This window comes from Phodopus roborovskii, unplaced genomic scaffold, assembly GCF_943737965.1.
Source record: "Phodopus roborovskii unplaced genomic scaffold, PHOROB, whole genome shotgun sequence".
Classification (NCBI taxonomy): Eukaryota; Metazoa; Chordata; class Mammalia; order Rodentia; family Cricetidae; genus Phodopus; species Phodopus roborovskii.
Genome location: NW_026126607.1, coordinates 1,727,316 through 1,871,494, shown reverse-complemented (window position 1 = coordinate 1,871,494; position 144,179 = coordinate 1,727,316). Strand labels below are relative to the sequence as shown.

Here is a 144,179-nt window from a genome sequence, read left to right as displayed (position 1 = left end):
CAGTTGGAAAGATAGAGCCAGGCAGATCCCTGGAGCTCCCTGGTTAGCCTGTCTCATCTTAGAGAGGTTCAGGCCAGAGAGAGATAAGATGGAAAGTGCCTGCAGAATAACACCTTAGTTTGACATCTAGGTTCTACACGTACTAGTGTGTGTACTTGTGTACACACACACACACACACACACACACACATGCACTATGAGAACTGAAGGAAAGAGACACACTCTTACTTATGCTTACTTACAGTCAACTAAAGGAAAGAGGCTTCAGCTGGGTCACCAGGGAAGGCTCCCTGCAGAAGTGACAAAGAACCCACAATCAGAACAGACAGTAAGCCTGAGGTGGAGTGCAGGATCCTGGGACCATGAACCTAGTTGTATGATTGAAGGCCAGTGAGTGGGAGGCATTCTGAAGGGGAAATCAGGGGCAAAAGCTGGCCTGTTGAGGGGTTCAGCCCTGCAGGAGTTCCGCTCTTGATCCCAAAGGAAAGGAGAGGTCACTGAAAGCTTTAAACCGGAGGTTGACATAATTGGATTTGAACTTGAAAGGATCAATTCAGCATCCACTTTCCCAGATAAAACTAACCAGAAACAGTTTTTGGATCAATTGCAAGTTACACACCTAGAACAGGCCACTTCCAGCCATCTCTCTGCACTTTTGCAGGTCAACATTGGGACCATTTTCTGCACAGTAACCTTAGAGATAGAGGGGCAATGGCCAGTTGGTCTCTCTCTCACATTCTATAGCAAGGGATCTCTTTGGTCTTTCTGAAGACTGGAGTCTACCCAGGGAAGGCCAGAAGCAGCAACAGTCAGGGCTTGTTTGAAGAAGTCTAATTAACTAATGTGATGAGAATATTGATTGCAGAGATTTATCAGCCCAAGATGAGGGGAGGAATTGTCAGATAAAATAGCAGAAGTCAGATGTGTACCCCAGAATGAGCCATGTTGAAAGCCTAATTTACATTTGTTCCCCTCTCTCACTGTTTGCATGTGTGGGCATGTGTATTCCTCTATGTGTGTGTGTTCAGGTAGAGTCCAGAGGTCAACCTTGAACATCATTCCTCAGAAACTTTCTACCTCATCATTTGAGACAGGGTCTCTTGTGAGACTGGGGGTCACTGTTTTTGAAGCTAGGCTAGCTGGCCAAGGAGACTCTCCGCTCTCCCAGCACTGAGATTGGAACACAAGTTACCAATGCCCAGCTCTTTACATGCTTGCTGGGGACTCAGGTCCTCCTGTTTGTAAGGTAAGCACTTTTTCAAGTCACCTTGCCAGTCCCCTCCCCTGTCCTGCTTTTGAACAATGCCCGTTCTGTGCTGACCTCTGGAGATCTGTTAATACAAAATAAGTGGTGTAGGTTGGCCTTCAAGACAGTTTCACCATTCCTGGAAAAACGGGAAGCCATCTTTATGGTATACTGGCTGCTTTAAACAAGGTCCTGGGATTTTCATGGGTGTGTGCACCACTATTTAACCCTGAAAAAATTGCTGCTGCTACACACAAGGAAGAAAAGCCACTGATGAGGTTGGACTGACAGGTTACAGAGTATGTTCACATATAGGTTCCTGGAGTCTAAGGGTTGTGCTCTGTCCCCTGCTACATGCTTCGAGCATCAGAGAGTCAAGAGACAAGTGTTCAAGAGGAGGTAGGCCCACAGAAGGCCAGAAATGGTGTGTGTGTTGGGGGGGGGGTAATAATAGCTTGCTTAGGCTTCCTAGGGCTGTCTGGAGGATCACATGTGTTCACAGACCAGAAAGTGTTCTGGGTAAATAGAAAGGATTGCTCTCACACCCACATCATCCAGGGTATGCTGAGAGTAGCAGTGAGAGGAACACAGACTTGGACTGTGGCTTTTATTCCATCCATCTTCAGGCTTTCTTGGCATCTCCTGAACCAGAAGGCAGCGTCGGGCAGCCAGAAACCCCACCCATTCTAAATTAAAGGCAGACCCATCTGTCAGCTGTGTGGGGACATTCCTGCTGTGTGCTCTGAGGGAACCCAAGGATTTGTTTCTAAGTTAAAAGGTAAATGACCACTGCAGCCACAAACTCTCTGGTGCCACTGGTGCTCCCCCAAGCCCCTCTGCCTGAATCTCCACATGACTCTGGGCCATTTCCATTTCCTGGTGGGATGACAGCAAGATAAGCTTCAGCCAGGCCAAACCCAGCTAGAGCCTTTGCCTTGCAGTGGTGGGGTCAGGGAGAGCATGGTCAGGGGGAGAGATCTGTTTAAAATTACAGGGATTTTCCAGGCTGCCTGCAGCAAGCAGGACTGGCTGGATTATAAGCAGCTGTGTCTGGTAGGCAGGGAGTGACAAAAGGGCTGTGTGACCCAAGTCTGAGTCTTCTAGCAGAAATGTGTGACCTAGCTGAGGGCAGAGATGCGGCCCCAGCTGCTTCTGTGGTCAACATGGACACCCCCGGTGTAAGGGTCTGTTTGAGTGAAGCATCACCACTGTTCTCTGCATTAAGTCCCGCCATCTATAAGATTTAGGCTTAAGGAAGCTTTAATTTATTGCCACTCATGAACATTTGCTCAGAGGGCACACAGCTCCTCCTGGCCTCTCTTTTTGTCTCTTGATATATAGAATTATGCCACTCACATGATGGCCTGAGGATCAAGTCCACACATCGGGCTTCCTTCCCTCCTGAGGCCACATTCTTCCAAGGTCAGGCATAGACTGACCCACTGAGCAGAAATGGAGGCTCCCTCCCCCTTGCCATCTGCTACTTCTGGTCAGACACACCCTTCCTCACTTGCCCGGCCTGCCCCTTGCCCTCAGACAAAAGTGGCTGTCCAGCATTCTCTTGGCCCAGAGCATCTATTCCCCTTCTTTCACATCAAGGGGGTCTCTGTTGAGTGCAGGGAAGGCATCCAAGCCCAGCAAGGACCAATCTGAGGTCTCTCCCCACTATTCACTTCACTTAGCAGAACATGTAGGCCGGTCTGGAAATTGGAAAGGCAAGAGTAATATGAATCAGATGAGAGTGTTCCCCAACACTTCAAGGAAAGGGGAGATCCAAAAATATGATTGACACAGAACCTTCTGATAAGCCTCACAAAGACATGGTCCACATACCAAGGAAGACTCTGGGATGCTGAGAATGAAGCAGATACTCCTGTCTGCGATAGTAGCCACTTTCCTAAAGACCTCTCTATCAAGGGTGGTAAAATAACCAACAGGGCCGGGATTCTGCAGCCCTGACTTTTACTGTTTTTATTCTCTCTAACCTTTTAATCTAAACTGAACCTCAAAGTCACCTCACAATTTCATTTATTTTAAAAAAAAAAAAAAAAACATTCATTAAGCTAAGAGTAAATGCAAATTGATTCAAACTTTTTTTTCCACTAAATTATTAATTTCTTTGTGGGCAGATGTGTATGTGTGTGTGTGCTTCCACACATGCCACGATATAAACATGTGGCTGCCAGGGCACAATTTGCATGACTTAGTTCTTTCTTTTTGCCTTGTGGGTTCCAGGGATCAGCACAGGTTGCTACAGTTGACAGCATTTCTGATCTCTCAGCATTTCCTTCTATGTCTGACTCGACCTGGGCTGGGCTCTTCCGTCCTTAACTTGAGGTTGTGTAGTTTCCTCTTGGCTGCACTTCTCTTTCTTGCTGCTCTGATCCCTTTCTGTACCTGATAAACTGGCTAGCTCTGCTCTCCTCTGATTCTTCCTGAAACTCTTCTGTGGTGTAGTCAAGGGTCTGATTGTAGGTAACTAGAAGTTGCCAAAGAAGGAACCCCTCTACCCAAGACTGTGCTGGTCTGTGCCTCTCCAGTTTCTCCACTGTCGTCAACACCTTTGGTAGCAAGAGTGACAAGCTGCACCTGTTGAGGTCAGCTTTATGGAAGGGGTTCTGCTAGTGACTGTTTCTCTGGGCTCTGTTTCATCATCTACTCATGAGCCAGGGAGATGGGAAGGTAGCTAAGTATATGAGTCTTGAGAATGCTTAACACCCAAGAGATGGCTGCATTGAGTAGGATAGAAATGACTGGTTCAAGATAATAGCTCAAAAACACATTGATTATCTTAGGGTCTCTAAAGAAAAGCTTACAGAGAGGCTTCTAATTTCCTTTCATTCCAATTTTGTACCTTGATATAAATTTAAACAAAAACAGTAACAGATTGCCCTAAGTATTTTGAGTGCACTCCAATGTAACATAGTTGTATTCTCTCTTTTTTTTTTTGCTTGTTTGTTTCTTGTTAGTATGTATTCATGATGATTGCTGATTTTTAAAAATTTATTTTATGCATGTGTACCAAATACATGCAGTACCCACAGAGGCCAGAAGAGTTCACTGGGTCCCCTAAAACTGGAGCTTCACACAATTGTTAGCCACCATGTGATGCTAGGAGCCAAACATGGGTCTTCTGCTAGAGAAGCTGATGGCCTGTCCCATCAAGCCACCTATCCAGCCCAATAACTGTCAATTTTACTTCATCACTTATGTGTCTTTTTATCTGTCTGTCTGGTTGTTAATCTGTTTTTATAATGTGCCATTTTTGTTTTGTAGATGTATATGCATGAGAATCTACAATTTGGAGGCTTTGATCTCTTAGTTTAAGTATCTGAGTTTTTTCTTGTCTATACTGTGTGAAAATTGGTTATTCAAGACTGCTTGCTCTAATCATTCAGTCCTAGCAAAAGTGCAGACACACAAAGGTAAATTATCATATTGGCATTAGATTAAGGAAAAAAACAGAGAAAGAGACATTTTAAGATACATTTTACCCACAGAGCCCTCTTCTCAACCTTTCAACATTGTAATCCCTTTTAAACTGGTGTGTGTATGTGTGTGTGTGTTTCTCTATAACTTTTTCTTGTGACTAAGGATTAAACCTAATGTTATATCATCTTGGCTTATAGACATGTGTACATTGCTGCATAATGCTTTAGGATATAAGATATATGATAAAGACTAGCAGCTCTAGAAAAATGCACTTATATATAAACAGTCAACATAAAGTTTGACATAAAATTTGTTCAGATTCTTTACTTCATAGGACTTAACCAGAATCTCATGAGAATGGCTTTTGTTAATCCCTGCTTACAACAATGTTGGAGTTCTGTATCCCAGAATTCTCAACACTGCCTCATTCTACCTGAGAAGCAGCTTCAAAGCCTACAATACACACACTCATGTTAATTATAGCAACAACCCCACTCCTGATACAAAATTTCAAAATTAGTTCTCTTCTCTGCTGTAAAAGAACAAAAAACAACTCAGGGAATGTTGATTTTATGTTTACTCATGATTTTGAGATACAATTTATCAGCATGGGAGAGGCATGGTGGCAGGCATGTGAAGTCATTGATCTTATATTGTCCTCATTCAAGAAACACAGACAGGTAAATTCTGGTGATCAACTTGGTTTCTCCTATGTTTCAAAGGAGATCAACCATCATAGTCAGTATTTCCTGGAAACTGAAGTTTGAATGTTTATGATTACCTGAAAAGTATTTAGGAAAATGACTGGATTTGCTAAAAAAAAAAAAAAAAAAAAAAAAAAAGTAGTGAGCTTCGGAGGTGTTAACTCTTCCCAATCTTTGTTACTAGCTCTGAATTACCACTAAGAGAAACAAGCCTGGCATTTAATTGATTGTCCCACCATGATGAGAAAGCACAGGTCTGTGAAAGTTAAATGAGCCAGAAGTTTCCAAATACCCCTCTCCAGAAGAGAATAACTACTTGGCCTCCTTGGGGACACCTGAAGAGGCACTTGTGAAGAGTTGGACTTGAGTTGACTTTATTCACAAATGCCTTTAGTTAACAGTTCCATCCCAAGGTGTTGTCTGGAAACCTATTTGTAAGTGTCTGCTGGTTGAGACTCTACCTGTTGAGACTAATAAGAATACAACCTCAAACAAATTAAAAGAAGAAATGGAAAAGAACATGAAGGATGTGCAAAATTCTTATTTTCATGGGGAATAAGCCCATATGAACTGGGATATACAAATTCTAGTCAGGTGATGAACACTCTCACATCTGATTGGCTAAGGAGGCAGGAAGTGAAGGCTAAGACCCTTCAGCATCACTGCCATCTGCTGTTTTACTAACCTGGTTGTGCTTGGGGACTTCTGCTTTCAAAAGCTGAGGACTTCATGCAGCTGGGGCTTTTGTTTTCCCTGGAGTTTTCTTGCCCTGTACTCTTTATTGCTCCACATCAGAGTTGGAAGCTCTGCACAGGGAAGGAAGTTCTTGGAAGTAGTGGCCCCTTCCATCTTTGTCATAATGGTTGTATATAACTATATTAAATATAGTACAGCAAAATAGTTCAATCAAAAGGCACTTGTTGGAAGAAAAGATCTTAAAATAGTGTCAGTTTAAGATGTCTATGAAAGTCACAATTTATGTCAAAAGACAGAAATGACCCATAAGTAAAAGAATGAGAGAAGACAGACAAGAGCAAAAGGTGAAAGATGACTGAGTGACCATCTTGGGTTTTTGACATAGATCAAGACCATTTTGTGATGTCAAGTGGGTCAACTAGAAAGACTTTGTGAGCTGGAGAAATGGCTCAGAGGTTAAGTAGCACTGGCTGGCTGCTCTCCTAGAGGATCCAGGTTCAATTCCCAGACCCCAAATGGCAACTCACAACTGTCTGTAACTCCAGTTCCAGAAGATTTGACACCTTCACACCAATGCACATGTAACAATTTTTTTTTAATTAAAAATCTTTAAAAGAGAAGCAAGACTTTGCAATAATCAACATAGCATCTAAATGCTGAGCATAAAACTGTGAGGGACACCTGCCTGAACTGAATGGGAAACAGACAGTTTAGCTTCTGAGTTAAGCTTGATGCCCAACTGACAACAATAAACAGAGCACTGAGATTATAAACAGAGAAAGACAAGACTTGAACGACACTACACACCAGTTATAGAACCCAAAAGGCTATGAAGATCATTGAAGGGACATCTGCAGAACATGTGGACCTCTGACATGCAGGAGACATCCCCAGGTAGATCCAGTTATAACATGAAAGAGTCAATTAAAAGAACTTAAATCTAAATTCTGGGGATAAGATTTAAAAAAAAAAAAAAAAAGCAGTAACAGAAAGAAACTAGGCAATTCTCTGTTATGTAAAAATCAAATGCACTTCTAGGGTTAGGGGAAGAAATGAAAGGAAGTCCTTAGTCCAGACATTAGTCTGGACAAATGAAACAAAAATACAACATACCAAAATTTAATGGTGCACAGATAGACTTAAACTCAGACGATCACAGCTGTTAGTGACATGCAGTTCTTGGCTAAGAAAGATCTCAAACACTGAAAACAAACTTCCACGTGTGAAAGTACAGAGAAGAGAATAAACACAGAGGAAAGATGGAGTGAACATGTATACAAGGGGAAGAGAGGAAAACAGAGACCAAGGTCTGGAAAGAACCAAAACATCTATGAGCAGGCTTTCATAAGGCAAATAAATATCCAAAACTACAAAAACAGTAAACTCAAAACTGAAATTTGAATAAACTTTTAACTAGTTAATAGACTAACACGGTGCTGCGGATATGTTCATGATGCAGTTGGCAAATGCTTGTCCAGCAAGTGCACAAACCCTGCTTCAAGGTCACCTGGACCTGGATGAAACTGTGCCTCAAAGAAAAAGTACCAAACACACACATACACACACACACACACACACACACACACACACACACACACACACACACACACACGTCTCCTACTAAATCCAACTAAACATTTAAGGAGAAATTCATGCCAAATCTTTTTACATTCATCCAAAGACAAAAGAGTTAAAACATGGAAAAGGAAGTGGTATTTTCCAGCTCAATCTGCTCAATCTAAAGATTCAATATTACTCTGATACCAAAACCAGACAATAACATCATAAGAAAAGAAAACTACAAGCCAACTTCCTATTTAAATTTGTGTGGCCCTCTTTGGTGCCACCCACACCCTCTACCACCCATGAATCCATATGTCTGCTATTCTCTTTCCTAAGTTTCTTTGAGTTCATTCAGTGAGCAGCCTCTGTCCAGGCCACCACAGCTGCAACTGCCTCCTGTCCCACTTTCCCTATGATTCCAACTTATTACAACTTTTCTTCTCTCTTTACCAGTGAGAAGCATCTCCCTGCCCATTCTTGTCACATACATCCTTCCCTTTCCCCCAGGACTTTTTTATTTGTTTGTTTATTTATTTATTTACTTTTTGAGTGTTCGTGTCAAAGATTGGGAATAGAAAAACAAGGAAAGAAAACTCAGAGCCTGGAATCAAGAAGACCTATATGCTGGAGCATGAGTGAGACAGGGAAGGAGGGAGGAGGAGAGGGTGATGTTGTCTCTTCAGAAGGGAAGCTTCCCAGGTGTAGGCCATGTGTGAGGAGTAGCTCTCAAGCAGGCATTAGCAGGACTCCATGGTTTAAATAAACATAGATGTGAGGGGATGAGGAGGGGTGGAGGGGGGGGGGAAGCTATCCCTGGGGGAGGGGGTGTACTGTATAAGACACCCAAGTGTTCTTTTTTGATGTACAGAGGCTTGCTCTGGGTCCAACCTTCATTCAACTTCATTAAGAGGCCTTCCTTGTGTTAGCAAAATGTGTCTTAAAAAAATCAAATCATATACCCAAATCATCCTATTGCACATCAATGCACATTTTGGCTTTGTTGGGGGAATCCATCTTCCCTACCAGGCAAACCCACTAAAATAATTTATGGAAATGTAGCAAGATGGATTTTTCTAGAAAGGAGCTACATGAACTTCATTGTAGACTAAGAGGTATGCACACACATGGTGCCCACAGAAGCATCAGTCATGTGCAGAGCTAGTAAAATCTCTCAGACATCTTTCATCTATGGTTTTGCAAGGACCATGGGTTTGTAGACAAAGAGTTATTTTCATGTCTGTCTTCATCATTATTATTGTAAGAAATTAATATCACCCGCCTTATCTAGGAATGCTTCGAGGGTCTTGACCTGACCCGAACCATGAACCCAAACTCAACTGAACCACATTGATTTGCAAAACTGCCTGTTGAAATTGAACCCACCTAGTAACTGGAGCTGAGGCACACACTGAGATGTGTCTTCGAAAACTGGACTTGGCCTGCTGTTATTTTGAAAGGTAATTAAGGTTTGTAAGAATGCCTCTGACCGGTTGGTCATCAGAGGTCTGTGTGTAACATGAGTAGAAGCACATGCAGTGTGACCAAAATAATTAAAGAAGAGAAAAACCACCCTAGACCCTAACATGACTGAGCTATCAGCTTTCAAACTGCTGCCTGCAAGACAAGCAAGCAGAGCCCAGTGCAGCCCAGACTATCTGCATTTGATCTCTGGGACAGGAGAGGGATACTGCTTGGAGGCAGCTCTTAGAGAGGCAGACTAGAGCTTGGGAGGGCCATGGGATCACATTGAGCAGAGACTTAGGCTTGGTGACAACTCCTGTGGACAGGAGGATGGCAGAAGAAACAATCCAGAGGGTGCTGGTTCAAGCCCCAGATGCTGCAGGATTTCACACTCACCCTGCTGGGTTTTGGTTTCATTTTGGTCTTATCTTCCATGTCCCTGTTCCTCTCAATGGAAATGCAATGTCTAATCTGTGCCATTATATATGACAAGTTTGTAACTTGACCATTATTAATTTTCTAACCTTTATTTTACAAGAGCTCACAGAGAAGAGACAAAGTTTTGGTGGAAACTGCACTTTTGAACAATGTTGGAACTGTAAAGGCTTGGGGGCTTTCAGAGATGGATGGTCTTCACATTGCATTGTGAAGTTAACCTGGTCTAAAGTGATGTGTTTAGGTTGCAAGCTTAACAAAGGATGGACTATTCTTCATTGTCAACTGGCTGCATTTAGAATCACCTAGGAGGCATACCTTGGACAAGCCTGTGAGGTTTTTTCCAGAGAGGTTTAATAGAGAGGGAAGACTCACCTGAATGTGGGTGCCACCATCCCAGGGGTTGGGATCCTCACTTAAATAAAAAAAGAAATGAGTGGAGCACCAGTATTCACTGCTCTCTGCTTCCTGACTGAAGATGCAATGCGACCGTGGCTTCTGTTGCAAAGGCTGAGAGAGTCTCCACTGCCACACATTCTCCACCATGACAGACTGTGAACCCTCCAACCCTAAAACACAACAGACCTTGGCTTCCTTGGTCTTCTTCACAGGGATGGAAGAGCCATTTTGAGGGGTAGTTCTTAAAACTACAAAGGATAGCAAGTGAATTAGGACACATGATATAACACACACCCCAAAGCCATACAGGTTATTTTGAAGATTTATTTTTAATTATGCATCTGTGTGGAGGTTTACCCTTCTGTGTACAGTTGTTGTTTTAGACTAGAACCTGGAGTTACAGAAGGTTGTGAGCCAACCAATGTGGGTCCTAAGAATCAAACTCAGGTCCTCTTCGAGAACAGCAGATACTCTTAATTGCTGAGCCTTCTCCTCAGATACTATCCAGGTCATTTTGATGTTGGTTTATACAATCAAAAAATAAAAATAAAAATTGAAGGCACATAGTACAATAGCAAAGCCTCCATAGTTTTCTTCTATTTCTATTCATTTCTAATTCAGAACAGGAAATGAGAAAGCACATTAGGTCAATAATGATGATCTAATTAAGAGTTAAGCTAGAAGGAAATTCACTTAAAAGTAGGTTACACAAAGAATATGGAATGCCTAAGCTGTCTGTCAACCTATGCATTTATTTAGGGTCTCAGACAGATGGCTGGAGCGTCTGTACTAGTCCTCAAACATATCCATGTGACATGGGCTTTTTACTCAGAACCTTTGACTCTTTGTTACATTTTGCTGTTCTGCATCACACACACAGCAAATATTTCCCTGGCTCTTGTGACATGTTAGAGTAGCCAGCCCATTAGATGCCCGGTTCTGCACATTTGGTCTATGTCCAGTGTTTTGTTTTGTCTTTAAATCTATATCTGACCAGATTCTAAGTGGCCAGAAAAGAAAAAAGCTCACCCAGGAAGGGGCTGGGAGTTTTCCCCCATATTCTAAGAAGTCTTTGCTTTGCCACATTAATTTCTCCATGAAATACTCATAGGCTTGCTCATCTCTAATGCAGCTGCCTGGGAACCCTGGAGGAAAAAGCATTCCCTGTGCTCCATAAAAGGCCACCCTGAACTAACAGATACATGTGTGTTCATGTAGTACAAGCAATTGAAGAGGTCCTGATGGCTGGATGGGGAGTGAAAGCTCTGGGGGGGAGGGGGGGAGCAGGTGATGTCAAGGGTGGACCTCAGCTTCTGAGGCTGAACTCCATAGGGATAGGATTCCATGAGAGTGACCCTGGAAGACATCATTCTAAGAAAGAAAACAGAGAAAGTCAAGCACAAAAGGCAACAAAGCACATGCCTTTATTTCAAAGCACTGCCCAGCGTAAGTCTGGAGAGGTGGAAAAATGAATTATTGGCTACTGTGATGGGAAGTGATGACTGAGTGAGTACAAGCCTTTTGGGGGGGATGCTGACCATGCATTGGAGCTAGCCAGCGTTGGCAGCACCAGAGCACCATGAGTGTGTGTGAGCTGCTTCTGAGTTACACACCTCACATCTTGTGCACTTTCACCCCTGTCCTGGGTGTGCTGGACAGAGGGATGTGCTCATACTTCATAGAACTGGCAGACAGTTGCTAGCTTCACTGCTGTGAACTCCTGCATCCCCTCCCCCACCCTACACCCTTACCCCCACCTCTTGCTTGGCTAATACTACTTGACAAGTGAGGCTCTTTCTGCTTTCCCGTCTATGTAATATTCCTCAGCTCAGACAGTTAATGACACAAAAGACAAGGATGTCGAGTTAAGCTTTCTACACTTCAAGTTGTAATGACCTCTGGCCAGATCCAAAATCTAGGTAAAGTTAGATGGCTTTTGTGTGCTGGAGCTGTCTTGTAAAATTGAGTGTATTTTAAATGCCTATTAAAAGAAAAAAAATCACTTTACACATTCCCTGAGCACACCAATGATGGTGCTGGGTGTACAGTAAGTCCTCAGTAACTGCCCTTGGTATTTTGATTGATAAGGCTCTATTGGTTTGTTCTAGCTTTGTTTCTATTGCTGTGATAAAATGCTTGATGAAAGACAATTAGGAAACAACTACAGCATGACTGGAGAAGCTACAGTGGCAGGAGCTTCAGAAGTGGTCACCTCACCTCCCAGAAAGAATCCAGAGCAGAGAATGAACTCATGCATGCTCAGCTGGATTTTTCCACTTTTACATCATCTAGGGTCAAGTCCATGAAATGGTACTGCATGCATTCATAATGGGTCTTCCCAACTCTAGTAACCAGATAAGAAAGATCCCTCATAGACACCTCACTATAAACATCCACTGTAGACACCCCACAATAGATACTCTACTGTAGACACCCACTGTAGACACACCATGGTAGACACCCACTGTAGACACACTATGGTAGACACCTACTGTAGACACACCATAGTAGACACCCACTGTAGATACCCACTGTAGACACACCATGGTAGACACCCACTGTAGACACCCACTGTAGACACCCACTGTAGACTCCCACTGTAGACACACCATGGTAGATACCCACTGTAGACACCCACTGTAGACACACCATGGTAGACACCCACTGTAGACATCCACTGTAGATACCCACTGTAGACACACCATGGTAGACATCCACTGTAGACACCCACTGTAGACACCATGGTAGACACCCACTGTAGACACCCACTGTAGACACCCACTATAGACATCCACTGTAGACACCCTACTGTAGACTAGTCAACCAGTCCTTCAGTGAGACTTTCCTCGCAACCATCATGACTGGATAGATGAGGGCTGTGATCTCAAGAGCCTCAGCAGAATCTGACTTCTTTCAGACTGTGACATTTACATAAAGAGATGACTGTCAACACCAACAGGAGACAGAATCCTGGCTAAACAGAACCACAGATCAAGTCCCCTAGATAGGATGGGTAGCTATGTCACTATTGCCTAGGGAATCTTGAGAAGACCTGTCCATGTCAACACCAGTGTAGTTATTTTTCTGAGTACTTTCTCCACCTCCACCCCCCCCAATGCTGAGTACCAAGCTGGAGGCCTTACAAAGGCAAGCTCTTTGTGCCAGTGAAATGCCATAGCCCTGAGTATTTGAAAACCACAGTTGGTTAAACTCATGGGTACATAGACCATTGATATAGAGGGCTGACTGTAGCCAGATACTGCCAGACCCAGCACCCATAAGACAGTGAATGGGATAGATAGTTATGGTAGAATCATAACTACTGACTACTGAAGTAACAGCATTCATTAATCACATAGTGGGCAAAGCATTGTTTCTGGGTGATTTTCCAGTATTATCCAGTATTAACCCATTTATTCCTCACAGAGACTGCATCAGCCCACACTAAGCCCTGTCCTCCTGTCTCAGCAAGGGGGACACTGAGGTCATTGCTCTTGAAATAAGGTAAGAGTTGTAGGGGTAAGTGAAAGGGTAAGATTCTAAAGCCCAAGAGACTTGAGGGATTCTTGCCTTTGCAAGTTGTGGGTAGACATGTTTGGTTATAAGAATACCAAATGCAGGAATGATGATGCTCTGACAGTGGTACCAGCTAACCAAAACATCTGTTAGCTGGGAGCTCCCGATGACCAGGAACCAAATAACCCTGACATCTATGCAATAACATCACTGCTATACCAGGGAGTCAGATCTCTGGAGCTTTACCTCTGTTCTTCTCACACATCCCTTTCCCCTCCAACCACACATCCCTATTCTGGTGTGTATTATTAACCTCTGAAGTGGCTACAGAGTTTAAATAGCCGTGTCTCCTCCAGCAACCATATCCTTTCCACAAGGAGTCTTAAACAGATAAGTTAAATCAGAACAATATGGCATACCAGAGTAAGGGGAGGGTTATAGAACTGTTTTCGGAGGGAGGGGGATGTCTTCATGTGGGGAGGTGGCTTCAGTGGGTAGGTATTTATGGAAGAACACTACAATAAATACAAATATCTTCACACTTAAGATGCATTGTGATCTACTTAACTTGGGAGGGGGTGGGAATAAAGAGCCTTCAACTCAGACTCACTCTGCGAAGAGTGGTGGCTTCCTTCTAGCTGGCACACTTTGCAGGGGCTGGTTGTGCTCAGCTTGGGGCATTGAGCATCATGCCATCGTAGGATGTTGTCTCAGTCTGTGACTTGAAGGTTATGAGCTCGGGGAAGAGACAGTTAAAGCTTCCTTACGCCAGCGAGATGAGTTGTACCACACACCGCCCATGCCAGGTCAGCAGTCTGGATGGAGCTGAGTCACTTACGAGCCATGCCAAGCAGTGCCAGGCACCTCTGGAAGCCCTTGCCTAGGACCCCAAATTTAGATTCATGTTGCAGTCTGGGGAGTGTTTTGACGTCTGCCAGGCTACAAGGAAAACACGCTGCACACCGCCTCCCAGACAGACAGAGCTCTCAATCAAGGCTGGGAGTCTGAGGAAACCGGACCTGGGCAGGGCTGCTCAGGTGAGTCGTGGGGGATGGGGGACTCAGATGCTGGCTATCTGGCCCATGTTTCTGCCATGTTTATGGCAACAGTCCTTTTGCTGGGGCTGGCTGCTGCGATACGGCAGATTGAATCCTGGAATATTTCTTGTGATTCCCACATTCATTTTTAAAAAAGCAAGAACGGGGCTGAGCTTGCAGTTGGGTCATAAAGTCCCCTCTAAAATCAGGAGGATTATCTCAGAGGGGACCTAGCCAAGGAGGAATTATAGTCCAGACTCTCTGCTGAGTCCCAGCAGCCCAGAATCTTATTAACATGTCCCCGGGGGATTTCTTGGGAGGCTTCTAAAGGGACTCAGATAGTGGCCATGGAATAAGCAGGGGTGGGGGTGGGGTGGCCCCTTCTTAACTCGGAACCCATCTAGACTTACCAGGAAGCTGGTTGGTATTGGGGGGGGGGGTGGAATATCTGGTAACCTGGGAGTGTCTGAATTCTTCACAGGGAAAGATGCTCCCTGCTGCAGTAAGACTGAGCTCCTGGCGGGATAGAATCATGGACTGGTTTGTATTTGTATTTGCATCCCTGGCTAAGGGTCTGACATTTGACACACGTGAAAATTGTTCATGTCCTGAAACAGTGTTGGCCCCAGCATATTGGCGAGGCAGCTCTAGGCACCGCAGGAGACATGGAACAGTGTTCCTGCGGCAAGGACCACATTAGTTCAGGTTGGAGCAGCTTCAGGCTTAGGCAGGTCCATCCACAACACAGATGCTATTGCCCTGGTAGCCTCAGCTCCAGGTGAGATGAGACTCTAGGGTTGGGTCTGAGGAACGGAAAGGGGACAGGATAAGCTCTAAGTTTTGTAAAGTCCTATCATGTGCTCAAATGGGTAAAATAAATGCAATCCTAATCAGGGGTCAGTCCACCAGGGTTCTGCCCATGGCAAGGGTCTGGAAAGATATTGCTGGTTCATAAGCAAATAGTCTTGTTTTAGTGTCCAGCATGAGTGTCTCATGAGAATTTCCTATTTAATCAGCCACTGAATCTTGGTCTACCTTGAGGACCAGGTGCAAGAACCCTACTGTGTTCATGGAGGTGGGGAAGAGCTCCTGACCTCCCCTTCGGTCTTGTGCCAGAGGTGAAGACATGTCTGCTCCACTCATTAACAATGTGCATGGTTTCCCTTTTCCTGCTCTCATCCTCATTGTTCATTCATGAAGGCCAAACACCCATATCATCCACTTTCATTGTTCAAGTTCAGCCACAATATCCAAAAAGCCCCTCCGTCTCTGCTTTCCTGGAAGCACCCAGTGTCATCAGCTACACATGACATATGTTGGCTTGATGTCCCTTCTCAGGTGCTGGGGACTAGGGACTGTGACACTGCATGGACTACCGGTGTATGCAGGAGAAGGACGAGTACAGCAGGTGGAGGCTGTACATCTTACCTTGTTATTTATTAAATGCAGTGGGCCATAAAATAAAGCAAAGTCAAGAATGTGGGAAAGGGACTTGAGGGGAGAAGGGTGTGGCAGAGGTGGGTGAGGAGCAATTCCAATGTACTCTATACATGCTTGAAAATGTTCAGAAATACGTTTAATTCACTTAAAAAAATTAAACGAAGTAAACAAGTACCCATTGTCACCTGCTTTATGTAAGGTTCTTTCAGTGTAGTATGGAATGAAAATGTTGGGGGGGGGGGGCTCATTTCCAAACAGGTGAAAGAAAATGGCACAGAGAAACGGAGGAACATGCAAAGTATGGCAGGGCTTATGTTTCTGGAAGGCTGCTTAGATCACAAGGGAAAGGCTGTGCTTTAAGCCATAGGAGTGAAGAGAGTATAGAACCCTGGGGGCGGATCTCTCAGAGCACATTGGAGGAGCAGGAGGAAAGTCAGGGGAAAGGCCAATGGGACAGGGTAATGTCCAGGCACAGGCCAGGGAGAAGCTTGCACTACAAAGCACATGGGGTGTACTGTAGGTATGTGTGTGTGCATGGAGGTGTATGTGTCTGTGTGTGTGGATGGTGTGTTACAGTCAGAGAGTGATACCTTGTAACACTCCAAGATCTCAGTTTTAGAAGACTGGATGTAAGGGGACTGACATGGCTACAGGGAATCTGGCAAGGATGCTGGCAGAGATCTCACAAGCCAGTTGAGTATGCCTGGCCCTCTGTGAGGAAGGAGCTAGGGTAGAGTGTCCTCTACTGAGGAGTCCACAGATCTGTGTGTGCACTGGAAGGATTTGGCTGAAGCAAAACATGGTGAGTGTTTGCACAGTGTTCTAGAATGCAGTAAATTACCAAGAAGCCACATGATCTTCACACACGTGACATCACAGCGGCTGCTTGCCCCCATGCTCATGCCCTTCAGAAAGCAAAGTGGATGCTGCCAGGTTCCAAGATCCAGCCTGTGTAAGAATCATCCTGTTTGGTATGGCATAAATACTTCATAAACTACTGAGTTGTCATATACATGTGAGGCCTGGGCATCTATCTCTTGGGGTGGATCTGAGAGGACCAGGCTCCTATCTCCTGATTCCATGTGGTACTACTGACTGATGTGGTAGGCCTGAGAAGAGCTTATACAGCCTGCTTGTTGGTGGCTAGGAATCTATTTCTGCAGCTGCTGAGCTGTTCTCCAGGCTAGCCTGGGAGCTTCCTAGCAACTCTCCATCTCCCATCTCTCCAGAGCAGTGCTGGGATTACAGATGTCTGTTACCACATCAGGCTTTTTGTGCAGGTTCTGTGTTCTGAATAGTGGCCCACCAGCTTTCTGGGCTACTGAACTTTTGCCCAGTCAACTGTCTATCCCACCCCTCTGCCTCCTCCACCTCCTATCTACTTGTTCTCGCTAGAACTGCAGACCTATTCCTTAGAGCCTCCTCCCATCCCCACTGTGGGTTAATGACCTGAAAACAAGCCACTAACTGCCCCAGGGGAGGAGATGAGGCAAAGATGTGGTATATAAATAACACTCCACCTATGTTAATGAGTCAGTGAAATTCATTTTAAATTTCAAGGCCTGAAGAAGACCTCTTCTCAGGGAAGGCTCCAGGAGAGGCGTTTGAAGAGGCTGGCCTAGAGAGGGCAGTAGCTAGGGGGAAGCTCTTTGCTAAGGTCTGAAGCTACTTGGCTCCCTGGGTTGGAGGAGTGAGATGCTGAACCTCTGATCTCCAAAGTTCCCACCACTAGACTAATCTGCAGGTGGGGTCCTCAAACATTCCTAGCACCTCTTCCATGCTTCTCTGCATCCTGCCTGGTTTTCTGCATGCCCCAGGAAGGTGCTGTGTTCCTCTCCAGGCTGTGAGCACACATCATAACTAACAGAGGCATGCAGTCTATACACAGAGGACACCACCTCCCTCCAGCTGGTTTGAGATGACTGTTCCTCCTCATCATCCCTAACAGCTAGGTGCACACTCTGCTCTCTCTCACTAGAGAACTGACCTCACACTTGGGCACTGGGCTTGTGGATGGGGCCAGTTATGCAATGTGATCTATATTCATTCACCTCTCTCTGGAATTCCTCCCTTCTCTCCTCCACCCCTCACTCAATACCAGAGACCTGAAGAAGGTGGCTAATGAAAGAAGTAACAAAAGGCACGTGTGCCCAGGGAGTAGACAAGAAGTGAACGAGCCTGGGGTTGCGCCCGTGGGCTAGGATTTTCAATAAAAATGGCCTGCAGCTGCACCCATGGGACTCCCCAGCTGCTAGTGAGGCCTCTGCCTGGAGATTAGCATCAGACATTTCATCCTCTCACAATGGATGCCAGAATTGAAGTTCCCAAATCACTAGATTTGTGTATTTACTGCCTGTTTGTTTCTGTGGTGCTGTGAATGGAGCCCAGGGCAAGTGCTCTACCACTGAGATGCAGCCAGAGCTCACTTTTAGAAGCATCTAAACTTTGTCATGCCTCCACTGTGTGCATATGGATCCTTTAAAATGTATTACCTCCTTTTCTTTATTTGTAACATTTCTCCCTTACACTTTAATGAGATCTTTCCCAATCACAAATTTTTCAACTTGCATTTGTTGTCAGCTCTTCTTTATTCTGAGACAAGTACATTCCCCCAGGATAACTGCTATTCTCTGAAGGAACCACCATCTCCTTACCTGGTGTGAACCAGAGCTATTACTGAGAAAGCTAGCAGGAAGTGTGTGTGCAGAGAGGGGACTTTGCGTTGGAGCCCCACATGGCTTCCTGGGCTTCTACTTTAACTGACAGAAGACCTGTTTCTTTTTATTGTAAATCTGTTATCATTTCTTTATTTCTCAGCTGTGGGCTATTTTACTAACAGTTGTGAGATTCAGTTCTCAATTTTGAGTGTACACTATGAGCATGACACCTGATAAAATAGTTAAAATGATGGATTTAATTTAGATATTCAAGTAAAAGATTATTTCACCAACATACATTAAGCCCATTTGAATTCATTTCATCATTCTGTCTTCTGAAGGGGCTGTGAGAAGGGTCTCCTTGGCACAGATGCAGCATATCCAGGAAGTCACCCGGGCTAATTCTCACTAAGGAGGTGGACCAGGTGTAGTGACTAGGTAGAGCCTCCTCACCAGCTGCTAGTCCCAACTTTGGAGAAATCTATCTAATTGCTCAGGCAGGAAGTAGAGCTGTTGTCTCAGAGAAGGAAAAAAAAAATCAAGGAGTGATATAGCATAACCCCTACAAAAGTGAGTCTCTGAGAGACTGGGCATGGCTGATTTTCCTCAGGCCTCATCAAGCCCATTGCCTGATATCAGGTACAGCTTTCTCCACCCCCACACCCACTAGCCAAGGCTCCAACACCACAGGTATCTGAGTCTTACACTGTATACATCTCCTGTAGTCTCTTTTCTGTTTGAGAATGGGGACTTCCTAACTGTAGAGCTAAAATGCTGGAACCCTGAATCCCAGAGTTTTCAAGAGAGGTGTAGCATCTGCAGTGAGCCAAGCTGATGGCAACTGCTGTCTTCAGCACTGAAAACAACGGATTCAGTGGGGCACTAGAAAGCAACACACACAGCGTGGAGGGCAGCTTCTGATGCCTGACAGAAACTCTGTAGAAAACGCATTCTTGTGCTTCTAATTTTATGAAATTCTTTCTCTCGGTATGACTTACATCTGACAGCTAAGGAGGCTTGGGACTCTGCTTGCAGAAGGGCTTATAGACAAACCTGCAGACTTCCTCAGCTGGTATTCCATGTATACAAATACAATAGTGGTGAGATTCTAAAGCCCAATTAAGTGGAAAAGGTCCCTCTGGAGGTAACAATGGCCCAGAACCCTGCAGCAACAACAACAAAAAAAAGCTACTTAGTTGGCCTCCTTTGTTAAAAAGAATCCTTAAAGAAAGCCCCCCTCTGAATCCTCTGAATGGGAACCAAACCAATCTCCCATCCTAGGCGTCACACACAGGGTTAATTGAATACTCGGGGTGGGGGTGGATCCTTCTTTTGTGGCAGTAGCTGGTCACAAAACAAAACCCAGTCACTGGGTCTTGAAGGGGTCTCTAACTCACACCCCTTTTGGAAATTAAGCCTTACAGTTCCACCTTCCAGGCCGCCCGAGAGCCCTGCAGAGAGACCTTAATCTTTCCAACACAGAGAATTTACTGGAAAAGGGGAATGTTGCATTTCAAGTTGCCAGTTGAATGCAGACGTCCCTGCAGTCAGCTTTGCCCCTCTTTGTCCCTGGTACACTGGGTGTACAGCTGTCTCCTGTGGCCGAGTGGGTGGAGGATGGGGGCCCTGTCAGTTCTGCAGCCTCAGTCCCCCTATCCCCATCCCCCACAGTAAGCTGCTCGGGGGTAATTAAACCTCTGTGGCCTGGAAAGTTAGAGGATAGCAAATGCTTGCTGCTTCCTCAGCTTCCTCCCCAGGTTGGGAAACTGTCTTTAGTTACATTGTGTCTCTTCAGGTAAACAGCGTGGGAAAAGTCACAGGTGGGAATTGAATGAGCACCTTGCTTGTGTGAATGGTTTGCTTAATTAAATAATCACAAAAGTAACTAATTGCAGCAAAAAACTTGAGAGTTAAAGTAATTAATTAATAGTAACCAAAAAAGGGGGGTTTAGATTTGTTTACACTTGCCAGTGTTCAGGCTATCTTATTAAACAGGCTATTTTCTTGAGATACTAAATGTGGGGGGGGGGAGGTAAATGTTTATACTATTTGCTTATTTATTTTTGCAACCCATAAGCAAAGATTATGAAAAGCAGGGGATCTTGCAACAGCCATGATAATGGATGCCATGTTTTCTTAGGCAAAGTGTCCCATTATTTTGGACTTGTGCCTTTTTTCTTTCTTTCTTTTTTTAATTAAAAATATTTTTTTACAGTTCCATACAAATATACAATGTGTTGTGATTATATTTACCTTCCATTACCCTTAGCAACCCATTTTCTTTTCCCTCTGGACCCCTTCTCAACTTGTCTCCCAGTGGCAACATGTTTGAAGAAATGGTACCCTCTCCTCCTGATCAGCCATTAACCAGCTCCTTGGGAAGAAATGAGGTCTGGGGCAGTGGTTCTGTCCATGATGGAGTGTGGAGGGGTTCCATCTTGTGCTCCTATCCATAGCTACAGTGTATCATAACCCCCATCCTAGTTTTCTTCCCTGTTGCTGTGATAAAGACCATGACCAAAAACAACTTGGGGAGGAAACTGTGGAGTCTCCCCTAGGCAGATGGTCCTGGGTGCTATAACAAGGTAGGATGAGCAAGCCAGTAAGCAGTGCTTGTTATGATAAAGCCTATGGAGGCCTTTGGTGGATTCCCTGACAATGGTGGCAGGTGAGGGTGACCGAGGCTGGGGACAAATATGCCAGGCAGACAGAGCTTAGCAAGAAATATTATTAGAAAGGGAAGAGGGGGAGAGGTAAAGAAACAGAAGACACAGAAACAGAGAGGGCAGAAGAGGGAAACAGCAGGAAGAGAGAGCAGGAAGAGAGCTGGAAAAGAGAGTGGGGGTGGGCCAGGTCTGTCTTTTGAAGGGGTCCTTTGCACATGCAAACAGACTAGTAGTCATAGAACCCTGGGCTGACCAGGGTACTGCCTGAGTGCATTCAGCCAGGTGACAGGGGCAGGCCAGCATAATGCCCGAATCCTTACAGTCTTCCCCCTACCTCCAAGTTCCTGCCCTGTTTGAGTTCCTGCCCTAACTTGACTCTGTAAGTGACCATGCTGAAATAAGCCATTTCTTTCCCAAGATGCTTTTGCTCATGGTGTTATATCATAACAATAGAAACCCTAACCAAGAGAGTGTGGGCTCCAGATCATATAATACTGTCACCTACAATAAGGGTGGGTCTTCTCACCTCAACTGAGCTAATATAGAAACTCTCAAATATGTTCAAAAGCTTGTCTTTTAGGTGGTTATAGAGCCTGTCAGGTTGATAGTCACTGCACATGGCTTCCGTCCTAACCACCACAAAATCCACAGGGGGCACCATGGAGCAGGGAGATCTGGTTCTAGAACAGTTGCACTGGGAAGCACAGCTCAAGTACCCACAGTTCCAAGCACCTGGGTTTCTGTGATAACTGTGTGGCATATTCCCATGAACCCTCACCCCTACCATAGCATCTGTGCTTGCCCTGTGCTCATCACTCCCTGTGAGGGAGACAGATGGACAAGGAGAAGGATGCTGCTGATCTTGGTGGTACATGTGGCACATTCAGCAGATGGTATAGATTGGTTTGTAGGTAGTTAGAACCATTTGGGTGTTTGTGGGCACACGGTAAGAGTAGTGTCTACAGATGGTATACTGTGAATGGAGCCAAGTTGTCAAATCCTTCCTCCTCTTCCTCATCTCCCTCCTCCTCCTCTCACTTCATCATCCTCCTCCTCCTTCCTTTTAAGGAACATGGGTAATGAGGTGTAAGTATGAAGAAAACCCTTTCTCAGGTGTTAGGCTGCAGGGTCCCGCAGGAGGATGGGCCACCTGTTTTTAAAAGTTGGGCAAGCCCTACCAGGTGGCTGCTACACATTCTGCCTTCCATTTGATAGCTCCTGTTTCACTATTCAGTGGTGTCTATTTTTGTAGCATTCTCTCCCGTTGACCACCAAGAGTAACACATTTTCAATGGACTCTTGCTTTTGCCTCTGCATTTTGTCCTTTCCTTTTTGGCTCCCTAAATGGTTTTATTTGCAGTGGTGGCTACTGCACTGGGAACAACGGGCTCGTACCAGGATCCCTGGAAAGAATCCTGTGTGGAATGTGATGCAGGGGCTTCAAATCTGTCCCTGCCAAGTGCCTTTGATGTTAAGGGGACCCAGTTGTGTTTTGTGGTATCAATAGACACCCAGATTTGAAAAGACACTAGAATCCACACTGCTGACTTAGAAAATGACTGTGTTTCTTTGGCATGTGAGAAAAACTAATTCTGCTGCCATCACTGTCTCTTCATCCTCAACTGTCAGGATGGGACACCATGGTCTATAATGACACCTTTTATCAACATGGTGTTTCTAGAAGTAATACCTCTTGGAGGTTGTAGGTGACTGTGTGTCAAGGCATGAGAGCTAAGCAGCCAGGAACTCGGATGGGGCAGGATAAAAGTCTTACTAGGTATAATATTCCATCTCAAAGCAGATAGCAATGAAGCACATACAGGCGCTGGCCCAAGGTTGGGATGATAGTTGTAAGGAAGAAGTCACATGCCTGCTATGGAGGTCTCAATAAACAGCAACCGGTGTTGTCTACAAAATCCCAGGAAGGGGTGGAGTTACTGTTAAAAAGTAATCAGAACTCAAGATGCACTGACCCTGGGCTTGAGGGTGACCATTATCCCAATGAGATGCCTGTATTGTGGGAGGCTTTTCCCTGGCTCCAGGGAGGTAACACATCAGAGAGATGATCCTGGACCACCTGTGGTGACTACCACCATGACATAAATGTACCCAACGTGACTGACCTCATATCAGACCTTTGATCATCCCAGATGTGTTTTAAAGGAGAAGAGTAAGTACTGCGACCCAAATTACACATTGTGACCAGACAAAAGGTGTGGCAACATAAAAATAGTTAGGGAAGTACAGTTCGGTGGGCTCACTTGGGGATTCCCTTCCATGTCTATTGTCTGCTGAAACATCTTGGAGGGCCATGGTCCCAGATGACCTTGGATCTCAGTGGCCAGCACAGCAGCATTGGGCAGGGGCAGAGACATACATCTCTTCTTGTTAATGCTTTACCATTGAGAGTGTCCTGAGGAGGTGCTGCACCCAGAATCCTCAAAAGTGGATACTGCCAAGCCCCACTACCCCACTGGATAATGTGGACAACTGCTAAACATGCCCTGGGAAATAGCAGGTGTGAGCAGGCATCTGGTTTATCTTGCTTGATGTGCCACCATAGAAAAGCCTGGTGTGTGCTGTGTGTCATATTACAATGCCAGTAGAGACAGGTCCCCTCTGAGTGCCCGCTCACTGTTACCAGCCCCCTCTCTATAGCGTCTCTCTAGACATTTCCTGTCATGTCCTTTTTTTGTGTGTGTTCCCTAGTCCTGTGCTAACGAGGATCTTTGAAAAATGACTGGTATGGTAATGATCTACGGAACTTACCGGAGATAGCAATTAAACATGGTTAATGGCTGGGGTACACTGACACATTAAAAGGCCTGCAGACGGCGATTTATGAAGACAGCTCTGCTGCCTACTTGGTATCCGATGCATTTTTCTAGTTTCCGCTTAGGCTGGTCTCAGTTTGGAGTCATTTCCAGGCCTCTTTTAGTATCTCTAGTTGCCAGGCCACCAAAAAAAGCACATTGACAAGCTTTGCTGTTTCTGTTTTCCCCTCTAGTCAGTGTTTCATGGTCCTGAGGTAGGCTTTGCCCAAATGCAGCCCACATTCACAGTTCAATTTTCAGAAAAGAGGGGGCAATATCAAAAGGGAAGTTGTTAAGGGCTGGGCAGATAGGTGGTTCAGTGGAGGATGTTCTTGTCACCTGAGCATGGAGATTTGGAGATTTGTGTTTTCATGTTGAGCCCCACATTAAATCCCAAGCTTGGTGGCTACTTTAGTGAGGTTTTCTATGGCTAACCAAAAGCAACTAGGGAAGAAAAGGGTTTTTTTTTTTTGTTTGTTTGTTTTTTTGTTTTTTTCCATCTCACTGGTTACAGTCCATCATGAATGGACTTCAAGGCCAAAGCAGGGGCTCAAAGAAGGGAACTGGAGGCAGGAACTCAAGCAGAGGCCATGGGGAAATGCCATATACTAGCTTGCTCTTGATGGCTTGCTCAGACTGCTTTCTTGTACAACCCAGGGTAATTAGCCCAAGGGTGGTACCACCACAGTGGTACCACCACAATGGGTTGAGCCCTCCCACATCAATCAATAGCCAAGAAAATGCCCAACAGACATGTCCATGGGCCAATCAGAAGGAGACAGTTCTTCAACTGTGATTCCCTCTTCCCAGGGAACTCTAGTTTGTGTCAAGTTGACAGAAACTAACCAGCACTGTGGCATGAATTTATAATCCTGGAGAGGCAGAGGCAGGAAGTCCCTGGGGCTTAATAGCCAGTTAGTCTAGCTGTAGGGGTGCACTAGCTCTCCTCTCACTGAGAGATTTTGTTTCAACAATAAGTTGGAGAGGTTGAAGACACAGGACATGGATCTCTGCCCTCCACATGCACAGACATACATGTGCCTGTTCACACTCACACAAAAGCACACACACACACACACACACACAAATTTGTACCCCCTATATACACACACCAAGAGAAATTTTAGATTTAACATTAGAGGTGAGTTTTCAAAGTGATATAAGATGATTTGATGGCAATGACGGAAAGGAGTCGCTGGATTTCGCTATCCTAAACTTCGCTGATTTCTCACAATAACAGATACTCAGCTTCCTGCAGTGAATGGTGCTGCCCAGCTCACCAGCAGCTAGCAATCTCTAGGATTATCATCTCCAACATCTAGCATCCTCCGTCTGTGAAGAAACCAACCCAGTTCCCAGTGACACAACAGAGCTCAACAGATGCCACATTCTTCAATGTCTGCACTTGGCTTAACAGTTGGATCTGTTTTCATTTATGGTTCTGGGCATGTATCAAGACTCTGATGACTAAATCTGGAAACAGTATTGATAATGCAGTTCACAAATAAGCTTTCTGAGCTATCATTCTGATGTCATTTCCTCTTCTTGTGGCCAAGAATGTGTTCGCCCTTGCCTTTACATCATGAGAACCAAGGCAGAAGTGTCCTGACAAGACAACTAGGAGATGCTGCATTTGAAAGGTGGGACTTGACTGAGGGGAAGCAGTAGAGGTGAAGAGTCTTCCACGGTAAAGTATGAGTGTGTTTGGACCATGTCTTTGGGCAAGGCACTGGATGGTTCTTGTTGATGCCACCTGGTTGCTGTTGGGTAAAATCTATAAAATCAGCACTTTGCTCACACACAGGGTCATGGATCTTGAGTGCATCAGTACTAAGAACATCAGTAAGCTGATACAATGTACTGAGGGGACCCTCTGCTTCTACTGGAACTGTCATCCAATGCATGGAAAGATTTCTGTGTTGGATTTGGCTCATATGCATCAGGGATGCAGAGATTAGTGTATTCCTGGAGGGACACTGAAGCCAATGCAGAAAGCAGGTCTCTTCCTTAGAGTCTGGATCATTCCAAACTACATGGAATTTTGTTCAAGTCCAGGAGGAGTGGTTCAAAGCCTGGCTGTGATTGAGTGGGCTGAAGACAAATTAGGATCATATTTTATTCAACCAGGAGAAATGGCAGCACAGTGGGTTTCATGTTCTTTGGAAATATGTCTAGCCAATGCTGGTATTGAAAGGAAGGACAGAGAAGATACTTATGGACAAGCAAAAACAGATATGGACTTGGCATTGTGAGCCATAGCCAGGAGGGACCCAGCATGGTAATGATGGTCTCTGAAAACTTGCAGACAACAAATGTGGATGTCCTTTGTCATATCCCTAAGAGTGGGTACTGTGGAAGTCTTCTGGTGTTTTCCATGGATAAATAATTACACAAAACTGTTTATTACTATAATACAACCATGCTATGACATGCTTTATAACTTCTGTTTGTTTTAGCAGTTGCATTAGTAACTTTGCTCTTTTCTGAATCCTAAGAGGTGTTTTGTTGTTGCTGTTATTGCTTGTTTTTATTTTCTTTCTCAAATAGATCTGAACAGGGGACAGAGGGAAGAGTGTAGCCATTGCCTGGTTCTCCGGTGCACTTGAAAGAGGTGGTAAATGGTCTCTAAAGGTTGAAGGGGTTATATGAGTGATCACTCACAACACAGAAGCTTCAGAGCCCATCAGGGAGTTGAAGTTGCTCCCCCACCCCCAACAGTCTCACTCTGCTTCCATTCACTGGGGATGGCTAGGGCTTTCCTCCACCCATTCTCAGCAGTCAGTTATTAAGTGGGGAATGGTAACAAAACACATCCCAGCCGCCAGGCATTCTGCATTTGTGGGCGTGGATGTAGGAAACCTCAGCATAGCCATTGTTAAGAAGCCTAGCAGCTGGCAGCTCAGGCCAGCTTCCAAGCTGCTGCTTTTCCAGCCTCATTCAAGTCCAAGTGGGACCATGTGCATGCGTGTTGTCCTGCAGGTTTGTGGGGAAGTGGGAGGCCATTTAAAGGGCACACAGCCTACCAGATTGTATGGGAATGGCTTGTCTCAAGGTCAGGTTTTCCTTGAACCAAAAGTTAGTGTTTGCATGTGGGGATGTGCGGATGTGTGAGTGAGGAGGAAGGAGGTAGTGAGCAGTTATTTATTCCCAAGTCTGTCTTTGAGAAGGGTACTTTATGGCTGGTACTGTCCCCTGGGGTTTCAGTGTGAATTAATATGCTTCAGGCACACGCACAAGCACAAATGCCCCATGCTCACCTCCATCCTGACATGATAGATGGCAGGCTCGACCTGGGGCTCAGAAGGTCATACTATGTTAACGAATGAATCTTGACCTGTTCTTTCACCATAGCCTCCAAGAGCCCCAGTCTGCTCCTCCTCATTCCTTTCCAACTCAACCTCCCCCACCCTAAGCAGCAGCTTCCTTTGTTAAGGATTCAGAGGGCAGCTGTTAACTCTGGGGCTGAAGGAGGAGTAGAGGAAGAAGTGGTACAGGCCTCACCAGGCCTAAGGCAGGTTGCCAGCTAACAGCCCCAACAAACTCCTCTGTTCCTTAGGTAGATTTTTTTTAGGGATGCCAAGCATAAAGAGAAGGAGATGCAGCCTGGGAATTAGCTGACTCCTCATAGATATCATATACATTGAAAACAATTCTAGATAGCAAATGCAAATATTGCATTGCATTAAACAGGGTTCTGATGCCCTGAAATGTTGCAAGACTACTGCAAGGAAACCGGGCTTTGTTATCCTCAGTGCTTCCCCTCCTGCAGCCCTGTCCTGTGTCTGCTCTGTTTGACTCAGCTGTAGGAGTCCAGTGAATTATGCATGCATCATGGAGGGAGAGGGGCTGAGCCTGTGGAGCTGTGCCTTTAGCACAGGGCAACCAGAAGGCTGGTTTCTGCGTCCTTCTATCACCAACCAAACACCAGGCTAAGATGGTGGATCGTGTGGAAATGGGGTGGGTATGCCTGTGGGATCACAGCCACAGTAGAGATGTGGTCCAGGTCATGCTTGTTCCATATAGCTCAGGGAGCTCTGTCTAGGGCCTCTCCATATGGTGGAGCAGTTTTCATTAAATGCTTTCATTTGAAATGAAGTGGGGTGTACAGCTTCATTCCTGGAAGTCTCAGGAAAAGCCCTTTCTGCTTTCTGGCTGTTTTCTTTTTCTTTTTTTATTTCCTTTTGGAAAGGCAAGGCCTTAGCCTCCAAAAATCTGTGTTGGCTCCCTGAGCCAGGGTGGTATTCTCTCCACTTTAAAAACACACAGAGACATGTGAAAGTGTTCTAATTTTTTTTTTCAGATCCCAAACCATATGCACCAAATTTTCAGACTTGATCTTAATGTAGATAAAAGTGAGAACCCCCGAGGGGGACCATGCTGTAGAAATCCCTGCATTGTAGACTCTAATTTAATCATCTCTAGCCACAGAATTTCTTTGCATAAATTACAGCCTCAATGATAACATCGCTTTCACAAAAGGTAGCCTCTAATCGATTTGACTCTCTCCAAGACTCTTTGCAAGCAGAGGAGCAATGTGCAGTTCCAGGGAGCTGTGGCTTACACCTGGAGCTTCAGTGGCCGAGTGACCCTGGATGACTGTTTGCTTATTTAGCTGAGTTTACTTTTCACGTTGACATTTGCTAACTGTTTTTTATTTTCTTGGAATAACGGGCTATTGGCAACCACCTCTACTTGGGCATCTGGAGGATGGGCATCTAGGAGATTACCTCAGAGTGGAATCTGATGGTAGAAACCCTATTTAGCGTACATACTTTTCCTGCCTCCTCCTGTCTTTCCTCCCAGCCCTCAAAAGACATGATTTAAAAATAAATGTCAGTGTTCATGCTTTGGGATATGCTAAATATGATAGAGAGCAATGTCCATCCAAGCTATGCTGAGCACTTTTGGGGATCTGATCTTTCTTCCCTAAGACCTTAGCCACAGAAGAGTCTTTCTCCATACCACAGACCATGTTTTGCAAACTTTACTGTTAAAGGGAGGTCCTCCATCAGCCATCTGTACTGAGATGGCAGAGAGCACTCCAGTGATTCTTTTGAAAGAGTGTGTTGGGGGAGATTCTCACAGAAGTAGGAGTTCTCCATCCTTGGAGCTTTTCCCCACAAAGGACTTAAGACAGAAGGAATATAGGAACTGGGTGATATGGTGATATCTTTCTTGCACAAGTAAAGCATGTCTGGGGGTCAGAGAATGGAGCTTGCCACTAGCTAACCATAGAGGTTTGGAGGTCTGTGCAGACAGACAGGAAGTGATATAGCTGGGCAGAAACAGGATATAAGCAGGGAGAAACAGGAAATTGCTCTCTTTGCTGAGACACTTAGGAAATAAGGTATGCTGTGGCTTGCTCCTCTCTGATCTCTCAGCATTCCCCTCTATATCCAACTCCAGGTTTTAATTATCTAGACCAATTAAGAACTCCATTTACAGGGGAACACACCACTCTTGTCTCCAATAGGTTTCACTCAGGACACATTCATTTGTATACTTTCCCAACTGCAGGGTGCTTTTCATGACAAAATTCTCAAAAGAGGTTGGGCCTCACACATATATGTGCAAAGAAAATATATATATATGTATATATATATATATATATATATATATATATATGTGTGTGTGTGTGTGTGTGTGTGTGTACTGAAAAGATCATTGGGCACAAGCATATAGTTGGTATTTAATAAAAGCAGAATACTTGAGTGAAAAATTTGCAAGCTGTCCCAGTTCTGCAAAAATGCCATGATTAGGCAGGGGAGATGGTTTAGTGGGTAAGAGAATTTGCTGGCTAAGCATGACAGCCAGGGTTCTGGTGCCCAAGGCCCACATAGAATCTGGGTGTTATTGCCCACTCCTATAAGGCCTTCAAGAAAGAAAAAGACAGATTGCTGAGGTTCCTGGCCATCAACCCAGCTGAACAGCAGTGGTTTCTGGGTTCAGTAAAAAGTGCCAAGGAATTAAGAAAAGAATGGTAGAGCAGGACACCTGGTATTTCCCTTCAGCCTCTTTACATGTGCACAAGGGTTCAACCCCCTGTATGTGTGTTTCTATGCGTACACCAACACATATAATACGATGATTACAAACAATGCAAATCTCTACCTCAGTTTTTAATCCCAGTTATATAATAACACTATTCCTGGTAACATCATCATGGAGAAACATAGATATTTATTCTTGGGGGTGAGAGAGTTTGAGACAGGACACCTATATCTATATAATCATAGGTAGATTGCAGGTGTTGGCTGGGTGGTGCTGTTAGCCTACTGTCCACATGGCATCTAGACAGCAATGGTCAGGAGGAGCCAATGCTATGTGTAATAACAGGGAACTTAATATGCTCTTTGGATACTAAACATTTTTTATGCAAACTCTGCTTGTGTATGAATAGGAAGGTGCTAGAGAAATAAACAACCTTGGTGGTGGCTAAAACTCCAACAGGAAATGTTTCTCACTCCATTACTCATCCTTGAGCTCCAACTATGATGTTAAGAGCTTGAGGTGCCTCTGCCAACCACTATGTGTCCTTGATGTGTAGCTTGATGTAGTGAGGCTGAGGATACTTTCCTAGGAAAACCTATCAAGGTTTCCAACCCCTATTTGGGTTGGAAGAAAGAATACAACATTCTGGTGATAGATCTTTGCACAACACACTCCAGTTTTGCTTGTCTATATGTTGTCAGACTATATACAGTTTCCTGTTGCTCTTTACATTTAGAAATGCAAATCTGCTGAGACAATTACATGGTTTTGTCTTTTGTTCTAAATCATTCCAGCAGTGGATATATTGTCACCCCTGGCTTTGGAGGTCTTTCATGATTTCTCTGCAATAACTTTGATTCCATCCTTCTTAGTGGGAGAGCCATCACTCATATTCTCTCTCTCTCTCAGTGTGTGATCTTTCATGATCTCTGTATAACTTTGATCCCATCCTCAGTGAAAGAGCCATCACAGTCATTTCTCTCTCTCTCCTCTATGTGTGTGCTCATGAGAATCAGAGAGAGAGAGAAAGAGAGAGAAGCCATGTGCACATGTGTAGAGGCCATAGGCTGACAACAGATGTATTCTAGATAGTTTTTCATCTAAGTTTTTTGACACAAATTCTCAGTAAAGCTAGAACTCATGAACTCAACTAAACTGGTTCAATGAACTCCAAGGACCCTCCTGTCTCTGTCCTCCTGACACTAGAATCATAGCTCCCAGGTTTTTACCCATGATACTGGGGACCTGAACTCAGATCCTTAAGCTTGTACTACAGACATTTGACTCACTGAGCCATGTCTTAGATGTAAGATTCTTTGTCTATGGAATAAATAGCAAAGCTTGAGCATGGAATGCCGTTTGGCAGGAAAATCCCGCAGCACACACAGAAGCTTAAAAAACAGCAGTGATTTCCTGTCCTGGGTGTGCACAGCAGCCTTCCATTCCTGTGCTTTCACAACTGTGGATTTAATGATGGCAGATTGGAAATACTCAGGAAAAAAATATCCCTCTGCACCAAACACATACAGATCTGTTTCTTTTTGCCGGAGAAGCACAGTGTGAGGCTTATTTGCAGAGCTTTTACACATCTTTAGGTGTGGTAAGCAAGGGAGAGAAGGTTTAAAGACACGGGAGAATGTGGTAGGTTCCATGAAAATGTCACACCATTTTATATAAGTACTTGAGCATATGCAGATGTTGGCATCTGTTGAGGGTTCGGGAACTAGTCCCCAGTGGCTACAGAAGGCAGACTGCCTTGGTGTCATGCCTTTAACATTATTTAAAGCAAGCAGGCTCTTCTGAATTAGGTATTAAATGGTCAGAATTGAAGCTGATTTAAAATACAGATAGGACAACCTCTTAGTTTTCCCACCATTCAGTTAGTGCTTCAGACAAATTAGAACACTTGCATTTTTCTGTAAACAGAGTGACAATACATATCCCTGAAATTCTCAGCAGAACACTTGGATAGAGCCTCTTTTAGGGATGTGATGTTGGTCTTGAGAGAAGTGTGTAAAATCAGAATCTCAGCTATTCTTTGTATTTAGCTTGCCCTGCAAGTAGCCTGGTGGGCAGTGCCCTGCTCTCAGATGCAGTGTGGCCCAAGAAATCAGCACAACTGATGCTGGGTCTCTTTTTGAATGTGTCCTCCTAAGGTGTGACCCCAGGCCAATGAGCTTCTAGATCTCCACTTAAGAAGGGTTAGAGGTGAAGGCCAAATTGCAACTCTCCTCATCCAGGAGGCTCCAGGAGCATCCCCTCTTGCCATAGATTTCCCAATTTCCATATGGAATGGAAACTCATCTATGAGTCTGACATTCATTCTATAGTGTCGCTTCCTTCCTGGGACTCAGGTTTTGCTTCCTGTGAGGAGATGGCAGACCCTGGGGAAATAGGGATCCTTCCAGCTCCACACTGACATGTGCACAATCAGATCAACTAGATACCATGCCCAGGCAAGCTGAAGAGAATAGGGAGGAATCTGCTTGGGTGATGATGAGCACAGTATCGAGACCCCAGGAGATTCTAAGCAAATTCAAAGGCTGACTCCACTGTGTGTGTATGTGAGTGTGCATATGTGTGTGCCTGCTCATGAATGCAGGTATGCACTCACATGTGTGCTTGTGTATGTATGTATGAAGTCCAAGGGTTGGTGTCAGGGATCTTTGTCCATTGTTTGCCATATTAGTTTTGGAGTCATAGTCTCTCATTCAATATAGAGCTCACTGATTTGTCCACACTGGCTGGATCCAGACACTCTCCTGTTTTCGTGGCTCCAATCCAACAGTGGGGTTGCAGTCCTGCCTAGGCTACATCTGGAGTTTTCTGTGAGTGTTAAGGATGTATTGAAGTACTCAAATGTGTGTGATCTCCCCCAAGGTCTCCTCCCTAACTCTCCATTTGGAAAGGTCATGAAGGTATGACTTAGTGGGCAACTAAAGGAAACCCCATCTTTTGGGGCAGAGTGGGAGAAACAGGTTTTGCAGACAGCAGGAGCAGGCTGACCAGAAGGCTGGGCCCAAGGGCAATGAAAGACAAGCCAGGTAGATTGAAGCTGAGGCCCAGCCCCGAGAGCCATTTCAATCTGAGTTTATTGGCATGACTCTCAGCTAGCTGAGCTATTTATCCATGAGGAAATAATAGTTCAGCCTTGTTGTTTTGAGCTGCAGGCAGGACAATGACTACCATCACAAAAAAAAAAAAAAAAAAAAAAAAAAAAAAAAAAAAAAGGAGGCTAAAATGAGAACCAGCAAAAACACGGTGGCAGTTCAAGATCTTTTGGATGCTGGAAGCACTTTCTCTAATTAAGCCTCTCTTCTTCCACTCATCCTACAGAAATGCACCTGCTTTCCACCTGCCATGGGGCACAGCCAGCCCCTGAAGTCTCTGAAAGACTCCATAGCAGTCACATTAAAACAATCTTGAACAAAGAAATTCCATGAAAAAAAAAAAGCCATAGGTAGTATTCCATCCCCAGAATACTACACTACACACATAGTTAGCTCTATCTATGCATGAGTTGGCCCAATTCCCACTTCCCTTCTCAAGCTGCTTCAGTGCCTGGATGCTGAGACAGTAGTGTACTCTGCAGGAGACTGTCACTTTAGTTAGCAGCTCCCAGCAAACACTGAGGGCCAGCATCATGGGCTTCGTTTCCTTCACAGACAGGCTGTAATGGCTGGCACTTCATCTGCGCTGGTGTTCATGTTTTCTTCAAGGTAGTCCCATGTGCATGGCCTGTGGAAGCATGAACCCTGCCCCGCCTGTCTGCTCTCCTGGGATTTCTGCGTTTCTAGGCAACAGAAATGGAGTGGGGACATCCCTCTATTCTCTCCCTTGTGATGATGCTGTTCTTTTCAGGACAGAGGTGCTCTGGGAGCCCACCCTTGCTCAGGCATAAACACTGTCCCCTATGGCTCAAACCAATCAAAACAGGGTGGCTGGCTTCCAGGAACCAGTGCCTCTCTTACAGGGTGCCTGGCTGGAGGTCTGTTGTGTTCTTAGTAAGGCCATTCACTCATCTCATGGTGTGTGCAGGGTACTGAGAAGTATAGGTAGGAGACCCTTGTTGTGAAAAATGCTGGAGCCCTGAGCTGTGGCTGGAGCAGCAGCAGGGATTTCCCCTCTGGAAAACTGTTCCCTGGTCCTGTGCACCTGGCCTTGTGAGCATCCTGCCTGTACTCAGGCTGTCTGCCTGCTCCACTGCCGTCACCACTACCCTTCATGTGACGTCTCTGCACACTCCCCCAGGAATTGCCCTTGACATTGCTTTCTGCTCTTCAGTGGCCCCAGCTTGCTCAGGGACCCCGTGGATGCCCCACATTCTTCACTCATTTAACTTTCCCATTAGTAGTTCACAGCTCCCTGGGTCTGTAGAACTGAGAGCATTCTTATTTTATGCTTTTAATTATTTAGATAAAAGAATCCCATGACCAGATTTATTCAGCAGCCTAGAGAAGAACTGAGACTGGAACACAATTCCACTTTTGAAAAATCCACACTTCACAATATCAATTTAATTGAAGACATGGGGGGTGGATTTAAAGGGCTCGCTAATTTTCAGCATTGTAAGTGCATTGTGAGGACTTAGTCACCTGCTACTTTTTCTGGAGACGGTAAGCTAATAATTTATCTTACTTTTGGGCAACTAAAAGAGTCAATTGTTGGGCTAAGGATAGGACTACATGTGCAAAGTGTTTGTCACACAAGCGTGACTACCCACAGATAAAGTTTGGGTGCAGTCTGTAATCCCAGATTGGGGAAAGGAGACAGGACAGAAAGGCAGACTGGAGCTCTCTGGCCAGTCAGTCTAACAAGCTAGATTCATGTCAGGCTCAGTGAGAGATCCTGACTCAAATAGAAGATGGAGAGCATTGGAAGAAGACATCTGATATCAACCTATGCCTCCTCTAATAGAGGCATGCACATAGGCATGATGGTGAGGAGGGCAGATAGGAAGAAGGAAGAGGAAAAGAAGACAGAGACATACAGGGAGGCAGAGACAGAGAGAGAGGGAGAGAAGGAGAGAGAGAATAGAGCAGATAGGGAGGAGAGAGAGATTACACAAAGAAAGAAAAGAGAAGAAGTATTAACAATGTCCCAGAATAAAATCTGTTCCTGTAGCTGACAAAACAGGGAAACAAGCAAGCAGACAAACAAACAAACAAACAAACAAACCAGATTTGCCATGTAAAGATCTGGCTTTTAAATGACATCCCATACCTCATGGAGTCAGGATGTGGACACAGTGGGCTAGTTCATACCTGGAGAGAAGTCTTCTCAGCTCTGCAATAACACTAGTGTAAAGTCAGGAATACAGTTTTACACTATACACACACATGTATGGACACACATGCATATGTTCACATCATGTAAAACCAGTTTAGTAGTATTCAAGTAAAAGTTTCCTCATGGATAACAGGCTGCCTCTGGCATGTGTTTAGATGTCTGGCTACCTCTCTCCTTCAGCACCTCTACACCATCTCCAGAATGCTGCCCTGGCAATGCCTTTCCTTCATGTGTTGGTAGAATGCCTACTCTCAGTCTCTCTAACTGTCGTCCACCCTGCATACCATATACCACATGCTGCATTCTGTATATGATCAGTGCATGGACAGGAATCCTCTCAAACCCCTCCCAGCATCTTCCCTAGGATCCTCCCTCCCCTTCTTCATGTCACCAGAGTGTAGACTAATGGAGCAATTGCTGAAGGAGCTTTCGTGACTTCCCCTCCAGGTTCTCTTTCTTTTCGAGGTTCATCCTGGATGAGCTGACCCACGTGCCTTGCTCCCTAAGTACCAGGCTTGTGCATGTTCAGCTATGATGGCACAATTTCTTTTTATCAATACACATTCTTTTCAAACCACTTCTCCCATCCATTTTCTTATTCAGGGCAGTGATTTTTATTCTCATTATACAAATGAGATCACGATCCAGAAAGTTTTGGTAACTTTTCAAGCCAACCATCAAAGCCCAGAAGCTCTTGATTAGAGAGCCAACTTGGGGGAAGCTCTACCTCACCCCTCCCCTCCAGCTTTTCTCTTTCTATTCACACTCTCTCCTCAAGCATTCCTTAATCCCATCTGTTTCTCCAGACACTCAAGGTTTTGCTCCCTTCCTCACCTCCATACATATTTTGGATCACTTTTCAGTTCCAAAGCTTGATAGACTGGCAGGCCCAGAAGTGGTGTTTTTGGAGGATGCAGGTGGAAGGAACTCAAGGGACCTCCTCCACGAATTCCCATGAGCCCCCAAAACACCATGATTCTAAGCCAAAGCTTCTGTGCTCTGATAGGAACAAGTTAATGTGTACCACCGAGTATATGCTTGTTTGCCTTTTCTACACCAAAATAGTATGTGATACAGTTGATGTTTTCCAGGGGACTTGATGACATTCTTAATTGTTCCCTAAGTAGAACAATGGTTTAAGCCCTAAGTCCTGATATAATGTGGAGTTCCTCTGACTATTTTGGAAATGGCACCCTGGAAGACTTGTTAGAAAATAGGGCATTCTTGTCTCTAGAACTGAGAGTGAGAAGGTAAGTGGGTGCACAGGTGGTGATGAGGTCCCTGGAGGTCAGGGGATTCTCCAGGAACTGCTCAACCCCCTCTCTCCAATTGCTAGTACAAGGAGAACTCCTACAGACTGAGATAGATCAGGACTTATAATCATCATTGCCCATTTTGAACTTCCTGTCTCTGAAACAACTGCTCAGTTTCATTCTAATACATTTTTTTCCTTTTTAAAAAAAATCACCAACAAACAAAATATTCTCCAAGGGACACTCTTAGGATTTGTTAAATAAGTTGATCAAATAAATCATTAAATACAAGAATCCCTGTTCAAGTCCCTGAAAAGTGAAGACTGCCTTTCATGTGATACAGTGAATATTTTATAAAAGTTTAACAGCATATAAATAAAAATATAATCCTTTAGGAAATTAATTTGTTGTTATATTTAGTTTGAAAATAACATACAATTAATGTTTTTCTATCATTGGAAAATTTGAAGGGAGCCCAAATAATTATATTCTATTAATTTCTACTCTCTGCCTCTGAAATTTTTTTAGCATTTCTGAAGGCACATATTACTTAGTTTTATGGCTGGAACAGTTCTCAAGATAGTTAGGAACAAGAGTAGCAACCAAAGATATGAACATACATTGGACTGAGTCAGAAACAGAGCTCATGAGGATGCTTTTCAATTTATTTCTCAAGGGGCTTCAATGAGACAACTATAGGAGACAGAGCTGAGACTTTGAGTCCACTTAAGTTCCAGATAAAACCTTCTTCCCTCCTTTTCTCCTATGGGATTTGAGAGAAGGCTTATACTCATAGTGAGGATTCTGCTAGGGAGACTGCAAACTTGGATCATGGACAAGAATACTTGGCTGTTTTCACCTAGCTTGGGGTTTAAATAAAACTATGTAAGAAGGGCTTCCCAGAATGGCTGGGATGGTGACTCTGACTCATCAAAGGTCACTACCAAGAGAGAGAATCAAGATGTCCCAGCCCTGGCCCCTTGGCTAAACCATACACAAACCATTCCAGAAAAAAACAAAAAACAAAAAACAACCCTACTAAAATCAGCTAAGTCTAGAACTCATTTGGAATGATTGCATGAAATACTAACATAAGTTAGTTGAGAGATAAACAGTACAGATAGCCCATATGTAGAAAGAATTAATGAATTAAAAGACAGACTTGAATAATGCTTCCCATGAGAAGCAAAGGAGCATAAAAAGGCAAGTGGATGTTACTTCCTAGACTCTATCAGAGGAATGTATCTTTAGTATGAAAACCATAGAACAGAAATGAAGGAGAAATGATGGTTTCAGAAATAATGAACTATTTCTTTTGGATCCAAATTCTTGGTGAGTTCTAAGGATAGATCCAAATGTCCGCCTTTGTAGCCTCATCTCACATTCTCAACTAGAGAATAAGATATTTTGAGTTCAAGTCCATCTCAAGGGGCATTCCAAGGACAAAGGACCCAGTCCCTGTTCATTTCAGAGAACAGAAGCTGGTTAGATGTGCTTCTACCAGGTAGACCACATAGAGTATAGAGAAGACTGTGCTGACTCTGTCAATAAGAGAGTATCATCTAGTCATGGCTGCCTTCATGTGTCATGTGTCAAGTGTCACTGTAGGAGTTGGTAACACATGAAGGCAGTTCATAGTGTCAGTCCCTGTGGTTACAGCCAACACCAAACCTGACTCTTCACCATTTCCTCAATACCACCTAAGAAAAATGAATTCTTTGTTTGATTTTAGTCTTTATTTTTCTAAGAGTTTCCCTATGTAGCCCAGGCTAACCTTGAACCCTGAACTTCCTGCTTCAGCCTCCTAAAGCTGAAGTTATGGGGAAAGGAGGACATGCTACCAACACCTTCCCCCCCCCTCGTGTGATAAGCACCTTATAAGAATAATGATGAGCCTGGCTGTGCTTTGCTGAACCTCTTTTCCCAGATATATGGAATAAATAGCAAAAATACAAAAATGGTAGACTTCTTTTTTTTTTATTTCAAATTTAAATGGTGATATGTAAGACTGAGCTATAGGGCTGTCCCAGTGCAGTAGGGAACCATCCCCTTATGAGAACAGATGTGTTCTGCTGCCTTTACATTTAAAAGTGGACTTTTTTAGACTTCAACCTGAAATTTGGGCTCTGCAGAGAAGACATTTTTAAAATGAATTAGCTATTTTTGTTGGTTTATTATTATTATTATTATTATTATTATTATTATTATTATTGTGATTTGAGATAAGTGTTCACTATGCATCTGAGGTGGTTTGCATAAGAATGGCCCCCATAGGCTCATAGCTTTGAAAACTTTGGTCACAGTGGTGCTACTTGACAGGGACTGGAAGGTGGCCTTGTTGAAGTAATTGTGTCATTGCAGGTAGGCTTCAAGGTTTCAAAAGGCCCATTCCAAGCCCAGAGTCTCTTCTTCCTGCTGCCTGTGGATCAGATGTGATGTTTCAGCTCCTTCTCCAGCACCATGTCTGCCTGTATGCTGTTATGCTTTCTGCCATGATAATGGACTAAACCTCTGAAACTGTAAGCCAGCTCCAGTTAGAAGTTTTTCTTCATAAGAGTTGTCTTGGCTATAGTGTCTCTTTATAACAATATACAGTGACCAAGACAGCATCCCAGGTTGGCCTCAAAGTCAGGACAAACTCTAGACCTTTCTCTCCCAGTATTCAGAGTGCTGAGTTTACAGCACGACCACACCCAGTGAGAAGAAATTAAACCATTTAAAGCATGTCTTCTTCATACAGGGTTAGGTCTTGTAAGCTGTCACGATTACAGTGTTTTTCTAAGGGGGGGTCCTGAAAATGGAGGCAGACCAACAAAGAAGAAGATGAGAGATGAGAGAAGAATGGAGAGAGGGAAGGAGAGCAAACAGCAACAGAAGAGAAGAAATGATGGAAGGAGGGAAGGAGAGTAAGAAGTAGAAAAAGAGAGACAGAGACATGTCAATGGAAGAGGGGGTTGATGGAGAACAAAGGGAAGGGACAAGAGAGGAAAGAAGGGAAGAGAGAGAAACACATAAACACATACACCAGAGAGGGGGGGAGAGGGAGGGAAAAAGAGGTAGGGAGAGGGGAAGGAGAGGGAGAGAGAGAGGGAGACAGAGGAATGGAGGGGAAGAAGGAGAGAGAGAGAGAGAGAGAGAGAAGCTGATCCTTCTCAGCTGGTTGCTTACCTTGGCAAAGCTGAGGCACTGGAAAGGCATAGACTTTGAATAGCACATGTTCTTTCTGAAAGGGCTTCACTTTCTTTGATAGTCCCTGGTCACCTGACACAGCCCACCCTTCCTCCACTTCTGTCTCTTACATTCTCTGTCTAGTTGCATGGTACAGGCAGCCCTCAGAACACTTTACCGCCACGATCCTGAAGCTGGACACACTTAGTATGCTGGTTAACCAAGCAAAAAAGGGTAGTACAGATGTAAAAACACAAAGAAAAAAATCTACATGGCCAGTGTGAGGGTAGGCAGTGATAGGAAGGTGACAGAGTGAGAAAAAGAGAGGAAACACTGATCAGCTTGGTCAGGCTGGCTTTCCCTCTGTACCCACAAGGTCCAGGGAGCCTGAGTCCAAACCCATAGAGCTTCAGTTTTCAGGGTATTGGTGAAAGATGTCATATCCATCAGCATGGTTACATGGAGCAGGATTCTAGTGGGTCCAGATTCCCAACACATAAAGGCATATGCATTTTGCATTTTTATTGAGAAGGAAAGTAAATCAGAGATGGAGTAGAAATTAAAATTCAGGCTGGCGATGTCTGTGTAGGATTTTATGGCTTTTGCACTGAGCCCCTCTAGACATATACATTCTGTTTCCTATATTTAAAAAAAAACATTCACCATTCTTTTGTCAGTCAGTTCACCACATTAAGGCAGGAACATCAGGAAAAGGAAACATACTTAGAATTCTGTGGCTCCATTCTTCTATTGCATTTCAATTAGAGATGCCATTTGTCTTGTGTGCTTTATCTCTAGGAACACCCCTGTGTGCTGCTGGAAGACACTGCTCTTCTCGGGTCTCTGAAGTTGCTGGGTTTTGCTGTGTGTCTCCTAACACCCCATAGGTGTATGTAATCTCACTGTAACAGAATGTTGTCATGTCTTGTTGACTAATTAAGCTCCCTCATTCCAAATCTCAGCAGCTGAAAGTTCAAGTGTTAAATGGTGGGAGAGCAAACCCAAGAGGGGATATGCAAGGAGGCTGCCCGGGCACTGTCTGGGTTTTTACTTCTAGTTCTTATGTTGTGTTCTTTCTGCTTCCTGGTACCAGGTGCTGCCTGGTTAAAGATGCCAGGCTCGACGCAGATCCAAGTGCACTGGGCAAGCATGAGATTAGGAGTTGTGTTCCATGTGGGGAAAGAGCTAATTCTTTCAGCCTGGTATTCCATCATGGGTTGGGAAATGGTATAATTGATTTGTTTGTTAAGTCACAGAAAACATCAAGTTTTGATGGACAGTATTCTCTGATCCTAAGAGGGTACCTAGGCTATTACCAATCCAAAAATAAGATTCCAAGTCTCAACTTGTAAACCTAGTGGGGAATAGAGGCAGGTTGACACACAGAATGTAGTTTGGTTGGTGTCCTGGTCAGTTTTTATAGTCAATTTGACACAGTCTAGAGTCACTTGGGAAGAGTGAACCTCAGTTAAAGAATTACTTCAAACAGATTGGGCTGTGGCCATGACTGTGGCCTTGATTACGGATTAATGTGGCTGGTAGTCGTAGAAACAGAAGTTCTGACAATAGAGAAAGCTGTAACACTACTTAGGGTGTGTGTTAACAACTGAGAAACCTAAAAAGTTAAAGAGGCAGTGTTGTTATGCCCTTGTTCACTGTTTGCCTGAACAAAGCAAGAATGAGCCTCCTTCCTACACTTCACTTTCTCCACAGTAGTGACCCCAAGACTGCGGAATGCTCAGGCAGGTCCACTAACTGCTGGACCCAAGGGCCAGGTTATGAGTCCATCCTATCCCTCAGATGATGTGGCTTCCTCCCATAATTTTCTTCACACTGTGACTTGGAGGGTGGTGGGGTTAACCAGAAGTATAGTATATAGAGGGGATGTGCCAAAGCATTTAGAGGCATTGTGGGTAAAGAGAAGGGAAAGCATGAGAAGGATGGAGAAGATATAAACCAGGCACTGGAGGGTGAGCTCAGCCTGTGGGATGCTTGATTTGAGAAAACAGATCACTCACAGCCATATAAGTGGGAGGATGATGATTGAATATCCCAACCAAAAATTGGTAGTTTTATATGGTTACATTATTTTGGGGGTGGCATATATATATATGGGCATATGTGTGCCACAGTGTGTACGTGTGGGGGGATGTATAGCTCAGACTGTAAGTTTTGTCAGTTCTCCCAATCTCCCATGTGGATCATAGGCATGGAACTCAGGTCCTTGGGCTTCACAGTGAGAGCGTTTACTTTCTGAGCCATCTTGCCTGAGAAGTGTAGCGTTATGATGAGTCTGGTTTCCTTAAATGAGCTGGGTGATGTTTTTAATGTATGTTAATTGTGTGAGTTAATTACAATAAAGTGCTTGCATCTTTAAAAACTTAGTAGTTTCTATAAGGAAAATCAACTATTTATTCTTCATTTGATGATAAATCTTCCATGAACAATTGTTTTCTTGATGCTCTAAACAACGTAACCCATAAGATGCAAGAAGAAAAGACTGAGCAAAAGAACAAGATGACCATCTTGCTTGTCACATGTCTACTGGATGATGTTATTGGTTGTCCAGTGTGCCCTCAAAATATATGTCTTAACCTCTGGCTTCTGTCTGTGAGATTCAAGGCACAGCACTGAGAAGCAATGAACAAACAATATATATGGCCATGAGGCTGGAGACCTTTCATGCTTTTTCAAAGACCCAGTGTGTGGGGACACAGTCAAAAGTGATGAGTGTCAACTGCACCCTGTTACAGTTCAGCCCCAGACTATTGGGAGTCAGTGTCAGCTGATAGATACCACCTGGCTAGAGACACTTCTCCATCTAGTTTCAAATCTGTTTCTCTCGTAACCACACCACTAAATCCAAACCCACAGATGAACAAGTCGTGTTAGTTTGGAATCACCTGGCATTTCTCTAAGTCTGGGTAATAATTACAGGGCAACAACTAGTGGTACTTGTGTCTTAGTGTACTGCATGGGAAATAAGACTCAGGGACACAATGTAGGCTGATGATGTTTGTTTGGAGAGAAATCACTTACACCAGATGACCGCTGTGGGTTCCTGCTCCAAGGATGCCCCTGGATGCTCTCTCCAACATGACTAGGAAGTCAGAGCACGAGCTAGGGTCCAGGACCCCAGACCTAGCCCCCACAGGTCATGTCCACACCTGTCCCCATGCCCCAATGGCAGTGGTCAGTGCAACAGGTGTGGGAGGGGTGGATATCTCATTACATTAGTGAGTTTTCTATTGTTGTGTGATGAGATATCATGACCAAGGCACATTGTAAAAGGAAGCATTTAATCTGGATTAGTTTCAGAGAGATAGGGCCTATGGTGATGGAACAAAAGATGACAGGAAAAGCTGAGAGCTTGCATCTCAAACCACAAGTAGAGGCAGAGAGACACACTAGGAATACATCTGTGGGTTTGGATTTAGTGATGTGGATAAGAGAGTAACAGATTTGAAACTAGATGGAGTTGGTGTTCATACTCATCAGTTAAAGTATAACACTAAGAATGAGAGAATGCAAGAGGGGTCACAGCAATCCACTGGGGTCAAGTTCAGAGCATGGTGCACTCTTCCTCCTAGAGAACATTCCTCCTCATCCCTCTGTAGCTTGAAGAAGCTTGAAGAGAGGAAAAGAACCAATTGATTAGTCTACATGGTGACCCAAGATTCAGAATGCCAGGAGCCAAGCACACAAACCTCTTTGCACCACAGGAGAGCCAGGTTCACTATCATTAGCAACAGAGAGGCCCATTGTGAGTTAGCAAATTCTACAAATTAGCAAGCAGTAAAAGCATAATTAAAAGAATTAGGGATACTGAATCACGGTGTGTACAGTGTTCTTTTGTTTTGACAAGTATAATTCAATTTTACTTACTTAGAATAATATTTCATAGTATGCTAATGAATGTAGTCTTGTCTATTTTGTAAAGTAACAAAATATCAGGAATTTGACCTCTCATGGGTGCCCCATTATTACATGGGCCTTTACAGGGGAGGTAAGACCATCTTTGAGCTTCCCCAAAAATGGCTGACGCAATGGCAACATGAAAGTGAGTGAAAATTCACCAGGGGCAGAGTGGGCTGGGGGGACTCACTGATTAGTGAACATAACATGTGAAGATGTTTATAGTAGCATCCTGCTGCAATCCAAACTGCTTCTGTTTTGGAAATCAAGGTCAGAATCCGTGTGTGTGTGTGTGTGTGTGTGTGTGTGTGTGTGTGTGTGTGTGTGTGTGTGTGTGTGTGGTCAAGCTCTGGTACCCTTCCTCAGGCTCCATCCACTCTTTTATTTTCTAAAGTTTTGAGACAGGCCTGGAGTTTGCTAATGGACAGGCCATCTGGCCAATGAGCTCCAGGATCCCTGCCTGTCTCTTCGCAATGCTGACTTACAGGGCACTCCCTTGTCTGACTGCCTTAACATAGGCTTTGTGAGTCCTCTTAAAGATCTCACGCTTGCTGAGCACTTCACAAAATGAGCCCTGTTCCAACCCCAGAATCTCTACCGCAAAGCTCTTATCCTCCTCCAAACAGAAGGACTTCAAGGCACCCCTAGTTCTGGTGTCAGCCTTTCTCTCCTTCCAAGTCAAGTTGACTGAAAACACTCTGTACTCTCATCCAGTTCCTCCCAAGTGCCTGCTTTTACCTTTATGAAGATAGCTTCATCAGATAGGGACGCTCCATAATTAGCACATAGTGATACTTCCGTGTATGCATGTGGTAAAAAGTGGGCATGTTCTCACCTCATCTTCTTCCCTCCCATCCTGCCTTCTGTTCTTCCTTCCTCCCCTTTCCCTCACCCCCTCTCTATCTCCCTTCCCTCCATTCTCCCTCCCTTCTCCCTCCCTTCACCCCTCTTCTTCCCTTCATAGCATATTTAAGTACATAATTCAATATCATTAATTCCAGCCACCACATTATACATGTCATTTCCATAGTTGTTTGCACTGCACACTTGAAGATTTTCATCTTATGGTTAACACTTCTCTATTTACTGGTGGGATTTACTTTGCTACAATAATCAAAAACAGCATAGTGGGTCATAAATTCACTCCAGATAGTGCTATAACATGGTCTACCCATCCCACTTCTGAGCAAATACTCACAGGAAGTGAAACAGGATCTCAAAGGTGACTCACTAATAGGAGATGTCATTCTAAAAATATGTTTCTCTTATTGGTTAATAAATAAAGTACTGTTGGCAAATAGGAAGGCAAGATAGGCCAGACTGGAAAACAAGGAGGATTCTGAGAGATGTAGTAGGCAAGAGATTCAAGATGTAGGAACTTGAGAGCAGAGGTCCGAACCCTCTCTCTGGTAAGCCAAGACCATGTGGAAACACTTAGATTGATAGAAATGGATAGAAATAACAGATCTAGCCAATAAGAAATCATAGTAAATGGCCAACAGCTTTATACCTAATAGAGTGTCTCTGTGTGTTATTTGGGGCTGATGCGGCTCTGGGCCTAGGCTGGCAGGCAAACTGCTCATAACAACTCGCCTCCCTCCACTCCAGGACTGATCGTAATTGCAAAGATATGGGGTCAACTCATGTCCATTTAGCAGGTGTATAAATATATATATATATATGTGTGTGTGTGTATATATATATCTGTGTATATGCCATATATTTACACATATGCATGTTCATGTGTTCATGTATGCGCATCTACATTTATGGTCTACATCTGTGTGTGTGTGCCTGTGGATGTCAGAAGTCAACTCCTGTTGTTCCTCAGAAGCCATCCACATTGTTTGTTTCTATACAGGGTCTTTCACTGAGCTTGGACCTGTGATTAGGCACTGCAGGCTGCCATTGAGTACCAGGATCATCTCCCCTCTTCATGCCTTCAATCTGTGTGACTGGAAAAACCCTTAGCATGCTTTGCTGTGTTTTGATATGTAAAGGCAGAATGGAGGAGGCAGGGCTTTCCAGAGAAGAATTAGATGGCGGTTTGGTGATCAAGGCAAGACATGGTAGCATCTTCCAAGACTCAGGACAGAAAGGAGAGAGGAAGGGTTTAGCAACTGAGCAGTTAGATTGATGGATCTGATTGGCTTTGGATGCTGATTAAAGAGGGCAGAGGGAGAAAAATAAGGAGAGCCCATGTGACCATCAAGAAGAAAGGCATAAACATGCTTGGATCAGTATCTGACAAGGCAACTGGTAACCTAGGATAAAAAAAATTAGTTAAGCTCTTTCTCTTGGTTTCATCTATACTACTGTCAAGAGAACTCATGGTTTATTTCTTCTAATCCTACTTCATGCATTACAGACCTGATTCTTGCTTGTCCATCAGTGTTATTGTTTCAGTTGCTGTCACAGGAGTCAAATACCAGTGGCTTAAGCAACAGAGACTTATCTCAGTTCTGGAGGAAGGAGCGTGAGGTCAAAGGGATGGTAGAGGTGGATCCTCTGATGGTTGTGAAAGGATTGAAACCATAGTATAGTCTAAGTTAAGTACTTAGTGAGGGCTGCTCACTTCTGCGGTTAGCTCTCTGTGAACAGAGGTAGCTGAACAGGGATGGATGATAACTTGCCTACATGTCTGGCCAGCTCTAGGTAGGGGATACCCTCTCATTGTGGGTGATCAGAACTTACTAGATAACTGAATGAATAAATGAGTGAGTGAATGAAGCAAGCATCAAGTATGGCATGATACCTGTTGACTTTACAATGCCTCTTTACCTTGAGAATTTCATAATCTTTGATTCTCTGCCTCCAAACTTCACCATATCTAAAAGACAGAATACAATAATGATATGATATGAAATGTTTCCTCACTGAGCTGCCCCAGTCCCACAACAGGTCTTCCTAGAGAGGAAGTGCTCAAGAATACTCAGTACTGATGCCTGCATTGGCTGCCTGGTATCACCCAAGCCATCTGCTCGGGTGGCACCATGCCCACTTGCAAGGTGGCCTGACTGTTTTAAGGGGCTCTGCATGCCAATCACATTTGAGCTTAGTGAGCTCACCTGCACAATCCAGAGCACGACAACATGAAAAAGTTACCCGCTGATGAAAACAGCCCATTTTGACAGTGGTGAGCGTCTTTCAGATAACCATTATTACATCTGACTTTCCCTAAGTGGCCTTGCTGCAGTGATCACATGCCAAGTAGATTAAATAATGGACACAGGACATGTTTTATCAGTCCAGACCCCGCTCTCTTGCAAACACCCAGAATGCCCTAGACTCTCCTGCTCGGAAATAAACTCAGCGAGCACTCAGAATTTCAGTGCGTTGTCTTCCCATACCGTGCAAACATCTGCTACACTAAAATCTAGTTTGTATTTTGGGAAAGATGCAGCAGGAAGCCTGAAGTGAGTGAATCTGTTCTCCTTCTGGAACCTCCGTGAAAAAGACCGAACATGAACATTAAAGTTCACCGACAGGAAGTCACGCTCCTGTGTTGACTTTGCAACCCCGGAGACGGATGTTCAGTTCAAAGTGTTAGGGGGGAAAAGGGTGCTCACAGGTGTTAAAATAATTACTTATGATCAGATAGATAGTACATGAAAGGCTGAGACCAAAGCCCAGAGGCTTTAAATCCCACAATATACTTTTTTGCCCTAATGCATGGACTTAACAAACTCTATGAAAGAATCTAGGCAGAACATTGTGTATGTTTTACCTTTTATTTCCAGTTTCTTTAGTAGTTGTTTCTGGGCATCCATTGGCCATCCATCCATTCACACACTTTGTAAATAAAATGACTATACAGAATTGTGTGTGCATTCATGGTGTGTTCATATGCAAGTGAGCATATATCTATGTATATGCATGCTTATGGAGGCTAGAGGTTGATGTCATGTGTCTTTATCATTTGCCAACTTAATATTTCAAAACAAGGTCTCTCACTGAACTTGGAGTAGATTAATTAAATAGATTGGGGCTGGCCAGTCATCACCCTTTCCTACCCCAAATGGGTTATAGGCATGTACCGCTGTTTTTTATGGGTATATGGGATATTTTGAAGAGTTGGTGGCCTTTAACTTGTAGTCAAAAATCCTTGAACATTTCATTTAGTTAATCACGTGTTTTGATTAGCAACCTCTGTTTTCATCTACACTCTCATGCTACCTGCCTTAGTGTCTCTGTGTCTTCAATAACTCGAAGCTGAAACCACAGAGGAGTCAGTGATGACCTGGGCTAAAGACATGGCAGTGAAAGGCAATGATGAAGATGATAGGAGTGAATGACAAAGAACACAAACATGGAGAATGGGTACAGTTAAAAATGGTGTGGCTTTTGAAATGAGCCCCAACCTTTGAAGGCTGTCTTCTTCTACTTTCCTGTTAACAGCATTCCCTACATAGATGCAAGCAGCACATTCCTGGTTGTCTGTGGAGGGACTTGACTGAACCCGACATGCAATTTAGGAAATAGTTTATGTTCCTCTAATTGTTATCTTTGAACCCTTATTATTACTTGCTTTGCTTGTTTGTTTTCACATTCCAGAACAGGCAGTTTTGGTAGACTTTTGGGGGAGGGGGAAGGTAATGTTTAAATGTCAGCAAAAGCCCATTTCCAGTCATTGAGAATTCTACTCTGGTATGAACTAGCCACTTTATCTCACATCTATGTTGACATGGTCACTGGCCTCTTAGTTCACATCTGACTCAGTGCTTTGGTATAAGAAGAGGTTGGCAACCTTCTTTCTTCATCTCAAGCTATGTCTAGGTGTTAGCTAAATTCCTACACAAGAGGGCGGCAAGGATGCACTCTGAAGGACTCAGAAGCTTGTGTGTCCAGGTCCCAAACATGGGGTTGGCCATTGTGAGACAAAATAGGAGGTAACATGCCAGTCCTCTGGGTCCTGTGTGTTCATCCATCTCAACTTACCTCCCAAGAGTCTTCTTTTTCCATTGCTCCTTTCTGTTCCAAAGTATGGAAGCAGACGCACATTGTGGGAGAAAACCCATCCATCCAGATGGAAACAGCCATCTCTAAAGGATGTGAATTAGGGAACTGTGTTGTGTAAACACCAGGAATGGAATGGCCATGAGGGAGTCTCTCTCCAGGGACATCACAGCACCTCCTAAGAGCTCTCTACACTCTACATCTTGGCCCACTCAGTGTTTCCACAGAAAGAGGTGGTTTTGAGCTGGTTTCTTAGAGACTGGGAGGCACTGGTCTAAAAGCTTTCTGAGTTTCCTTGGAAAGCAAACATACAATTATGGGCGCGCTGTGCACAACTGGATAATTTCATTAGTCCAAGAGCTCATTCTGTGAGCATAGCGCTCGGTGCTGCTTAACACCATTGTAAGTGGCATTCCCTCGAAAATGATAGCAAATGTGAGAGTCTTGATTTTCTCCTAAAGATAAAACAAGCACAAATCCACAGCGTTGTCTTCTTAAAGTGCTTGACAAAGCAAAGGCTATGGTCTCAGAAGGTGACTTTGGTGAAAGCCTGTTCTTTGACCAAAGATAACTATGGTTCTAGAAAGAGGAAGGACCAGGTGAGGCCCACAGGGTTCATGCTTCTGTCAGAATCAAAAGGTAGTGATGCTGTTTAAACAACTACATCCTTACCTGCAAACTAATGGGGGTGGGGAGGGGCAATGTATCTCAGGGAGATGCTTTAGGGTCAACCTAAACCATAGATTAAAACTCTGTCATAGAATGACCTGGTTTTAAATCTGTGAAAATGTTATTTGTTCTTCATTAATATCAGATTCACACATCCACAAACACAGTTTATAAGTTATACAACTCTTAGGTTTTTGACACACAGAAACTTGGGTGGGTCTTATCTTTCCATATTGTGTGATTCTGCCAAACAGGTGAAGGCTTTCTTCAAAGGCAAGCCATCCAGCCATATTTTTTGTCTCCAACTCTGACTGATGAACACAATCCCTTTTGCAAAGCTCACACACATGTCTGAGAGTACTGTCTAGGGCAATTATCATCACCTGGCCAGGGCGTCCACTCTTGCTGGGAGGCCATGTCAATAAAGCCAAGTCATTCAAGACTTCATGTGGCTGCAATTAGGCTCCTTCCCTGCAGGCGTGCAGAATCTGGGCACATTGTGGATAAATCCACCCTATCGGCAAAGTGGGCAAGCAGAGAGAGAAAAAGGGAAGGGCTTGCTAACATTGGAGGGACATGAGCCTGAGCTCCGTGTTCTTCACTTCAGCGATGACTTTTATTACGTCCTATCGATTTTCATGTTATTTCCCTTATTTGAGCAGAATAGCTTGAAGCAACAGCAGCAATAAAGCGGTACTTCTGTCAATCACCCTGGCCTCTCTCACCCACCCACATGGTCTTTCCTTTGCGTGTGCACATACACACACTCACAATTCTGCAGAAAAAGAGGGGGTTACTGACCCATACCCCGCCCCACCCCCCGCCAGGTGGCTTCTAATTCCTAGGGTTGCTGCCTAACAGTGCTTTTACAGAAGTCTTAATCTTTCTGTCCTGTGCTACTATACAGGAAAGCACCCAGAACATCTGAGGTGAGGCCCTGTTGTGCACAGCTATACATCCAGAATGTGGGAGACTGAGGCTTGAGGATTGAAAGTTCAAAGGCAGCTTAGGCTACACATCAAAACTCAATTAAATCAGACAACAACAACATTGTGAGATACCAGGGGTATTCTTTGGAAAATTGCCCACATCTAGCATTGGTATATGAGTTCAGAGGACCTAACCCCTCATTCCTAATGAACGAGGGCTTACAGAGTGTTTTCATTAGTCAGACTCTTGCAAATGGTTGGTTTGGAGGAGAATGGCCATAACAAGACAACATTGTCCAGCTTTTCCCTCTGTTGTGGACTCTGCTCAGGGAAGCTAATGCCATTCAATACAGGAAAGGAATATACTGCTTTAGTTTAGGGGTTGTATTTCCCAAACAGTAAATCTGACTTACAGAGAGGGCAGTAGATGTAGAGTGCCAGGCCATTCTTAACAGTGTTGCTATTTGCTCTAGGTTTTTTGCTATTCTGGCCACTCCATCCAACAACAGTTTAAGACTGATGTGGACCTGTTGTTGATAGGGTGAGATATGTTGATCAAGGTCTGATCAAATAGTACATTCTGTAGAATCCAGACATCCCCATTTCAATACATGGGCTATTTAGCAAACATTAAAGATGCTGACCCCAGGAAAGCAAGCGTAGCAGAGCAGTACACTGGGAAGGTTGTGGTAAACTTTGTGCCCAGGTAGCTCTTCAAACCGGCCTTCCTGATCTGTTTAGTGGGTTTCTGTTGCATCAACAGCCACTATCTCCACCCCTCCCTGTGTAGCCCAAGGCTATTGGCAGAGCTGGTAATTTCTTTAAACACGATTACCACTGCTTTGGGATTAGGTAACCACAAGGAACAGAAGCAGCCCTTTCCAGCTCAAGAGCTCATGCATTTGCCAAATGAGTGGTTTTGAAAATTGGCCTCCTTTGCTGAAACACGTTTTTCTACAATCTAAGAAACCAAGGGCATAGAAGAGAACAGTGTCAGGATCCAGGCAGCAAATTGGGCAGGATGCATCCTATTGTCTTCTGAGTTTCTACTGGGGAATGAAGAGGATCCAAACATAGGCTTCTGGGGGTTCCATCCCCAGGCCAGAACATTTGAACAGAGCTCTGCTCCTGGCATATCCCACTCGGCTCTGAGAATCCCGAGAGAGAGGTTAGCAGGTAGGGTAGAGTGTCAGGTTAGCAGGACAATCTCCAAGGAAGACATACACAGGTACCTTTCATAGGTAAAGTATAGATCCATGGTGAGACATAATTAGCAAAAATATTCACAACATACCCCCAGTGCCCTCCTCATCTTGAGTGACTTGGCAAAAGATATAGATGGGGGATGTTCTTCTGTTTATGTGTGTATATGTTTCCCTTATTAGTTGATGAGTAAAACACTGATTGGCCAGGAGAGGTATGGAGATAGATTTAGGCAGGGCTAGGAGACAAGGAGAATGCTTGGTAGAGAGGAAAGAGAGAAGGCTGCCAGGAGGAGATGCCATGTAGCTACTGGGAAGACAGGACACTCCAGGCATTCTCTGGTAAGGTAAGGCCATGTAGAAATACATAGATTAGTAATTATGGGTTAATAATTAAGAGAGAACTAGTCAGTAAGAAGCCCTAGCCATCAACCAACAGTTTTACAATTAATATAGCATCTGTGTGTTTATTTGGGGCTAATCAGCTGTGAGACCAGGCTGGAAAGAAATTCCAGCTACACGATATATGGGACATCAACTAATTAGCTAACAAAGTTTAAACTGGAACTTTCTCCTACCCAGATAGAGGCAAGGATTCATGGCAACTGCAGATTAGTGTTGGCATGTACAGGAAGAATGCTGTGGACCTGGAAAGCACCAACCAAAGCATACACCTGGCAGGTCAGAAAAGAACATACTCAAAGAACCAGGGAGGTTTTTAGTATTCTCCTTCCAGCAGGACCAGGTCCCCCACCAGTGCCTGGGACTTATGTCCTGAGATTTACCCATTAATATCACCAGTCCTCTCTTTCCTCCAAACACTGACAACAGAGGCCTGAACCTCAGGCATTACAACTATAAATACTGCAGAGTATTTCAACTTTTCTTGGCCTGGTGGAGAGCACAATGACACACCACATTATCTTGTTTCTACAGCCAAATCAAAGAAAAATTAAGGGAGTTTCGCAGCTTCATTTGAGAGCCTAGAGATGACATGTGACTGTCTGCTCCTAATACTTCATGCTTATCAGTGTTCATCACCTTGAGAAGAAAAGATGCCATTCTAGATGCAGGAACAGCAGCCCCTGGAGGATAAGTCTGGTGACTACTTGTAAATAAGGATGGCCAAGACCTGTCCAAGACCTGAGGACACTTTGGCTGTTGCAAGTGGGTACACTACTGCTGTGTTGTCTTTCCAGCCTTCTTAAGACATAGGAGTTAATGGTATCTTTAACTCAGTGCTTCACAATCTGTGTGTCATGATGCCTTTGGGGGTGGATCGATCTTTCACAGGGCAGGTGACCACAACATGAGGAACTGTATTAAAGGGTCACAGTGTTGGAGCTGGGGCCAACCACACTAACATTCCTCCAGCTGTCTTCCCAGTATCCTGTTCACTTTCCTCACACATGCTGGCACACAGTCCAGCTCATCCACTGCAGTGGTGTGTAACCATATCAATACATTGTTTGTTGCTGTCTTTCCTTTTCAATAGGTAGAGATTAACACCCTCCCTCCTTAGATTTGAGATGACCTTCTCACAAAAAGAGGAAGAAGAGCTGGTTGTCTGACCTGGATGCAGTCATGAAAAGCTCAGCTGTTTCATGCTGTTCTTCTCTTGCCTCATCTCTCTGGTGAGCTCTATTCCTGTCTTGTATCTCATATGCTTTTGTATAAGAGTGTTGTGTGCACAAGCATGCTCATGCACCATTGATCTCCCAAACTCTTCTCCTCATCAATGTTTGAGACAGGTTCTCTCCCTGAACCTGGAACTTGCTGAATTGGCTAGACTGGCTTCAGGGATCCCCTTGCACTACTGCTTTAGGGTTGGGGTTGGAGGGATGTGGTGCTGCACCTGTTTTATGTGGATGATGGACATCCAGACTTGTAGATCCTTGTTCTCAAACGGCAAGCACTTTACTGACTAAATCTTCTCATCTCTTGTTTTATAGGAAGCCTGATGCCCTATGTAGAGCCTTCTGTTTTATCTGCATGACACTGTTTCCTTGAAGTAATCTATCCCCTCTGGATCCTATGATTGTTCTGCTTCCTCTTCTGTAGAGATCCCTGAGCCTTGAGGGAAGTTTGACAAAGCATCTTATTTAGGAGTAAGTACTCCAAAGTAGCTTACTCCCTGTGCATTGTCCAGTCATTGTTCTCTCTGTTAATTACTGTTCCAAGAAGAATCTTCTCTGATGAGAGCTGAGTGATGCTCTGGTCTATACATATAACAGTAAATCACTAGGTATTGCTATATTCCCTTAGAAGAATAATAGGTAGGTTTTCCCACAGGCCCATAACCTATCTAATCTCTGTTCTTGACCACTTTAGCAGTGCCAAGTATGGCTATCTCCCAGAGTGATTATTATATCCAATTAAAAAGTAGTTGGTTACTTCTATAACATTTATGCCATGATTGCCCCAGTATATCTTGCAGAAAAGTCTCTGCTGGAGGTCACAGGATTTCTTGCTGGTCGGTATTGATAATTGCTTTCCCCTTCTGGCAATGTGCAGAGTATCTGCCAGTACCTTGAAGCTTCTCATTGGTCACTACTCAATTTCTCCATGCTTGATGATGTAAACAGTACTTCAGCAATAGGGCCTCCCCATCATCAGATCCTTGAGGGTAACCAGTAGAATTGGCACTAGTCTGTGATGTTTGGGGGTTTAATTAAAAATTGTTATAGCTAATTTTTTATACATGCATATGATGTATTTTGATCATAGTCACCCTCCACGCCTCTTTCTAACTCCGCTAAAATTAATCCATACATCCTTAAAAATAATTTCTGATTGGATAACATTTTAACCTCTGTGGAATAAGAATTCATTTTGCAATTCATGCCCTAGTGACTATGCCTGGGAGTGACAGTGGCATTACCTCTTGTATCAGTTGTTCATATGTTTCTTAGGAATCACAACCTCATCTGGTTTCATGAAATACTGAAAATTTAAGTTCAGTTCTGAACGCAAATCACATTCTACTTCCACAGTACTCTTTGGCCTCACTTAAGGTAGAAAAAAAAATAATGAAAAAAATTGAGCTTCTTGGACCCTGGGATATAACTAAGGCATCCAATACAGAGATGTGTGCTCTGGGCACTGAACTTGTATATAAGAAACATAAGTATTAAATAATATTAGTAAACAAATATTTATTCTAAAATGTTTCCATCACCTACATCTTCTAAATTCAGTATAATTCCACTGACATAGGACAAGGGCACACTTTGTTCATGGCAGATGGCTCATCAATATGTGTCAGACAGAGTAATGAACTATTCAGATTATGCCCTTATAGGGGAAGATGATGAAGACAGAATTTTATGAACATCCCACACTGGTAGGCAGTATTAGCTATTATCATGTATGTATTGTAACTCCACTATAACCCATTTTGTGGATGATTAGCCAGAGATCATTAAAGTATAAACACATTCCTGGGTGTCATAACTAAGAATTGTTTACCAAGAATTAAACCAGTGATCCCAGCTTCACAAAACAACCCCAGTCCCATTAAGTCATATTCCAACTACCTTTGGTTTAAAAAGGGTAGGCTGTCTTGTCTGTCACCCATGTGAAAGGGGAGAAGTCTGAGTTCCCTCAGGAAGCAAGTGCAAATGTTTCTATGATCAGACTCAGCATTCTCGCAGTGCAGACATTTCCATGGGGTTTTCCTGGCCCACAAATGGAGTCTGAGATCAATAAGATTGGAGTCTGAGATCAATAAGATGCCCCGAGTGTTGGCAAGCCATGGGGGAGGGGAAGGTCTCACAATTTTGTTTAATAACATTAAATCAAACTTGAAACTTTAAAATTTGCTCATGAGCCTGCATATCATCAAAGCAGTTCTGTCCAAAGGCTGGAATAAAACCCCCTTTTCAGCCCTGGCTTGTGCTATACACCTGATGCTTGATGAGACCTTTGGTTCCTTGGAAACCCTGAGAGCTGTTAGAACCCAAAAATGTCCATGGATATTTTACAACATTAAAGAGCTTCCCTCAAGTGTCACAACCGTGATTTTCTCCTGAGAATTTGAACTTTCTCTTGCTGGCTGTTGACGCATCATCGAGAGGCCCAGGCTGACTTCTACCACAGCCAAAGCAGTTTTTCAACTCTGTTTTTATGAGAAATTTGACATTCTAAACACTGTGAATTAGCAGCCACCATGAATTGCATTTAATTGCTCTTTCTAAAACGTGTTCCATGCCCTCCACTCAGGATGACTGTTGTCCTTGTCACTATCACTATGTAATATGTAGAACTGGTGTGGTTCACTCAAGGTCACATAAACAGTAAGCTTTTATAAGGGAAACTTTTGATGGGGGCTGGAAGAGATGGTGTAACTTGTTGCACTTGTACAAGACCCAAGTTTAGTTTCCAGGACATACAAATTCCTATAACTCCAACTTGGAGGATCCAATACCCTTTTCTGACCTCCAGGGACACCTGCACCCATGTATGCAAACTTAAACACACACACACACACACACACACACACACACAGCCTGTTCATAAGTAAAAATAAAATAATTTTTTTAAAAAAAGATAATTTCAGATTATGTATTCCTCAACATAGTTCTGACTTTTGAACTTTCAGAAACCCCTACCCCCTCACTCCTCCCACCACTCAAACCCTTGGGTCCATGACTAGATAATAGTTACTCTTGAGGCATATTCTAAAAGGCTAAGGTCTGATGGACATGAGCTCCATGGTAGAACACTTTGTAAGCAGTGTGAGGCTTACGATTCCATACCCAGCATGTATTCTACCCCCACACATACTAGGTGAGAGGTATAAGGGCACTATAAGGAAATCAGAGATGCTGGTAACTTGAGATCCAAGGAGTGATGTACACATTGACATTTTCTGTAGAGGACATAGACAGAGAGCTCTTGAGAAAAGCTATGCATATGCTATTATAGAGCGATAAAATGTCCAGGAGATGGAGAGCTGCTTTTCTCCATTAACCCCATTATGGGTGAGAGAAATAATCTGCAAGGCTGGCCGTTTGTGCTTTGGGTGGGTCATCCAAGAAGGAGGCATAAGGAAGTAATTTGTGTCTATCTTTTGACCCTTCACTCTATCCAACAACTCCATCCCATTTTCAGTCTACTTCACATTTCTGAATTTCTATTTTAAATATGGAACAATGGGATCTACTTAACCTAAACCTAGTAGTTTCTCACAAAACTTCAACAGGACAATATATACACAATGCTTCAGACAGCACCAGCAGAGAAAGAAGGCAGGGACTCCTTAAAATATGCTAATTATTGATTTGCCTCACAGATTTTGCTCATATGTTTCTTTTAGGAGAAAGATTATGTTCCAAGATTATTCCAAATCACACAAAGTCAGAGGTGACTGGGGTTCTATGAACACAAGATCTGATGAGTAAGTGACTGTGGGAACAGTAGTTAACTAAGAAAATCACCTTGGAAAGAAAGCTAAATAGGGCAGAGAGAATTTTCAGGTTCTCATTTCTTTTGCCTTGCTTTCCTCTTGGAGAGAATTTGAAGACAACACCAGAGTTGACCATCGTGTCTCCTGTTCTTAGTATACCGCAAATAGCAAGAAAGAAATTCAACAAATTTTAATGAAGACTCTTTCTTTTCTAAATGGGACACTTTTCAGAAATAATTCTAACTTTGGAGGTAATTCATTATTTATGTTAACACACACACACGCGCATGCACACACAAACACATGTGTGTGTGTGTGTGTGTGTGAAAGGAGACGTGGTGTGTGTGTGTGTGTGTGTGTGTGTGTGTGTGTGTGTGTGTGTGTGAAGAAAATTTTGTGGGACTCAGTTTTCTCTTTCTACCATGAGGGTTTCAGGCATTGATCTTGCATCTCAGTCTTGGCAGCAAGCACCTTTACCTACTGATTTCTTTCAATGGTTCTGGGAGGCACTTCAAGGGTACACAAAAAATTCTGTTTGTATTAAAATTGATGTCATCAGTTGAAAACCAATTAATGATTAATCCCAGAGCTGACATCCCCTCTGATGATGGAGAAGTGGAGTATCTTCTAAGTTAGCATTCTTTGTATCCAGCCTGACTTAGAATTGAAAGGTTGATTTCAAGCCAGAGCCTCTATTAATGCCATGGATTCATAATTGAATGGGTTAGATTTATGGGTTATGATTATTAGTATGTAACTATTTTGATACTCACACTCCTTCAGAAAAGATTTTGGGGTTGGTATGATGGCTCAGGGAGGTAAAGGGCTTGCTGCCAAGGCTGGCAACCTGATCTCTGGAACCCACAAGGTAGAAAAAGAGATTTGACTCCTGAAAATGGCCCTGACTTCCTGATGCATGCACATGTGTGAGCATGCACACACACACACATAAATGTTATTTTTTTTTTTTTTAGAAATTATTTTTGGCTTTTTCTAGCAGAAGTGTTTTCCTGTATCTTCTGGCACTGGCCAAAACCAGACATCTTTTCAAAACCATGTTTCCTTTGCTTTCTCTGGAATTTAATGACCAAAAATGGCCTCCAACACAAGAATAGCATGTTAGATTTAGGTCCTTGTTTGACATATCTGTTTTATGTAGTGTTTGAATGAATGCCAACCTTCTCTGTTTGTGTCCATTGTGGTTTGGATATGGGGTATCCCCCACAGGCTCATGTGTTTGAACACAAGTTTCACGGTAGGTGGAACCATCTGGGGAGGTTGGGAAATTGTGGGGTTGTGCTCCAGCTCAAAAAAGTGGATCCATCATGAAGACTTTTAATGAGATGATGACTGTTTCTGATTCCATGAGCAGCGAAAAGGCTCACATAGACACACACCATTGCCAGGAACTCCACAGACATGGAGCTGAGATTAACCTAGGCCAGGGTGCTTAAAGATCAGACATAATTATCTGAATTTTAATTCAGGCAAAGTATGATACTTTCATTTAGTATAAATTATTTCTCTTTAGGGAGGCAGGGATATGAGACTGCAAGAAAGAAAGGCCTAATGCATTTCAGGATACCTACTTGCCAAACACGGTTCTAGATTTTATACGTATTTTATTTCCATTGATTTTCATAAATACTCATTTTATAGGTGAAAACCCTGGGGCTTCAGGAACTCTTGGAAGGCTATGTAGTAAGTACATAGCAAAGTTTGAATTTTAATCCAGTGATAATGACTATGCAGGCTTGCTTTTCTTTTAAAAAAATCTCATCCCCACACTCCTTTAATTCTTTGAAAGAGAACAGTTCAATAGCTCACTCCCCAGCCTGGTCCTCATCTGTTGAAGGTCTTATCCAGTGGCTGCTTTCAGTTCCCTTCATGGACCAGTTGGGCCGGTCAGAGGGACACCTGCTGATGGATTAGAGATGGTGCTGGACAGACTGGCAGGAAACAAGATCAAAGACAAGAAAGTCTCCATGGTGACACCATCCATTCTCCTTCCACAAAATCAAAACAAAAACCAAGGTACAGAGTTGGCCTTGCATGTGGCAGATTTAACAGGGCCCTTCCTTTGTTGCCACACTGAAATGACAGCACAGCCAGCTTTTATATTACCGTATATAAACACAAAGGACACTGAAAGGTCAGACAACAGCAAATAGGAGACAATCCTATAACTCTGAAGTGGAAAAATATAGAGATGAGTTGCAACTACACTAGCAAAATAGAGACATTCACCAATTAGAAGCAATTTGCATCAGTACTAGACTAGGGAAAACTGAGGAACCTGAGACATAGGATTCCTGTGGACCCGGGGTTGAACCAGAGCTGAAAATAGTAACATTGTTCAGGGCTCTACATTGAGCTGGACAGACCCTTCTTCAGGAGACAGAGACACTAGCTCCTACTATACTCTACCATTTACTTCATTGACCCAGTCAGGACCTCACCAGGGTCTTTGGGCAAGGTGAAAATGGAAACAAGGCTGAATGCTTTAAGTAGAAATCTGGAATAGCTGATGACATTGTCCCATGTTTAGAATTTTTCTCCTTGTTTACCTTTTTTCTAACCAGAGACAGCCATCAAATCCTTTGTCCCAAATAAAGAGACAAGAGCTCTCCAAACCCAAAAGGCAAAGAAATCTCTTTGGTTTTGGTCAGCTTTAGGTAACACTCAATCCTAATGGAACATTATATATCTTTTAATTCTTTTATTTCAAGATAATCTCTTTCTCAAGCTTGGTCTTGAGCTCCTTGATGGAGGAGCAAGCTTACCATTTAACCAGTTTCACCTAGCTCTCTAATGCTGACTAGAGGTAACTAACAATCTCACCCTGTAAAACCTGGTAGCATTTGTTTTATTACTGTCTTAGTAATTATCCTTGTTGCTGTAATAAAATACAACACAAAAGCAACTTAAGGGAGAAAGGGCTTATTTGGGCTTCCAGTTCAAAGGGATCATTCAATCATGCTAGGAAAGCATGATGTCATAATCTTGGAGCAGCCAGTCACATTTCAGAAGGCATGATGTCATGAGCTTGAGCAGCTGGTCACATTGCATAGACAGGAAGTGAGGTCAAGTTAAGAAGTCTTAAGACTGCCCTCATTGACCCAAGTTCTCCATCAAGAATCCATCTTCTAAATGTTCTACAGGCTTCCAAAATAGCCACCAGTTTGGAATTAAGTGTTAAACACTTGAGTCTTCAGGGAAAATTCACATCATAAGCACAATCCAAGAACCTAGGAAGGCTTCTTTGCTTCTTTAAACCACATAAGCATTAGTAGACAATTGGGAGGTTATAAGGGGGCCATATCCTGTCATTGTTGTCACAGGAATTAACCATTCCCTTTCAAATGTTACAAACTTTGGTCACATCCCCAAGCAGAATTTTGTAAAGAATCAGACGTGGGAAATGACGGAAGGAAATCAATTGTGTTGATCAAGGGAGAATGTAATCTGTTGGCTAAGAGGTATGGTTTAATTCCCTTTGTTGAGTAAGCAATTTTATTTATTTATTATGTATTCATTTTTGTTTCTCTTATTTGCTGATGGAAGTTGAGTCTGGCCTAGGACTTGCTACATAACCCAGGTTGTCCATAAACTCATGTTCTTTCCACGTCCTCCTTCTACATGGTGGGAGTGCCCCTCTTCACCCAGTGAGTAAACTATTCTCTCAACTGGGAAACTCCAGGGAGCTGACCTGAGAGATCTTTAAAGATCATGAAAATTATTGTTTGCTTTCAAGCCTTGTTTTGTTAATTGCAGTGTGTTTATGGAAGATAAAATTTAACAGCTGCCCACTGTCTATCAGCAGGGCTTTACAAATGTGTTCTACAAAGATGCAGACAGCAAATATTTTTTTGCTTTTGCAAGCTGCAAGGTTTAGGTTACAACCCCTCAACTCTAAGTAACTGGCATTGGTGGAAGCGGCCTGAGCAGTGTGTGAGTGAATGGGCAAAGATAGAATTCTGCCGGAGACATGATAGGCTGGCTTAGCCCTCTAGTCCACAATGTATGAGTGGGAGCCTGCCTGTCCTGACCCTCCTTCCAGTGCTCCTCCCCAACACTTCCAGCACTGTCTACCGTCTACATCACTAGATAGTGGCAAAGAAATCGGCATCTGAAAACAGGGCTCTCTCAAATTGTGTCTGCCAGTTTGTCACAAATGACACCCGGAGTGAAAATCTGCACAAGTTGCCTTGAACAACCGAGTCCTAGGCCCCATTTCTGTAAAATCTCCCAAAAAGTGAAGTGACCCCTTAGCACCACTGGGAATGGGTCAAGTAACAAAGAAAGAGCAGTAAGAAGAAACCTGAAAGGGCAGCTTCTGAAACTAATTGGGCAGGTATACAGCTTTTCTAGCTCTCATGGATGGATATGCTATAACCAGGTAGAGTGGGTTCACATCTTGTTGACCATGAATCAAGAAGCCCAACCAAGAGATGAGAACAGAAAAAGATTCATTACTTGTAGCAGGAAAGCCGGGGAGTCATGTCCCCAACAAGTCCCGTAAATGTAGGTTTCTCTGTCCTACCTCTTTCAAACAGCCACTTTTTACCCAGAGGCATATATTAATTACCAATGCTTGACCAATAGCTCAGGCTTATACTAGCTAACTCTTCATTTAAGTTAACCCATATTTCTAGCTATGTTTTGTCACGTGGTTCAAGGCTTGTTACCTCATGTTCTACATGCCCTGCTTGTTGACAGCTGGCTGGCATGTCCCTTGACTCTACCTCTCTTCTCCCCATCATTCTCAGTTTGCCTTTTCTGCCTATTCTTACCCTGCCTGGCTATTGGTCAGTCCACTGCTTTATTAAATCAATCAGTGCATAGTTTACACACTGCATAGAAATATTCCACAGCAAAGTCCCTTCTCCAACAAAGGAACTGCCTGCCAGGATGTTATATACATTCATACAGGAAGTGCTTTACAGGCGGGCTCATCCCTGAGCATGGGCAGTATGTGACAACCAATCCTTAAGGAAGGAAAGATGGAACCTGGGAGGTGGCTCAGAGGGTAATTGATTATACTCCATCTATCCAACATCCTGAGTTTGACCCCCAGGATCCATGGAGTGGAAAGAGAAAACCAATGCCCACAAGTTGTCCTCTGATTTTCCCTTGAAAATATGATGTAGCTTGTGAGTGTGCATACATATATGCATAAAATAAATAGATGTAATGGGAGGAAAAATAACAAAAGCACGCCAGCAAGGTGATGTCAAACTTTGGGGCACCCTCAGCCGCAAGTTAAGGAGCACACATTTGAAATGTTAAATGTTGAAAGGAAGACATTTGGGAATAGTGGGTTTTTGTCATAGGGATAGTGGGATAGAATTGCCTCTGGGCAATCTATGTCTTCATCATAATGTTTTATTGGGGAAAAAAGAAATTTTAAGGCTCTTTTCCATAGGCATTTGCCCCTAGCGGCGCCTTCCTCATTTGGTGGCTAATTGTATTACTTTGGGAACAAAGGTTGTTTGTTTTCAGCCAATAAACACCTTCCTCTGTGGCAATAATCTGCATGCCTCCTTGCCATGTCCTATAATTTGCCTTTCACACTGAAAAGGTTGCTCTGAAATTTACCTGACTGATACCACATGGGAGAAGACCGCCTACTGTGCCTGGAACAGGAAAACAGGCTTTGGAGGGAGGGAAGGGCAGCTCATTTCCTCCCCTCAGCATCCACTGGCCTTCTCCTTGAATCCCATCTGACCAATGTGGAACCAGGTGCTAGACCCATAAGCTCGGATGGGAACACATGGAGGAGCCATCAAGAGCCTTCTAGGAGGGGTGTGTGTGTGTGTGCGCGCGGGCGCACGCGCTCACACACACACATGCAAAGAATAGGCTATGAATTTTTGATGGTATGGAGAGACATGACTGGGGTAGGAGGGAGGATGTGAGTGGAAATGCTGTAAATATAAATGCCTGATTGGGAAAATAAAAGTCTTCTGGCACTTTCTGTCCTTCAGTGAAAGTGAACTTCCTAGAAGAGATAAGGGAAGAGGTTGCCAGCCCCCTGACTATGTCAGTGCACTTGAGGGTAGTCCCCGGTGCTGACCACCTGCCTTTCTGCACAGCCTAGAGGTATCTAGGGACCCACAGGGCTCAGACACCTGGTCTGTTCTGACACCTGGTCTGTTCTTCCCGCCTGTTCTGACTCTTGTCTTTTGCTAAAACTGATAGTTGTTTCCCTGTGCTCACTGGCAATGAGCTGCCTGCCTTATGAAGTGTGCACACAAGGCTTCACACGGAGCACCGAGGAGAGCCCACGAAGGACAAAGAGCCAGAAATAAAAAGCTAATTCCATAATTCCTCAGTTCCAGGAGTAGGTTTCTCACACACAAGTCCACGAATCAAACCTCCTCCATACACAGTGCGGCCCTGCTCTGTAACTGCTTTAACCGGCGCCCTAGACATCTTATGCATGTGCTACCGACAAATACATATGAGCTCATAGAAGGCAGGGGTGTTTTTCCAAAGTAGACTTAGAACGAAATTGTCATAAAGAAAATATATGCATTTCAGAGTATAATTTATATTACAACCCACTAATTTTTTTTAATTTTAAAAATTTATATTGCATACCAACCAGTTTCCCTTCCCTCCTCTCCTCTTGTTCCCTCTTCCCCACCTCCTCTCTTACTGCCCCCCCCCCCAGAAAGGGTAAGGCCTCCCATGGGAGTCAACAAAGCATGGCAAATCAAGTAGAGGCAAGACCAAGCTCTTCCCCCTTCAATCAAGGCTGACCTACAGAGACAGATGATCCAGCTCTGGGGAGCCCAGGGACTCTAGAATGACATCTAGGGAGCCTGCATGGAGCTACCTAGGCCCTCTTTATGTGGGTGACAGTTGTATAGCTTGGTCTGTAGTGGGACCAGGATCTGTCCCTTTGCAGAGCTGGTTTTTTGGAACACATTCCCTCTGGTGGGATGCCTCTCTCAGCCCACTTATTTTCTAAGGTCCCACATTCTTCCCTGTGCCCTGTCTGTAAAATCAGCTGAATCACTGTGAATAGAATATTGGGAAGTTCTTGTTCTGGATCCTTGGGCACGCTAACCTACGGCTGAGCCACACTGGGCAACCCTTGGGCTCTTGTGGTGTATTTTACATTCCTGCCACAGATGCTAGGCAGGACCCAAGAGTCCAAGTCCCACCATTAGAAGTTTTCTGTATACCACATAACATGTGCACACTCATACTAAATAGACTTTAACAATTTAATCTATTTTTTGTTTTGTCTCCCATAAAGGAAAGTAGTATTTAGGACTGTATCTGTCTTATTGTGGGTGGGTTGTGCCTAGGGGTGGGCAGGAGTATGGATTAGATTGATGTGAAAGATGCTCACATTCAGTGTCCTCAATTGCTTTCCACTTCATTTTATTGAGATTTTAATTTTGTGTATGTGTGTGTGTGTGTGTGTGTGTGTGTCCGTATCCCCAAGTGCCCACATGAATGCATCTTCTCAGAGGCTTCAGTGACCCTGGACTTAGAGGTAGAGGCAGAGGCAATTGTGAGCCATCCAAGATTCCCTTGGTGAGCCTCCACCTTATGTTCTGAAACAGGATTTCTTGCTGAACCTGGAATTTACTAATTTGGCTCAACAGTCTGGTCAGCAAGCCCCAGGGACCCCCTAACTCAGTTGCCCCAGCACTGGGAAAGCAGGCATAATGTAGTGAGTGCCATGCAAAGCACTACAGCGGGTCCTGAGGATCCAAATAAATCACCTTGCCAGCTCCCCCGGGTGCTTTTGTCGCAGGTAAAATAAAACACGGCTTCGAACCCATCAGACTCTCTTTACCTTTATCTTACCCTAAAATCTGACTCCTTCTCACCTCTTCACAGTTCAGAATCAAGATTCTGGAAACCTACCTAGGGGTACTTGTCCTCCATTCCTCCCAGTGGCATTCCAGGAAGTATTAGCCCCCCCCCCCCCAGTGATACCTTAGGAAGAAAAATCTTAAAACCATTCAGTACATTCATTTCGTTGTTGTTATGATAATGCGCGAGAGGGGCACCTGGTGTAGGGGGGGGGACCTTGGTAAGGAAGGGTGACCGAGGCGGGGAGGGGGGGGGGAGGGCAAACACACCAGGCAGACAGAGCTTAAGTGAATTTTATTAGAAAGGGGAGGGAGGAGGGAAGGAAGAGAAAATAGATAAAGAGACACAGAGACAGAGAGAGGACAGAAGAGAAGAGGGAGACCCCCAGGGGGACAGCAGGAAGAGAGCTGGAAAGAGAGAGCATAAGTGGGTGGGGGTCTGTCTTTTAAAGGGGTCCTTTGCACCTGCGTGCGGACTATGCAATCATGGAACCCTGGGCTGACCAGTACTGCCTGAGTGCATTCTGCCGGTGCCAAGGGCAGGCCAGCATGCCTGAGTCCTTACAGTTGTCCCCTCCCATTTTCATTAATATTTCATTGCTAAGGCCCAACCAGCAGGAACCTTGGTGGGGAGCAGTATGACATTGATTAAGTGTTGTCTTCAGTGACTGATTCACTCCAAAGCCCAGCCATAATGTGGGGAAATCGTGAAGACAAGATGGGACTCAAATGCTGAAAAATTATTCCCCAACACCCTAGACAAGGAAAGCCTCTGGGCCGCGGATTCGTCCCTCATTTGACTGATGGGGCTTGGAAATTTTTGTTCCTTACCGTTTAAAAAAAAAATAGCTGTTTTTTTTTTCTCCACCCCTCTTTCTTTCTTTTAATGTGTGGTGGGGTGAGGAGGCCTGCTAATGAATGAGAAAGGAATCCTCAGTTCTTTCTCTGTCCATTTCCCCACCCCCTCCTTCCCATCTGCCCTTTTCAGGCTGGCTGTTGGGGACAGGAGGCTTCCAGGGTTCACACCATCTTCCACATAATAGGGTAGCATTTTACACCCATCCTCTGCCTGGCAGGTGGCAATGAGGTCATGTTTGAAGACAGCCCAAGGTGAGCAACTTGCAAATAACGTGAGGAAAGATGCTTCTGTGTCTTGGGGCTCCGAAGAGACCTGGAGACTGGCTGAGACGCTTGCTGGCTGGCGTCTTTGCTGTGAGCCCCAAGGAGGCTGCCCAGAGATTTTAGCGTCATTAGGAAAGAGCACATGCTCCACAATGCACTGGGGCCCCACCCCCATCTGATTTGCACCTCATATTCTAGGAGTGACTCCTCTCCTCGTTGCTTTTGTACACACTGAAAAGAGTGGCATCCTCCAGCCAGTGTGTGTCTGTGTAAATTATGCCTCTTTGAGTGAGCCCTGCTCCCCCCACCCCACTCCCCACCCCGTTCACGTGGTGTGCAGGAGGCAAGATGTGCCTTTGTGGGGGAAGCGGAAGGAGGGGTGGGGGAAGGGGCCGGTTGGGGGAAGTCTGGGAATCTAGAGGCTTCTGTGAAGAGTGAGGATGCATATGGAGGGAGCTCAGGCAAAGCCAGTAGCTTAATGAGGCTGGAAGCTGGACCTAAGCTGACTCATGTATTTCAGTTGTCCTCCCCTGCTCCCCCCTCTTTTACCCGACCTCTGCCGCTCACTGTGGGTGACGGGAGAGACAGGAGGCAGAGTCAACGTAAATTTGGTATAAATTCGAGTTTGGGTGGGTGTAGAAAAGGGTGTCACACAGCAAAACCGGTGCCTTGCTGGCAACCATTAATATTAAATACATGGCGATGTGCTGAGATACTATTAGTAGACAGAATGGATAGTTAACAACTGGGAAGGAAGGAGGCATTTGCAAGTGGTGTCATTGTAGACCCAAGGCCATTCCTGCCTTGGAGCAGGCTCAAGGTGTTGCTCCTCATGGCTGCCACATTAGACATGTGTCACCGTTTGAAAGGTGGCAAGATGGATATTGCCATGGAAAAAATAAGGAAAATGTGCTGCTTCCAGGGCATGTATGAATCAGTTCGTCTCCTGAATGGAGTAACAGAGAAATGTGCAAATCCTTCTGTGGGGTGGGGGGAGGGTCTGCAGCAAGTGCTGGGAAAGGGTCAAGATGTGGGGCAGAATGTGGACACTCTTGCTTGTCCCTAGGAAGTAGGCACTGGATATTAAGTGCTGACACACTGTCCTCAGGATATTTATTCTATTCCCAGATAATGCCAAAGGACTTTTGTCTTGGGGAATAAACCCACTTATTATATAAACACATCAGTTATCACACCACAAGCTTTGCCCTTACATGGCAAAGGGAAATGAAACAGAATCAAACTCATGTTTCTAATAATCTCTGGAGGCAAAAAGGCAGCAAATCAGTATGATGGATTAAGCAGACACTCTGAAAAATGTCTAGGCAGACAGACAGACACACACACACACACACACACACACACAGAGAGAGAGAGAGAGAGAGAGAGAGAGAGAGACAGAGAGAATTATCTTCCACATATGATTTTTCCAAAGAACACAGTTGTTTTTGTTAAGATGAGCATGGTGCCACACAGTTATAATCTCAGCACTCAGTAGTCTGAGGCAGGAGGATTGCTGGGAGCTTGAGGTCAACCTTGGCTGCATAGTGAGTGACTCTGTTGATCAGGCAGACATAGTGCTGATAAAAGGAAGTGATGTGAGTATGGGGTACCCGGGGAGAGACACATGCCCGTCCCTCCAGGCAGCTTCCTCCTCCCATCCCACTGGAACACTAGAGAGTAGATGGAGACATGAAACCCAGGAACAGCATCTTATAGTAAATCCTTCCTCTGTGTATTTTGATTAATGCCTCCAAGTCCCCCAGATGATGAAGCTACCCAGGCATGTGCCCCAGGACATTGTGTTTGTTTGATCCTGTTCAAAATTTTTATCAGTGACTTGTTTGACAATGCTGTGCTTCAAGTTTACTTGTTGGGGGAAAGGGACTATAAATTCTCTGCTTTTAGTGCTTATTTCTCTCTCTCTCTCTCTCTCTCCCCTCCCTCACCCCCAATGTTCTCATCATTTGCTCTTCCTAACTATCAGGTGTCTGGCATACAGTTTGGTGCTCCAGTCCCACCCTGACATTCCACTTCACCTGTGCAGGAGCCTGTCATGCTGTCTTGCAGGTTCTTGAAACAACCAATCACATGAACCCTTATGTGAGGCTTTAGGAAACCAACCCTTGGCATTTTTCAGCTTATGATATAGTGATAGTCTGTCCTGACAAAACAAAGAAAGGTTTATTCATATTCACTAGGAACTCAGGCCCTGATGACATGGACTTAATCTGAATATGGTGGAGTCCAACTGCACCCACCTCAGAAACTACTGTAGCCCTCTCACCACGATTGACTTGTTTGTGCAGATTTCATCTGCTGCTGCTGCTGCTGCTGCTGCTGCCTGTCCCAGGACAGCCTCCTTTGAAGCTGAATTGGTTAGCCTGATCCTTTAGTCTCTGCTCCCATCTCCACATGTCAACTTTTGTTTCTTAAGCACTTTGCTTGATGGTTCTGTTGGTGGCATGGGAGCCACCAGGGATAATGTTACTTTCAGGACTGGCTTTCCAACTGTCAGCATCTTTCTGACTCTTCAGCAGCTAGGAGAGCTCATTTTGCAGAGGACTCAGGACTCGTTCCTGGCACCCACAAGGCCACTCCCTATGATCTGTGACTCCAGTTCCAGAGGATCCCGTGCCCTCTTCCAACATCTTTGGACTTTACTCATGCGTGCAAGAAAAACACTCACATAAAATAAAATGAGCATATCTTTAAAAACAACACCCCTGTCTGGATCAGGCTGCCCCCTGGCTCTTTAACAGGATGAGAAGAAACAGTAAGCAGCTAATGGTGTTGAAAACACTATGCCCTTGGGAACAGCTGGAAGGAGAGACATTTCCAACAGAGGTAAATATTGCTTGTTCCATGGTATAGAGATGCCTGTGCTGAGGGGATGGAAGGCTCATCATGGCAGGATTCTGAATCAGGAACTATCATGCTTCTTCCACTGCTGGTCCTAGTGGATGTTATTAGCCCCAGATTTGATGACATCACCTTTGTTTACTCTCTCTGTCAGGCTTCTCCTGGCATCCATGCTGGATATTGTAACCTCATTTAATGATGTTCTGCTGCCTCTCTGATGCTTCTGTCTGCTCCTCAATGCTTGTTCTATTACTATTTGATTGTTTAAGAAACTCTGGCTTGACAGTGGTGGTGCACACCTTTAATCCCAACACTGGGGAGGTGAGGTAGACAGATGTCTGTGAGTTCAAGACCAGCCAGAGTGAGTTCCAGGACAGCTAGGGCTACACAGAGAAACTATATATATATATATATATATATATATATATATATATATATATATATAATTTACACGCCAAAGTATGGCTATCGCATGTCATTCTTAGGATGTTCCTGGAAAAAAACCTGCTGTGGCCGCCCTTTCATTGAGTTTGTTGTTTGTTTAGATTCCACATAATGGAGATTATGTGGAATTTGTTTTTCTTTGGATTTTTTTTCTTACTTATCATAGTGTCTCCCAGATGCACCCATGTTGTCACAAAGAGTGAAATATTTTTCTTTCTAAAGGATGAATAGCAGTAGGGTACCCCTTTTGTGATATATATATATATATATATATATATATATATATATATATGTACAGTTTCTTTCTCTGTTCTTTACCCATGAACACTTGGGTTCTAAAGCTTGACTATTGTAAACCATACTGCAATAGACCTGTGCTTGCAGAGTTTTATATTTCAAGACACTGACATCATTTTCTCTAAAAGCATGCCGGGAAGCAGGTGTGCGGGAACCTGTGAAAGCTGCTTCTTTGTGCCTTGAGTAGCCTTACTCTGGTCTCCGCAGGTTTGCAATCCCATTGTACAGGCTGTCTTGTCTCACTTCCTTTGTCACACTTACTACCTTCTGGCTATGAGGTGACAGCTCACAGTTGCTTTGATCTCCCGCCATCTTCCCAAAGTGGCCCAAGAGCTCATTTCCATGCACTAGCTGCCATTTGGGTAACTTCCTTGAAGACTATGCCCTCCTTCCCCTGTCTTCATTTGGCTTATGGTTGTTGCGTCATTCTCATTGTTTGGGGTGTTTTGTTGTTTTTTGATATTTTTCACCATTTAGCTTTGTGAGTTTCTTGTATATTTAGATTTAAAGATTTAAAGCTTTCTCATAATACATAATTTATAAATATCTTCATCAAAATGTGTGTTGCTTTTTATAATTTTTTGGGCCCATTGCTACACAGGAATGTTTTAGTTTAGGGCAATCTCAATTGTTAATTTTTGTTTCGTTACCCATGCTTTGTTATTGTACCTAAAGCAACATTTCAAAGGCCAAGGATGTGAAGGTCACCTCTGCCTGCTCATCCAGAACTTTCCCAACTTCAGTTCTTAACTTCAGGTCTCTAATCTGTTTTGAGATTAGTTTTATCTACAGTGAGAGATAAAGATCCAATCAATGTCTTGTGTTTTGCATGTGGATATCGACTTTTTTGCACCACGGTCCATTGTGGTTTGTCCTTTCTTAGTCTATATCAAAGACAGTAAGTATGTAGGAGTCCTCTGTAATGTGACCTTTCTCCATGGGCATATTCTTAAGCAACTTCATCTATAATGCTATATCCTAATTTTATCATGTATAAAATAAAGATACCAATGGTGTCATCTTTTTGTTTGAAGATGGAGCTTGTGGGGTTGGGGACACCTTAGAGCAACTAGACACAATTCACATGGTATACTGTACCTGCTTGTTCATCTTCGATACTCCTCAAAGGCAACAACACAGTATGTAATGTGATGGACGTATTTATTGCCTGATCTTAGTGAGACAGGCACTGAGTCCCGAGCTCTGTTGTGCTCAACTCCAGGGGATTTCATGATCACTTAGGATTATGCTTTCAAGGCTTAATGCTTATGTAAAATTGGGAAGTTAGCATAGTTTCTGTGGGCAATTTTCTTATTTGTAAAGCAGGCATAAAAATGTCACCATGTAAGAGAGGTTATGTATGTTAAATGCTAAGTGGTTGTTACCATCACTATTGTTATTATAATTTTATTATTGAATTTTCCAGACAGGGTTTCTCTGTGTAGCCCTGGCTGTCCTGGACCTCACTCTGTAGACCAGGCTGGCCTCAAACTCAGAGATCTGCCTGCCTCTGCATCCTGAGCGCTGGGAATAAAGGCGTGCTCCACCACCACCTGGCTCTCCTTGCTATTATTAATCGTTTGTATTATGAAGAGAGTGAAGAAACCAGTGCAAGATTCTGCTGAAGCTGAAACAATGGCACAGAAGTAATGAGAAAACATTTGCTTTTTACATTTGCAAGCACCTTAGCTATCAATGGGTTGAAATAGCAGCAGAAATCAGAGTGATCTACCTTTTCTGTAAGAAAGCACTATTCACTATTTACCATTAGGTCAGAATGTAAAAGGATCTTAACATGTAAGAATGTTGAATGTCTTTAACTTTTTAAAAAGTGCGATGCTTTGCAAAGCTGTGTGCCGGTAGTTTTCCTTAATAATAAGAATGAAGGAAAGAAAGTGTTAGAACAACGCTTTCTTGCAGACCTCACCGCTGTTTGTAAAGCATGAGGTAATCACCTTCATTAACCCTTGCATAATGTCTGTGTGAGTTTAGAGCAAACACTATGTTGTGTGTCACAAGTACACACTGCCTTTACCTTCCAACTTTAAGCTGTGTTTCTGCTCAGGCAGCTGCAGCCAGTAGAGCATTTCCAGAGCTCTGTCCACTCCCTAGCTCTCTAGATAGAACCTGGGACTATAAAAGAGTACGTTTTAAGAGTAGCCACTGGTTCTTTTGTTGTCGTTACTATTTATTTATTTATTTCTTCAAGGAACAATACACGGGTTCCCAATTAGTTGCAGGTGCAAATATTATGCATTCAATTAATTGTCTTCAAATGGTTAATTATGGGCAGAATTGGCTAATTTGGGGTGCAATTAACTACTTGCCACTTATTCTGAGAATGCCCATGGACGGCTGTGTCTGCAATTAATTTACACGAGCCATTACAGTGAAAACTGTGTACTATACATCCAAGAATAGAGTGGGAGAATTTTTTAGAAGCAGAATTTCCCTTCAGGTTAATTGCATCGACTCTTCCCTCTGGCTTTTCTATGTGGTTTGACTGTAAATGGGCTTTCTCCGAGCTCCGTCTATGGTTGATGCAGACATGCTGGGTGCACAGAGGGGAGGGTGAGGCCAGCATAGGCTTGATGAAGTTGCAGGGCGACTGGTCAGTTCTTACTCATGTATTTTAACTCTTGGTTGACCTTTATTTCTGTACATATTCTGGCATAGAAGTGTTGATAGAAATGAGACTCTTAAAATACTCCATGATAGTTTCACTGTCTTCACAAAACTACCAACCATTAAGGTAGTCTTCTTAGGGGATGGAGGTGTTCAGTCAGTACCCAGAATCCATGTGAAAAAGCCAGGCAAGTTGGCATGAATTGCAGTCCCAGCACATTAGAGACAGAGACCAGCAGATCCTTTTGGCCCACTGGCTAAACAGCCTAGCCAAATCAGAAAATGTCAGGCCAGGGAGGGAGGGACCTTGTCTTAAAACCTAAGTGGAAAACACCTAAGGAATAGTACCAGGACTGATTTCTGGACACATACCCAAAACACACATCAACATATACATAACAGCAACACATACCCCCAACGCACACACACACACACACACACACACACACACACACACACACCAACATACCATGCACACAGACACAAACACTTACATGCATACACCAACACATATACCCCAACACACCTCAACATATATATATCATACACACAACACATACTTGAACATACACACATGTACATACACATCCAAACACATACACATTCACACACAGAGACATCCCAACATACACACAGACACATGTGCATACTCACACACCAACAAACACTCCAACATACATCAACACAGACACACAGATACACACACACACACACACACACACACACACACACACACAGACTCTCAGTTCTAACTCGGAATAGTTTCTAGTTAGACAGAGCCTTCAAGAAAGGCTATGAAGATCAGTGTTTGTCAACTTGGCATAATCTAGAATCACATAGAAAATAATCTCTGGGTTCAGCAGAAGGGAATTACCTTAATTGTATTAATGTTGGTGAAAAGGCTGCCCATTGTGGGTGGCTCCTTTCCCTGTGGGATCCTGGACTATATAGGTATAGACAGGGAACTGAACAGCAGCAGATATTCATTGCCCTCCATTCCTGGTGGTGGATGCCATATGACCACTGTCTTCCATAAGATGTTTTTTTCCAAGTTAGTATGGCTGCCTTTTCTCTTAAATTTTTATTTTATATGTATGATTATTTGTATGCATGTATGTATGTGTATCATACATGTGCAGTGCCCAAGAAGATCAGAAGAGGGCGCAGGCTCCCCTGGAACTAAAGTTATAGATAGTTGTGAAATGTCATGTAGGTTCTAGGAACTGAATCTGGGTCCTCTGTAAGAGCAGCATGTGCTCTTAACCATTGAGCCATGTTCTAGTCCATTTATTAGGTTTTAAATAAAGTGAAGCCTATCTAGAAAAAAAAAAAAGATGTCTTTTTCCTGTGAATCTAATATGCTTGTGTGTCTGCATGTTAGGCCTCACTGAGGATGACCTCCCATTGAAAAGATATGTCATGCCTGTCCACAGGTTGCCAGCAGAAGTGTGTGGACATTTGCATGACCTTGAAGGCTGAATGGAATGTCTGGAAGAAACAAATAAACACAATGCTATCAGAAAACTAAGACAAAATTCTCTCTTCAAACACAAAGTTAGATCACCTTGTGATGGATCATGTTAGTTGTGGAGTTGACATGAACTAGAATCATCCAGAAGACAAAGCATGTGGAGGATTTTCCTCAATTAGGTTGATTGAGATGGGAAGACCCACCCTAAATGTGGGTGACGCTTCCATGGGCTGGGGTAACAAATGATCAAGTGAGCTGAGCACCAGCATCTGTCTGAGTCGTGACCTTAAATACCAATGAGCTGCTTCATGCTTCTGCAGCTGTAACATTCTAGCTATGCTTGCCTACAGCACCACAATCTGCAAGCTAGTATGAACCCTTAATCTTTTGAGCTGTTCCCGGTCAGGAATTGTTCACAACAATGAGAAAAGTAACTGACTCTAGTCTTGTCAACTGAAATTTAAGTCTTGATTTCTGTACGTACGGTCTCTGGCACTCAGACATAGCAGATATAGGTTACACCCAGCAGAGGGTTACATCCCCCCAAGAGTATCCTTTGCTGGAGCCAGCTGAGGCTTTGAGATGCTGCGGACACACAAGTAAGAATACAATAAGGGATCACAAGACACAGCTTTTTGCTGGGTCAGAGAGATGGGCAACATGGAAATAGCTGGCCTCCCCCCATCCCAGTGCTCTAGGAATCAACACTACTTTTTGAGTTGAAATCCACAAAGAGGTAAGGAAATATAAAAGACTTTATCTGTGTTTAAGTACCTGTATCGGGTATGTTGGTCTCTTTAAACCCTTCCAAAGAGATGTTCACCCACATTTAAGTTAGGGGTAAATGAACTTGGGGGGAGGTGACCTACTAACCAGTGTCATACACAGAGTGTTATAGAAAAGGATGGAGGCAAATAGACCTGAAGATATGAATGTGGTGGCTCGTGATGGTTTAAGTAAGGCTGGGCTCTTATAGCTTGGGCTACGATGGTAGATCTAATTGTTCCTCACCCTATAAATGTAGTTGAATGTTATCTCCAAATAGATTTTTGAGTGGGGAGATTACTACCTCACATTACATTGTCTGACCATGTAGTAACATTTCAGAAGTGATAACTGATAACCAGAAAAATGGCAGCCTTTGGGGAACCTGATAAGAGAGCTTCCATAGTTGGGCATGTCAACAAAAACCATTGTGCTCAAAATTCAGGGAGCCTCCCTGGAGCTCACCTTTTCACTGCACACGGGCTTCTTTCAATCTGAGGCTTTGCCCACATCCTAACATTTCTCGTGTTGATTCTATCTACCTACCAGCAATGAGTAGGGTGTGGGGTACAGTGTCAACTTGCTGAACTAACACTGGTTCCTTGCACAGAGCCCAGATGAATCCCCTCAGATTAACACCTTCTCTGCCTAGTTCTGCCATTTGATGGGGGTAAAAGTACTCCTCTTGATCAAAGCATGCATCCATAGTATAATTAAAATTGGTCACTGCTCCCTTAGAAGAATTAAAAAGAAAAATAAAAAGGTGACAGAAGGCAGATAAAATTGCTTTTAAAAGAAACAAGGGGGAAAAAATATTGATTCCTGGAAGAAAAGACTTGTCAAGGCAATTTCTTGCAAGAACAAACCCTTCATTAGAAATCAAGCTAGATCTAATTCTGAGGGAGTAGATGGATGTCTCCCTGTGTTTCCCATTGTCATATCATATACAGCACATATAGATAAGAGCGATTGTTTTCAGTCCCATTTACAATAAAAAAAAAAAAGAGCTAACCAACTGAGTAAAATCAAATGTAATTAGTTTTACCTAAATTGTAGGTTTTCAGAGCAATTAATAAAACTGGAAGTTGAAAGCTGCTTGTTAAGCAAATCAAAGATCCAGGAATACATTTCCCTTATTGAAAGTCACTCCTATGTAAACCAACCTACACAAATCCCTGTTGCATTTTAAATAAGGCACGTGGGTAGCTGGAATGTTCATCTGCAGTGCCAACCCAGGAAACCCTTGATTTCTGTAGATGCAAAACATCTACAGATGCTTCTCCCACTGAATCTAGTTCTAAGTCTAGGAGGTTTGAGTCTGGCCAACCTGGATGACCAAGGTGCCCTTGAATCAACGGGGAGAAATGTCACTATCAGCAATCTGAACCCAAAGCAGAGAGGGGTGAATGCTAGGGCTGAGATCTTTGTTTCTCATATCCAGTCCAGGACCACAGTCCATGGAACAACACTGTTTCCATTTAGGGTGGGTATTCCCTCAACAATTAGCCTGAACTAGAAAACCCCCTACCTACATGCTCAGAAGTTTTTTTCCACGGTGATTTTAGTTACTATCAAGCTGAAGTTGCATGTTGACCAACACTTATAATAATCTCACACAAGTCTCTGATAGTCATTGATGAGGCATAAATACCAATTCTAGGATATCTGTGGGTTTTATACTGTTACAATCACATAATCTCTTCAGGGGCCTGCATGTTCCATCCTAGGAGTGTGTGTAAGTCCTATGCACAGCTTGAGGGTAGAAAGATCAACTCCATCCATGCATTTCCTCCCCTGTCTGGGCTTGACTTTGGCTCTGCCATGGGACCCCAATATTTTTTGGTGATGAGAATAAGAAACTCACAGAGGCCCTTAGAGTAGGGTCTCCTGTATTCAAGAGGTACATTTCTGTGAATCTTCAAAGTATTTTGAACATATATTAGTACACCGAGGGATTTCTCACGCTTTGGAGTTCATTGATGACTCTCCCATGGTCTCCCACCCAGGAGAGAGTGCAGACAGGAAACATCCTCAGGCATCACCCACAGTTCATTCTGTGTAGCATCAGGTTCTTAAACACTGTCAACACTTTACTAGATGTTACCTGGAGAGTGGTAACTATGATTCCTGGGCAGAGAATAACACTGAGGTTTTGTAGCATTTGCTGTGTGGAACATTTCAGCGCATTTTCAATAGCAACTATGTAGACCATTCAGAAAAAACTTTAGGAAAGGTAGGGTCCTAATTTGCCCATCTCATATTTTCAACATCTGGGGTCTCCAGAATTCTGCCAATCAAGTGATACTGGTATTAGATGATTTAAATATCTACCACCCGACAGGTGATAGGAAATCAAACATGTCTAGGCAGAATGAAGGTGGTGTGAGACCCTACCTCTTTGGAAAGAAGTAAAGATTTTCCTTGGAATGTTCTGGGAGGGAGAATTCCACAAAATGCATTTAGACTAATCATAGTTATGTAGGTATGGAATGGTTTCTTCAAACAGCAGGCAGTGGAGTGTGAATTGTTTTGTATCTTAGGCATCCTTGCTTTGTGTTCCACTGTGAGGTCCCTAGGAAATGGTGATAGGTGAGCTCTTTATTATGTCTAGTGAGGATTGCATGAATGCAGAGCACCATCTGCCAATCAGTGGTTTATAAGACCTTCACAGGGAATGAGGAATGAACTCTTCAACCCCTGATACAGAATTATTTTCCATAGATCCTCTAAATAAAGCCTTTTTAAAAATCTTTTTTTTGGGTATGTTCTTGTTCTTACTACATAGTTCTTACTACATGGGTCTTGAACTCCTGCCTCAACCTCTCAAGTACTAGGGTTACAAACAAGTGTCACCATGCCAACTTAAGATTTCTGTTTTTGAGTCTCAGGAAAGAAGGAGGAAAAGGAGACAGAAGGACCATAAGAACCAGTGGGCAGGGAACTGGGGCAAAGTACCATCTCCAGGGCTGGACTCCCCACTCAGGCACTCTCTGAAGCTACAGTTGTCTAGACCTGCACAGGACTGATTTAAGCAGCATTGCATCAAGGATGAGGGGGGCATAAAAGTCCTCAGTTTAAGCTGAGGAGCTATTTACAGTTGATGACTTCTGGGTGAGGAGGTGGTCAGTTTTCTTTAAGGGTGTGGCCTTAGTGACTCAGTCATGCTCTAATTCATGGCTGGACATCTATGTGCATATGGACAACACTAATTAGATTCAGTGGGTTATTAAAGAAACAACAAAAATGGACACGTTGTTGGAAAAAGAACATTGGAAAGAGGAAAGACATCCAGGAGGAATTGGAGTGTAGCTTAAGGAGTGTCCAGGATCAAAATGCAGTGTGTACTTGTATGGAATTTTTTTTTTTTTTTTTTTTTTGGTTTTTAGAGACAGGATTTCTCTGTGGCTTTGGAGGCTGTCCTGGAACTAGCTCTGTAGACCAGGCTGATCTGGAACTCACAGAGATCTGACTGCCTCTGCCTCCCGAGTGCTGGGATTAAAGGTATGTGCCACCACCGCCCAGCCATGTATGGAATTATTAAAAAATGAAAATATTATATTAAGAAAGGTTTATTTTTCTTTAAAGAAAACAGGCAAAAGAAAAAAAAAACCTGTAAAAATCTTAGTACCCTCCAACCATCCAACCACCATTGCAAACAAAAGCATTCAAGCTATATATTCTATATCCAAAGAGCTACACGTAGAACAGAGAAGTACGTAAAATATCAGAAATGAGGAGGGTTAAAGTACATGCACATAGATTTTTAGGAAAAGAGGCCAAAATTGTTGGAAAAAAATATGCCTTGAGATGAAGGAAAACAAAGAAGGTATGTCCTCTTGGTGTAAGAGGTAGGTGTGGCCAGCTGATTTCACTTTGAGCCCTCAGAGACATTGGGAGACTCTAAGCAGGAACAGGTTATGGCAGCCTTCAAGGTGGAAGTTTCAGCATATGATGTTCCTGTTGGACAGTGTCCTCTGTGTCTGTAAACAGGGACCCTTTGTTTATGTCAGCTTGAACTTTCCCAGTAGTAAGGAAGTTAAGAAGCAAACACATTACAGATGCTGGGTTCTACAGGCAGGACTTGGAATGTGGATTCAGGGATACATCCATTCCATTTGCTTCACTGTTCTGCTTTATTTTATAGACAGGCTCTCAGATATCCCAGCCTGGCTTCCAGCAAACTCACTAAATGGGCAAGGATACACTTGAATCTGATCCTTCTGCCTCCACTCCTCATTGATGGCTTACAGATCTGAGTCCCACATCTTATTGTGTTTATTTCTTTCTTTTCAGAGTTCTCCATTGGAATGCTGACTATAGGAACATACACTCCTTTCATTGTTTTTGTTTTGTTTTTTGTTTTTCGTTTTTTTTTTTTTTTTTTTTTTTTTTTAACAGAGTGGTGTTATTGTCCAAGTAAGTACAATTCTCCAAAACATTTTGGTTCTGGGCTCATGCACTCATTTCAAATAAATTACATGCACTGAGGCATTGAGACATGATTTTAAGAGACAGATGTGTTTTGTTTGCAGTGTGCTGCCCATGCTGAATGTGGTTTTGGTTTAAATAAGTCCATTGTATCCTCCCTTTCCAGGGAGAACAGGCTGTCTCCTAATCTGTCCATAACTTCAGGTTCATTCAAGCCTATCCTGATAGCTTGCCTAGACTAATTCCTAACTCCTGGACTAAAAGCAATTCTCCTGCCTCAGCCTCCCTCTGGAATATCTGGGGCTGCATGCAAAACCACATGACTGATTTCAGGATTATCTCCAAGTGGGTTTGAAGCATTTACTCAAATAGAAATCAAAGGAAAAAGAAATCAACATTTCCATTTTAACTTTTCAAAAATATAAAATTTACAAGATACAAATTAATTTCAGTACACTTGTTGGTTTTCCAACTGCTAAAAAAATGAGAATGTGCTGTGTGCTACATAAGAGCAAGTTTAATGGGGGAAACATTTCTATGTGAGGAGGGTTTCTTAGTTGGCTTGGGCTACCAGGGACTAGAGGGCTTAAATGACAGGAGCATTTCTCACAGCTCTGGAGTCTGAATTAGGACATCCAAGGTGTGGATTCTTTTAGTTTCTTTTGCGGGTTCTCCTCTACAGAAAGATGGCTTCCCTCTCCCTATGTCTATACATGGCCTTTTCTGTGGAGAACACAGGCCACTCAGGAGCAGGGGAGCTCCCCAGTACTTCTTCTTAATGAAATGATTATTCCTTTGGATTAGGGCTCCAACCCTGATAGGAATCTTAACTACTTCCTCCTAGAGGCCCCTCTGTTCATAGGGACCCGAATCCTGGAGGTCAGGGTTCCTACAGGGATAGGTATGAGACCAGACATTCCCCAAACAGTGGCTTTCAATGCTGCCAAAGATTCTCTAAAACAAATGAAGATTGGGAAAAGTACCTCTTGTCACTATGTCGAGTAGGGTACTTGACCCCCCCCCCAAGTCCAGAGCCCTTAGTGTAAGGATATATTTTAATTTTTAAAAGGCAAAATCATATGCCTTGAATTAAGAAACTGCAGTAATAATTGGAAAGAAAATGGTGTGGAGGGGGGGGTTCCAAGGACTAAGCAAGCCCATGGGCAAACAGAAACTCATCTTCATCCTAGGTTCCAATCAACCACACTGGGTGGGATGGAAGGCACTGACTCTCCTACACGAGTGCAGGTGCGTGAATCTGGGAGAGTACTCTGTTGGTAAAACACTTGCCCTGCAGATGTTGGAAATGAGTTTGATCCCTAGAGCCTACAAGGTCAAACTACTGAGTGTGGTGGCATATGCCTTTAATCTCAGCACATGAGAGGCAGAGACAGGCATCAGGACTTAACTGACCAGCCAGCCTAGCCTAACTCAGAAGCCAGGGTCTAGTCCCAGTGATGGACTCTAGCTCAAAAAACCAAGGCAGATAGCTTCTGAAGAAACATAAGGAAGGCCATACTCTAGCTTTCATGCGTATGTGCAAACTCTTCAACACACACTTGTGTACACACACACACACACACACACACACACACACACACACACAAGCACACCTCTAACTTGGGTTTCAAGTTACATGCTAAACAGCAAAGGAAACACTGTTTCTGATACAAGTGCCTGTAACCATTTTCAAGGAGACATGGACACAGGCTGTGTGCATGGGAGACTGACAAGTGTCCTGTGGCCTGATCTCCCAGCACTTTTGAGTTGCTGTATCACCGTTAAGGAGAGCCTGGCAGATTTCCTTTCTCCATCACTCCTGTGGCTCTATGCCCAGGCTTACAGTTAGGGGTAGAATGGAGAGTAGAAGGTCCACCCAGCCTGCAAACGGATTGTCTGAATTTAAAACTGATGAAGACCACAATGCTCCAGAAACAGTTAAGGGCTGGAGGGGGAGAGCAGAGCCAGGCAGCCCAGCTCTTTCAAGGAGGGAAGGACACTCGCTTGGGCTGCACCTGCTGCCTGCAGAGCGCTCAGCTATTGAAGAGGCCTGCGGCCCGATCTGCATATCAAATAGCTGGCGTGTAGATGAGGCCATTCATGCTGCCTTCTGTGTGTTGGTCCTGCTGGGGATGGGCTGTTGTTTAGCAGCAGGCCGGTTCCCTCAGGCTCCCTGAGTCAGCAGCCCCCCTCACCCACACTGAATTCAAAACCAGAATTGGTCTTCTCAGAGAAGTCTCTGATGCAATGGTAAGTCCAAGGCACCCATGATATAAGGCCGTCGGGAGGTTCTTTGGTGTGGCTCCATCTATCCATCGGCAAAAAGCAATTCCCAAACTAGAGTAGCGGCCTGGTCACCATTTCCAGGCTCGTCTATGAACAAATGCATATGCTTTAGTGAATAGAGAGCTTCTGTTTGGTTCTGTTTAAAGATAGTCTGTCATGGGGCCATATGATGTGAGGGAAATTAGAACTTGGTGTGTGCTTCGGTGAAATATGTAAAATTCCATATTTCTCAGGACCTACATTGAGTCTGGATAACTGTTTTAAAAAAAAAATTCACATTATTAGGATCTGCTAATCCGCTTGCTGCTCCACCCCGTGTTTGTATGTGTGTATGAGGGTGTATTGTGTGCCTGTGTATGTGTGTATGTCTGTGCATATATGTGTGCATGTGTATGTCTATGTATGTGTATATATGTGTATGTGCATGTCTGTGTATGTGTGTCTGTGTATATGTCTGTGTATCTGTGTGTATGTTGTGTACACATGTGTGCAAGTATATGCTTGTATGTATGTGTGTGTGTTTGTGTATTTATGAGTGCATGTGTATGCACCCATGTATGTTTGTGTATTTCAACACAGGCTCTATCCTAGAAATAAAGAATAAACGGAATCACTAGTGCTTTTATAATATAGCCTTCATATGCTTTCCAAGGTAGAATAGCCATTCTATTGGGCCCAAATACTTAAACTATATTTTCTATTTCTTATTGTCTGAGTAAAAAAAAAAGTCCCCAGAACAGAATTCTCTCCTAAAAAAATGAGGAAGTATAAAGGAAGAACAAAGTCTAAACCATATGTGAGAGGTCAAGCATGTTCCTTTGCTGGATTTTCCTGTTTCATTGTGTCTTTGCAAATCTAAGATCCTTTTTCTGGCTATGAAAATAGCTTTTCAGGCTTGGGATATCTTGCCAAGATTAAAGGAATGTTACTAACATGGTTGAAAACAACCACTATCAAAGATGATGAGAAAGGGGCCTGGAGTCTGTGGTTTAAGGAAAACAAAATATTTTTAAAGTTAAGATTTTTTTTTTGTTTCTATAAGATAATATTCTTTATCTCAGGTACCTTCATTGGGTTAGAATTATCTACAGGGCATTGAATGTAAATTTACAAAATTAGAAAATTATTTCAATAAAGTTCGATTTCATATTTGCTGGAGGGAAACACAGGAACAGTCAGCTACAAACCTTCAAGCAATAAAGCCAACTACATATTGTATTTTATGCTTTTTAAAGACTGGCGGTTGTATTGAATGATATCAATTATACCACTTTTAGTGCCTTACCAAATGCACATGAATGTATAATAAGAACCAGTCTTATTTGCATAACAGGGCTCATAACCCCTTCTAAATATTTGATTGAGCTTTCTTTCTTCCCCCCACAGGAGAAGCCCAGGCTCAGGAATGTGTGACTCATCAAGGGCACTTTATCCACCAGGGCAGGGATTTTGGTCTTATTCCTCTCAGGTCCAATCCTGATTTTGATACCACTTTCCCAGCAGTGAACTTGGGGCACAATCTTGTTGAAAAACTATGCCTAGGATGAGGAAAGAGGACAAACACATTATTTCAAAGTGTCATTAAAAAACAGAAAAAAAAAAAAAACCCTAAATACTAAATTTCAGGAACCCAGACCTGGAGGAAGTAAGGGCACCTATATTTTTGAAGGTTATTAATATAGATCCATTTCATATACACAAAAATCAAATAAAATCCAGCAAAAATTAAAACAATTCAGAAACACAGGAAAAGCCAATTTTGCATTACAACCTGACCCTGTCTTGAACTCTTTTTCCTGACCAAAAACTTTCTGCAAGTGAGGCAAGTGGACACACACTGTGGAGTTGGGGGCTGTTCCAGGGGCATGTGCACCATGCTTCAAGGATCCATGGACTTGGCAGTGAAGCAGTTAAGTTCCCTCATCTCCTAGGCAACCAGCAATGGCAGTCCACATAAGAATCCTGGGGACACTGCCAATCTGCTGTTTAATAAAGTAAACTTTGATTGCTAGAGATATCACTTCTTTTTATAAGTCATTTCTTGTTACTATATTCTAATGCAATGCCAACCAGCATGTTATAAGGGCAGGGGTAGAGGCTACCCCTGTAAAGAATGATCCATTAGAAATGGTATCTTAAAAGATGCAGAGCAGTGTGTATATTCACAATGGATTTGATTTTATAAGAAAATAACACCAAAGAAACCACCTAAGGTGTTTCTGCCTAGTGAGAAAAATTCAGAACATAACAGAGTCCTGTTTCCCAGCTTCTCCTTCAGCAGCAAGAGAACATTAATTTCTGTAGGCTGCATGTTGCTTAATTTTAAGATATTGATATCTTGAGATATATTTGTCTGTTTTTTTTTTATTTGTAACGGTCTGCCTCTGTTTTCAAACAAATTGTGTACATGTCCCACTCAGACATGCACGGGAAAGATTTATTCAAAGTTCCCCAAGTTCCCCAACCCTTCTCTGTTCTCTTTCAGAAGCTATGCGGCATCTTGTGATATTGACAAGCCCTAATAGAAAAACGAGCATGGGAGCTTAATGAGCCTTGCAGTGAGCATCAGGGAGGGTAGGAGGAAAGCCACGGCAAAGCTGAACCAAGCTCCTTGTCCACAGTGCCTAGCAGCCGGCATGGCAGCTGCCTGGCATTCTCCTGCTGCAAGCAGGCCTGTTTGCCCCTGTACACCACCCTTTCCTCCAACCCAACTTGCCTGATATAAATTTCGCAGGTTCTTGACAAATATACAATCAACAAAACAAAAACGGATAACCATTCCGTTGATAAAGAGGAAAGGAAGTGCAAATGTGTATAGAAAAGTCAGGGCTGCTATAGAATCACAAACAGCACCAATGGGGGGAGGGGAGTTAGGGGAGGGGCATAGAAGGAAACCTTTGTAAAAATGGCCCCTGCTCCTTGTCTGTGCTCCTTTGGCAAGAGGTTGTTATCATACAGAAGTTTTGTTAAGTCGGATGTTTAATTTCAAGAAAGCTATCTACCCAATTTACACCCAGAGCGCAATGGGTATTTCTCATCTCTCTCCCTTTTCTTTTTCTTTTTCTTTTTCTTCTTCTTTTTTTTTCAACGTTTCTTAGATATCCCTTTGTTATCATTTTCCACTCTAGTGGAAAATCAAAGGCTTTCTTCTTCCCTACCCCCAAGAGTCTTCCAGCATTTTGCTACCCTTAACTCTGCTTGAAAAGTCAACAACACGATTCCTAGATCTAATGAGTAGACAGCTCCAAGGAATTTGTAGCATGTATTTTCTTTGCACACCAAGTATATGGTCCAGCAGTAAATTCTGTGATGTTGCCTATATATCCTCGGTGGGTAACCCATAACCCCGTGCATCACTTAATAGGATTTATGCTTGTTGGCTTCCCTCTATATGCACTGCCATGGTGAATAAAAGAGAGGCTGAGTTCCCGTGGCAACCAGAGCCACTGCACTCCCAACTGCTGGCAAATTCTTCCTAAGCCTAAAGTGGGCACTGGCCCCTGCATCAACACGACTAGCTCTGATCTGGAAGAGGGAGGCGTCCAGTCTCCTACTGAATTAGATTCTCTGATTGCTTGGCCAGACCCTTCCATGTGCTCTTCCCATGGAAACATCTGCAGCTGGAAAGGAGCCTGATCATAATTCTTCGCAGATCCCCTAGCCCGTTGCTAGTCGAATGTCATCGGGGCTCCATCAAGGACGGGACTCCATCAAGGACCCAGAGAGAAATTCTTTATGCATCTGGAAAAAAAAAAAAACAAAAACCGAGGTTATTTTGTTGTCTTCAAGATGGCTCTTGAGCTGCGGGCAGAGCCAAGGGCTGTGGCCTGAATGAGCCGAGTTGCTAGGAGATAAGCCCCGGATGCAGACAGCCGGCTGGAGTTATCTCTAATTGACAGCTCCTTACCCTAAGGGTCTATTTCTAACCTTGAGACCAGGACTATAATGAGAGGGCAGCTTTGCGTCACCCCTATTCCTGGCGAAGCCAGGGAGATTACTGGAGGCCTGGTTTCTTGGGGTTTGTTATGTTTCTTTAGTGGGGGGGGGGCGCGACGAGACGTTCGGGGGGCCCTGTCTCAGCCCCAGTTTGCATCCCTGAGCCCTTGTCTGATCCATACCACCTGAATAAACTCTCTCCCCCAGTAAAGATGGGCTCGTTTTGAAATATCCAGTGTGTGCAAGGGAGAGAAGCCCTCCTTGGACTTAAAATGATTTGAAATTGAAGCAGTAAAAGTAGATTTCTCTTGGAAAAAAGAAGGGATCCATCCGGTCCGTCGGGAAGGCAAGGAAAAGAAAGCAAACACAGCTTTCTGTTTTTAGTGTTGCCCCTCCCCCAGAACCCTCTTGGCTTCCAGGGAAGTATGCACTGTGATGCTTGTGTTCAGTCCTCGAGTTGGATAATAAACACCCCCACACACACACGCATGCACACCCACACACACACACACAAACAGGTATGCATGCACACACACGCACACACATACACAGGCATGCATGCACACACACGCACACAAACATACACACATGCACACACACACATACACACTATCACACACGAACGCATATGGTCTCATACACACAGAGGCACTCCAGCATACACACACACACACACACACACACACACACACACACACACACATGCACACACACAGGGCAGCCAGGTTGGGTAAAGGGGTATTTTCGTGTCTTTTCCTGCATGTAGATTTTTTTTTTCCCTGAAAAATACCACAAAGAAAATGCAATTTACAGACAGCCTGAAGCTGAACCCAGCAATCCTAAGACACTGAGGCTTCCTTGCTTGTATGAAAATGTCAGGAAGAATTTTCCTGTATGCAGGGGGATAGGGTGGGCCAGGAGAGCTTGCTCGGGCATCCCCTTCCAATGTGTGGTTTGGACCATTTTTTCCCTTCAATATTCCTCATAGTGTCTCACTGTAGTAAATTCCACCCAACATTTCTTCCCATGAAAAAAGTGGAGATTTTAAATACTAAGCAAGCACATTTTAAATCAGGAGCATATAATTTTATAAGTGATTTTAATAAATGGAATAAGAAAGTTTTCATGGGGGTGGGTATTTGAGGACCAGGTTTGGAACTTGATCAGGAAACATCTGCAGTACCAAGTCTCCCTTTAGGGGCGCTGCTCACTTTGAGCTCTGTCCCAGGGCAACAAAGGCCAGGAACCTCCACCTCAGCTCAGTGAGAGGCATGGATACAAGACCAGAACCAAGGGTGTTGGGCAAAATATCAAGCTGTTGTCTCTTGCTTTCTAGACAGTATTGAACTTTCTACAAAGCAGGATTGTACGGAGGGGGTGGGGATGGGGTCCTATTTTAAATGATACCACCATGGGTAAAATAAAAACACTTTCAAGGGGTTATAAAGTATGGTTTGGAAATAAGAGAATGCATCCTGTCCTGTCTTCCCTCCAAATTAAATGCCAATATCCAAGTAAGACTTTTTTCTTAGTATCTTTTCAAATTAAAGTTTTTGATACAATTTTAAATTTGCAGAAGAGTTCCAGAAAAGTACAAAAACATCTCTGCAGTGTTCTCAGACTCAGTCTGAGGTTTTACCCTGTGACTTCCCACCCTCTCTTTGAGATTTTATATTCTTTTTTTGTTTTTCACCTTGAACCATTTGATAGTGCAGTGAAGATGATATATCTCTTTATTGTTGCCCAAGTACAGGAGCACACTTTCCTATCATGAGAATTTCCAATTCAGGACACTAAGGTATCAGCACTTGTGACTATTGCCTGACAATCCATAATCAAAGCTTGTCAATTATTTCAGTCGTGATCTGTGTGGCAATGTTTTTCAGACAGATACCATAATCACACATTGAGTTTATTTTTCCAGGAAAGATTTATAATTACTTCACTGAGAAAAATCTAGGAAAAAAAATCACTATGTACCAACGTAGGATGGTATTAAACTTGGGTTATTTTTAATATTAAATATTCAGAGAAAAGAAGCACTCTGGGAAGACTCAGGGCAGTGGGTCTGTGATGCGTTATGTATTCTGGTATTTTCTAAAGAAAAATGAATGCTGCTTTTTCATTTATCACTTAGAGGAAACCCAATAATGTCAATATAAAATAAGTATTTTGGGGAAAAAAAGAGGAATTTTATAAACAATAGGAAACGCCATCTGTGGTAAGATGTATGTAGATTGTGTGTGTCCATAAAGTTGGCAGGCAAGGGCTTCCTCTTTGTTGCTCTGAAATCATCCATAATGAGCAGAGTGGGCAGACAGAAGAGAGACGATGTTCAGGAGACAACAACAGAACCAGAGGATGAAGCAGTTCTCCTGTCTAGAAAAGAAAATTATGTAGAGGAGAAAAAAAAAATACAAATAAAAAATTTAAGTTTTGAGTACTTGGGAGTCTGAGATGGTTAGATCACAAGTTTGAGAACAACCTGGACATCACACTATCACAAGCTCCCCTTACCCAAAAAAGTGGAAATTACATCTTACTGTTTTTTTTTAAAACCATTTTATGATCATGAATATTAGTTAGCAAAATCCCTTTGCTGCTTCAAGCATTCTCTTGCCCCTCCCCCCAACCACATGGACTAGTTTAGGGCTCTGGAATATCTTGCTCCTCTACTGCCCCCATCAGCCAGTAAGGCCATACACCTCCATATGGTCTTGGTTTCTGGGTACACATGCGTATATACCAGTCAGTGCACTGTTCCTGTATGTCTGTACAGAGTCTACACAATTAAAGACAACATAGAAGGTCATTGAAGACTGATATAAGCTTGGATATAGTTCTGCCCAGAGACATTCTCTGGCAGTGCTTCTCCAGGGTGAGGCTGGATGAGCCTGTACTCACTCAGCATTCTCATGAAGCCACAAGGGCCAACACTCTCCTCTGCATCAGCTGTAAGGGCAGCCTGTGAGACCTTTTGTCCCATGCCTGTTTGTCAAGCCATACAACGCCCATTGTGATCAGCAACCACGTTCATGATTTTCTTTAAAACAGCAGTACCTGAACAAACCACTTTTAAATCCCCTTTTCTTTATGTTAAAAAAAAATGAAATGAGAATATCTTTTTCTTAAAATCCATTGGAAATTGACTCCTTGTCTTTGTTAAATAGTGATTGTAGGTGCTAGCACTTTGGAGCCTCATAAGTGAGAGGGCAACTATTCAGGAGGTGGTCACTAAGCCCGGATGTCAGAGGACAGACCCTGGATTGTCTGGAAGCATCTGTGCAGAAGCTGAAGGCTCCTTCAGATTCAATCACACAGTATTTTTTTTTTTTTAGGAGCAGTTGCTGACCTCTGACCCTTCCTGCAGAGGGCCTGAAGAGATTAGGGGAACTGTGCCCAGTTCACTCCAGCTACCATAAACCAACCAGAGAACATACTTTTTAATTATCCAGACATATTTACATGCTGAACAGGGTCCCCAGATGGGACAGAAGGAAATAACAAGTTATAGATTCTCTCTCTCTCTCTCTCTCTCTCTCTCTCTCTCCTTTCCTGCCTCTTCCTCACTTTGGAAGAGGGTAAGTGGGTGTGATTCAGGCTGCCTGAACTCTTAGTTATCTATACTATGTTTCTGCATTCCCACATAGCTGGCAGGTTCTACTTGAGTATTCTAACAGGTTTTACATGGTGCCTAAAACATTCAGTTCTGCTCTCTTCTCCTGTGACAAGGCAATGGATCTCCAGCTTATAGAAAACAAAGACCAGCAAATTTGAAATACAGAGATTCAGACATGGGAGGCAAGGGACTGTCACATGAGACTTAGTTACCAGCAGACCTAGCCCACTGGGAGCCAACAATATCTCGGCCTCTGATTATGGTCACTGTTCAGATTGAGGCCATTCTCTCTCTCCTTCCTTTCACACCAAGTTTCAACCTACCGATGGAAATATAGGTGAACATGGGCATCTAGCATGGGGTCACATATATATATATATATGTCTTGTCCTCCTGGGGGGGAGGCAAGACAGACAGACACACAAACAGGCTTCTCTTATAACTCTCTTGCCTTTGCTGACAAAGATGAGCAAAGTACCTTAGGCACAGCGTGGTGTGCCATTTCTCATATCTCTTTGTACCTATTGTGATTTCTTTTTCTTGTGAGCCTATCATTAGAAGAGCCAGACAGAGGAGACATAGACCTAACTTCTTCCTGTGTTTAGCAGGAGGCTGCATGGCTGGTGTTCTCAAGTTGCTTTTTGCCTTTTCTGTTTTTGGTAATTTTTGAGTTAGTTTCTCTCCCTATGGTGCCCTGTTAACATTGTTTAGAGTTGAAGGCATTTGGTTTCCTGCTGAAAGGCAAATGTGCTGTTTAGTCCATTAGCACCTCTGTTCAAAATAAATAACACTTAGAAGTATGTGTCTGGGGGTCACTTTTGAAATCTTCAGCCAGAAAGTGACTTATCTGGAATTTCCTGTTTAGTAACAGAATTGAGAGATATTGTGCAGGTGGGACTGGGGGAAATTTCCCTTCCAAGCTCAAAGCAGGTCCTTGGCCTGGCTACCATGCAGGCCATGGACCTTGTGAGTATGTGAGTTTGGGAGAAGATTCTGTAATCAGGCAGGGAGCATGTCTGGTGATTTGCTTGCAACTCTCCTGACTTGAGTATCTCAGAGGACACTGTGCTGTGGATTTCACTGCATACCATATTCTACAGACTGTTAGAGATGAGCACTCTGAGGAGGGAAACCAACTCCTCCTTGCAGAGTTAGGGAGGCTTCACAGAAGACTTAGTATTTGTACTACCACTTGAAACAATCGAACAGACTAGAGGCAGGCAGGATAACCTGTGACTAAGGGTGATTAAGGGTCTTAGGATGATGGCAAACTTGTGTGGACAGGGATCTGGGCACAGCTGGGTGCAGAAGATGAATCCACTGCAGATAACAACAATGAACACCTGCTTTAGGGATGCATCTTCTCTCTAGACACTGATGATCTGTGAATATGCAAAATGTCCCCTGATGCAAAGCACATAAACTAACCAGTAGTAGAGAAGCCACTGGGTGCTGCATTAGGAGGAGCTGTGGCTGTCTCTGACTGTCCCTGGGTTGCAAGGATGGGAGGCTGTCTTTGACTGCCTTAGGTGTTTGAAGGGTAATTTTGAAGGTGTCATCTGCTACTCTCAGGCAAAGAAAGTTAAGACTGATGTTCAGATCTTCATTGATGGAACTAGGAAAGGACATGCGCCTCCCAGTAGCCCACAGCAGGAAGGATGCATTGTGTAATCTGTATTCCTGCCCAAAAATGAACCTCTTATATCATTACACAGTGGGGGAAGGCAAAGTCAGATTGTGTAGGACTCTATAAATAGTTGGCCTACACTCTTCAGCTGGTGAAACCAGACTGAGGTCTCTTGACTGTGTTAACAGAATTACCCCTGATTCTTTACTTCTGCTCTCTAAGCAACAATTATGACATAGAACGCTTTATGTTTTGCATAGTCACATGATCAGAATGAGGCTTTACAGATAAATAATGTCTTCCCTAAAACTTACCTTTGAAAGATTCAGGAGGAGTGTGTGTGTGGTGTGAAGAAAGACAGGCAGACAAAGGAAAAGAGTGATATTAAGGCAAGAGGACAATGGTTGGACACCTATGTCTTGTTAAGTAGTCTCTAGCAACTCTGTGTTCTACAAACATTTTATGGCCTGAAATAAAGTCATAGTGAAATAGAAAAAGGAAAACAAGAGGCAGGGGAGATGGCTCAGCTGGTAGGGAAAATGCCTGCCATGCAAGCATGAGTAACTGTGTCTAGATTCCTAGTACTCACATACAAGCCAGGTGAGGTAGCAGGTGTCTGTAATCCTAGACCTAGGGGGAGGGGTGTTACAGGCACAAGGATCCCTTGGCCTGCCCGCTTAGCCAATTGGCCAGTTGGTGAGCCCCAGGCTCACTGAGAGCGTTTGTCTCAAAAGATAAGGTGGAGAATGATGGCAGAAAGAGACCTGGTGTTGACTTTTGGCCCCCAAGTGTGCATGCAAATGCATGAGCATGTAAACATATACATACACATGCATACATATATACTAAACATAACCACACACACACAATTATCTTAGGATCACTATTGTTGTGATGAAACACCATGACCAAAGCAATTTAGGGAGGAAAGGGTTTATTTGGCTTACACTTCCATCTCACTGTTCATCACTAAAGGAAGTCAGGGAGGAAACTCAAACAAGGCAGGAGCTGATGCAGAGGCCCTGGAGGGAAGTTGCTTAAGGGCCTGATCTTCATGGCTTCCTGAACCTGCTTTCTTATAGCACCCAGAACCACCATCCCAGAGGTAGTACAACTCACAATGGACTGCGGAGGGATTTTCTCCTCTCAATGACTATAGCTTGTGTCAAGTTGACATAAAACTACCCAGCATAAAATTTAATGGGAGGAAAAAAAAACCCTGCTATGTTGGATATAAGGGACTTTGACCAGAGTGGAAGGTAGGGTTGGTTCATTAGAAATTAGGGTAAGAATGAGGGGGTGTGAGGAAAGAGCTAAGTGCATGGGTGGGTTCAGAGAAGGACAAAAAGAGGGACTGAGAGTCACTGACCTGAGGAAAAGTTGGAAACCTCAGCTGCCTTTGTAATCACACTCTGAGAGCCAGGACAACTCTGCATCTGCACAGTAGTAGCAGGACACTGTAGCTGCAGCCAGAGGTGGGGTGGGTCCTCTGTACAGAATGTCAGAGGAGCAGCCATTTCTGGAGAAGCTCACCTGTTGGCCCTTCTAGTCCAGTTCGTCCCAGAAATAAGTAGACCCTGAAGATTGTCCACATCACCTGTCCTGTCACCTTACTGCCTTTATGCAAAACAGATGCACTCTGGTTGGTTTTCTATCCAGAAGCAGCCCCTGTGCCCTCCTGCTATCAGGCACACCACTAATGCCAGAGCCAACCTCTCAGGAGTTCTGATGACTATGAAGGAGGCCAGACACAAGACAGCAATTCCCGGTTATGGCCTCAGGAACCCTTCTGCAGACCTCCTTCCTTCCCGGGAATACATGGCATGCCAACACCAGTGTGGCTGTTCAACTCTCAAGGGCCAGGCTGGTGATCAATATTTCTTTGTCTAGTGAGCATCCTGAGTAAGACAGCAAGAGCGGGCAACAGCTTGAAGCTCCATCTGGCTAATGGAGATCACGCTCTTGGGGTGAATTTGGTACCTTACCCCAGTTGTCCTGGGCTGACGGCTGTGGTGAGATGCTCTGCTCAGCCTGTGGAGGCAGCCAGCCATCTGGGTGAGTTCTCCTTGACCTGAGAAGGCTGAATTCCCCCTGAGAGCTCCTGTGAGGTACCTTGTGATGGGAGCCACATCTATCATCAAAGGTCTGTTGGATTTTTCCCATTAAGGAGTAAAATCCCTCATTCCAGGAAAAAGAGAGCAATGGCCTCCCCTATTACCAGGACATTATAGGAGGAAGGGACTTGTGACTCCAGGAACTATTTCTTCATAAGTTCAAGTAACATAGAGTAGGAAGCACTTAACAGATGGTTGGAAGTTTCTCCATTACACAGAAAAACAGTATGAAGAAGCAGACCCAGCTCTGTCTGATGGCCTTTTGGGTCATTTGGCTACTCTTCTGGGTTAACAATTTCACTTTATGGCTGGGGAAACAGCTCAGTTGGTGAAGTGTTGGCCCTACAAACATGAAAACCTGAGTTCAATCCCCAGAACTCACAATAAAAGTCCAGAGCAGATATTTGTAATCTCAACTCTGGGGAGATGGAGACAGGCAGATTGCTATCTGGGGCTCAGTGGTTAGTCAGCCTACAGTGGTGAGATCCAGGCCAGAGAGAAATTCTACCTCAAAAATAAATAAATAGTAATAAGTGCTAAATAAACAGGTCAACAAACCTAACATCTGAGTTATGACACCTTGAGTTGTCTTCTAACTTTCACACACATTGATAAACACATACACAGCAATACTCCCCACACTACACACATGCACAGATACACACACATGTTCCTCTCAAATACACCCCCACCTCTCTCTCTCTCTCTCTCTCTCTCTCTCTCTCTCACACACACACACACACACACACACACATACACACTCCTACTAAAGGAAACAGAACCTTGAGTTTCTCACTGCTTATATAATCCAGCCTGAGCTTCCCAGTCTAAAGAATTCAGGCACCATCTTTCCTTGTGGACTCGTACACTCTACTGTTAATCTTCTTGCTAATTTTTATTCTTTTGTTTTTGCTCACTAGACCTCTCCAAGCATGCAATCCAGGCATTCATATTAATGGCTTTTTAGTTTACAAAGGCAACTTTGCACAGAGATTGAGGATACATCCACATATAAATCCCAACACCAATCCTTGTTATGGATTTGTATTTAAACCACATACACCCACTAAGCTTTACTGTCTGGGAAAAAAAAAAGTCATTTGTTTTGTAGGATATTTTATTAAAAGAAATGTATTAAGTTAGCATGTACATACAAATTGTCTAGCACAATGCTTGGCCACAAATCAGCTCAAGAACAGAGTTTGGTGATTCTCTCACCATGACAGGTCTAGAAGTCTCTGTTACCTACCATCCTAATCTAAACATTCATGCCATGGACCTGCACTGCAAGGCTCAGCAAGGAGCTCTCCAGTATATTCTCTCAGGTCTCTCATGGACATCTGCCTGATGGGTTGACTCAGCAGAACATTCACCCATTCATCCTCTTTCTACTTCAACACAGACTTTACTCCACAGCTACAATTTCTCATATCAAAGTTTGAAGCAGGGGCTCCATGAGGGTTGTGAGCTAAATAACACATGCTCCTAGCAGACAAAGAAGGGCACAGTCCTCTCCATTTCTGATAAATATGCAAATGTACCAGTATTCAGACATTAATAGAGTGTGCTGACCAGTCTTATGCCAACTTGACACACAGACTAGTGTTATCTGAAAGGAGGGAAACTTAATCAAGAAAATGCCTCCTTTAAATCAAGCTGTAAGGCATTAAAAAAAATGTGTTATTGATGGGGGAGGACCCAGACCATTATGAGATGGTTCTGTGTTCAATAAGAAAGCAAGCTGAGAAATCAATAGGGGAGCCGCATGGCCTCTGCATCAGCTCCTGCCTCCAGGTTCCTGCACTGTTTGAATTCCTGTCCTGACTTCCTTCAGTGATGAACAGAGATAATAGAATTGTAAGCCAAATAAACCCTTTCCTCCCAACTTGCTCTTTGGGTATGATGTTCTGTCGAAAGACATAGACTGCCCCCTTCAGTAACATTCCCAACGCACTAGTGTAGAGAGATGGACAGTTTCCACGGCCCACTGATTTCCTATCTCCTTCTGTCTGTCTTCCCATTATGGTTGATACCAACACTCACAGACTCTCAAATGACATTTCATAGCTTTTACACTTTACTGCATCCAAGGGCAGCTTGTATCTCTGAGCATGTGTATTTGGTTCTAAAAGTGTGGAAACCAAGCACTCATCTTATTTATTTATTTATGTACACATTTGAGTTAGGTAAGGTAGTATTTTGAAACACAGAGAAATCACTAGGACAAGAAAGTATTGGAACTGCCCACATTATCACATGGTCTCCTGTTGTGCTTGTGTGTCTCAGGGACACATGGTGTCTGATGCTGTGTCCTCAGCTACAGTTCATATGCTAGAAACTATCACTCTAGACCTGGTCATCTGATACAGTGGCAAGACCGCATTTCCCTGTCTTCTCCTGAGATCCCAGCCCTGTAGTCACCATTCTCTCCATTTTAACACATTCAGCGATGGATGCTGGTACTCCACATGCATCCCCATCTTTTTCATTCTTTGTGCGGCTCATTGCACTTAATAAAAAAGTCCCTATGCTGATCCACATTGCTGCAGATGGCAGATTTTTCCATTTTCTTAAATGGTGAATGATACTTAACTGCATGTACTCACTCCATGACCTTGCTTCTCCTTCCTGTATGTGAGTTGTTTTCATACATTGGCTATTATGAACAGTTTTCAATATTGTGAATAAAGGTGAAATAATACTTTGCATTTATTGAAGCCCATATTTCTCCATAATTCCTTCTCCAACCACTTTTCCTAAATAATATTTTCCTTAAGCCACATTCTTCTACCCAATTGAACCTGGACAGAACTTCAATACTTGCCAACATCTCTCTAATTCTTTTCAACTGTGAAATTCTGTTAGGGGAATGGCTATCCCCAGCAATCCATTAGTTTTACACATGTTAAGCCCTTACTCCATGCAGGCCTTGTACTCAGGGCTTGGGGTACTGAGCATGGGTTTTCATGTAGTTATTGTGGCTGATGGTGGCACATAGAGGGATTGGATAGGGCTCAGATCAAACAGGGCTCATGCTAGGGCCTTTTGTTTGTTTGTTTCTTTTCAAGAAAGTTCTAAGAAAGTGAGTTGCCCTGGGTATTTGTAAAAGTGCAAAGCAAGCATTATGAGTGCCTGCTCCAAAGAGTTGTGTTTTTCTACTTTTATGCAAAAGCTGCAAGATACCAACCACAGCATTCCCAGATGTTCAAGATGTTATACACCATTCAATGGTTTTTCTGAAAATGTGCCATCTCCCTGCCTCTGCCTTTTGTTCCCATCTATTTCCCTGTAGAGGATGAAGACCCATTCTGTCTGTCTCCAAGCTTTCTCATTTCAGCTGTCCTATTTGTACCTTTGAGCCAATTGAAATGGAAGAGAAGGTGGAGGTTATTTTTTTCCACCTGTTCCAGGAACATGTGTTCACAGAATGTTTTTTTTTCCCCTCATTAAATCACTTTGGCAATTTCCCAGGAATTCTTATTTTAATATCAACTAAGGAAGTACATGGTTTCTATCTGAACATAATGAATTCAATAAGGTTTTCAAATACTTCTAATTTTATTATTAAAATTACATATATTGGAAACATGAATCAGTCTAGAATGTTTTATCTCCATGTGTAGTTCACCAGCATATGTACACTTCATATTCTGGAAACTCACAGAGCAGGCCTCTCTTCTCATGGCTTGTTCAAAATTCTCACGAGTCTCTCAGTTTTGGCTCCTCCTGGAAAGGACATGATGAAGGGATTTAGTGAAGAAGTCACTTACAGGTGATCCCAGGAAATGTGAGCAAAGGAGGCAGGGCTGTGAAATAGGGAAAGAACATGTCTGTGAGCTCCAAAGGACACGAATCCTTGAGGAAGTGGGGCTGGATATCCAGAGCCTTCACTGTCTTCCTTTCTCACCTCTGGGAGGCATTAGTCCAGGCCATTCCAGTGAGGCTGAGAGTATCCAGTTGAGGACCCAGGAAACACCTTCTGAGTGAGGAAGATGTTTGCAAACATGCAAAAGTGATCCAGAGCCCACAGGACCCAGTGCACAGCACTGGGCCCATGAGCCTTCCAGCACAGATGTAGGAAAGTGCAGGAGAGTCTCCTAAGAAAGCTGTACTATCCCAGAAGAGTGGGCATACTGGTCTAGATGTGTGGCATGGAGCTTGGAAGGACTACAGAGTAGGAGATGGGGCATATGGTGCTGTGTGTAACAGTGAAGTCTTGCCTGTCACCTGAACAAGTCAAGCAGCAGCTCAGCCAGAAGGGCCTCGTCCCTCCTCTGAGTCTTCTCCTTGCTCACAGAGCCACGGCAGGTAGCCAGAGAGATTTTCATACATCCTCCCAAGGACAGTGTCTGCTGGAGTGATAGTAGAATCTAGTGGAAGAGAGAGCACTGAATTCAGCACCATAAAACCACAGGGACACAGGAGGAGAACATGAAATAAGTAAGTTCAGAAACCATCAGAGAAACAAAGCAAGCAGGAGCCATGGGTTAGTACAACACACTGGTGCCATTCTGACACATCCTGTCATTCCCAGGGCAGCTGCACTGAAGCTGTGAGAGTCCTGAGAATGAATGAGCTGTGTATGGTGGATGTTCAAGGCTCCCTCACCTCAGTGTCCCACTGTTGCATCCGATGGTCCTTCAGGTCTACCCTGATGAATCCCTGGGTTAATATTAAAGTGAGGCTTGTGGGGAATGGCAGGATGGACAATTATGTAGTCATAGCTAAGACGGGTTGGTTGTGTCGAGGAGCCCACTTGTATGTACCACCATTACTGACACAGGAGGGGGCAAAGAGCCCTTGGGAGAAGATAGGTCATGGATGGTGGCATCTGAAAGGGGTCCTAGCTGATGGGTAGCTCAGATGATTGCCTATGTGTTCTGCTCAATGCTGTTCCCCTTTGCTGTCTGTCTCCTGTATCCTCTGGTCAGCATTCTATGAGTGAGACAGCATTGGCCATCAGAGGCCTAGTGCAGCTTTCTGCACTGTGCCTGTGCACATGAAGATATGGAGAAGGCTTTTGAAAAAGGGGTCAATGCAATGAACCCATAGTAAAGACACAAGCTCTTCCGAGCCCTCTAGTGCCACCCTCTTTCTTTTCCATAGGGAACATCTTCAGGGATGAAAGAAAGGAAACCAAATGACTTGGCAGAAGTCAGAACCTCCTGGACACCACTGAATTGCATGTCTCCATGTTACAGTGCCCCAGGTCACCCATCTAATCCCAGGGTTGTGTCATCAAGTCCAAAGATGACTGTGAAGTCAGTTGCTGAAGAGGCTGTTGAAAGTCGGGAGGCTCAATGTGTTGGCACTAGGATGTGTCACATGAGTGTGATAGTCTCAGTGATACCAACAGACTTATGACAACACTTTTAGACAGGTTTCAACAGGTATTGCACAAAGAAAACATTTGAAGTATATACCTATGTTATCTTAGCTTGTTTTCATTGCTGTTCACAGAAAAAAAAGATGGAGGAAAGCAACTTGGGGAAGAGGGGTTTACTCTGACTCTCAGTTTGAGCTGGGGGGGGGCAGCAATGCATTTATTTATTTTTCAGAAGCAGAGGTGGGGCAGAATGCTGGCACTTGGCTCTTTATCCCCTTTTATTCTGTCCTGGTCCCAGCCCACAGGATGGTGCTTATATGGGTTGGGATTTCCAAACCAGCTTAGAAATTCTTCCTGAGGGCAAGAGGCTTGTTACCTAGGTGATTCTGTGTCCTGTGAGGTGGTTGGTATCAGTACCAACTCCCAGGTATTTGGAAACTCACACAAAAAGAATTATTTTATTTTAAACATTAAGTCAAATTCCTCAAGGAATCCTGGGATGGTTTCTCGGGTGACTCTTTTTGGACTGTGTAGAAAAGAAAACAAATAAACAAAAATCAAAAACAACTTCATAGATCCAGAGTCTCCAAATTCAACTGTTAGACAGCTATACATGGCTTGGCTATGGTTAGGAAGAAGTATGTGCATTCCAGATCTCCATGAGTCTGGAAACCTTCCTGTTTAAGGTTGTCCCAGCAGACTGACACAAGTATACATGTGTGAGTCTGTGTGGACTTATGCCCTGTTAATGTTTGATATAGTCTAGAGATACAGACAAGTGGTAAGATATTCCAGATCTTTCTGTTAGACTTATCACTTTGAATGTGGTTTGAGGCATGCATGTTGGTTTCAGGAAGGATATTAAATGGAGTCTTTGCATGCATGCATGCATCTTCTGCAAGCACAAGGCTGCTCTGTCTGCTCTTGAGTATAGAGACATAATTCCCAGATCTCTGCTGCTTCCTTCCAAGAAATCTAATCAAACCCAGTACCAGGAAGAACCAATACGGTTAGGGTCTGCTAAGGAGGAATATATATTCAGAATTTTGCCTCCAGGACCAAATAAATAGATTTCCTTATTATTGCTACAATCTGATCTCCAACGTATAAAATGAGGATAAAATAATAAAAATAAAAGACATAAAGTACAAAACGGCAGAGTAAAAACATGAAACAATCCAGAGGAGCTGAGGCGCCTCGTGACATCTCTTCAGATAATAATAAGGAAAAGTGGTCCAATGTTTACCCAGCTCAGCATCCTGCCAGCTTCCCTAGGGAATGAAATCTCTCTCTCTCCCCCGGGTGGTACTTATTCTCCTGCATATGTATTGACATGAAATTGCCTACAGAGAGATCACAGCTTCGGGCAAGCTTTGTGGAGGATGAAGGTGAGTAAGAATTTCTCTGTAAAACTGTATTTCCTTTTAGCCAAGTTCCCATTTCAAAATGTGTTCTGACCAGCTGGGCAAGTCAAGCGAAAACAAACCCCTCCACCTGAATCAAACAAAGCCTTCAGCTTTGATTTCTAGTTTCCATTCCTCATTGGGCAACATTCACTTAGCCCGCTCCTTGTCCAAAGGTTTAATGTATAAAGGAGATTTTAGTCTGCATCTATTTCCTCCCATCAAGAGTCAAGATGTGTGCTTACACCAAAACAGACATGAAGATGAGGTTCATTAAATATGTCTCCCTACTGGCAGCAGGAATTGCATGCAAATGCCTTTTCTTTTTCAGGGAGTCTGAAGGAAGAGAAAGGTAATGGTTTGGAGGTGCACTCCCAAAGATTGTGTGTTGTAATCAAACCTCAAAGTCAAATGTTCTTGTTTCTAAGAGAGGAGCCACGGGGAGGAAATAGGGATTTGATGAGGTCCTGGAGGTGGGGATCTTGACAGCCTCTGTGGCTTTTAAGAAGGGCAGAGGAACTGAGTTTGTGGCTCAGTTGGTAGAGTATTCATTGTGGCATAGGAAACTCTGAATTTAAGACGCAGTAATCCCGTAATCCCAGAACCCAGGAATGGAGAGCAAGGGGGAAATCAAAATTTTAGGGCTATCCTTGGCTACATAGGACGCAGGAGACAAAATAAAGGTAGTATACCTGCTCTGTCTTATCATAGGGCACTCTCTGCCTTGCCTGTTCTTAAACTTCTTAGATTCCTGAGTCAGGAGGTGAGCCCCCCCCCTCATTTTAAATTGCCCACAGTCAGATGTAACAACAGAAAAATGAACTTGGACTGGTAAGTATTAAATAAGAGCCATTGGAAAAGGTCCGCCTAGGATGCTGAGGGGTTGAGATATGTAAATAAAGGCAACACGGATAGGTATGTGGGGGTTCCATGGCTGGAACAAGGGGCTGAAACAAGACACAACAGAAACAAATAGATGGGAAAGCGGGACCGATGACTTTATGTATTCTTTTGTGGGCAAAAGGATGTGACCCATGGAAGGGAGTATGCAGGAAAATGCAGGTCAGGAGTATATAGCTTTGCATCCTGATTGGCTGCTTGTTCTTCTCAACACTGGTGCAGGTGCTTAATTTCCCTAAAGATAATTCTGCAAAGAAGAATCAAACCAGAGACTTGGATTATGTTTTGAAGACCAAAACCTGACATTCCATAAAGGTAGGATAAGGTTCAGCTCTCTTTAGAAACCATAGTCTTTCCCTTCCTTGCTTACCCCCTTCCACTCCTCCATCTTCTCTTCTTTTCTTTCTTCCTCCCTTCATTTTAAGACAGTTTCATATAACCCAGTTTGGTGTCAAACTAGCTATGTTTCCAACTATGTTAAATAGCTATGTTAAATTCCTGACATGCTCCCCCAGGGCTAGGATTAAAAATGTGTACCACAGTATCCTGTCTATGTATGTTAGGAAAGGAACCCAGGGCAGTGTGCACACTGGGCAAGAAGTCTACCAACTGAACTATGTCCATAGCCCACCTGCTTGTCAGCCGTCCTTCCTTCTTTGACATTTCCAAAGAGTAACATAATACCATTTAAAAGGTTAAGTGCAAGTATGATCCTTGGTGAGCATCCAAGAGAAAAGGCTTGACAACAGAAGAGCAGAAACTGGGCTGTAAAGTGTTTAGCTCATTTTGTTGTATAAATAACAGCAAATCGTTAGCACGGTTATGTCAAGTGAGTGCTCTCGTCTGTACATATATTTCTTCTTCATATCAGTGCCTTCCTCATTCTCTTCTTCCCCCTCTTTCTCCTCCTTACTATAAAGTAGAGGCTGGCCCTGATTTTGAGCTCTTCCTGATTTCTTCTGCCTCGTGAGTGCTAGGACCATAGGTTTACATCACAGAAAGTCATGATTTATCAAAAGAAAGTTTTGTGAAATTCTCCACTGTATGGTTCCCTTTTTATAGAGGAAGCAGAACTTGAAGAGAGGGCCTGAGGCACTTGCTGACATCTACATATTGAGTGATAGAGACTGATCTGCTTCAGTGGATAAGTAGGCTGGACTTACTCCAACCACCAGGCTTAGATGCCTAGTAAGGTCCTCCAAAGTGAGGGAGGACACCCTAGATGAAGATCTAAAGAGGAAGCAAAAATATTTACAAGATGCTGCTGACCAGTCTAAATTAAACCCCACTCCTTCAATTTCCTCCCTATATCCCAGAATCCTCTTCTCCTTCATACAAGGGCTGCATACTGGGACTGGCAGAAAAGGCACTAGTAGGCTCTTTAAAATACCCTCACATCCCTGCTGTGGGCAGATCGGTGAGTAAGCATCTCTGTGGCTTAAGGTCACAGCACTACCATCCATAAAATGGAGTGCTCTGGTAAGGGATGAGCACTGGGCATCCTTCTGGAAAGGGTATTTGGGAAATACACTTCAAAGCAGAGGATATATCTATACAGAGGTATGGGGATGCCAAAACAGAGACTACATGACTAGAATTGTTACACGTAGCTAGTGGAATGCAAGAGATGTCCACCAGGGAGGAGGCTAGAGGGATTAGCAGGCAGTCAAAGGCATCACGTGGTAGGCTAAGCAGCTTTGTCTTAACTCTGTGCCCTAGTAGCCCTCCATTGAGGACTGGAGGCTCTCTGACAATTGGTACTTAGTATCAGTGACATATATTTCAATAAGAGAGTCATAAGACTAATTAAAAGCATTTATCAGTGCTCTGGCCAACAGGAAGAGTCAAAGCATTACTTCCCTAAGCTATAAGCCACTTTATGGTTTTGTTCCCCAGGGGCTAATTAATACCTCATGAAGAGAGGAACCAAGAAGCAATCATATGTCCCTTTGGAAGGTGTCAAAATTTCTGCCAAGAGCAATGTTCTGCTGTGGCGACATCTTTCCCCTTGAACAGACATGTATACTATCCTAAGGCATGCACAGGTCTACATGATTGTTATACAAAGCTAAACACATGCATGGCTCTACATTCATCCTATATAAAATCATTTAGGAGTTTACATGCATAGTATGTGAAGGCACACATGGGTCTACATGCTTGCTGCATAAAGGCATACATGAATCTATATATGGACTATAAGAAGGCATTCACAGGTCCATATGCATGCTATATAAAGTCATACATGGGCCCTATGTGTCTGAGAAAATGCTGAAGAGCTCTAATGGGTCCTAGGCTATTTCAACAATGACACTACCCTGACTTGACAGTAACTCAAGCAAGACTTATGCCTAGCTAGATCACACAGGACCTCATAATTCAGTGCCACCTGAACAGGGGTCCTCCTAGGATCTTTCTAGCCTGTTTCTGTCCTGGGAAGGGTTCCTGTGTTTGAAAGCTCTTATATTGCTGTGGGTTTCCCAACAGTCCATATGTTCATTTGCCCCTGTGAAAGTGCTCGTGTGGAAAGTGCTAGAGGCTTGGTTGTGTAGATTGTAAGGGACCTTTGGTTGATTTGGTCTCTCAAAGTATCTTCTGGATGGTGTTAATGTGAGATACAGAACCTCCTCCCTGTTGTTCACTTGTATGTGTCCCTTCAAACATCTCTATCCAGAGTACTTTGTTCCCAATCTCCAATCTGAGAGTTAATGAGGGGACAGATTATTCTGCTCAACTTAAAACTTCAGTATTCATGAGACCAGGTATTCTTTTGTTAGAGCTATGTTAAGAACCACTGAAGGTAGGCTAAGGACATAAGTCAGTGAGCGCTTGCCCTCATTCATCCTCTTGCACTGCAGACACCAAGTAGCAGTCACCTGTCACTCCAGCACTTAGAAGATGCTAGAGCATCATAAATCATAAGCCAGCTACAAGACAGTTTGAGGCTAGCCTGAGCTACAGGAGATCCTGTCTCAAAAAAAGGTCATTAAATCTCCTTTTTGTATGTTTGTAATGGTCAGTTTTATGTACCAGCCTAGGCTACACATGTCTAAATTTCCGAATGTTACTCTGGAAGAGTCTGTTCCTGAAGGACACTGGTACTTCTGTCTGTAAGCCCAGTAAAATGCACATAAATGTTATCCAAGAGGGCCAACAGAAGAAGGCAGCAGAAGGGATGATCAGGTCTCTGTCTCATGGATGGAGCTGAGACACTTACTGGTCAGTCCTGCATGCTGCTGTTTCTCAGGCCTTCAGACTATAACTACAGTCCTTGCCCTTACATTCCAAGGCCCCAGAGGAACCATGCACTGTTATGTCCTCCAGCTCACATAGTCAGGGAATCTTCAGTCTCCACCATCCAGTGAGCCTGCCACTCCTGTTCACTGCCTCGCTATAGATTTCTTACTGGTTCTACAGAAAAGTGGGTAGACATCAACACAAGACCTTGGTTTCTGTTTTTCTCCCACTCCTTTTAGTCTGTCCTTACAAACTAGCTTTTCCCCCTCAAGTTTATGTGTTTCCTGCTACATCTCGCTGAGTCTACCCTAAGGGAAGGAAAAAAATATCACAAACTTTCAGAGTGACACATATCATTGAAGAAATGAGTGTCAGGTTTCAACATGGAGGAGAGATTTTCTAATAAAACAAACAAACAAACAAACAAAAAACAAATCAGAACTTGTATGGAAATTCTAAATACCAGTAAGAAAACCATAGGCTCAACAGAACAATGAACAGAGACCTGATAGAGAGGAAAGGGAGATATTGAACAAGTCTACAGAGGCAAGTCTGTAGTGGTCAAAAGACATGGAAACCCCATGCCCATTCTATTGTGATTTAGCTAAAGCACACATGGATATTGGCATCAGGACCTCTAACACATTGAAAATCTGGAAAGCATCCTCTTTATACAGTGCTGAGGACTGGATTTGGAGTTTCCATCATGCCAGTCAGCACTCTACCACCAAGCTATGCTCGGGCAACAACCTTGAAGAAGAAGACAAAGGAACTGCCATACATTCTGCACCACTACAAATAAGTTACTATCACTGATACACAGAGATGGGGCTAAACCTTAGCAATGCCATTTTAAAGCAAATACAGTAATCCCCAAAGGCTGTGATGACACATATTGTAAAGCTAAGGACACTAAGATAAACACACATGAAAGTCTTTATGTAGCAAACCGTGCCAGCAAGTCTGCCCAAGAATAGTGAGCATTAAACCTGAATGTCACCTCCCATTGTGTGTGTGTGTGTGGGGGGGGGGCGGAAGGGTCTCAAATGCATGGGACACAAGAGACAGAATGGTGAGACCTGGGTTGTGTTCCAGGCCCTGACATCTGTTTTTCATGGCAGACTTACACATCCTTATGAAGAGACACTAAATAAATAATTTGGTAAATAAATGATGTGGTCTGTGTGTGGACCCCTGTGTTCTTGTGAACATCAGCAATTAATCTACAATCTAGTTACATGCACTTGACATCCAGAAAATGGAAAAGAAGCAAGAGCAGGAGGAAGGAGGGAGGGAAGGAGGCAAGAAAATTATTTTAGTGCTCTGAGCAGGAAACTCCAGCTCTCTAGGAGTGGTGAAATTAGTCTTGCCTCACGTTTGCAACTAGCAACGCGCCTGGATGCCAGCAGTCTGGTGATGGAGTCATTTTTACTAATTTTTAGAGGAAGAAAGAGTGATCCAGGAATACTACATGCCCAACGGGAGTGGGGGGGCAGGCCTTACTATATATATATAAAAAAATAGAACAAACACTCCTTAAAGATGAAAGATGTAAAGGATGCTCCATATGTTCCTTTTAGAGAGAGAGAGAGAAAAAACTCTGTTAATAAAAATAACTAGCTTCTCCAAAAAGATGGGGGTCCACAGAACATCCGTGGGCACTCTGTGAGGGCAGAGTATGTATTTTATCTATTACTCTGAGGGAAGGAGACCCAGCCCTCCGCCTTAGACCAAGTGTGGCACCCACGTGTGTGTGAGAATACCATATGGGTAAGGAATGTCCACACAGAAAAAAAAGATGGAAATCAATAACAAAATAGCTGGAATGAGGCACTTTGGGAATAAAAAACAAAGCAACTGTATGTAACTTTGATGGAGGGCAAACTAAACATAACTTCAACCTCAGGCATCAAGGCAGGGGGAGTGTTAATGCTGTTTTCTTCATTAGGTTCACCATATGGGAGACCCACCCTGTATAAAACTGAGACAAAAGATTTCAATTGAAAAATGTGGCTGTGGCAACATTTAGAACTTTGAAAGTCTGTTCTGTAGGCTCATATTTGAGCAAAAACTGGAAGAGAGTAGCCAACACCATGAATTGCCTTTGGGCTGTTAATTTAAAATAGAAGGAATTTAATATTTTTTTCATAAAAATAATGTGCCATGGTCCAAGTTTTGGAAAAATACCTTAGCCTGTCTGCTTATCTGCTGTGCAGTCATTATAGAGATCAGTCTGCTTGCACAATGCTCATGAAGAAAGTGTTAAAATGGTATGCATAGGTATAGGTATGCCTGTGGTGTCAGTGGGTTGGATCATACCCATCTGCAGAGGTGCCTATGGGGATGTACCACACTGAGGAGTGTTTTTTTTTCCCACATAAATATTAAGGAAAGCAGAGACGGCTGGGTGAGTAACTTTTCGCTTTGCAATCACAGGAACTTGAGTATAATCCTTAGGATGCACGGTAAAAAAATCCAGATGAGGTATTGATCACATATCGTCCCAGCATTGAGGAAGTGGAGACAGATACAAGCCTGTGCATCATTCATTGGCCTGCCAGTCAACCAAACTTGTCATTTTCAGGCTACAGAGAGACTTAAGAGAAAACAGGACACAGCCTGAGGATTAATACTGAAAAGTGTTCTCTGGCTTTCACATTCATTTGCATTTTCATGGGCTTGTAGGTCCTGGTACGAACAACTAGAAATTTGTGTGTGAAGCTGGTTTGATTTATTTGAAAACTGAAACAGCAACGCAAAGGTATTAAGTGTGATAATCAATTAGACAGAAAGGCTTGTAACACTTTTGTTTATGCTGTGGCTTGTATGCAAAATGACTAGTAACAAAGTGTTATCCATGACAGTTGTGGCACCATTTTATCTTGAGCAGATTCTATAACCGATATCTCAGGTGTCAATATTTACAAAATAAGTAATACATGCATCTAATTATGCCTCAAAACATTAGGAAAATAAGGGAATTCGAAGTGCTTCGAACAACTTGGGAGTTTTAAAAAATTTTCATGTGGACATACATCTGCTGACATATGCAGATTCTAAAAGCAAGGCAAACCTACATAAGAATTGGCCTCAAAACAAAATTGATATTGCTAATCACCTTTTACTTTTAGGAGTCAACCTACTCAGCCCTCAGACTGGGGTGGAAGTCTTTCCATCCTTGTCCAGAATAGTCTTTGGATTCCTTTTCTGTATCCATCACATCCCATCTTCTCCAGCTTCCAAAGCAATCATTGTTATGGTTACAAAAGCTACTCTTTCCCTTTAAAAGCCACAGGTTTCCTCACCAGTGAAGCTTCATTCACTGTCCCCTTAAAAAGAGTTGTTCATCTTCCTGGTTCTTATAAAATTTACTAAATTTACTTTCAACTGCAAGGCAAACTCACTGTGATCTCCTTCAAAGGCCCTTTGCCAGCCCTTCGGGGGAAACCTACTGTACATGTAGCCACGACTCTCTAAGGTGTTCTTTGGTATATGCATGGAGAAGCTCCTGGTCATGTCATACCACTTCCTGCTTCCTTTCTGAATGTGTTGACAGTGATCAATGAATGAAGGCCTTATGTTCATGTTGGGCTAAAGCAAAAGCACACTGAGCTACAACGAAATCACCATCATGTTTACAGTCAGAAAAAATTGACATTTTAGAAAGACATGGACTAAGAGAAAGTTCTAATGATTTTCCCAGAAGCACACTGGTATCCATAGGCTGGGGGACAATCCCTACAAACATCTTGTTTCTCTAAGGGTTTTTTATTCCCTTCAGTCATTGCTGTGTGGGCAAGTGGTGATTTCCTTAAAGAGCAGGAATGTTAACAGGCCAGTGACTTCACTTCATATCCTTGTTAGGACTGGCTGGCATCGTGAGAGCCTCAGAGCTGTTGAAGTACACACTCAGCCTCTCACGTGGTCTCTTGGACATTGCATGAGCCTACTGTCAAAGTAAGCCCCAACATTCTGTGTCTCTGATGCACCCTTGAACCTGACAGTGTTATCAAATGCAGACACATGTGGCTGGAGCCTGAGTGCTGAGCACCAGGCTGGAATGAGGCCAAAGAGCAGCACTGCCTTTTTTCTTACTGCTTTTGTTAACAACTCAAAGATGTGTTTGGTGAAATAAAATTAACCTGCAAGCATGAGGCTGAGTCAGCAAGTACCTGACAGTAAGTGGTAAAGAGGAACCACGTGGAGCAAGAATTGTAAGTGGGGGTGGAGAGGAGGACACTGGGTTTTTTGGAAGGCGCCAGCAAAAGGACAAGGTTAGCTACATGCTACTCAGGCTCTCTGAGCTAGCAGGGTTCCACCTCAACCTTGAATTGTTAAGTCCTTTAGATTTAAATAAGTTCCCAGTAGTAGCTTGGAAAGAGTTGGTGCCTGAGGGAACACAATCCCCAAGCCGTTGCATAAGGGGCAGCCACTGTAGATAATAAAAATCATACAGCAACAGAAGAGGAATCCATGAAGTACTGAAATTAAGAACGAGGTTTAGCTCCAATATGGCCTACCCCCCCACAAGAAATAGTTGGCTGTGTGGTTGCCCAGGGCTGCAGTCTCAGGAGGGACCAGGCACTGGATCTCTCCAATGCATGGGGCCAGGTAGCTTCTGAGAATCTGTAGTGGAGATCATGACAATGAGAAAGTCCTGCTCCTTCTGTCCTTCTGCAGCCCAGACACCATTTCTGGGCTAAATACCCAACCCTTGCCTCTGCACACCCCAGATGCCAAAACAAAAGTGGATAAAACTCTTGAGTCAGGTGTGCAATTCCAGCACTCCAGAGTTTAATACAGTGGATGGTAGTTAAGTATGAGACTGGTCTATGTTACAGACACCTCATCACAAACAAACAAACACAATTGGCAGGGTACCTCATTTATTTATAGTTTATAAGCAGTTCCTAATGTCTTCTATACAAATAAGGAACAAATCATGGAAGAATTCTCATTTCAGATGTTTTCTGCAAATTCCCAATTCAGAGGATTTGATGTGTATGGTTAATACTTGTGAAGGACACATAGAACCTGAAACAACAGCCTTGGCAGGAGACAGGCACCAGACATGAAAACAGCAGTGTGTACTCCCATGAAGCAGAGTCTTCATTTGAAATACCCACCTTTAATAAAACAATAGTGAACACTAAAATAATGATAATAGAATAATGGCTGAATCTACTTCCAAGAAGGGAGGAGATGGCAGGTTAATTTCAGACACACCTGTTTTACACATGAGAACCAAAGTCAAGTGAAGTCAATGATTCTGGCAAACATACACAGGATTGTGTTGTCTCATAGCATGGCCTCAGAGATGAGGAGGTGCTTGTGTATGCAGAAGACACAAAACACCAGGTGTGGACTCCTGTCCTGACAATCCACATTTGGTAACTAATCTGGTCCACCAAGAATGAGAACTCACTGGCTTCTTGCAGATCAAACCAGCTTTCTGAGAGCATAAGTAACTGTTATGACATTGAAACCCTCAGGACTTTGAACTAGTCTCCCACTTCTTCACTCCATTCAGTGGGATGTGTGGCCATGTTTCAAGTGTGGTAAGTGTGCCCAGGAGATGCCCAGCACAGCCTGCTGAAGAAGCTGACTGCTGCTCACTGTGGTTTTATTTTACACCGATTTCTTTTGCTGTATCATCCTGGCAGCTCTTACTCTACAGAAGTGAGGGCTTCTTTCTCCTCTGAGCCCTTGACAAGCCTCCAGCTGGCTACCTCTGCCTAGTCTTCTGCCAAGGCCCCTTTGCGTAAGGAGGATGGAGTTTCCCTCATGGATCTCTGTGTGGATCTAAAGGGTCAAGGTAAGTGGTCAGGTTTTAGCTCAGAGGGCAACTTGGTTCTGGAGGGAATACTGAACACACGCATGTGTGTGCATGAATGCCTGTGTGTTTGTGTATGTGTGAGGGGTCAGAGACAACTTGCAAAAGTTGGATGTCTTCTACTATGTGGGTCACTAGGATAGAACTCATGTCACCAGGCTTGACAGCTAGTGTTTTTATCTCACTGAGCTACCTTAAGAGACCTCTCTAACTATTCATGCACCCCTGGTTTTGCAAGCTCAGACATGCTGTGTGGTATTTCTTTGTGTCATCAGAATTGTGAACAGGAGTGACCCCTGTAGGCCGATGCCCCTGCTGCTGGGGCTCCGTGTTTAATTCACTTTGACCAAGAGAGCATTAGAAAATGTGATGTATGTTTTTTAAAAAGTTCTTGCTTCTGGTGCTTGTATGATTTTGTCACATTTGGATCCCTGAAAGGACCTTGGGAAGATATTCAATTTAGTATATGAAGGTTAGAGATGGCATGGGTCAGCTCTTTCTCCCCATGAATTTTTTTTTTCAGCTAAGCTCAGAAATGGAGCCTTGTAACACTACTTTGCTGGGGTTAGAGGTAAGCTTCTACAGGTCCAGGTGGAATATTCTTCCCATGGTCTCTAGGCTATGGAATGCTTAGAAAGAAGCTATCAATCTCTGAAGGGAAAAGTCAGTCTTGTGACTTGGGGAGAATGGCTCACATGAGAATGGGTGCCAGGAAGACTTGGTTGGTTTAGCTATCAGGAATAATACTGAGGGCTGGTTAGGTAAGATAAGTCAGACATTAGAACTGACAAATGGATCCTTTGCTATATTCATCAGTTTTCATGATACGCCTGACCTCTGTTCAGACACATGGCAGCTTCAGAGATGAAGGTAGTGTTGAGAATAGTTTCTGTTGAAGCCAAGAATCACATTGGGTAGCCATTTCTGAAAGTCCACCATTCCCCTTTGGTCCTGTTTGGCACTAATGCAATCCTAGGGGAAGCTGAAAACTAAACACTATTATTAGCAGTGACAGAAAGCTTTTAGCCAGGCTCCCCAATGCAATGATGGATGCTGTTTATCATATTTTACCTGTTGCTTTTAAACTTTCCTTGTCAGAATGAATCATGGCTAAGGGAAAGGGGACCAGATTATAGACAACGCGATTTGTCTAATCGCAGTTGCCCCTCGTCAAGAGCTGTGAGCAAATGTAAGCAGAAGCAACGGCAGGCTAAAATCATTCCCTCTGCCAAACCTGTCAGAGCTGCACCTGGCTCTGTGTGAAAGCTGGTGCTCTGTGAAGGAGGCTGTTTCCTTCCTGTGCCAGGGGAATGGTGGTGTAGGTTTGACTCTTGCTATCTGATTGGTTGATAATGAAGATTAATTTACTTACCCCTTATCTACGTAAATTAGAGTACGGAGAAGATGTCTTACAGCTGTGTGGAACCTGCCCTTAGAGATGCCTCCCTGCACTCCCCCTTGTCAGGATGGAACTGTGTGGAAACACATCATGATGGACTTCTGTATGCCTTCTGGCATTGTTGGTTCCTTGACAATTCTAGGAGAGCAACAAACACACACAGAGCTGCTTAATAGCGGTCTCCGCCCCCCTTCTATTGTATATTGCATATTCAACTTGTTTCTGATTCCTGGAGAGAATAAAGTAGTTTAAAACAGAATGTCACAAAAATCAATACTTTAATAAACTCTGAATTTGCTAATTTTGAAGCTGAGCTCAAGACTATTTTCATAAAAACAAATAATACAAAAACAAAACATAAGGCAGTTGTTTGGGTCTCACAGTAGCTGAGCAGTGAGCAAGAACACAGTGTGGCATGAGGAAATATGGGTTCCGTTCAGTAAGGAGTGTAGTAGTAGGATTCGACAAGGAATTGTCTTCAGAAACTCACAGCATACATCTCTAGTTGCCTTACTTCTGTCAGGAATTTTTGGATGGAACAGGTGTTTAGTTACACTCCTGACATGTGAGTAGCGTCCCCAAGGTTCTTCTAAGCAGTTGTGTTGTGTAACTCATTTGTAAGAATGGGGTCCAGACAGGACTCAGCAAGTGTCGTCCCTGCCCTTAATTCCAGACTACATGGTTGCTGTGGTCTAGTTGGGGATCATACCTCTGTTACCTTGGACTGAGATAGCATCTCTAAGCTTTAGTTATCACATAATAGATGTAGAAATGCACTCTTAAACTGTACACAAGTTTGGGGGAATCCATGAAATAACGTGTGTAAAAATACTTAGCGTGTGAGGCAGGAACTGTAGCTCAGTTTGTAGAGTGTTTGCCCAGCATTCACCCAACCCAACATTCAACTCCAGCGCTGCACCGACCAGCCATAGTGGTGCAGGCCCAAGACAGGAAGGATCAGATATATAAGGCCATCTATCCTGATATACAAAACATTTTCTAAAAAAGAAAGGAAAGAGGGAAGGAAGGAAGGAGAGAAGATAGGGAGGAAGGAAAGAAGAAAGAGAAGAAAGAAGGGAGGGAGGAAGCAAGCCACCAAACACAAAATCAAACCCAGAAATATTTAACACAGCACTTGTAGGTGAACCTGTAATAGTGACCACACCAGTTTGGGCGTGACTTCAGGTGGATGGAAGTGGAAAGAGGGAAGCTTGGATTATGTGGTCTCTTCTTTCCCTTGGGTCAGCCGTCCAGATAGGAAGGGCAGAGAAGCGCTCCCGTGTAAGTGTTCCCCAATAAACACTCATTTTTTCATTTATCTTGGGTCTAGGGAAGTCATTACACCCTCACCTTCTAGCACGTACTGCGATGTAGCTCTTACTAGATGCTGGCTCTTGTTCTTAAGGAGCAAAACACAATTTTATCAGGTCATTTTTAACTAGAATGAGAAGCAAAGTAAAACAGGAAATGGATATATTATTGTTGTTGTTTACTGGGTTCACATGTCACAGTGCACATGTGGTTGTCAGAGGACTTTGTGTATGGGGTCAATGCTCTCCTCCCTCTTTGACTTGAATTCTGGGAATCAAATACATATGATGAGACTTTAATGACAAGTCTCTTTATCTTCTGAGCCATCTCACCACCTCCAAGGTACTTTTAAAATCTGAGTGAAGAGAAGACATTGGAAGGGGTTTGGTTAGCCGCAAAATGAAGAGTGTGTAGAAGAATGGGACATAGCTGGGTATCCAGGTGCATGGGGCTAACCGTGAGCAGAACATGGAGAACAGAAGGAGTGGACATGCACAGGGACCAGTGGACAGGTGGAGCTGCAGTGTGAGTACTGAGGTGGCAGAGGTCTCTTAGGGCCGAGCAAACAGAAGCCAGGAGAATAAAAGGCCCTGCACTAAGGTAAGTTGGCTCGGCATTTCCATTTGAGTGACAGGTACATGGTGTATGAACCTTTCCTCTGTTTCTCCCCCATGGACCCCTACCTGTATGGTCTCTAGGCTCTTCTTTCCTTTGTTACACTCTGAAAGGAGAAGTAGGGAGTTCTCCTGTCCTCATTAGGGAGAATTACTCATACAATTAAGTCACTGGGTGTGGCCTCTTTTTTTGCCTTCTCTTTCAGAAGAGGAATCTTCAGCTACATCTGTTTGTCTGCCTACAGATACAAACCTCACATTGGAGGATCCCTGCCAGCCAAATCTGAGATCTGAGAGTATCAGGCCTGTTGGCTAGCAAGACCATTAGGTCATAAGTAAGTGAATCTTCACGTCTGGGTCTGACCTGTAATACATACCCTGCTGCGAATCCTCAGGTCTCTTTCTTGATAGTTTTCAAATTGGATTTGAAATTGGGAGTGTGGGAGCCTACAGATCCCATACGAAATCCAGGAGAGAGAGTGGACAATGGTGCAGTGTCCTGCATGTGAGCCAAGCTCTCAGAGGGACTTCACACTGACCGTCTGGCTTTACTTTCACAATGGACCTATTTATTCTGGGGAGAATCTGAGACTCTGAGTTCAACTGCATCACAGACCGTGTGAGCAGCCAAGGCAGGTTTAAGTTTAGAAGTCTTTGAGCTGAGGTCTGGGTCTTGCTAATATTTCACTGCTATTTTCAATTAAGCATATTAAATTCAATCTTTCTTTGTTTCTTTCTCCCCTCCCCTTTCCTTCCTTTCTTGTTTCTCTCTTTTTTTTTTCTAATGTGGGTGCATGGGTCTCACATTCCCACCTAGACCTGAAACTATTCAACACAAGCAAAAGAAACAACAGCCATCCTTTCCCTTACAAGGCAGATTTACTGCAGGCTGGGGTCCCTTGCAGATGCTTATCATGTAATACATGTATGCATTGTGAATTATTATTTTACATGTTTTTATGTGCATTTGGTGAAATCACACTTTAAGGACCCCAGCATTAGTGAGTGTCAGAAAGGGGAGTGGAGGGTGAGTTGAAAGTTTTGGAATTGAATTCATGCCAGGAACACAAACAGGATTTGAATTCATCACAAAGCATTCCTGCAGCCATGACTTCCTAACCATCACCTGTGCCATCATCCCGGAAAGATGTACAAGTGACTAAAATAAGCAAATACAAGTGCTGTGCTAGAGCAGCAGGTACAATAATGCTGATTCTTTTCTAGTCTACTTTGCAAGGCTCTTTTGAAAATTAGTTGAATTTAGTGTTTTTCCTACCCTTGCTTCACCTCCAGGTAACTGTCACTGTAAGGGAAAATGGCCAACTAAAGAAACACACTTTGGCCCTGCAACCAGAACCAAAGAAATACACCCTGACCCTGAAACCAGTGCCAAAGAAACACACATTTTCCCTGGAATCAGAGCCAGTGAAAGAAATACACCCTGGACCAAAAGGCAAAAAAGGACCAGTGAAAGAAATGCATTTTGGCCCTGAAAACCAGAGCCGAATTTGACACTAAACCTGTGCAGAAAACCAACCAATCCCTGAGCATGAGATCTAGCCAGTCTGAGCTCAAGGACTGAAATCTGACCAATCCCCACCCTGGAAATCTCCCTGGGAACCCCTCCTCCTCCACAAGAAACATTATATAAACCCCAAGTATGTTCAGCTTTTGGCTGTTTGGCCTGGATTCTTGCCTCTCAATAAATCTCTTGAATGAGGTTTGGTTTGGGTGAGACACCAGTGGAGCAGGGCTGTAACACTTTTCGTGAGGGAAACCTTCCCTTGGCAAAGTGAAGTAACACTCCACTCTTTCGGGGACTGGAGCCGAACTCTAACAACTTCTCAGGGGAAATCCTCTCCTGCCAGAGCAGAGCTGATACACTGGAGAAGCCTTTCCCTAAAAAGGGCTCTAAACTGCTATGATTACTGTGACCTGTGGTATTCCTTGGCTCCTGAGTGCCAGAACACCTTTCCATCTGAGCTGTAACACTCAGTATTCTGGCTCCCGAGTGCCAGAGTCCCTGTCCATCCCATCCCAAAGGTCAAAATGCTTACAATCACACACATAGGAGATGGGGATAGTAAGTGGGTTCACATGTGCCTATATGAAGCACTTGGATATATTGTGAAATTTAGAAGTAATTATTGAGTTTCAAGAGTTTTTTCTTTAAGATTGTCCTACTAGGTGTAGAATGTCTTCCAGTGTGTTTTCTACACAGACACAGACAGCCCAGCCACACAGCTACACACTGCAGCCTTATATGCTCTTTCTGAGACCAATTCACTGCTGTCTAAATACTAGTCCTGTTGCCCATGTCTGCCTTTTATCAGTGTGTGTGTGCACACATGCATAAAGTGTTTACCGTGCCTAGGCCTCCTCAAAATGCCAAACTTCACACATCTGAGATTCACTCTGCATAAATGTTCATAGGATTAACAGGTTGTTCCTCCCCTCCTTAAAACTTTAAAGAGATCTATTTAATTTTTATTCATAGGTATGTGTCCCTATGAGTTTATTCTCAGACCAGAAGAGAATATGGGATACCCTGGGGCTGGAATTACAGGCACTTGTGGACCTCACAACGTGGGTGCTGGGAGCTGAAATCCCTTTCCCTGGAAGACCAATACATGCTCTTAACTGCTGAGCCGTCTCTCCAGCAATGTTCCTTTCTTTTTACTAGTGAGTATAAATGCTCCTGTCACACGTTTAATAGCATTCCTGTAGCTGGATTCTCTCTCTCTCTCTTTTCCCCTGTGTTATTGAGTTCTGTGGCATCATGATGAAGGGGACAGAATTAGCTGAGTTAACTGCTCCTGAGTTAACTTCACGTTAACTACATTCTGGCTTGAGAACTCACCCTGTGTCTCCATGTAGCTTGATGTTGCTTTGGCTCAACACACAACACACAAAGAGTAACCCACACACCTGTCAGAGAGACACAGTTCTCAGGCACAGCTCTCACAGAGCTGCAACAAGATCATGTGCATGTTCCAGCCAAGAGAACCAGAGTAAAACTGCAGGGAGCTGGAGCGATGGCTGCTCTTCCAGAGTACCTGAGATCCATCTCCAGTGCCTAAGTGGTGGCTCACACTGTACCTTCACTTGGGGCATCACATGCTCATTTCTGGCTTCTGTGGCCACAAGGCACACACATGGTACACAGACATGTGCACAGGCAAACCTCTCACACACATAAAATTTTTAAAAACGTGTGATTGCAGAAAATGTTTCTAAGATCAAAAGACATGCTCTGTTTTATGCATGAGTCTATTTTTTTTTTTTTGTCCAACATTTCCTTTCTTGTGGTGGAAGAGCTTGATGGATTGGAAAGGCATTGGCTGTTGCTTCTGCATGATGATTTCTCACTCTCTACTTGACTGCTCAGGAATTGGATGGTATCAGTGATCAATGTGGCCCTCAGAGCTGCTTAAATGGGCCAAACCATTCTCCACTGTGAATCTTAACTTTTGATACACAAAGCTTTATTTAACTTTGCTGTCTCTTCATCCTTCCCCCTTTCTTTCTGCTGACTTTAGATGCCTAGAATCTCCCAACTCTGCAGTTGCTCCTTAACCCGAGGACATCCTTCTATTTTCCACAGTTTCCTTTAGTGTTGATTTCTAGTTTCATCCCATGTGATCATCTGGAATCAAAAATATTAGATCAATTTTCTTGTTCCTGTTAAGACTTAGTCTCTAGAGCAGTAGAGGCAAGACACTATTTTATGAATTTATTTATTTACTTATTTATTTAGGTTAGTTTGGATAAGGTTTGTCAACCATGTTGATCTTCCATTGTTTCCTTGATTCTTGGTGTTGATTTGTTTCATTTCCTTTGCTCTCCTTTGATCTTTATTATTTGTTCCCATCTGTTGGTTTGGAGTTGGGCTTCTTCTTCCTTCTCTAAGACCCTGAGGTGCATTGTAGCACCAGTGCCATGGTCTGTTCCACCAATTGGGCTAAGGGATAGAGATTGAAATAAAGAGACAAGATAGCAGGTCACTCAATGGCAATGTAAGAATGCCAAATGCCATTTATTGAGATGATGGAGTGGGCTTATATTCTAACTTACAGCACAGTGGAAAATTACAGGATTTTCAGGCTTAGCTTCTCCCTACCAGGTGTGTGTTAGCAAAAAAGGAAGAGTACCAATAACAACTCCGGAGGGTAGGGGCAGGAAGAGTATTAATAGGAGCTCTGGGGCAAGACGTTCTGGTCAACAGCTTCAGGCTTGCTCAAGGTGCCTCCGGGGTCCATGCAGGCACTACAGTGCATATTCTTTGAGATTTCTCTGATTTGTTAATGAAAAATTTGCCACTATAAACTTCCCTGCAGAACCACATTTATTCTACCCACAGAACCACAGACTCTAAGATGGGGCATTTGAATTTTAATTCAATGATAGAATTTTTAGAAAACCCACTCTTAATTTCCTCAGTGACTATTCACCATTCAAAAGCATACCCTTAAACTCAGGACATTCTTATATTTTCAACTGTTTCCTTTAGAGCTGATTTCTAGTTTTACCCCCCTTTTGATTATATAGAATCAAAAACATTAGATCAATTTTTTTTTGTTCTTGTTAATACCTTCTCTGTTTCCTAAATGTATCCCAGAGACTTTCATAGACTGCTAAGAAAAATGTACATGAGTCTTCTTGAGTAGGTGGACAGTCTGTATCTTTCTCTTGAGTCCTTTGACATAGAATGCTATTTAGTGTTTCTTTGCTGAAATTTCTTTTGGGTCTGGATGGCCTATCTATTGGCATGAAAGGTCTATTGACCTGTACCCTTATATTTAATAGTGTTTGTTTTATAAAACCAGGTGCATCTCAAGCTAGAGAGAGGGATCAGTGGTTAAGACCACTGTTTTTTTCTTACAGAGGATGCAGATGCAGAATTTGCTCTCCTCACTGGCATGTTGGCTAATTACCATCTGTTACTCCAGTTCCATGAATCCAACACTCTCTCCTGACCTCTGTAGGCACCAGCCATAGACATGATTCAAAATGTACATACAGGTAAAACATCCATAAACATAAAACTAATTAAAATTAATTTTAAAAATGGGTGCATTAGAAATTGTAATGTACTCTTGGTGGTTTGTTCCCTTGACCAGTATGAAGGATTTCAGGCAGTCAATAGCTACTGAGGGGCAGGGGAATAAATTGGCCAATTTCAAGCACTCTGGACTTGTGTGCATAAAAACAACCAGTACTTAAAGAAGCGATAATAAGTTTAGGAAGGAGAGAGGAGGTGTGTGTGGGGGGGGTAGGACAGAGGAGGAAGGACGGGAGTATGCATGTATAGAATTCTCAAAAAAGATAAATAAAAACATAAGATGAAATGGAAAATCCTCAATTTTAGAGACTGTTCTAAGTAAATAAAGGTGCCATGCCTGGTGGATTATTGTACAGCTGCTGGATGTCTGACTGTTTAGAATGGAAAGGTTTAAAACAGCATGGGAAGTACTTGTTATGAAGGAAAGAAAATTGTAATATTGGAAAGTCAGGATGTCCAAACCCTGGGGACAAACTGTTTTCCTGGAAAACACCTACTTTATTCCATCACGGAGTAAGGGAAGGTGAGTGCTATGTGTTACATGTGGTTAAGGCCCTCTTTTTCAGCAACCATCAAGCATCAAATTGCACTGGCATCTTCTAGAAACAGTAAAATAATCCTGAAGTTCTGACCCTAGGGAACAGTCTCAGTTCCAAAGGTGAATCCGGAGCAAAAGGAGAAGCCTGAGGGGGGCAGGAGGATCACCATTCCTTATTTGAAAATACATGATTCAGCCATAGTACAGTTGCTGAGGTAAAAACACAGGTTAATGCAGTAGAGCAGAACAATGAAAGGATCCCATACAGCTATAGCCAGAAGACTCTACACATGCTGCTAAAATCATACAATGAAAAAGAACATCCTTTTCCACAGGTGGTCCCAGGGAACCTAACTATTCGCCTGCAGATGACTGAAGCTAGATCACTACCTCTCACTTGTTAAAAAACAAAATCAAAATCAGAATGGATCAAAGCACTTTATATAAGATCTAAAACTTCAAAACTACAGAAAACAACAACAAAACAAACAAACAAAAAACAAAACCCAAAACATTAGGAACCTTCAAACTCTAAGGCCTGTCAGTCAATGGTTTACTGAATAGGCACACAGTTTTCCAGAAAACAAAATCAGGAATTGACAAAGAGGATTACATTAAATTAAAATGCTCTATATGGAAAGGAACCAATAAACAAAATAAAGTGGCAACTTATGAAATGGGAGAGAGCCTTTGCTAGTCTTCAGACAAAGGATTGGTAGCTACCACATGAAGAATGCAAAGACTTAAACATCAATATATAAAATATTTCAAATGATAAATGGGTCAATGATCTATACTGGTACATTTCAAATGAAGAACAAACAGGTAATACAAACACAAAAAATGTTCTGCATCATTAGTTACCAGGGAGTACAAACCAAAAAAAAAAAAAAAAAAAAAAAAAAAAAAAAAAGTAGAATAAGGTTCTGACCATGCAAAGAGGCAACTGTCATGTTAAGAAACAATTCTAAACAAATGGTGGTAAAAAGAGCGATTTATGAACTATTTCTGGAAGTGTAAATGAGTCCAGTTATTGTGGAAATCACTATAGAGGTGACCCAGTTACAAACAGAATTACTCATGATCAACTGTTGCTACCATTAGGTTCATACCCCAGAGAACCAAAGACAGCTTACCACTGAATATCTACATGCACCCACTCTCTCCACACCACTCATACTAGCCAAGATCTAGAATTAGGTGCTCAGCAGTGGAGAAGAATGGCACGCTTATGCTGTTTTTGGATGTAACTGAAGACCATATTAAGTGAAATAGGCTAGACCAGAAAGACAGATAACCACATTTTTTTTGTTGTTGTTGTTTCATATGTAGAAATGAGGGAGGAAATAAAGGCATGGGAATTAAAATATTCACCATTGAGAATGTGGAAGGAGAAAGTGGGTGGAAAGAAAGGATAAGAAAGGGTAACAAACAAGAGAATGTATGATATGATCAACTGTTATGTACATGTACACATATGTCACAGTGAAATACATTATTCTGTATAATTAATGTGCACTATATAAGGTCTTTAAAGTATAGATAGTGGTGGTGGATAACTAGGGGAAACTTTAGCTAATGGCCACAGAACAGTAGTTAAACAAAGGATGAGCTCTGGGCATTCTTTATTGTGTTAGGTGTTCTTAAAACAATGAGTGACATAGTAAGTTGTAAGAGTAGACTTTAAAGATTGTAGATAAAAGAGTAAGCGTGTGAGGAGTACATGTGAGTTCTCATCACAGTGTTGCTGTGATAAGACTAGATGACAAGAGCAATTTAGAAGAGAAAGGATTTGTTTTGTCTCACAGTCCCAGGATACAGTCTTTCCCTGTAGAGGGATCACAGAATGAAGATTTTGGGGCAGATGGTAACACAACATCTACAGTTAAGAGTAGGGTGAACAAATACATTCTCCATTGCTAGGGTTAGGCTTGATTTCCCATTCTTAATAATGGTCAGGATCCCCTGCCTGGGAAATGGCACCACCCACAGTAGGTTGAGTTTTCCCATACTAACTTAATTATCACAATTTCCCATAGACACACCTATGAGCTGGTTAACCCACTGTAGAAAATCCTTCAACAAGATTTTCTTCATAGGTTATGACAACTAAATGTAACCATTCCAGTGTGTCTGTTAGTCTGATTTAACCATTTTATGGTATGTACATATAAATATCAAAATACCTCTGACATTAAAATTCAAAATTTCACTTGCTCCATTAGACATTAATAGCAAATACTACCACCATATTGGAGAAGACAGTCTCCCATGGATGAAAGTACATGTCAGGAAAAGTACAGCAGAATGGTTTTGCTGTTTTATGTGTAAAGCTGAAAATATTATCATTTCTTGAGATATGCATGTGATTACAGTTATCAGAAGAAAACTTAAAGAGAAATCTGAGGAAAATGATTTAAAATTGTCTTCAAACAATGAGCAGAATAGTCTCAATCAACAATGCACGTGGAAAATGTATAAATTAGGAATTATTCATAAAATAATGCTACAATAAAAAAAAGCATGGCAAAAATTGCATTCCACATGACCCAGATTATGTGATTTATTGTAGTATGGGGAGAGGGGAAAAGAATAGATACAGCTATACCAAAATGTTAGCCATAGTTTTTAAACAAAACTGCAACAACAAAAATGAAATGATTCCCTCTGATTTTTTGTTGTTCCTTTTGTAGTGCCTACTCTATAATTCCTATTCTTTGTTTTATAAGGATATTGAGCTTATTTTGTAATGACAGAATAGAAGTCTGCTAAAATACATTTGTTTTTAGTATTTACAGCATTAGCATAGGCTTCTGAGTCTCACAGTATTTAACCTTTGGTTTCCTCCTCTCATCGCTACAGTCCCACATTGCCTGCGAGAGTCCAGAGCCTTGCTCTGGGAACATTGCCCAGCCAGCTACAGATTGTGATCTGTGTCAATAAATGTGGTGATTAGGTGGCTTCCTGATTTTATTACCTGCTGCTCAGACCCGAGCTTATTTCCCACAGGGGGTTACCATGGATAAGGGACTTTGGCTCTCTTGTTCCAAGGCTGCCTCGGACTGCCCCACAGGATCCTCCAGGGTACTTCCCAGCATCCCTCCCCCCATGCCTCATATGCCTCTGGGCTGCCTCTCCACTTCATTTGAGGCAGGCTTGGACAGGACATCAGGCCCCAGGGAAGATAATCAGGAGACAGCTGGATTCTGACCAGTTGTCTCCAAGGGATGACAGGAAGCTTCCCATTTCTCCTCTGCTGAGAGATGCTCTGCCCCAGAGAGACACATCTTGTTGTGTATTGTGACTCCAAGGAATTATGAAAATAGCATAGTTAATTTTAAACAGCTATTATAGCAGCAAACATCATTGTCCTTTTTTTGTGCCTGTAAAACACACAAGCACACACACACACACACACACACACACACTCGTATGTATACACACATACACTCATGAATATCTACAGAAATCTATCCAATTTAAATATGATTCATCATTGGAGGTCTTTCATATAAACACATAATTTCTGTTAGCTAATAGGAATAATTTTAAGATCCACTGTATAGAAAAGAGCCCACACTGAGTTACTGAGAAATTTTTAAGAGGTTAGACTACAGACTTATATTAGAAACACATAAATGATACGTATGTGAGGTTATTTGTGTGTTTATGAGCTTGACTTCACTGTTCTATGTGGCATACATATGTGAACATAATGTGTACCATACATTTTTAAAATGTAAATTATTCAACTAAGAAATAGGTAAACAATTGAATTCTTTTTTCAGAAAGCACAGCAAAGCTGTGGTACAGGCACACTGTTCCTGAGTGTATAAGGCTTTAGCCATGGACATGTCTAATTCCAGAAATAACATTCCTTCGTGGTTAGGGGCAGAAAGAGCAGAGGGAAGCAAACCCACAGACTCATAGACTATCCTGCAATATTCTCAAAACCTCTTTAGAAGAGCAGGAACTCAAGGATAAAAAGAGGATAAAAACCCTGTCAGCCTGAGAGATTGTCTCATTTTCAGTATGCTTAATGGACCACTCAGGTGCCGTTTGAAAGCTATCATTGCAACCAAGCACGTGACCAAAGGAGGCATGGCCTCTTTCTGCAGTCACTCTTAGAGCCAGCATCTTCCACTGCCAACCATTATTGTTGGCTTTCCCAGCCACAGAGCATTCCAGGGCTCTTTCAACTGTATGTCTTATTAAATACTGATAGCATACATAAGTCCTTGGCCCTCCGAGACAGGCAAATGCCTGAAAAAACAAACAAACAAAAAAACCAAAGGGGACAATATTAGAACTCTTTCTAAACTGTAACATTATTAATTTAATGTGTTCTGTGGAGAATAATTAATAAAGCAGAATGTATCAAAAATTGCAAGTCATAAAGGAACCAAGTGAACCTCCATAGTCCAGCGATGTGGAGATGAACAGAACCCTTCTGCAGAGGGGTCTCTTTGTGTGTTCCCTGTCACATTTAAAAATGCCGAGGCTGGCAGACGATGTGCGCCAGCTTCCCACCTGTATCGATTCTCCTTTATTCTTTCTGAATTGAATGTGAATTATAATAAAGCCTTGACCTTCATGTGAAGCCAGCCACCAAACCTTCTTTTATTGGATCATGCTGCAACTAGGCTCCTTTGCCAGAGCTCTGGTGTGAGGGAGGTGTTTTAACAGCCCAGCATCTTCTGTTAGCAATTCAGAAGGATCTTTCATTTTTCTCTCTTTAAATATGAACTCCACATAATGTCTGTCAAAAGCAAAGAAAAGCCCAGTGGGTCCCTGAGCTATCTCATGTTTCCTACTGGTGAATATGAATGATGGCAGGCCTTGGGGGGAAGGTAGGGAGAGAGGGGGAGAGGAGGGGTAGAGGGTGTGACTAGGGGGAATTGGGAAGGGAGAGGATGGCAGAGTAAAATCAGAACCTCATTCTGGTCACTTCTAAGACAGAACTATGGTATTTATATCCACAGTTTATTTGTTATTTCCTTTCTCTTGTTTTGGTATATGAAGATCAATTAGATGTTAGTTTGGAGATGAGGTCCTCATATAGACAGGAGAGAGAAGGATGAGAAAAAGAGGAAGGGGGAAAGGGCAGGGAACAGGAAAGGGAGGGGGAGAGAAATTCTGAACATTGAGGTCAGAAAAGCAGAGAGCACTGGAGATGTTTAAGCTGGCACCTTGCAGAATCCCACACCCGTTCCTCAACACAAGCTCCATGAAACACAAGCACTGTGAAACACAAGCACCGTGTAACACAAGCACAAGCACTGTGCCGGTGTGATCAAGTCTTAAGAAGTCAGATTTGAGTGTTAAAAATGTCTCCCTGGTTTTATCAAACTTTCAGTTTTGAGTCAGAGTTTTCAGGAAAATCTGTCCTACACATAAAACCCAAAGTGAAGTCACTCTGTGAGCAGTTTAGCTGGATGGCCAGGAGGATGGCATCTGAAGCCAATAGCCCCGGCATAACCCCGAGCTCTGCGCTCTCAGGTCTGCAGATGTTGGCAAGCAACCTCTAGATGTCTTGGAGTTCACATCAGAAAATGGACTGGTAAAGCCAGGTGTGGTAGCTCACATCTGTAATCCCAGTGTGGTGTCTCACAGCTGTAATCCCAGTGTGATGTCTCACATCTGTAATCCCAGTGTGATGTCTCACATCTGTAATCCCAGTGTGCAGCTATAATCACAGTGTGGTGGCTCACATCTGTAATCCCAGTGTGCAGCTGTAATCCCAGTGTGGTGTCTCACAGCTGTAATCCCAGCGTTTGGAGAATGAGATTGAAGAATTACAGCAGTGGCAGACCAGACAGGGATAAACAACAAGACTAGCTCAATACACTACCAACAACCAAATACAAATACAAATACAGTTCAAATGAAATGATACAGAGGAAGTATCGAGAGGAAATGCATTCTCCAAGCCCATGTCTAGTCAGGTGTGGCTGTTATTAATTTCACTGCTAAGAAAAAAAAATACACAAATTGCGTGCCCTGTGGGTTTAGAAAGAACCCCATGATGAGGGGCAGTCTAAGCTGAAGAAATGTGTGCCTGCACGGACATGAGAGTGCTCTGCATGGTGGTGTTTTGTTCAGCAATTAGCCATGTGTGTTGTGACAGCTCTGTGATGTAATTTTCCCCCAATGACTCAGTAGACACCATGTCTTGTGTAATGGCAGTCTTGCATGCTCATGCATACATGAAACATTTGCCCTGACACACTCACACATGCATGATCACCTGTACCTAGCATGTTCAATAAACTTTATAACCTGACAGATATTGAGGCTGGCAAATGTGTAATTAGTAAGCTAATTTAAAAACTTAGTGGACACTTAAAAACAAGGCCCATGGATGAGCATATATCAGCTACCTTTTCTGTTGATGTAATACAATTCCCTGACCAAAGCAATTTAAGGGAGAAGGGGTTTGCATTTGCTCACAGTTCAAGGAGGGAAATGATCTGTCATAAGGAGGAAGTGAAGGCACCACACCACAAAGACACTTGAGGTTCCTGGTCACATTGCATCTTCATTCAGCAATCAAAGAGTGATGAAGCCTGCCCTCTTTTTTTTTTCTACAGTCCAAGACCCCAACCCAGGAAATGGTCACAGCAGGTGGGTTTTCCCTTATCATTATTCTATAGGCCATCCCCCAAGTCATTTAAACATCGCAGAAAGGGCCTAGTTTTGTTTTCAGAAATACTTTCAAGCCATTAGTGATTTTTCTAAGAATAATAAATTTTGCTTGTACACAGGGCTGATCTAAAAATGGTTTCTGATCCCTAGAACTAAGTCTCTCCTCTTCTATCTCTCTCTGTCTCTCCTTTCTCTCTTTTATCTCTCCTCTGTCTCTGTTTCTCTTTCTCCTTCTCTCTATCTGTCTCTGTCTCTCTTTTCTTTCTCCTCTTTTATCTCCTCTGTCTCTCTTATCTCTCTCTGTCTATCTCTGTCTCTTCTTTCTCTCCTTCCCTCTGTCTGTTTCCTCTTTCTCTCTGCCTCTCTGTCTCTGTCTCTGTCTGTCTGTCTGTCTGTCTGTCTGTCTGTCTGTCTGTCTCTCTCTCTCTCTCTCTCAGATTAGCTTATAGTTAAGCGATATTTAAGTCTACCTTGAGGACTTATGAGTAACAACGGATGTAGACTGGGAAGTGATAAGAGCCCCTGGAGATTTGGAAACTGCTTAAGGCTAACAGTCTGAAAAGAGGGGTGGAATTTAAGCTTTGTTTCCTGAGCACATTAAATTCTTCTCCTGCCTTTTCTCTGCTCCTTTCTTTTCCTCCTGCCCTTTGTACATTTCTTATTTCTCATTGCACCCTCTCTAAATTATAAGCTTTTTATTCATTTAATTTTTACATTCTAAACCCAGCTCCCCTCCTCTAGTGAGAGATCACCGACTCCGGTCTGACAAATGGGGAACCTGCATAAAACCAAAGTAGACTCCTTTAATTTAGGTGACAGTGGTATGACTGGGGAAATATATTAGGCCACTGGGTCCAAAATCTAACTCTAATGCACAAACTGACTTAGTGGAGCCCATTCTATTTAGATACCTTGTCCAGACTATAAATTTGTTTGAAACCCTGAGAGTAACTGGGGCAGTAGAATAGGCTGCTCGGGGGAAGGGATTGTCAAACTGGGACTATGGTATAATACACACACACACACACACACACACACACACACACACACACACAATTTAAGAGGCAGCCTACTGAAATATCCCAGGTTTTAGAAGGCCTCTAAGATGGAAAACACTCATCCAGTCAATTCTACCTGATCTATCCAGTAATCTTACATTATCAATATTAAAACATGTTGCAGATATTGGGTCTTGGATACAAACAAGCATGTCGAAACACTAGAATCCACAACTTTCTGTCACAGAATGTCAGAATCTTCCAAGACATAGAGAGTGACTCCTTCATTCCTTCCTTTTCAAGAGTCTAACACATTCTTGTCTCATGAAACCGCTGAGTGATCATGCTATGGTTTTCTGATGTGCCTCTGGCTTCTGGGAGGACAACAGCAAAAAAGACAAGTAGCTGGCAATAGGTCACATTACAGTACTGCCTTTATTTACCTGTGGTTTTATAGAAAAAGCCTTTTGGATAGAATAAAAATATCATGGATTACCTTGTTACGAGTAGTTTTCTGCCATCCTGGTCCCACTGCCACACCAAACTCAGTAACACACAGAGAGGCAGTATTAGATAAAATACTGTTAGCCTGTTACTAGCATTTCTTATTGGCTAGCTCTGTCTTAAATATTAATCAATTTCTAATAATCTAAGTTTCCACGTGCTCTTGGCCTCCTGGAGATAGGGGCTGGAGTTCTACACTGTTGGTCCTACATCTTGAAACTCCTCCCTACTACTTCCTCTCTCCTCCTTGTCTCCTAGTACCTCCTATCTTGATTTCCTATTGGCCAACAGTGCTTTATTCATTAACCAGTATGAGAAACATATTTACAGATGCCATCTCCTATCATTACCTATTAAATATAAATTGACAATCTGAAGGTATATGTTTCAAATTATGTTTCTGACCAAGATGGAATACTAGGGGTGTGATTCATTGTCTATACAGAATAACACAACCATGACAATCTATGCTTGCAAGGAATTTACACTAGATGCTAAAGGGTCATAGTCCTTGAGAGATGGAGACAATGAAAGATGAACTTTAGAGAATAAGCCTACTGCCTTGAGTATCCTTAGAGCAAGGATGATATGGAACCCAGCTGGAAGGCATTGGGTCTCCAACTCACAGGCAGGAGTCTGAGGAGTCCTGTTCCCAAGGCTGAGTTTTAGACAGAAGACAGCCTCATAGAAAAGGAGCAGTAACTGAATATGGGAGGTCCCTTTCATTGTGAGTCAATCTCAGGGCAACAGTGCATTTGAAGAAATCAGGGAGTGAAGCACAGGGAATCTAAAGGTGTGGGAGCCAGGATGGTGTCTTCTTCCACCAGCCAATCAGCAGTCCTCAGGATTCACTCCAAATGTGGCCAAGTCCACAGGAGTTCCTGCTGCTCCAGTGGAGAATAATGGCTGCAGTCATCACAGTGCTGTTTCTCGGGTAATAAATGATAAAAGAGCAAACTCTCCAAACAGCTGGAATTTTACAGGGAAAGAAGCCATGATTTTGACCACACCAGATCTGAGTCTTACAAAGAAGCTCAACACAGAAAAAAAATATTTTCACTCCATGTCTTGTTAGTTTAGTGTAATGTTATTTACTGTTCATCTTCAAATTCGTGAAGAGATAATGACCTCTAGATCAACGGGAAATAATAGGGAACACGGAAATCAATGTCCATGTACACAATTTATTTCTGGCCAAGTGGGAAACTCGGTGTAATGGAGTGTGGATTGCCTTCCCAACAAGATGGGCAAAGGGGATAGCCAGCTGTAAGTCCATAAATACCAGTCAACTCAAAATAGATCATAGATTTAAAGGTATACCCTAGTGCTACAGTGATTCTTGAAGTGAACACGTGCCTTTGTGGAACAAAGATTTCATAGACATGATGTAGGAAGCATGATGTATGAAACACTACCACAGGTGGTCTGGACAGCCCTTCACTCAGACTCATTCCTGCTGATTCTACGTTGTGCCAAGTGAACTATGCAAGAAATCACCCCAGGGGCTGTGTCTCAGTGTTCATCTTTACATTATTTTACATTGATATGCTGTCTTTTTCTGGTTATGTAAGAAAAGAATAATAAAAATAAAAACTGGCTTTAAATGATGATGGAAGAGGTGTCCCCCCCACTCGATATTTGAGATGATATAAAGCCAAAATGTATTTATGTTAAAATATTTCTAACTTGGAAAATAAATTAGATGTTTGAAACCTGAAAACAAACATTCACTCTGAAAGATATAATCAAACTAATATAAAGACACACTACCATCCCATATGAAGTTCCTTTGTAATACACAAAGGACACTCGAAATTCAGCAATGAGAAAAATGTAGTAAGAAAATACTTATTCCAACATTTACTTAAAGAAGCTATAGAGATGACAAATAGGCACAGTATAAAACACTCTTGTCAGACACAAGATAAACTCCATTGAAAATTCTGCATTAGCTGAGACAATGATCGTTATTCTGTATATTTGCTTCATTTTTCATTCTTGACCATGGTGGTCAGTGTTTATTGTCAAATTCATTGAAAAATGTTAAAACTTAGCCAAAAATATCTTATAATTTTTGTAATATTATTTTTTGATTGGCACTTCCATATCAAGTCATAGAAATCACAAAACTTGTAATAACACAGACTAAACCGCTGTCTGTTCAAGCCTGTGCATCATGTCTCACGTGTGCATCATGAGAAACCCAGCCACACAACTTTAAGGTATTTTAATGTCATGTCTCTTGCACTGAGTTACTAAAGTGTATCTGGATTTAAAGTGTGCAGTTTGGAAAACCTTTCCTCCATATATGTATCTGCAAATCAATCTGTGAATCAATCAACATGGTAAAGTTACTGAACCTTAGAACACAGAGACTCAGTTGTGGGGCTTCTGTTTAGCAGGCAGGTGGCTCTGGGTTTGATTCAAAGCACAACATGCAACAATAGAAGATGACACTGAGCATGCCTCAAATCCAATCTTCATTTTCCAAGCCCATCCTCAGGAAGCCACTGTATCCAGTTGTTTTGTTTGTTTGTTTTGTTTTTGTTTTTTGTTTGTTTGTTTTGTTTTTTTCCCTCTAGTGATAGCTACAAAAAGTGAAGGGGTTTGCTGGAGGAATGGCTCAGTGGGCAAAGTGTGAGGATTGGATTTTGAAATACCAATGATCATGTAAATGTCAGATGGATATGGCAGTCCCCTGTAATGCCATGATCTGGAGTCAGAGATTGGCTAGGTGGATTAATCAAATAAGTGAGTTTCAGGGGCAAGTGAGACACTCTATCTCAATAAATAAATAAATCTATCAAGAAAGGCATCCAATGTCAATCTCAAAACACACACATAGCAATATGCATGCTCAGCTACACACAAACATGCCTACACACATGTGAACATGTATATAAACACACACAACACACATGCATACATGTTATAGAATAGAAAAAATCAGATCATAGTGTGTTTTGAATAATTAATTTATTTTGAATGGTATTAAACATATTGTGCAGAGTTGCAGAGTGTTTCCTAAAATAATGACGATGCATTATTGTCTACCGCATTTTTGTCTACCTGTGATCATCTCTCTTCTTCTGGTGCTTGAACATGCAGACAAAGCTGTGTGCAGTCTGTATAGAAACAGTTGTTTTCAACTATTCTGGGGAGTGACTGGGTTATACATCAAGAGTCATGTTTAACATTGTGAGTTGAGAAAACTCTTGTCCTATTGATGCTTTCAGACCACAATTTAAAAAATGATATCTATTTTTAGTAGAACTTTAAATATAACATGTCAATTCAGTGGAATGGTATTTCTTTTAGACAATCCATATTTCAAATGAGCTTATGGTAATTGTTTCTTCCAAGATGCCCTTTCAAATATATCTTTTAATACAGTGAAGATGCATATCTTATTGTATTTATCCCTTCTTATGAATATGTTTTCTTAGCTCTGAAATAGATGTCATTAAAATAATCATCTGTTTTTTCATTCCTTATCCCTTTGTTTTAATCGAGTGATAATCGTCTGACTAGATCTAATTTGGCTCTTCCCACTTAATTCCGAAGTCTTCTAATCTTAGATTTTTGTTTTCTTTTCACTTGAGTACTTTCTGCTTTTGATCTCAATGTCTTCAAGTCCGTCTTCCCATTTTCTAATTCTCTCTTTAGCTGAATCTAGTATTTCATGTTTATGTTTTCAGATTCTACTTGCTCCTCCTTCATGAGAAAACATTTGAGTAACTTGCAATAGTTTCTTAAGCTGTCATCACTTTTTAAAAACAATTTTCTAAAAGAACTTAGAAGTAATCATTCTGGGTATGATGATTTTTATATTTGCTTTTCTTAATGTAAATACATGGCTTTTCTGAAGATCCTCTATTTCTGCATAGAAATATTCTACTGTGGATTCATGTTCTTTAAAGTTTTATCTGAACTGAGTCATATGTTTTTTGAGAGAGTTTGTGTTTGCTGTGCCAGGTGATATATTCATTATGCTTGTCTCCTAGATGATTCTAGATTTGTCAAGTTGACTGTGAATGCTCACCTCATAGGCAATGTAACACCTCACATCTCATTTCTTTCCAAATCTCCTTCATCAGAAAATGCAAAACCCCATCACCAGAGAACAACTCTATGGTTTCTGTCTGAATGAGGGTCATGCAAAGTGTCTGTGTCCTTCAGTATCTCTCTTTACCCTTCCCATGTAGCTACTAGCATGTTTGTGAGTGAAGTGTAAATATCACCATTTTAATGATCATATAATCCATTATGTAACCGAAGAAGAAAATCCTCATTTATTGAGTCACTAAGTATTGGAAAAGTCCCTTTAATGGGTTACCCTAGTTGCCAATTTCCCTTCTGAATCCAAGATTCTTCACTATTTTTTTAAGTGTTGGACAAGCTTTTTTCTGCATTTCCCCTTCTTCCGATTCTTGAGGTGTTCTAAGAGCAAGAGTCTTACTTAATAAATTTTTATGTGCATTTATATAACATTTATAATTCCCATGTTAGTTGCTTTGGTCACCATAAATATTTACAAAAACCCTCTTGTGGTTTAGCAAAATTCCATGATTTATACATAGTTTTCCCACAAAGTCTCATGTGTTGGAAGCCTGGTCCCCAGTGCGGTCATATTGAAGTAGTGATCCTAATAGAAGATGATTAGGTACCTGGGGATACTACTAAGGAATTAATGTCATTATCATGGGATCCTGGTCAGTTACCAAGAGATCACATTCTTATAAAGAATAAGTCTCTGGCTCCCTGTATTTGTGTGTGACCACTCTTCCTGCAGTCTCTCTCGACATGGTCTGACATGGACCCTGAAGGCACTCACCAAAAACCCAGGAGATACTGATGCCATGTTCCTGAGTATTTAGAATGATGGATGAATTATCATATTTCCTAACTATATTACACAGCTTTAGGTATTTCATTATGGCAAAAGAAAATCAAATAGGGGCTGGAGAGGTGGCACAGTAATTAAGAGTACTAACTACTCTTGAAGAAGACCCAGCATTCACATGGTGGCTGAGAAAGGTCAATGACTCATGTCTCATGGGATCCAATGCTCTTTTCTGCTCTCCACAGGCACTGCATGCATGTGCTGCACATGCATATATGTAGATAAAACATATCTATAGAAAATAAAAAACTAATCTTAAAGAAAGAAACAAAAAACAAAAAACAAACAAACAAAAAAAAAAAAAAAAAAAAAACCAAGACTGAAACCTGCAACGTGAGTTTGTGTGGCTGAATATTTTCAGGCTAGAAATCCAGCCAGCACTCACAGCACTCAGCTGGGTGCTCTTCTGGTCTTGGCTGGGCTCCAGCATCTTCTGGTAGTTTTCCAGGTGTCTGCTGCTTTCTGATGGCTGCAGCCAGGATGAGTGAGCAGCTTGCCTCTCTAGATGGTGAGGCCAAATTTCTTTCACAAGAGCGAACATCTGAGAGATGAGAGTCTTGGTGCTTTCAGTTCTGGCATCCAACTCTTGCCTTCACATTTCTACTTTATCTACTGAGCCATCTCCCCAGCCCAACTTTGTTTTTCCCCTTGTATTCCAGACTATGCTGTGACTGTGACTTCCTCCTCAGGCAGGCCCTGTAGGTCTCAGAGAGACAAGGCACATTCTCAGATGTGCTGCTGCTCCTCTCCTTCACATGAGTAGGAGAAACAGCAAAGATTCAGTTCTATCTAGGGGAAGTCATGGCCCTACCAGCTCTGTTATCACACACATAGATATATCCACATACATGAATACATATGTATATACATCCACAATACATACAAACACACACATATGCATCTCCTCCACAAGTACACATACATGCACACACACAAACACATAATATATATGCACACGCACACACACGAATACGCACACACACACCTTCCAAAAAGATGCCACTGCTTTCCTCTGCCACAGACAAACAGCAATTATAAAACAGGCCTCCATATTATTTCCATTTTCTCTTCATGCTGTCCATGTAGGAAAAGTGTGTGCAGGAAGCCAGGTTACTTTTTACAGGTGGTGTCACCCACACTGGTCCTTAAGTCACCCATCCCATTTCCCCCAGTAGGCAATAGCACATGTCTCTGGAAGCACGGTGGCCTTTATGTGAAAAAAAGAAAAGACAAAACAACAACAACAAAAAGCTGTATAATTTATTTTTCCCCTGCCTAAAGGATTAGATGATCGTTAAAAAATATGAAGGAAGTCAGGCTGTCAATTCTCCATTCTAGCTTTCTCTGCTTTCAAGAGACCCAGGAATGTCTTAATTCCCCATGCACAGCTGGGGAGCCACTCTGCTGCCAAGAACCTGGAGAACAGGATGAGAAGAGTGAGCACTTTATTTACTTTCCTACTGCATTGATAGAATACAGTGACAAAAAGTGACTTAAAAGAGAAAGGGTTTCTTTTGCATGATAATTCCAGAGGGATAAGTCATTCATGGCTGGGAAGGCATGGTAGCAGGAGTATGACACCAGCAGAAAGTAGAAGCCAGGAACTGTGGCTTATGACTTTAAGACCAGCATGTCGGAAGCAGAGATGGGTGGATATCTGTGAGTCTGAGGCTAGCTTAGTTTACACAGTGGGTTCTAGATCAGCCAGGACTGCATAGACAGACTCTGTCGGATTGAAAATAAAAATGGCAGGGCTATGCTAGGCTGCAATCCCTAAAAACTGGCCCCAGTTACTTACTGCTTGAATAAAGTATATATTACCTAAGAATTCCACAACCCCAAACAGTGCCACTAGCTGGAGACCAAGAGTTCAAACATTTAATCAACAGGAAGCATTTTTTATTCAAATGATTGTTAAATTGTAATATATAAAAAGGAATGACCAAGAGCAAAACCAGTCTTGGAGATAGTAGCCACCACTGAGGAGCATCAACAAGGTGAGATCTAGAGAGAAAAGCACATGTCCATGTGTGGCAACTCTTGGGTTAGACCCAGGAAGAGTGGAAACTGGTCCTATACTTTACACTCACACTCGAGCCCTAGAACCAAGCAAGACCCAGGTCCACCTTCCAGCAGCAACACACCCACTCTCATGAATTATGAAGAGAAATAGTTTTTGAGACATCTTTTCATAGCATGACCCAGCCTATGGACTTTAAAAACTCACAGTTTAGTAGAAGGTGGCAGAATAACAAGCTGAGTTTGTACAGACATTCCTGAGAAGCACCCTAGTTAGGTATGTGGAATACGCAGATGCTTTAAGGATAGGTGTCTTTGAGCTCAGTAGTTAGGACTCTAGACCAAGGGAAAATTGTCCCTAGCAGCAGAGCAATTGCATGGTTCCAGGAAGTGAGAAGGCATATGAGGGGCTACATCAGAGCATATGTGTGAGGAGCTGAGATGGGCTGGGAGTTGGAGAAGAGAAGGTGCATACAGGAAGACCTGTTAAGGCTGTGGAAAATGCAATCAGTTGGAAGACTATGGAAGGAACCAAAGAACCATGATGAAAACTAAATGATGGTATTCCAAGAATTAGCTTCAAGGACTCAGGTTATTGGCCAGGTCTTCCAGAGTCCAGAAGAGGAGTCCTCACTACCGTGGTTCTAATCCCATAAGCCAGGTATGTGATGTAAGAATGGAAAAATACAGGCTAACTCTCCAATGACCCCAGGAAGCTAGAAGTTTAACCTTAAATTCCAGACCCTACTCTCAGCCAGTAAATAGGCAAAAGGTCACATTCTTTGCAGTTTACAGCAGGACCTGTAAGTACGTGAGCTTTGTCACCCCACCCAGGAGCTGCACAAAGGCGGACCTCCGGGTCTATAGAAAACTGATTGGTCTATGGGATGCGGGCTTGGATGGTTTGAATTGATTGGTCTTCACCGCACAAGCTCTGGATGCTATGAGATGATTGGTTTAAGATGCTCGGGCTTTGTTGTAATCCTATAAAAGCTATCTTACTTTCACCCTCGAGGTCCTTAGCCCTCTGCCCCTGCATGGCACATGACTGTGGACCCCAGTGCACTTGGAATATAAAAGACCTCATGCTTTTACATCAAGACCGCTTCTCGTGAGTGATTTAGGTGGGGAGGCACCTTTCCTGAGTCAGGGCGTGAGGGTCCATGCTCCATGTTCTGCCTGTCTTTCAGTGACTGCAAGAAAGAGAAGGCCGTGAAACAGGCAATGCAGTTCTGAAAAGATCTCTCCAGGGAAGTGCTCAGGTCAAATACAGAAATGGCTGTTTTCAATGGTCTGGCTTTATCACAGGACAACAGCATTCCTTACTGATGGCTCCTATGTGAATTGACTGGGCCTCCTCTCCCTTACATCTGTCAGAAAGACATTTGTCATGTGATATGTAAGAAAAGAAACTTTGCATACTGCCAAGGTTAGACCAGACTCCTTTCTTGCCCCACCTAAGCAAATTTTATAGTTTTTAAAAATGAATTATATTTAAATTGGAAGCAATCTTATTTTACACATCAATCCCTGTTCCCTCTCCCTCCCACCCTTCCATGCTCCCCACTGACACCTGCTCCCCCCTCAGCCCATTCCCCTTCCACTCCCCAGGAAAGGTGAAGCCTTCCATGAGGAACCATTAAAATCTGTTAAGTCATTTGGAGTAGGGCCTAGCTCTCCCCCCTCCATGTCTCTAGGCGAAGGGAGTATCCCTTCATGGGAAATGGGCTCCTGAAGTCCATCCGTGTCCTAGGGATACATTGTGGATCCACTGTCAGAGGGCCCATAGATTGCCCAGTCTTAGCTGACACCTACGTTCAGGGGACCTGGCCTGGTCCTGTGTTGGTTCTCCAGCTATCAGACTGGGTTCCATGAGTTCCTGCTTGCTCAGGTCAGCTGTTTCTGTGGGTTTTCCTAGCGTGGTCTTGGCCCCTTTGTTGTTCATCAGTCCTCCCTCTCTGAAACTGAATTCCAGGAGTTTGGCTCAGTGCTTAGTTGTTGATGATCTCTGCTTCTGCTTCCATCAGCTACTGGAGGAAGGCTCTAGGATGGCATTTAAGGTAGTCATCATTCTCATTATAGGGGAAGGGCATTTAAGGTAGCCTCTCCACTATTGCTTAGATTCCTAGTTTGGGTCATCCTTGTAGATCTCTGTACAATTCCCTAGGGCCAGATTTCTCTTTAAACCTATAATGGCTCCCTCTATTGATGTGTCTCTTTTCTTGCTCTCCTCTATTCATCTCCCCATTCAGTCATCCTGATCCCTCATGATCTCCTTCTCCTTTTCTCCCCTACTCTTTCTTCTAGCTCCCTTCCCCTCCCCCTATGGTCCCAATTTGTTCAGGGGCTCTTGTCCATTTCCCCTTTACTGGGGACTGTGTATGTCTCTCTCTTACAGTCCTCCTTGTTTCATAGCTTCTCTGGAGCAATGTCTGATAAACATTTGCTCTATGTCTAAAATCCATATATGAGTGAGTACATAACGTGCTTGTCTTTCTGTGACTGGGTTACCTCACTTAGGATTGCTTCTTCTAGTTCCATCCATTTGCCTGCTAATTTCAAGATTCCATTGTTTTTTTTTCCAGCTGAGTAGTACTCCACTGTGTAAATGTAGATCATATAGATTGCATCATCTGTGTTCAACTGAATAGTTCCATAGATAGGGTAACCATTCTAGAAGGTTTCTATGGAGAAATAATAGAATTATCCCAGTCTAGGCACAAGTGAACAGTAAGAAAATAGCAGAGCTGAAACTTGACTGCTGCCAGCACCCCTGCGTGAGCCACTCTACAAAGGATGCCAGTCACTACCCACTAGACACCTTTCAGCAGGACCACACAGAAGCTAACGTCCTTGGTCTCCACAGTGGAGATGACATTTTAATGACACATGTAGTAGAAGCAATTGTTGTTTTAAAAGGAACCACTGCTATTTGCTAAAAATATCATGGAAACAGGTGTGCAGAAATATTTCTGTAACTGTGAGTTTTATCACCCAAATCAGTAGTTCACCGGTTTAAATAAAATAGCAACATGAAATCTTGTCAGTTGTGCAGTTTATTAAAAAAAGATCTAGAAAACATAATTTAGATTTTGAAAACAATCACATTATGAGTTTTGGTGTAATTAAAACCCTCCTGTTGATAATGTAAAATGCAGTATATTGTTGATGGATATGATAAAAAACAATATAAGTATATGAAATTTTCAAAGGATAAGTATTTAGACATCAGTGTTTGAAGATCAGATGACTGACATAATAAAGATGAGAATAACCACAGGACAAATTTATAAATAGAATTTCCAGCAATTTGGCATCCAGATTTTATCACTATCATTATTGACTAGGAACAGAACCTAATCCTTCTTGGTACTACGTGGAGACATTTTCACCCATGGAGAAACATCGAAGCAGGGGCTGGAGTGATGGCTCTGTCTTTAAGAGTGTGTGCTGCTCTTGTAGGGAACCTGAGTTTGGTTCTAGCACCCACCTGGGGAAGCCCAAACCCAGCAGCTTCATCTTCAGGGAACCCCATACCTCCATATGTACACATACACACAGAAGACACATAAAAATAAGTCTTTTTTTAAAAAAGTGCAATAAACTGATCTTAGATGCATACTTTGCAATGGTATTGAATCACATATTCAAAATTAATAAATGGACACTTATTTTTTATGGCATCTTTTAAATGTTTTGGGGCTATTTCAATACATGGGGATATTAACAACTTGCTACTGAAGATCAATACATAAATTTTCCCACTTTGGGGCTTAAAAACAAAAACTTCTTCAAGAGCAATGTGGAAAAAAAGAAAGTCCTAGAAATTCTTTCAAGGGGTGGGAAATAGCTTTTCAGCTGACAGAACACTGTAACTGTTATAATTAACCTTGGTGGTCAATTTGACTGGATCTAGAATCAACAGACAGTTTTCTGGATATATCTAGAAGTTATTTCCCGAAAATATTAACTCTTGGCTTTTCCCCAGACAGTCTAGAGCCTTCTGGTGTCAGCCCAGGTACAAGAATATCAGAGGGCAAAACTGTTGCTTTTTGACTACCTGACCTTGCCTCTCCTTGGTGGGTTCATCTTACTTGGTGCTGCCAATGCCTTTGCCACCATCCCTCCATAACTTAGAATCCTGGCTTCCAACACGGACTGAAGACTAGAAGGTCCTCTCTAGGAATCCTCCAGGCCTTCAACAGACCAGGACTGATAAGACATCAGGCTTTGTGGGTTGAGCAAATACAGGGTTCTCTGCCTCTCCATTCTGCAGGCAGCTATAACTGGACTACCTAGACCATACTGTGTAAGCCAATTTAGCAACTCCTCTTCAAATATGTGTTCATTCTGTTCCTTCTGTCCTTCTACAGAACCCTGATCATTGCAAAGGAAATGTCAAATCTTTCCTTGACCATCTAAGCGCTGCCTGTGTCTGCTTTCTATAGTGGGGTTCCGTGGTGAGGATGATGGACCTTGCATCTTGGTTAGTTGAAATCATTCACCATTTGGTCCTTTATGTGAAGTTTTGTATCCTCTGATTAAAACAATCAACAGGCAGCTCATTCTGTATGAAGGACATCAAAGAAGGTTTTATTTCTCATATAGTAATGCTAGAATATAGTATAGGATATGGCTTTGTATAGTGATTTGGATGTGTATTATCCCTTCTAAAGGTTTTTTTTTTGTGTGTGTGTGTGTGTGCTATCAAGAGGTAGCTGTATTGTGGGGGTGCTGACCTCAACAGTTGACAAATAGGAGGTGTTACTGGTTGGAGGAAGTCTATCATTGGAGGTTCATGTTGAAGATCCTTTTTGGTTTCTTTCCTTCCTAGTGGCCATGAGCCAATAGCTCTGCTCCATTTCATCTTTCCATCATGATGAATTTCCTCACCACAGGCCCTCAAACCATGTATGGAAACTTCTCGAATTGCAAGCCAACTATGTCTTTCCTCTTTTTAAATTACTTCCTCTTAATGAGAAGTGTTGGTAATGCACTGGTGGTGATTAATAGTGATTTTTAAACTTCCTGGGGTCTAAAGTCACCTTGGAGAGAAGCCTTTGGCCTCATCTGTGAGGGGTTTTCTAGATTAGGTTTACTGGGGTGAGGAAATGCATCCTAAATATAGATGGCACCATTCTATGGGCTGGGGTCCCTGCCTGCACAAATAGGGGAAAGTTAAACTAAGCTGAGCTTCATTCAACATTCCTCTCTTCCTCCCTCCCTCCCTCCCTCCTTCCCTCCCTCCTTCTCTCTCTCTCTTTCTCTCTGTCTGTCTCTCTCTGTCTCTCTGGGCTTCCCGACTGGCAATGCATTATGACTTCTCCAGCTGCCTCATGCTCCTGCCTCCATCACTCCCCCACTGCTGCTGTGTCTTCTCAGGGAGGGTGGAATGTGGCCCAACCTGCTTCTTATTACAATGAGAAATGTAATGAAAACAATTCCATATTTACAGGGATAACCATGTACATCTGGAGAACAAAACCCAATCTTGTTTCTAGGAGTTTATCTTTGAGTCCTAGAACATCCCTCTAAGAGACTGGCTGTGGCTGCCATTTATCAAGCCAGGTCAGTGCGCTTCTGATGTTCGCTTAAACTAAGCTTGTGCATGGAGCTATTTTTTTTGAGGGGGGGAGTTGGGAGGGAGGAGAAGGGGGAGGGAATTAATTTTCACTGACTATGCAAATCAACCTCGAATATAACAAAGCCCCATGACTCTAGAGCACTGACCATTGGTGTGTAAGTTTTTTGTTTGTTTGTTTGTTTGTTTTTGTTTTTTAATAACCGATTTTCCTGGTTATTTAAATATCAATACCATTGCCCACCATGGGAGTCAGTACGCCAGAGACAGAAATGGTGGTGAACTATCCTTGTGGAATAAAAGCTCACGAGTTTTAGAAGCAGCACATGAATGTGTGGCTGTGTTTATTTGGAGAGTTTCATACAGCTGAACATTGAACTCTTTAAGGAGCACACAGGAGTTTGAGAAAAAGGATAAGGAAAATCCTGGTTAATCTGGTTCAAATTGTGGAAGTGCATTTCCCACACCTGTGCACCTTATCATTGCCTCTCCCTGACAGATGGGCCATGTGCCATTAGCATCTCTTAGGAGAAAGTCCAAAATCCAGAGATTTTCACACCTACTGTGTTGAAATAGAGCCAATTAGAACTTTGCATCCGTATGTCATCCCTCCATCCATCTGAGATGCACACAGGTCTATTCCCCCAATGCGGAGACCATGCAAACCTCATCCTTTTCGTTTATTTTACCTTACTATAAATATCAACTATTGATCCATAACTAAAAATATTTTTTGCTCATTTTCCATAAATTGCCTTCTATTTCATAAGCACATACCTTTCTAAATAAGACTGTAAGTCTCCATTCTCGGCTCACATTTACAGAGTAAAAAGGAAGAAGGCAAAACAGCATTTTTTGATATCTTCCTCAATATGGTTTCATGTACTTTTTTGCCATTTGTAATCTCATGGAGATTTGGCCTTAGACACCAAGAAGGGGATGTTTGCTTGGAGTCACTAGCTAAAAATAAAAAATGGAGAGGGGACCCAAACTGTCTCCTTCCTTTCTGTGTCAGATGTGCTGTCACATCTATACCTAGATGTCAGCTTTAAGTCTCCTCATTTCAAGCCAAGGCTCATTTGATCCCATTACATTATCCTAATGCTTCAGTCATGCATTTTCTGGGAATTACCATCTTTTAGTTGTTGTTGTTTTTTACCCCCTTTTCACTCTCTGTTCTTTCTCACAATTTAATTGTTAATTCAAGGAAATGTGAGCTAAGCACCTCCTCCCTGGACTTTATTGTCTTCAACCTGGGATCAAGTCTAGCTCAGGAGTAGCATCTATACTCCACCACCAGCACAGACTGGTAAGGGACTTCTTCCTGGGAGTAGGAAAGGAGATGCTTCATAAGTGTATTGGGGGTGAATTGGCACTGTAGAGGCACATGGGTGTTTTACAATCATTCTAGGAAAACTAAGTACAAGAATGTACCGGGCACACCTAGGAAAGGTTGTGGCTTGCTTACTTGGACCTGATGACAATCTGTGTGTTGCCCCTTAACCTCTATGTAAATATTCGATTAACACATATATACCACATATACTGTAGATATAAAAAAACATGGTGGATTTATATATGTGTAAATGTATTGTGTGATGTGTACTATGTGATCTGAAATTTAATATAAGTGATTGGGGGGGATAAAAGAATCATACTTTCTAGACCACTGCAATCAAGAAAAGTAGAACTATCTAGTGAATTGTTGCCAGTGAAACCTCTGTACTTTCTGAATTTATTGCTATTCAATAAATTCTGACAAAATGAAGATGTGGGTATGTTCTGTTTCTGACTTAGCTTGATCATGACCCAGAGAGAGCCCAGTTATATCCCCATGGAATGCCTTGGGGTGTTTATGTCTCTTGGTATATCAGCTAAGGCCCAGCTGGTAGAGTTGTCTCTTCTCTGATGTGGAAAACTCTGCCCAGAAAGTAGAAACAATGCATACCTTCTGACTGCCAAAAGATTGTAAGGGGCACTGCAGGAGGGGAAAGAAGTAAGAGCTCCCCCATACACAAATGCTCTGATTAGGACAAGAACAGTGATGGGCCACAGCTATTGTTTCATTCGTACCTTATAGGCTTATGTTCTCTGAGTAAAAAATGAACAAATATTCCTACCTCTGGAATGAGAATATTATTATGTAATTACTGCAGATACCTGAAATGAGGACAAGTAAAAGGGCGGCCATGATAGATATAACCTATGACCTCAGTCATGACTAAGGGTCACTTGAAAGTTGAAGGTGGAGTTTAAAAGCCTCTGTGTCAGCTCATTCGCTCCCTGATGCCTTCTTTGTAACACTTAGTGTTTTATTGTGTTCTTCTGAGGATGACAGTTATACATCCCCATCTTCCTGGAGTGAGGTTCTCCAGTGAACACCAGGTAAAAGGCCATAGTCCTTCAGATACTTGCTTCCAGGTCTTAAGAAAAAAATGGGTGTGGATGTAAGCTTGACTGAGTGTCACTTTAGGGGATACCCTGTCTACGAGGTGAACATATTCACAATACACTGAAGATGCTCTCAGAGGGTAGGGTTGACTTTGCATTTCCTCTTCCTGCAACATGCCCTACCCTAAGTGTACAGCACTCACACTGGCTCTGCCAGGGGAGCTCAGAGGATCCTGCAAAACCTTATTTGTAAAGAACCCTCACCCAAAGGACAGAAGTCATCAAATTTTATCACATCAATCTCACAGTAGTAGACCCCTACCAGAGACAAGTCAACTGGAGGCTCTCAGGATGCCCTGGTTTCATCTGTTCCTGAAGTATCTCTTGTCTCCAGTGTCCTTCCCATCTCCTATCTAATGTTTCTTGTTCTCCCTTCTCTGTATGACTCCAGATCTCCATTTCAAGTCACTTTTATCTGCTCCTGACTACCAAGGCTTTTAACCTCACAGGTTACATTAAGAGAAAAGTGATATCATTATGCAAATTATGTTTCATCTTCCTGCCTACCTTTGTCCTTCTGTGGTGTTTTAAAGGGGAAGAATCTTTAGCAGGTAGTTGAGTACACATTGCATCCTGTTGTCTTTATTCTTCCTTAGGAAACATAAGGATGAGCCCAGACTGTATAGCCACTCCCAAGAACAAGAGAAAGAAAAGGAGGGTAAAGTTCTCATGAATAGAAAGCTTGCTCCTGTATCCCACTAGGCAGATTCACTGGAAATCTCAGAGCTTAGAGCCAGACTATTCCTGTGAGGGTTGTGGTGTGTTGTTGCTGGAAATCTTTCTTTTATTGCAAGCTTTCCTGTCACCATGGTGTAGAAGAAAAGATTGTTTTACTAGCAATACACAGTGACTCTATGTCTACACCAAAGACATGCATCAGATCCAAAGTATGGAGTCAAACTGAAAGTAAACAGACTCACTAACATGAGCAACAACATGGGAATGGATCTTGTAACTCAAAACAATTTAAAAGTTCTTAAAATAGAGGTTTTAAAATGGAAGGAATAATTAACTATGATTATTATCTGTACTACTAATAAATTAGAAGTTGGAGGTATAGGAATTGAACACTGATGGACAAAAATATAATTATTTTCATGAGACTATCCTGATAATCAACATTTACAGTTTCATTTTTTTTTTTGATTTGGGGAGAGCTCTTTGAAGTAATGTGAATATTTATATGTACATATATATTTCTAGGATTCCCCCCCCACGGTTTGGAAGTTAATTATAGGTTCTTTTGTTTGTTTGTTTTTTAAGATTTTGTTTAATTTGTCTTATGTAAAACTCAGTTCAAAAAGTTTTGTTTTTTGTTGCTGAAATTACAAATTACAAATGAGTATGTGATCATGATAACACCAGCAACAAGTACACCTGACCACTGATGAGTAAGCTCTCTACTGGATATTGTGTCTATATGTGAATCCAACTAACAATAGAGTCCTGCTCCCTCACACACCCCCTTATGCACCATTGGACATGAGCACAGTACATGTGTCAGGATTGAGAACAATGAACCTTGGCTTGGTAGAAGAGAAATGTCTAATTGATATGTTTATTAGTAACCTCTCTGTTACATGATATAATACCCCAATAAAAAACAATTTAGGAGAGAAAGGGTTTATTTTGGCTTATAGATCCAGAAGGAGAGGGTCCATCTTGGAAGGGAAGTCATAGCAACATACAGGAAAAGCATGATGAAGAACAGGAAGCAAGCTGATCACATCTCCATCCACACACAAGAATCAGAGAGAGAGAGAGAGAGTAGGAAGTGAGTCCAGACTGTAAACTCTCAAAGCCCATCTCTATTTACATACATCTTCCAACAAGGTTCTCTTTCTTTCTCTCTCTCCCTCCTCCCCTCCCCTCATTCTTGCTCTCTTTCTCCCTCCCCCAACCTCTCCTAAATCAACTTGGTATAAGCTAAGGTCATCTGAGAAGAGGGAACCTCAATTGAGAAAATGCCTCCATAAGATTGACCTGTGGGACATTTTTTGATTAATGATTGATGTGGAAAGCTCACTGTAGTTGGTGCTGCCCCTAAGTTATCCTAGATCCTGGGTTATCCTAAGAAAACAAGCTGAGCAAGTCAGAAGAAACACATCCTCCATAGTCTCTGCTTCAGTTCCTGCTTTCAGGTTGTGCCTTGAATTCCTGTCCTGATGTCCCTTCATGATGAACTATAACTATAGGCTGAAACAAGATCTTTCCTCCCCAAGTTACTATTGGTCAAGGTCTTTATCATAGGAGTGAAGACTAACATGACCTCCTAAAAGTTCCAAGTAGATCACATCATCTAAGGAACAAGTGTTCAAACACATAGTCCTATGAGGGGCATTTTCCATTAAAATCTGCAATCGTCACTACTGTACATTATAAAACATATAATGTACTATTTATAGACATTATATAACGGTATAATAATATAGACATTATCATAAATATATACTGTACTGCTGTACATTATAAAACAGTCTTCAGAGGATCTGAGCTGGATCTGTGACTGGAATATACAGTTCTTTCAGAGCACATGGTGGGACTTAATCACACTGTGAGCATGAGGGATTAGAATCTTAACCTGAGTGTGGTGTCTAGAGGAGACTCTTAGTAGGAGATTAGAAATAGATAAGAACATCTACCCATCCACCTAAGGCTGCAGGACCTTGTCCTCCTGAGAAAAGTATATAAATGAAGTCTAGGGGTATGCTTGCTTGTAGCCACATGTTCCTGTTGTGGAATATGCTTAAGAATATTGGCTTTTATGCTGTGGCATATTTGTTTAAAGATGTTTAAGATATGTTGCATTTTTTTTAACCGTGAAGCTCACTGAATCTAATTAGTGCTGTCCATATGCCCATAGGTGTAGGGTTATCCACTCAGTATGGGCAAACAGGCCACATTACTGAGAAAAAAATTCTCCTGATCCCAGAAGCCATCAACCTCTGCCAGATTCAGCTCAGGGTGTGGTCTTATAGGCCCTTCTTTCCTCCATGCTGGAATGTTGACAGTTTGGCCTTGTGCAGGTTTATACAGGCAATATGGCTATGATGAGTTCATGCCTACAGTTGTCCTGCCAAGTCCAGGGGACACCAGGAGACACCATTTCACTCCAGGCCTCCCAAATCCCAGACTACTAAAATCTCTCTCTCTCTCTCTCTCTCTCTCTCTCTCTCTCTC

At 42.9% G+C, this 144,179-nt stretch overlaps 1 long non-coding RNA gene across 1 annotated transcript; it reads left to right on the top strand.

The window, feature by feature from the left end:
- The first annotated feature begins 8,680 nt into the window (after positions 1-8,680).
- LOC127237621 (uncharacterized) lies at positions 8,681-9,210 on the top strand. Its single transcript, XR_007835866.1, has 2 exons — positions 8,681-8,753; positions 8,930-9,210. It is a non-coding gene; the product is annotated as an uncharacterized LOC127237621 (long non-coding RNA).
- Positions 9,211-144,179: the final 134,969 nt, after the last annotated feature.